The sequence below is a fragment of the Hyla sarda genome, chromosome 13 (genome assembly GCF_029499605.1).
Source record: "Hyla sarda isolate aHylSar1 chromosome 13, aHylSar1.hap1, whole genome shotgun sequence".
In the NCBI taxonomy this organism is placed as follows: domain Eukaryota; kingdom Metazoa; phylum Chordata; class Amphibia; order Anura; family Hylidae; genus Hyla; species Hyla sarda.
In genome coordinates, this window is record NC_079201.1 from 33,690,871 (window position 1) to 33,815,043 (window position 124,173).

At 44.0% G+C, this 124,173-nt stretch overlaps 1 protein-coding gene across 3 annotated transcripts; it reads left to right on the top strand.

Moving 5' to 3' along the window:
* Positions 1–4,502: 4,502 nt before the first annotated feature.
* FBF1 (Fas binding factor 1) lies at positions 4,503–104,614 on the top strand. Of its 3 annotated transcripts, XM_056550682.1 has the most exons (30): positions 4,503–4,700; positions 4,799–4,826; positions 8,284–8,325; positions 18,870–18,963; positions 19,843–19,894; positions 22,344–22,394; positions 38,271–38,397; positions 41,878–41,904; positions 54,369–54,452; positions 58,237–58,350; positions 59,261–59,399; positions 59,704–59,837; positions 59,917–60,019; positions 61,951–62,328; positions 63,041–63,130; positions 63,222–63,304; positions 63,425–63,468; positions 64,050–64,139; positions 64,226–64,326; positions 64,916–65,122; positions 65,479–65,586; positions 75,519–75,658; positions 77,919–78,037; positions 78,136–78,258; positions 86,435–86,620; positions 88,210–88,386; positions 90,551–90,688; positions 90,956–91,088; positions 100,334–100,452; positions 104,416–104,614. In XM_056550682.1, the coding sequence occupies exons 1-30, from the start codon at positions 4,698–4,700 to the stop codon at positions 104,488–104,490; spliced, it is 3,309 nt and encodes a 1,102-aa protein (XP_056406657.1). In that variant the 5' UTR covers positions 4,503–4,697; the 3' UTR covers positions 104,491–104,614. The 3 variants fall into 3 exon arrangements, with proteins under 3 accessions (XP_056406657.1, XP_056406659.1, XP_056406658.1); XM_056550684.1 differs by lacking the exon at positions 90,551–90,688; XM_056550683.1 differs by lacking the exon at positions 41,878–41,904 and having other exon boundaries at positions 4,504–4,700.
* The last annotated feature ends 19,559 nt before the right edge of the window (positions 104,615–124,173 follow it).

The following is a 124,173-nucleotide window of genomic DNA, read 5'->3' on the forward strand; positions in this document are numbered from 1 at the left end:
TACCTGCTGTCTACGGTGAGTCTTACGTATATGCATATCCTACCTATCTGATCACATCATAGACTGTATCCAACAAGTGAGTATATATACGTTTTTATGCAGACAGTCTTTCATTGGACTCAATTCTGATTTTGATCATCTTTTTACTCTCATCATTTATTCTAATTCGTATGTATGTATCTCGTCTGTGGCAAGGGCCCTGCTATAGACGTGACTTTCAATTAATAGTTTAATAAATATTTTAAGTAAAACTAGCCATATCAGTTATTTATTTATTTTAATTGTACATCTAGTAGTATATGCATACTTAGAGGGCTGTATCCAGTCGTGTAAATTCTCTGTTTGTTTTTTGGCAGGAAGGATATCGTGCAACACAGCGACCTCAGTATACATTGTATTTTATAGTGTGAGACACCCACAACCTTTTGTATTATTTACAGATTTTATGGAGAGAAGTCATGGCCAGGAGAACTTTTATGCTTGCCCTGGGCAGCAGAAGAAGAAAAGAAAAAGTGAACAACTCCAATCAGAAAAGACGCCCCATGTGATTCACTTTTTTTTAACTGTATGACTATTATTTTGAGAGATGAAGTATTATCACACATCATGCACAGAAAATTGTCTTACCTATGTTAACGTTATATATATTTATCTTTTCTATACCCTATTAATGCTATCCTGGGGCCACTTCCAGACAGTGAGTCTCCACAAAACTAGATATTTTAAGCTTTCACAAAGCATCCGGTATACAATGCCCCTATGATGTAAGGGGTTGTCCTCTTAGACGCTACAACTACCAGCATACCCTTAGAGCTTTATAAGTTTAGGTCATTCTAAGAGTTGTAGTACAACTAGGTGTCCCAGTTCGAAACAGTCTGTTAGACCCAGAATTTATATATTATTCCATAATTTACTGCAATTATTTAAATTATAATAAATTATATTTTCCAGTTCTATTTTCCAGATTTTTTAATTATAATAAATTATAGTTTGCAGGTTTTTAACCAATATTTGAATTATACACTATTTAAAGGAGTTGTCCAATGTAAAAAAGAAATGTTTTCAATATTTGTTAACTCACCTTTCTCCGCTCCCTCGTAGCTTCTGGTATCAGGGCATTCTGTCCTCAGCTGGTAACACTGTTTGGTGACACTGTCCCCAAGCTGCAGAGTGTTGTGTCTACAGTCGGGGGAAACTGACAGTGCTTCTCGCCAATCACTGGCTGAGGGCACTGTGACATCACGTCTACAGCTCTGGCTGGCTCCGTAAAACAGGCTGTCAATGGAGACTGGTCGGAGACATGATATCCTGATATCAGAGGCTACGAGGTAACTTAAAAGGTGATTTCAAGTTTTTTTTTTTTTTTTTTTTTATTACGCAGGCTGGGGACATTACTGTAAAAAAAGTTTTTCACCGGACAACCCCTTTAAGTGTATAGATATGCCTGAAAAGGTTGGGTTCACACTACGCTATTGCTGTATGTCCCAGGTATGCACTGGTAAAAAAAAAAAAAAAAAAGAGATGCTGTCCTATACTGCACCGCACAGCAGTGGGTCTATTCACTTTAAAGGGGTAATCCGGCCCTAAGACATATTATCCTCTATCCAAAGGATAGGGGATAAGATGTTTGATTGCGGGGGTCCCGCTGCTGGGGACTCCCACAATCTAGCATGCAGCACCCACCTGAGAGCACTGAAGGAAGTGCTGGAGGCTCCAAGTCTTATGCCTCCCGACCACGGGGACGGAGTATTGTGATGTCACGACTCTGCCCCCGTGTGCCGACACGCCGCCTCCCATAGACTTGCATTGAGGGGGTGGGGCGTGATATCACGATACTCCGTCCCCGTGGTCGGGAGGCATAAGACTTGGAGCCTCCAGCGCTTCCTGCAGTGCTCACAGGTGGGGGCTGCATCCTAGATTGCGGGGGTCCCCAGCGGCGGGAACCCCGCGACCAGACATTTTATCCCCAATCCTTTGGATAGGGGATAAGATATCTTAGCGAAGGAGTACCCCTTTAATGGTCTGAAGGGAGACAGCTGGTGACTACATTTGAGCCACGTCAAACAGGAGGACACTTCAATAGTGTGGCCTCCTTTGAAAAGTATACACGCTGGAACTGGCCTGAACAGTGCCGCTAGGTGATTACATTCAGGCCATCATAGTGACTGGACCCGCTGCAGTATATACAGTGGTCCCTCAAGTTACAATATTAAAGAGAACCAGTCATCAGATTTTACCTTATTTAACGCCTGGCAAAGCGTTATATAGGGTAAAATATTTATCCTCACCATCCCCAGGGGATGCTCCTGCCCTCAGGGATGGTGAGTATATGAACTTATAAGATGCTCCCGCCGGCCCCGTAAGTAGTCCCCTTGGTGGGGAGCTCCTTTCACCTAGTCCCGTGTCTTCAGCCGGCAGCGACGCCCCCTCGGCTTGATTGACAGCCTGCGTCATCGCTCTGCTCACTGAACAGGAGGAGCAGAGCATTGATGTGGCCCGTCAATCAAGCCAAAGGAGCGTTGCTGCCAGCTGAAGGCACGGGACTAGGTGACAGGTGCTCCCCATCCATGGGACAACTTATTGGGCCGGCGGTGAGCATCTTATAAGTTCATATCCTCACCATCCCTGGGGGCAGGAGCATCCCCCGGGGATGATGAGGATAAAGATTTTACCCTATATAACCCTTTGTCAAATGTTATACAGGGTAAAATCTGATGATTTGTTCCCTTTAATTGATTCCAGGATGACAATTATATGTTGAAGCCAGTGTATTTTGAGACCAGAACTCTATGGAAACCTGGTAATTGGTTCTGATGCCCCAAACTGTCATAAAAAAATAGGAAAAAGTGAGGCTTAAAGAAAAATAAGTAGATAACTTATATAGATAAAGCAAGTCCTTACATATAAAAGTAATAAAGATCTGCTGGAGCTGTAAATGCCCCCTCCCATAGACTTGCATAGCAGGGGGTGATGTCACACGGGGGCGGAGTCGTGACGTCACGATACTCCGACCCCCTGGTCGGCACCCGGCAGTTTGTGAGCTGGCAGAGCGGCGTGCAGCTCAAAGAGATGGGTGCCGAATGCAAGATTGCGGGGGTCCTCTGCGGCGGGACCCCTGTGGTCAGACATCCTATCCCCTATCCTTTGCATAGGGGATAAGATGTCTTAGGGACGGAGTACCCCTTTAAAGGGGTACTCCACTGCTCAGCGTTCGGAACAAAATGTTCTGAACGGTTAGAGCCGTCGCCGAGGTCTCGTGACGTCATGGCCCTGCCCCCATGACGTCACACCCAGGCTCCTAAATGCAAGTCTATGGGAGGGGGCGTGACGGTCGATGGCTCTAAGCCGGAACATTTTGTTCCCAACGCTGAGCAGCAGAGTACCCCTTTTAACAGTGTTTGCAATAGAAAGAATTACAGGGAACAGTCCTCTATTGGGACTAAAAAATTGTGAAAAAAATTATTTAAAAAAAGTGTTAATAAATGCGTATAAAACCCTTTCCTAATGAAGTTTCAAACACCCCCCCTTTTCCCATTTTTCAAATGTATACAAAAATAAACATAAACACATCTGGTAATGCTGTCTGCAGAAATTTCTGAACTATTAAAATATAACGTTAATGAAACTGCCCGGTGAATGGCGTAAATGTAAAATAAAATAATAATAATGATAAAAAAGGCCAGAATTGCTGATTTTTGGTCACATCATGTACCAGAAAAAAATTTATAAAAAGCAATCAAAATCTACAGATCATAGCACAAAAAATGAGCCCTCATACAGCCCTGTAAACAGAAAAATAAACAAAGTATAGGGGTTGGAAAAGGACATTTTTAAACATTTTCTCATTTTCTTTAAAAAAAAAAAAGTGTATAATTTTTTTTTAAGTAGGGAAATAAAACAAAACCTATAGAAATGTTGTATTGTCGTAATCGTATGGACCTACAAAATAAAGATCACATGTCGCTTTAACCTTAAAGGGCACTGTGTAGAAACATCCCCCCCCCCCCAAAAAAAAAATAGATTTTTTTTTATTTTATTTAATTTTGCCCCACAAATATTTTTTTTTTTAACATTTTGTGGTAAAATTAGTGATGGTCGTGCAAAACAAGCCCTCATATTGGTCTGTAGGTAGAAAATGAAAGAGTTATGGCTATTAAAAGGTATGGAGGAAAATAAGAAATCGCTGTGTCCTCAGGGGGTTAACCACTTTTAGGACACCTGCCCTGGAGACTTGATAACACTGGACAGATAGTAACATTAACCCTTCCACTACCTAATACACTGTCTCCCAACCAGGGTGCCTCCAGCTGTTGCAAAACTACAACTCCCAGCATGCCTGGACAGCCAAAGGCATGCTGGGGGTTGTAGTTTTGCAACAGCTGGAGGCATTCTGGTTGGGAAACACTGACTTAAGGCAACGTCCTGACAGTTCTGTCCTAGAATTTTAGTCAAATTATTAAACTACAATTCCCATAATGCTACACGCGCAGACCGGAAGCTTCTCTATCGCAGGAAATGGCGGTTAATGTGAGTGTCCCTGATACCGAGCAGACGTGCGGCCATAGTGGGAGGAGTCTGAGGAAATTTTGGCTGCCATGGTAACAAGGAGACGCCGCGTTAACGCTGTGTGTGTTTCGGCCCTATGATGGGCCTTACACCCAGGAGCGGAGGTGTGTGAGGCGGCTCAGGGCAGCATCATGGTAAGTGAGCCCCATCATCAGGGGCTATGTGTTACTAGTCATCCATCCTGGTCATGTGACCCCCCCTAGTAATCACTCATGTACTTTCTGTATTTCAGGCCTCTAAAACTAAGACTGGATCAAAAGGTGAGTGGTATGTGACCAGGTTCATCATACAGGACCCTGAGCTGCCTCTTCTTAAAGGGCCCATACACCTTTAAATGAGATTCACCCAGGATGTCATTTATGGCATTTATTTACAGCATCCAGGGTATAAATGTTTAGTTGCAGTTCCCAGCATGCATCATGTTCGGGCATGCTGGGAGTTGTAGTTTCACAATAACTGGAGCAGGGGTCTCCAAACTGTGGCCCTCCAGATATAGCAAAACTACATCTCCCAGCATGCCCAGACAGACCTCCAGATGTAGAAAGACTGCAGCATAGCCAGACAGTCCTAGATGTTGCAGATTTTCAGCTCTCAGCATGCACAGATTTTTCCTCCAGATGCAGCAAGACTACTACTCCCAGTATGCCCAGACAGACCTCCAGATGTGGCAAAACTACAGCATGACCGCATAGACATTGCAAAACTACAATTTCCAGCATGCCCGGACAGTCCTTCAGATTTAGCAATACTACAGCATGTCTGGACAGACCTCCAGGTGTGGGAAAACTACATCTCCCAGCATGCACAGACTTTTCCTCTATACGTAGCAAAGCTACAGCATGCCCTGACAGACCTCCAGACGATGCAAAAGTCCAACTCTCAGAATTCCCGGACAGGCCACCAAATGTAGCCAAACTACAACTCCCAGCATGACCGGACAGTCCTTTTAGATTTAGAAAAACTACAACATGCCCGGGCGTGGCAAAACTACAACTCCCAGCAGACTTTTCCTCCATACATAGCAAAGCTACAGCATTCCCGGACAGACCACCAGATGTAGCAAAACTACAATTCCCACGATGCCCGGACAGACCTTAAAGGAGTAGTCCAGTGCTGAAAAACGTATCCCCTATCCTAAGGATAGAGGATAAGTTACAGATCGCGGAGGGCGGGGGAGGGGGTCTGACCGCTGAGGCCCCCCGCGATCTGTACGGGGACCTGACTTGCTGGACAGATAGCGGGTGTCGACCACTGCACGAAGTGGCGGCAACGCGCCCTCTCAATACATCGCTATGGCACAGCCGGAGATTGCCGAAGGCAGCGCTCTGGCTCTGCCATAGAGTTGTATTGAGGGGGCGTGTCAGTCACCGCTTCATGCGGTGGTCAACATGGCCCCTTCTCACGTTAACGTGGCTTCATGGCTAACGGGGCCCTGTACAGGAGATCTGAAACTTATCCCCTATCCTTAGCATAGGGGATAAGTTTTTCAGCATTGGATATCTCCTTTAAGACGTTGTAAAGCTACACCTCCCAGCATGTCTGGACAGACCACCAGATGTAGCAAAACTACAGTGGGGATCAAAAGTTTGGGCACCCAGGTAAAAATGTTTATTAATGTGCATAAAGAAGCCAAGGAAAGATGGAAAAATCTCCAAAAGGCTTCAAATTACAGATTAGACATTCTTATAATATGTCAACAAAAGTTAGATTTTATTTCCATCATTTACACTTTCAAAATAACAGAAAACAAAAAAATGGCGTCTGCAAAAGTTTGGGCACCCTGCAGAGTTAATATCTTGTACTGCCCTCTTTGGCAAGTATCACAGCTTGTAAATGGTTTTTGTAGCCAGCCAAGAGTCTTTCAATTCTTGTTTGAGGTATCTTTGCCCATTCTTCCTTACAAAAGTCTTCCAGTTCTTTGAGATTTCTGGGCTGTCTGTCACGCACTGCTCTTTTAAGGTCTATCCATAGACTTTCAATTATGTTGAGGTCAGGAGATTGTGAAGGCCATGGCAAAACCTTCAGTTTACGCCTCTTGATGTAATCCCCCGTGAATTTCGAGGTGTGTTTAGGATCATTATCCATTTGTAGAAGCCATCCTCTCTTTAACTTCAGCTTTTTCACAGATGGCATCAAGTTAGCATCCAAAATCTGCTGAAGTGTTATTGAATCCATTTTTCCTTCTACTCATGAGATCTTCCCTGTGCCACTGGCTGCAATACAACCCCAAAGCATGATTGATCCACCACCATGTTTTAACAGTTGGACAGAGGTTCTTTTCATTAAATTCTATTCCCCTTCTTCTCCAAACGTACCTTTGCTCATTCCGGACAAAAAGTTCAATTTTAACCTCATCGGTAGAGATGAGCGAACTTACAGTAAATTTGATTCGTCACGAACTTCTCGGCTCGGCAGTTGATGACTTATCCTGCATAAATTAGTTCAGCTTTCCGGTGCTCCGGTCGGCTAGAAAAGGTGGATACAGTCCTAGGAGACTCTTTACATGGAATGTATCCACCTTTTCCAGCCCACCGGAGCACCTGAAGGCTGAACTAATTTACGCAGGAAAAGTCATCAACTGCCGAGCCGAGAAGTTCGTGACGAATCGAATTTACTGTAAGTTCGCTCATCTCTACTCATCGGTCCACAGAACTTGTTTCCAAAATGCATCAGGCTTGTCTATATGTTCATTTGCAAAGTTCAAACACTGATTTTTGTGGTGAGGACGTAGAAGAGGTTTTCTTCTGATGACTCTTCCATGAAGACCATATTTGTACAAGTATCTCTTTATAGTGGAATAGTGTACCACAACTCCAGTGTCTGCCAGATCTTTCTGGAGGGATTGTGCAGTCAAACGTGGGTTTTGATTTGTTTTTCTCACAATCCTGCAAGCTGTTCTGTCTGATATTTTTCTTGGTCTTCCAGATCTTGCTTTAACTTCCACTGTTCCTGATGACTGCCATTTCTTAATTACATTCCGAACAGAGGATATTGACATCTGAAAACGTTTTGCTATCTTCTTATAGCCTTCTCTAGCTTTGTGAGCGTCAACTATTTTCAGTTTCAGATTTCTAGACAACTGCTTAGAAGAACCCATGGTGCTGATTGTTGGGGCAAGGTCAGATGAGTCTGGGCATTTAAAACCTTTGAAATTGACATCACCTGGTCTTCCCAGATGATGATTGAGAACAATCCATGACACTGGCAGGTCTCAGCTTTGCAAAGGGGGCAGTGCAATCTATAAATTCTGCAGGGTGCCCAAACTTTTGCAGATGCCATTTTTTTTGTTTATTGTTATTTTGAAAGTGTAAATGATGGAAATAAAATCTAACTTTTGTTGACATATTATAAGAATGTCTAATCTGTAATTTGATGCCTTTTGGAGATTTTTCCATCTTTCCTTGGCTTCTTTATGCACATGAATACAAATTTTTACCTGGGGTGCCCAAACTTTTGATCCCCACTGTACAGCATGCCTGGACGGACCTCCAGACATTGCAATACCACATCTCCCAGCATGCCCAAACAGACCTTCAGATATAGCAAAACTACTGTATGCCTTGACAGACCTCCAAACATTGCAAAACTACAACTTTTTAAAATGGCTAAATATCATCTAGTGTGACCCAAGTTATGATTAATCTTAGTTTATTTTCTTGCACTTTTTGTTAATTTAATAATATATAAGTCTCAATGCTTCTCACTCTTAAACCTTAGATTCTATTGATGACGTTCTTGGAGATCTTCTTGCTGATGATGGTAAGTGAGGCTGCCTAGAGACACAAGGCTAAGCCTTCTTGGGGAAACATGGTTATCCAGGAGAACCACTCAATTTTATATATATATATATATATATATATATATATATATATATATATATAACCAAAGGATAAATTGGCCAGCACTATTGATCCAAACTATTGTAAAAATAGTTGCTATGTGGGAAGCCTATCGGCTGAATTTGTGTGAGGGGCGGGAGCTCCGCCCCACACGTGTTCAGGCGGGGTGTCAAGTAGTTGTGGCTAGGGGCGGGGGTATATAACACCCCTGCTCCTACAGGAGGGGCGTACGTCACATTTTGCGGACGTGCTTGTGTTTGGCAGTGGTTCAGTTGCGGGGTACCGCCGCTAGCTCGGGCGCCCCCACCCCACACCCCTTGGGTCGTCAGTCTTTGGAGTTCGTTGGCGTCGGTGGCAAGTTTCGGACCTTTGCAGGTGTACCTATCGGGTATGGGCCGGTACCCCGGCCATTTGAATTGCTGTTTTATTTTTATTCGCTCCTATATTAAGTAACTTACTTAGCCGTACTGCGGGTCACTGTAACAAGTAGCTGGCAGACATGTGGGGCTGCAGCGCTGCCGAACACTGCTGTATGGTTCCCGGGGGGCCACGGAGGTTAAGTGTTCATACGGCACGTAGTTGTTAGTTATCATAAACCCTCTCGGGGACTCGCCTCCGCAACGCCGACACGGGTCCGGTGTTCTAGGAGGCAAGTTCCGGCAGTTCAGTTCCAGCTCCGGCTCGCTGCAGTACACGAACGCCGCCGCCATGTGGCGCTGCGTGCGCACGTGTGCGGTCAGTTATTCTGGTTACAGATAAAGAGGTATATATAAAAAAAAAATATATATATATAAAAAAAAAAAAATTAAATAAATAAATAAAAATAAGTGTATGGGTTCATATGTGTATATGTATAGGGGTGCATGCATGTATGTGTACATATATATACATGCTTATTTGGAAGGGTGTTGTAAGCTTAGTTCATCATAACATGAAGGTCGTTTTTAAGTCCAAGCACATGGTTAGGTAATAGTTTTCTGTCATTGTAGTTATAAGATTATATACTATATTATTACTGCATTAGGTTGAAATGAACACAGCGCAATAGTCTGCCAAGATCCCCAATATAAATTATCAATGGTCAAATACCAACCTCGGTAAAATGGTATAAAAAAAAAAAAAAAAAAAAAATGTGTATATGTGTATATATACATATACGCGCATGACATTTATTCTGTTCATGCGTTCGTTGTCACGGCATTATACTGTCCATGCACTCTCAGCATTTACACTGTTCATATGCTCATGGTTTTCCTTTACTCATGGCCTTGTATACTGTTCAGGTGCTCATAGCATTTCACTCGGTTCACACGCTCATTGTTTCTCTCCGTCCTCCCGCTCATGGCACTATTACTGTATGCACGCTCTTGGCCTACTGTATTCACACTCATAACATTCACACCATTCATACGCTTTTAGCACTAAGCTGTCCGTACGCTCAAGGAATCTATCCCATACGCATTTGTTCACACGCCAATCGCGTTTGCACTGTGCATATGCCGTGGCATTGACACTAGGCGTTTGCTGCGGCTTTGCGCCGTTCATGCGCCTTGGCAGTTATTGTTTTGTTATGCTCATGGCGTTTATTCTGTTGATATGCTCAGGACGTCTATACTGTTAATATGGTCAGGACATCTATACTGTTGCATGCTGATCACGGGGCATTTACACTGTTCTTCCATTCATGACATTCCATGTACATGCTGGTGGGGCATACTCTGGGCGAGCGCACAGTGTTCATGCTGTTTAGAGCTCATGCCACTGGTATCGCTCACTTGTTCATGGCGTCATGCTGTGCGCACACTCGGGGCGTTTTGCGCATGGCATTGGCAGTCTACATGTTATGGCTATACGTTCTTAGGTGCTCATGGTATCCATTCGCTCATGGAACATACTGACGATATGTTTGTGGCATTCATGCTGGTCAAGCCATAGTAGTTGTTCTGTCGGTTCGCTCGGGCCAGTCATACACTGCAGACACCCGTGGCATGTATACCGCTCATGGTATTTACACTGACCGCTTGTTCACAATCTTATACTGTTCACACCCACGAGTTGCTGTTTTATGCACATGGTGTTTACCATTTACATGATCACAACATACATTCTGGTCATACTCTCACGGCACTGATACTGTTGCAGACACCCATGGCTGTTATACTGTTCATAAGCTCTTGGTTCTATAGTGGTCATATGCTCATGGTGTTTACATACGTCCATGGCATCATCACTGGGTTGTTAAAGCATACGGTTTCATACGTTATTGGCATTCTGGTCTTCCGCTTTTTGGCTTGCTCGTGGTTCATACACGCATAGTCATACTGTCCATATGCAATAGCTTTATTCGGATCACAAGCTAAGGATATTTATACCGATCATCCGCTCACAGCAGTTACACGGGCCAAATGGCCCGTGGCATTCACATTTCACCTATGACATTCATACGGTCCACGCGCTCATAGCATCCATACCATGCTGTTCATTCATCCTTGGCTCTTACTGTTTTCATGCACTCTCATTGTTCAGCCATCCATTGCTTTTGTGCCACACATGCACTCTTGACACGGGACTGGTTGTGCGTGGGTGGGGATTGGTTCTTTGGGTTCCATGCGACCGGCATTCGGGTTGTTTGGACGTTCATGGCATTGTTGCCATATGATGGGGTACGGCATCGGCGAGGTGGTGGTGTCGCTGTGCTGTATATGCTTATAGTATTCACGGTACGTAGTGAGTACTTCGATACAGTGCATGCAGTTCTAGGATGCACATACCATCGTACAGCTCATACGATATCAACTACACTGTGCTCACGCTTGGGGGCTTACGTTATAGTGTCCAGTTATTGCCAAAAGTTACTTCACACTGACAGGTTGTCAGTACCTGTCATGCCAGCCACTTCTGCAGGGGGGTGGCCCCACACAGGTCATTATTACTGACACGCCTTCAGAACAACAACATTATGATACGCAGGGGGTGGTTTACCTGTTGTGACTGCCACAACCACAGGGGGGAGGCACACACAGACTATTGTCCGACACTGCTTCAGAACAACGATAGTATTACACACAGGTGGTGGTTCACCCGTTATACCTGCCACATTGCAGGGGGAGGCATTATGCTGGTTCTTGTTACTGACATTCCTTCAGAGGAATAACGTCATGATACACATACGTGGTTGTTTACCTGTTATGCCTGCCACGTCTGCAGGGGGAGGCACCACGCAGGTTATTGTTACTGACACGTATTCAGAGCAATATCATCTCGATTCACAGGCTGTTGTACACCCGTCATACCTGCCACGTCTGCAGGGGATGCACCACGGAATTGTTGCACTGACACATCTTCAGCGCAATAACATCACGACACATAGGTGGTTGTTTACCTGTTATGCCTGCCACGTCTGCAGGGGGGAGGCACCATGCAGGTTATTGTTACTGACACGTATTTAGAGCAATAACATCTCGATTCACAGGCTGTTGTACACCCGTCATACCTGCCACGTCTGCAGGGGATGCACCACGGAATTGTTGCTACTGACACATCTTCAGCGCAATAACATCACGACACATAGGTGGTTGTTTACCTGTTATGCCTGCCACGTCTGCAGGGGGGAGGCACCACGCAGTTTATTGTTACTGACACGTATTCAGAGCAATAACATCTCGATTCACAGGCTGTTGTACACCCGTCATACCTGCCACGTCTGCAGGGGATGCACCACGGAATTGTTGCTACTGACACATCTTCAGCGCAATAACATCACGATACATAGGTGGTTGTTTACCTGTTATGCCTGCCACGTCTGCAGGGGGGAGGCACCACGCAGGTTATTGTTACTGACTCGCATTCAGAGCAATAACATCTCGATCCACAGGCTATTATATACCCGTTATACCTGCCACGTCTGCAGGTCTGCACCACGTAATTGTTGCTACTGACACATCTTCAGCGCAATAACATCACGTCACATAGGTGGTTGTTTACCTGTTATGCCTGCCACGTCTGCAGGGGGAGGCACCATGCAGGTTATTGTTACTGACACGTATTCAGAGCAATAACATCTCGATTCACAGGGTGTTGTATACCCATCATACCTGCCACATCTGCAGGGGATGAACCACGAAATTCTTGCTACTGACACATCTTCAGAGAAATAACATTATGGCACATAGGTGGTTAGTTTCCTGATAGGCCTGCCACGTCTGCAGGGGGAGGCACCATGCAGGTTATTGTTATCTGTCACGTGTTCAGAGCAATAACATCTCGATTCATAGGCTGTTGCACACCCATTATACCTGCACGTCTGCAAGGGGATGCACCATGTAATTATGGCTACGTACACATCTTCAGAGCAATAACATTACGACACATAGGTGGTGGTTTACCTGTTATGCCTGCCACTTTTGCAAAAATAAATAAATAAATAAAAGGGGAAAATACGCCACGCAGGTTATTGTACTGACACGGCTGTACAGCAATTATTATTATGACATATAGGTGGCTTGTTTACCAGTTACGCCTGCCATGTCTGCAGGGGGAGGCACCAAGCAGGTTATTGGTACTGACACTTCTTCAGAGCAATAACATCTCGATTCACAGGCCGTTGTATACCTGTGAAAACGGCTACGGGGATGCACCAAGCAATTGCTGCTAGGGACACAGCTTCAGAGCGATAACATCACACTTCACAGACTGTTGTATACCCATGCTACCTGCAACTTCTGCAGGGGAAGGCACTGCGTAATTGTTTTACTGGCACGTCTACTGAGCAATTACATCACGACAAGTAGGCGGTTGTAAACTTCTTACCTGCCACGTCTGCAGGAGCATTCACTGTGAATTTGTTGTCACAGACACATTTTCATGGAAATAATTTATGTCACTCAGGAAAGGTCTGTCAGCGTGCTGTGGGTCACTTGCTAACAGTTTATTTTTGCCAACTAATAGCGGGTACTTGATAGTTTCACAGGGTGCCTGACAGGTATCTATGGGTTTCCCTCTTACCACAATTTCACAGGCAAGCATGTTGAAGAGGCATTTATCTGCTTGTATGTCAGTTTGATCTGGTCGTTGATTACAGAATAGTAAGTCTCCATCAGCTCATTGGTTCCAGGCATCAATTACTAGGCTAAGTAATTTGCAGATTCTTTATTTTGATCTCAATCTAGAGGTTGAATTTGGAGTATGTGTTAAGGTTGTTGGGTTTGATCCATGTTTATTAACCCTTTTTCTATTCCTACCAGGTTCATTTTTGCCCACTATAGGCGTGCCCTCCGTCGCGGTCATTGGGCACAATTCTGACCGCTAGGTTTAGTATATTATTTTCCATACAGGTACGTATGTATTGCTGTAACCACGAGCATGAGCGTGAAGCCCCGAACACAAGTGGGAAGCCTATCGGCTGAATTTGTGTGAGGGGCGGGAGCTCCGCCCCACACGTGTTCAGGCGGGGTGTCAAGTAGTTGTGGCTAGGGGCGGGGGTATATAACACCCCTGCTCCTACGGGAGGGGCGTACGTCACATTTTGCGGAACCCTCCCAACCCTCCCCTTTTTTCAATTATCCATTACAGGGCATGCCCACTATAGGCGTGCCCTCCGTCGCGGTCATTGGGCACAATTCTGACCGTTAGGTTTAGTATATTATTTTCCATACAGGTACGTATGTATTGCTGTAACCACGAGCATGAGCGTGAAGCCCCGAACACAAATATAGATATGTGTAGAAAAGCACAGCACTCCTCCAGTGAAGTGAAAGAAGTAGATTTATTAGCTCACATCGCAGCAGCAATTTCACTACATTGGAGGAGGTCTGCGCTTTTCTTTGATCGGGTCTGGGGCGCTTGCACCGACTGTGAACGTGGATAAGTAGTGCTTCACATTTTTATATATATATATACCGTATTTATCGGGGTATACCACGCACCAGCCTATAACGCGCACCCTCATTTTACCAAGGATATTTGGGTAAAAAAAGTTTTTTACCAAAATATCCATGGTAAAATGAGGGTGCGTGTGTGCGCATGTATACCCCGATACACCCCCAGGAAAGGCAGGGGGAGAGAGGCCGTCGCTGCCCGCTTCTCTCCCCCTGCCTTTCCTGGGGTCTAGAGCCCTGCTGCCGGCCCTTCTCTCCCCCTGGCTATCGGCGCCGCTGCCCGTTCTGTCCCCCTGACTATCGGTGATAGCCAGGGGGAGAGAAGGGGCAGCGGCACCCATTGCCGGCGCCGCTGCCCCGTTGCCTCCCCCATCCCCGGTGGCATAATTACCTGGGTCGGGTCCGCGCTGCTGCAGGCCTCCGGCGCGCGTCCCCTGCGTCGTTGCTATGCACGGCGCGGCGCACTGATGTCATGCGCCGTGCAGCGCATAGCAACGACGCAGGGGACGCACGCCGGAGGCCTGCAGCAGCGCGGACCCGACCCAGGTAATTATGCCACCGGGGATGGGGGGAGGCAACGGGGCAGCGGCGCCGGCAATGGGTGCCGCTGCCCTTTCTCTCCCCCTGGCTGTTGGCGCCGCTTCTCCCCCCCTGGCTATCGGCGCCGGCAATGGGGTTCCGGCGCCGATAGCCAGGGGGACAGAACGGGCAGCGGCGCCAGTAGCCAGGGGGAGAGAAGGGCCGGCAGCAGCGCTCTAGACCCCAGGAAAGGCAGGGGGAGAGAAGCGGGCAGCGACGGCCTCTCTCCCCCTGCCTTTCCTGGGGGTGTATTGGCGTATAACACACACATAGACTTTAGGCTAAAAATTTTAGCCTAAAAAGTGCGTGTTATACGCCGATAAATACGGTATATATATATATATATATATATATATATATATATATATATATATATATATATATACATACAGTCATGGCCGTAAATGTTGGTACCCATGACATTTTTCAAGAAAATGAAGTATTTCTCACAGAAAAGGATTGCAGTAACACATGTTTTGCTATACACATGTTTATTCCATTTGTGTATTTTGGAACTAAACCAAAAAAGGGAGGAAAAAGAGCAAATTGGACATAATGTCACACCAAACTCCAAAAGTGGGCTGGACAAAATTATTGGCACCTTAATTTAATATTTAGTTGCACACCCTTTGGAACAAAATAACTGATCAGTCTCTTCCTTTAACCATCAATAAGCTCCTTACACCACTCTTCCTTTACAAACTGCTCCAGGTCTCTCTTATTGGAAGGCGCAATTTTAAGATCTGGACTCATTGCTGGCCACTTCAGAACTCTCCAGCGCTTTGCAGCCATCCATTTCTGGGTGCTTTTTGACATATGTTTGGGGTCATTGTCCTGCTGGAAGACCCAAGATCTCGGACGCAAACCCAGCTTTCTGACACTGGGCTGTACAGTGTGACCCAAAATCCATTGGTAATCCTCAGATTTCATGATGCCTTGCACACATTCAAGGCACCCAGTGCCAGAGGCAGCAAAACAACCCCAAAACATTGAACCTCCACCATATTTCACTGTAGGTACTGTGTTCTTTTCTTTGTAGCCTCATTCCGTTTTCGGTAAACAGTAGAATGATGTGCTTTACCAAAAATCTCTATCTTGGTCTCATCTATCCACAAGACATTTTCCCAGAAAGATTTTGGCTTACTCAAGTTCATTTTGGCAAAATGTATTGTTGCTTTTTTATGTCTCTGTGTCAGCAGTGAGGTCCTCCTGGGTCTCCCGCCATAGTGTTTAATTTCATTTAAATGTCAACGGATAATTTTTGCTGACACTGATGCTCCCTAAGCCTGCAGGACAGCTTGAATATCTTTGGAACTTGTTTGGGGCTGCTTATCCACCATCCGGACTATCCTGCGTGGACACCTTTCATCAATTTTTCTCTTCCATCCATGCCCAGGGAGATTAGCTACAGTGCCATGGGTTGCAAACTTCCTGATAATGTTGCGCACTGTGGACTAAGGCAAATCTAGATCTCTGGAGATGGACTTGTAACCTTGAGATTGTTGATATTTTTCCACAATTTTGGTTCTCAAGTCCTCAGACAGTTCTCTTCTCCTCTTTCTGTTGTCCATGCTTAGTGTGGCACATACAGACACACAATGCAAAGACTAAGTTAGCTTCTCTTCTTTTTATCTGCTTTCAGGTGTGATTTTTATATTGCCCACACCTGTTACTTGCCCCAGGTGAGTTTAAAGGAGCATCACATGCTTGAAACTATCTTATTTTTCCACAATTTTGCCAATAATTTGCCAATAATTTTGTCCAGACCATTATTGGAGTTTGATGTGACATTATGTCCAATTTGCTTTTTTCCCTCCCTTTTTTGGTTTAGTTCCAATACACACAAAGGGAATAAACATGTGTATAGCTAAACATGTGTTACTGCAATCCTTTTCTGTGAGAAATACTTCAGTTTCAGTTGGGGTGCCAACATTTACGGTCATGACTGTGTGTGTGTGTGTGTGTGTGTGTGTGTGTGTGTGTGTGTGTGTGTGTGTGTGTAATATATATATCGAGAGAAAATATTTCGTGAGTGTGCTCAATCTGCACAGTTGTCCGAGACCCTCAATGGCTGCACTTGGTAATGGCAAAAAGTAAAAAAATCAAAAAGGTATGCCGTTCCCAAGGACATTAGTAATGGTGATTGTGACTAAATAGAAATGCTGAGGTTTGTAGTGTAAGAAAGCAGTGTGCTTATAAGTTTGTAGCCAGAAAATGTGAGAGAATAGGTGAAGTACGTAAGATAGAATGGCCAAAATTATGGATGTAACAGAAAAATTGTGTCTCCGAGTGGTGTAATTCGCCAGAAGTATACAGACAGCGATAAATCAGGGTTAATAACACATTTATTTAGATACTAAAAAGCAGAGGTCCTAGAGTGGATGCCGGCAATCCACTCCAGGGTGTATGATAAACAGCATAAATATACAATGTTGCATGAGATTAAAAAGCACAAAAAGTGAAAAATTGTTGTATACTCTTTGCCTGGCCTTTAGCCCCCGCCCTGTATTGTTGGGATAGGGACAATACGAGAGACTTTCTCATATGCTTCCGTTCACTGGAACTTATTTGTCTTGCTCTTTTGTTACCCGTGTTATTTTTCACTACCTTTGTCTGATAATTCGGTCCACAAGACCGTATTGTGTTAAGTATTTTCCTGTATTGGTGTGTTCACCACATCTACCTTAATAAACTTTTTGTTGAATTACAAAAAAAAAGCACAAAAAGTGGCTACACTTTAGCAAAAAAATTTGTCCAGCAGATGGAAACAAAACCTTGAGGAACAATAAGTGCACAGTCATTGGAAATCTCCTTTTGATGGCGGCGGAGAAAGGAGATTTCCAAGGACTGTGCACTTATTGCAATTATGCAACATTGTATATTTATGCTGTTTATCATACACCCTGGAGTGGATTGCCGGCATCCACTCTAGGACCTCTGCTTTTTAGTATCTAAATAAATGTGTTATTAACCCTGATTTATCGCTGTCTGTATACTTTATGTCTAAGTATGTCACAGTACATCTTGGCATTCATAGTTCCCTTAATGACCTTTTGCTATCCGGTAGACAAGACACACTTGTATTGTACTCCTCACCTGGTTTCCACCACACACTCTTTACACCACTGCCATGCAGACCAATTTGATGCAGCGTGTGTAATGTCTGAGCACTGACAGGCTGAAACCCCTCCCCCCAAAACCCGTTCAACCTCTGCAGCAATGCTGGCAGCACTCATACTTCTGTTTCACAGTGACAGCCTCTGAATATGACATTGAGCACATACACTCAACTTCTTTCTTCAACCAGGGCGAGGCCTGTTCTGAGTAGAACCTGTTTCTTTGAAACCGCTGTATGGTCTTGCCCACCATGCTGCTGCTCAGTTTCAGAGTATTACCAATATTCTTATAGCCTAGGCCATCTTTATGTAGAGCAACAGTTCTTTTTTCAGGTCCTCAGAGAGTTATTTGCCATGAGCTGCTATGTTGAACTTCCAGTATTAGAGGGTGTGAGAGTGATAACACAAAATTTAAGATACTTGCTCCGCATCCACACCTGAGTCCTTATAACATTAACAAGTCACATGACACCGAAGGGGGGAGGGTGGCTTATTCGGCACAGTTTGGAAATTTCCGCTTAGTGGTGTACTCAGTTTTGCGTGAGGGCTTGTTATTTTTTGCACCATGATTTTCATTTTTTATCATGATTAGATTTTTATTAGGGGAGAAGCTTTTTAATATTTTTTATAAACATTTTTGATATTCTTCTAGACTGTTAGCAGCTGCACGTCCTGTAATGCAAGCTCAGCTTCTGAGCTGGCATCATAGTCCCTGACAGCGCACATTACCTACATGTATGTTGTGTCATGAAAGAGTTAAATTATAGGATGCCAGTTCACATCTAGCACATCAAACCTATAATTGTTTTTGTTCTTTATATTTTGTTTTCTAAATAATATATGCTGTATATTATTAGTACCTATGCTGAAGAAGTCATTTGTCATGTCTACAGATCCATCTCCACCAAGGCCACGCAAAGCATCATCTTTGATGATGGCATCGACCAACAGAAATCGGTCTACTGTTTTGTCCAGCACTGCCAAAAAGTGAGTGTACCTCCTCTTTAGCAGAAAAGGTGTTACATATGGATTGGTATTTCTTGAATACATTTAAAGGGAACCATTCATCAGATTTTACCCTATATAATGCTTGGTAAAGCATTATATAGGGTTAAATCTTTATCCTGGCGATACAGGGTTGAGGCTTGTGACGTCACGGTTGCACCCCGCTCGTAACTTTAAGGCCACGCCCCATCAATGCAAGTCTATGGGCCATGACGCCATAAGCCTCCGGCGCTGCCCCTGACGCACTAAACGAATGGTGGGTGCAGCAGGGAGAGAGATCATGGAGGTCCCCAGCGGCGGGGGGGCCCCGCGATCAGATATCTTATCCCTTATCATTTTATAGGGGATATGGTTTCTAGGGCAGAGTACCCCTTTAACTCCCATTCAAGTCAATGGGAATTATGCAAACTGCAGAACAAAGCTGATTTGTCAGTTTTCACCACACTGCCACCTCCTGTAGCCAAAAGCAGGACTGAGGGATTAAGGGTGGGGCCTCATTCTCCATATAGGCGAAGATCACAAAAGTGGGATCCTCATCTGTTGGACCGTTTATGGCACATTCTATAGGTATGTCATTAAGTTCATCCATACACATAAGCTATCTGTTGGCCTACAGCTATAACCCCTATAAACATGTATGATCCATTTAGATGGATGGCCACTCTTTTTTTTTTTTTTTTTTTTTTTTTTCAGTAGGAGGATGGAAATATAATAATAATATTTATTCTTGACAGAAAACATCTGGGGACTGTTGTTTTGTCTCCACACACAGATTAGATTGCACACTACATTGTAAAAATGTTGTCAAACAGAAAGTATCTATTGACATCTGAATACTTCTCATCCTATTCTGTGCACCAGGTCACTAATTGATGATGACTTCTTCAGTCAACTTGCCAAAGAAGCAGCAGAGGTAAGGATAAACCAGCACAGGAACATAAGAAATGAGACCACCCTAAAGCGGTACTGTCACCAAGAATATGCTTGAGAAGCTGCACACACAGTGCACTAGGGCTTCACAAGCTTATTCTTAGCATAGCTTTACCAATAAATTTGCTGATTTATATTCACTAAGACACCGTTTTATAATTGCTCCGGCAGTCAGGCAACAGTCTGAGCCTGGAATCCGCTATGCTTTGATCAGGTCCACATACTGGGGTTTTATGGATTCTTAAATAGGTACTTCACTGGAAAACAATTTTTCTTAATCAACTGATACCAGAAAGTTAAACATATTTGTAAATTACTTCTATTTAAAAATCTTAATCCTTCCAGTACTTATCAGCTGCTGTATGCTCCACAGGAAGTTCTTTTCTTTTTGAATGTCCTCTCTGTCTGACCACAGTGCTCTCTGCTGACACCTCTGTCAATTTTAGGAACTGTCCAGAGTAGAAGAAAATCCCCATAGCAAACCTTTCCTGCTCTGGTCAGTTCCTGATATTGGCAGAGGTGTCAGCAGAGAGCACTGTGGTCAGACAGAAAGGTGATTCAAAAAGAAAAGAACTTCCTGTGGATCATAACATCAGCTGATAAGTACTGGAAGAATTAAGATTTTTTTTACATAGAATCTGTTTAACTTTCTGGCACCAGTTGATTAAAAAAATGAATTAAGTTGATTCGGTTGATAAAAAAAAAAAAAAAAAATAATAAATGTTTTCCAGTGGAGTACCCCTTTAAGATCTTTAGAAGTAGCAGAAGGCAGTATATATACCATCAAACTTAATCTTGACTGGAACTGAAATGAGTAACTTTTGCACAGATCTTTAACTGGTTAACGACCATGGACGTGTATGCTCGTCCATGTGCCGTTAACCGGGTATGGCGCCGGCTCCCGACTTGAGCCTGCGTCATACCGGCTGGCCCCCAGCTGATTCTTGTAGCTGGGGGCCGACGTTAATAAAGGAAGCTGTGAACACTCTCTGGTGGTCCCAGTGGAGTGGATCGCCTCCCAGCAGCGTGATCGCGATTGTGGCGATCCACTGTGGAGGTAGCCTGAGGGCTTACCTCTGATGCTGCGCCTGTCCCGGCTTTCCCATTGATAAAGCCTGGCAGGACCAGGCTTTATCAATGGAGCGCAGATCACACAGGTCAATGTGGAACTAATGATTCCTCCTAAAAGTCCCCTAAGGGGACTAATAAAGTGTAAAAAAAAAAAAAAAAAAAAAAAAGTTTAAGTAAAAAAAGCACTTTAACCCCCTTTTCCCATTTTATAAAATAATGTAATAAAGAAAAAAAATAATCATATGCGGTACCGCCACTTGCGTAAATGTCTGAACTATCAAAGTATAAGGTTAGCTAAACCGTACGGTAGATGGCGTACACGTAGAAAAATACCAATCAAAACAAAAATGGTACCTATAAAAACGACAGATGATGGCGCAAAAAATGAGCCCTCATACCGCCCTGTACACTGAAAAATAAAAAAGTTATTGGGGTCGGAGGATGCCAATTTTAAACATACTAATTTTGGTGCATGTAGTTTATAATTTCTTTAAGTATTAAAATAAAATAAAACCTACCGTATATAAATTGGGTATCCTTGTAACTGTATGGACCTACAGAATAAAGATAAGGTGTCACTTGTACCGAAAAGTGCACTGTGAAGAAACGGGAGCCCCCAAAATTTACAAAATGGCGTTTCTTTTTTCATTTCTTCCCACAAATAATTTTTTTTTTGGTTTCGCCACAGGTTATATTATAAAATTAGTAAAGTCATTACAAAGTACAATTGGTGATGCAAAAAACAAGCCCTTATATGGGTCTGTATGTGCAAAATTTAAAGGAGAACTCCGGTATGGGTGGGAAAAAACAACTTATCCCCTATCCTAAGCATAGGGGATAAGTGTTAGATCGCGGGGGGGGGGGCTGACACGCCCCCTCCATTCACTTATCTGGCAGGGCCAGAGATTGTCGAAGGCAGCACTCCAGCCCTGCCATAGAAGTGAATGGAGGGGGCATGTCAGCCGCAGCTTCGGCTGTGGTCGAAAACGCTTGGCTTCTGCATTGAGCAGGAGTGAGCCGGGTCCCCGTACAGGAGATTGCAGGGGGCCCCAGCTGTCGGACCCCCCGCGATCTAACACTTATCTCCTATGCTTAGTATAGGGGATAAGTTGTTTTTTTCCCACCCATACCGGAGTTCTCCTTTAAAGCGTTATGATTTTTAGAAGGGAAGGAGGAAAAAAGGAAAATTTGCTGAGTCCTTAAGGTGAAAATAGGCTGTGTCCCTAAGGGGTTAAATGTCAAGGGATTTGTACCACCCTCATATTATGGGCTAAGTACCATCATGTTTTTGACTGTCACTCTATGTGCAAGGTGCACCTTTTACTTCTTCCTCTTAATTTTTTGATGTAATCTTTGTGCAGGAGTCTGATGTCTCAGAAGGTGACGCACAAGCTCTGCTTGAAAACTTGAAGGTAAATGTCTTCTCTTTTATGCTTTTTATAATAAAACCCGGTACTGTGCTCCCTCCTCAACATACAATGGCCCTCATTTACTAAGAGTGTCGGGTTTATCTCTGAGTGTTTCTTCATTTACTCCCTGTATTTTTCTCCCTGATTTACTAATGTGTCGCACGGATTGTGTCGCACGGGTTAGAAATTGTGTCGCACAGTAAATTTTATATATGCCCCCGGCACAGCGCAATCATATGATCCCAGAAGCGCATGTATATTTATATATGCCCCCTAAACAGCACAAAAAAATGCCCCCAGCAGCGCATGTATATACAGTATATATGCCCCCCACACAGCGCAAACATAAGCTCCCGGTGCATCTATATACATATGCCTCAAGCGCTATAAAGCATTTTATTAGCAGAGCATCTCTCCGGGAAGCCGCTGACCGATACTCTGATAATGCTCCGCTTGTCAATCATAGCGCTTCAGAGGCATGTGTATAGAAGCAAAGTGGGGAGCAGACATATAGCATTATCTGGTCCCCACTTCGCTTCTATACACAATCCTCAGCAAACACCACAGCTGCACTATTGCCTCCCCCCATCCCCGGTGTTATAATTACCTGTTCCCGGGGCCCGCGCTTCTTCTAGCTCCGGCGCTGTGGCTGTGCGCTGCGCAATGACGAGTGACGTCATCAACGCGACGTCACCGTCAGTGCGCACAGTGACAGCACCGGAGCCAGAAGAAGCGCGGGCCCCGGGAACAGGTAATTATAACACCGGGGATGGTGGGAGGCGATGGGGCAGCTGTGGTGTTTGCTGAGTATTGTGTATAGATGCGAAGTGGGGACCAGATAACACTATACGTCTGCTCCCCACTTCGCTTCTATACACATATGCCTCTGAAGCGCTATGATTGACAAGCGGAGCATTATCAGAGCATCGGTGAGCAGCTTCCTGGAGAGATGCTCTGCTAATAAAATGCTTGTCCTTGATAGCGCTTGAGGCATATGTATATAGATGCGCCGGGAGCTTATGTTTGTGCTGTGCGGGGGGCATATATACTGTATATACATGCTTCTGGGGGCATATGTTTGCGCTGTGCAGGGGGTATATATATATATATATATATATATATATATATATATATATATATATATATATATATATATATATATGCGCGCGGTGCTGGGGGCCTATGATTGCGCTGCCGGGGGCATATATACATGCGCTGCTGGGGGCATATGTTTGCGCTGTGCGGGGGGCATATATACTGTATATACATGCGCTGCTGGGGGCATATGTTTGCGCTGTGCGGGGGGCATATATACTGTATATACATGCGCTGCTGGGGGCATATGTTTGCGCTGTGCGGGGGGCATATATATATATATATATATATATATATATATATATATATATATATATATATATATATATAATATATATTATATATGAACATGTTTTTTACAACAGCTTGCAGCTGTCGGGGGAAAAAAAAGGACAATGTGGTCTGGAAAATTGGTAAATCTGTGTGAAAGTAAGGTTTTGGTTGGGAAGCGCCCCTTTTTCGGCTTTTCAGCAAGCCGAGTCGGGTGGTTCGGGAATTAGTGTCGTAACATGTTGCACATTGTCTGCGCCATGGCACAGACAATGTGCGACAACATAAACCCGACAAATGCTGTCGGTTTGGTGATAGTAAATGAGGGCCAATATTAATTGGTTCCAGGACGACCATTGTATGTTCAGTCCATAACTCTGGAAAATTGCTTCCAAAGGCCCCGAAATGTCCACTCAAAGTAAGAAAACATGAAAAATGAGCACAAATTGTGCAAACGAACCATGTTCTTTTATTGGTCAGAGAGCAAAGGGTTTGTGATTGGAACTTTCTTAACGCTGCTACGGTTGCCTTAGCAACTGTACTGTCCATCATGGTCAGCATCTCTCCTCGCCGAACTTTGCAGAACAGGCAGGAGAGCAACTCTGGACTTGCACTTTTAAGAAGAACTGCTTCATAGCTGCAAGGAGAACTACAAATCCTAGCAGGTCTGCAGAAGTCAGAGCATGCTGGGGCTTGTAGTTCTCCAACACAGGGGACTGGGAGAAGAGTACGGGGTGTATGGTGGGATGTGTTTGAACTTTACTATACTTACAGGGACAGCATCTTGGTCTGGGTTGGAGACTTTAAAACTTGCTGGGGCTGCACTTCTACACTCCAGCAACGCTTCTCCACTTGACAATAATGCCGGGTCTGTGATGTCACTATGGTGTGGAGAAGAGGCTCAGCAGGTGATTGGATCAGTGACCTTCAGCACTAACAAATCACGGTGCTATCCTTCCTGCATGAGGGGGTGGGTCCAAACGGGGGAAGCTGTGCAGACTGGACAGGGAGCAGAGCAGCACAGAGACATGTGGGTAACTATTTCTCATTGTGGCTCTACTACTCTCTGTGTCAGTGTTTCCCTACCAGGGGGCTTCCAGCTGTTGCAAAAAGGCTGTCCGGGCATGCTGGTAGTTGTAGATTTGCAACAGCTGGAGGCACCCCGGTTGGGAAACAGTGCTCTGTGTGGATCGGTGCAGCAGCAGCGATGTAACCGATACCTTACTGAGTGGTAAGGGTAGCTTCATATGGCTCTGACATAAGTGGATGCAGTGTTTAACTTACGATGGGCCCTGGAAGACCAGAAACAATTGCATATCGGGGGACCACTATATCTGAATAAGGGTATGTTCACACTACGTAATTCCCGCGGAATTCCGCGAATGGCATTATGTGAGCGGAATTCCGCAAACGGCATTACGTGAGCGGAATTCCACGAACGGAATTACGTGAGCGGAATTCCACGAACGGAATTACGTGAGCGGTATTCCACGAACAGAATTACGTGCTGTGAACATAAACATCAGTGTGAATGGGTTTCCGCGAGACCGTTCACACTGCGGAATTTCAGCGGCAGACAATTCCGCCGCTGAAATTGTTCCGCGCAAAGAAAGAACATGTTCATTCTTTGCGCGGAAGTCCGCGAACACTGCATAGCTGTCAATGGTGACGGCGCAGTGACGCGCGGTCCTACCGCTGAAGTATTGCGGCAGCGGCCGCCAGAATGGAATCTCCGCTCGCGGAATTCTGCGAAAGAAGAGTGCATTACAATAATACAAATGGTCTGTCAATCCAGCACTTTTTTCCAGCTTAGGGCAGTAATATAACCAAATATAATGGCATTTTAAAATGATATTTCTTCCTGACATTCGCTGTTCTTACACATGACTACACATCTATTTACATCCAGTATTTTAGTATATCTAGTAATTCAGGTCCTATATGATGCCATTGACAACTCCAGTTTAAAGTAAATTTGACTGCTAGTTCACTGGCCCTAACCCCAATGCACAGGGTTATAGTCTAGTTCTAAAATTATATTTTACTCACTCTAATCCATGGTCCTGTTGTAGACTTAGAGTCTCCGTTGCTTATATGCAAATATGCTCCTTTGTGCAATGAAGGTATTAGCCGACTCGCCGAGCTTCCCTGCTTCCATCCCCTCTGCTGCCTTATGCCTTCCCTGCTTCCTCACCTCTGACTGTTCATAAAATTTTCATGGGCTGGGGACAGAGGCAGAAAAGTTTGGAGAGCTGGTTCCTGTCTCCATTGTGCAAAGGAGCATATTTGCATATTAGCAATGGCATCTATGAAGTCTACAACGGGACCACGGATTAGAGTGAGTAATACATAATATCCGTACCATAACCCTGTGTATTGGGTTTAATGCAGGTAAATAAGTATAAGGTGGATAGTAGATGTGAGTTTAATCTTTCACTTCTCATAAATAGTATTTCTTGGTCGCCTCATTGGGGAACACAGAGACCATGGGTATTATGCTGCTGTCCACTAGGTGGCTGACACTAGGCAAAAAAAGTCTGCTCCTCCCAGCAGGATATACCCGCCCACAGGCACAGAGCTAATCAGTTTTAGCTTAGTATCAGTAGGAGGCAGACACAGGTCTGGAGTTCTCCAGACCTGGTCTTTTTTTATTATTTTCTAGTAAGGGCCTGTATTTAGTTTTTTTTTCTCCCTTTTTTTTTTTTTTTTTCTTGTTTTTAGGTGGGGCGACAGGAGCATAATGCTGCCTGATCGCCCTGCGACTAAGGCTCACGGTGCATAAGAGTACGGGCCGTCAACCCCTTCTCGCCAAAGGCCAGCGCCTGGCGGTCCGGGTCCCCCACTGGCTCCTACCCGCCTCGCTATGGCAGCTTGGCGTGATGCAGTGTGGCCATAAGCTGGCTGAAGAATTCAGGGTGAGTATAAGAAAATGAAGCCCGTGGTAAGTAAAAATTACATCACCTACTCCCTCGTCCCCCTTCCTTTCTAGGCCCAGCTCCTCAGCCTCCATTACTTGTGGCTGTGCAGGGCTGGACCTCATGGCCTCTGGGCTTCTACTATAGGATGCTCCGGCGATGCCATGCTGCAGGGGACAGTACTGTTCCCCCCCTTCCCTGGGTCACATTCTCCTCTCTAGCTCTGTTCTCCCTTGTGACTGCAGTGGGTGCTCACGGTGGTGAGGAGGGCTTGGTACATACATCCGGGTCCTGTCATGTTTTTATTTCGGGCTTTCTGTGCACCCGCTCCGCAATCCACCCTCGCGCGCAATCACGTTTAAACCCCCCCTGCTCGCTTCGCATGGCGCACATGTTTTGTCCCTGTTCTATTCCAGCACCAGCTGGAAACCCTCTGCTGACTGCAAGCGGCCGGGCACCATGAGGCCAGTCCCCGGCCTGATCTCTCCCCAGCCTCTGTCAGTGTGGCTGGCGGACAGTCTACTGCGCCCATGGAGAGTGTGATATCTCCCACATCTGAAGCTGCATTCCGGTACTCCACTGCGAGTGGAAGTTGACCGATGTGCAATGGACCCTCTGCGACTCCTGCGGGGGGGGCTAATGATGACTGCCGCATCCGCGGCTGCAGTTCCGGTGCCCCTCTATACCTGTGGACAGACCGATGTAGCATGGACCCTCTAGTGCGCCTATGGAGAGCATGATGTCTCCCTCATCCGCAGCTGCAATTCGGGCACTCCACCACAAGTGAATGTTGCCGAAGGGGTGACTCTGCGTGTTCAACAGACTCTCTACACCATCCAGGGGAGCGCACTGTCTACTGTCTGAGTTTCCGGTCCCCCAGCTACCAGTGAGAGTTGTCCACTGACTGTGTCCCAGCAGGTGCGATGTACCTTCTACAGCGGCAGCGCCCACTTCACTAATTTCATGGGTGGTGTAACCTTGGTTTACAGTAGTATCTGCTATTGTTCTGCTTGGAATCCCATGCCATATTTGCCTCTTCCGCGGTGGCGGTTATGGTGTCCTATTACTAAGTGGGGGGGGTCCAGTGGAGTTACCCTGCGTATGCAATGGACGCTTGTGATAGTGTCTGTTTTCCTCCCTCTCCAAATGTGGAGTATCTGTGGCTTTCCAAGGGCAGTAATTCGCAGGTTGTCTGCTGTAGCCCTCACAGCCAGCGCACTCCCACCCTTTTGGGGGGGGGGGCAGGTTTGCAGATTACCTGTACTGACCTACAGCCATTTCATTCTATCCTTCCACCGGGGGAGTTGTTTGCAAGGTGGTGCGTGTAGTTGACTTCTTCTCCCATCCATGCAGGGAGTATTCATGGTCTTGCTTCCTGCTACTGTTGCCTACTGTAAGTTGCCTCTGATTCTCATGTGGTCACTGCATTTCTCCTCGCTAGGCGAGGTGTTAACAGCCTTATGTGACCCCTTCTATGGCAGGTCCAGCCATCTCATTATCTCCTTCCGTTGCCTGACGCGGGGTAGCTCGGTGGGTTGTTGGCTAACGGGCTTTTAGCCATTCCGCTTCCCCTTCCTAGAGGAAGTTATGCAGGTTTTGTACGGTTCCTACCTTTGCTCTTGCAACAATCATTCTTCAGCCTCCTGTTGTCGAATGGTTTGTGGCTTTGGTTCCTATTCTTCCTATCCCTGCCATCATACTCCACCTTAGGCAGTGTTCTGCAGGTTTTGGCATAGTTACAGCTGTTGCTGTCCTAGCCTTCTTTTTGCCTTTCCCTAGCCTTCTCATTGCCTTTTGTTAGGGGCTTGTTGGCGTAGTTACAGCTGTTGCTGTCCTAGCTTTCTTGTTGGCCTTCTTTAGGGGCTTGTTGGTGCTGCTGGGGCGTTTCCTGGCTTGCCCTTACCCTCCCCTCCTCCCCCCCCCCCTTTATGGGTGGGGTACCGACAATCCTTGCACGGTTCCTAGTCTGGCCACCCCAGCTCTCGGGTTGCGCTTGCATAGGAGTTGTCCTGACAGTCCTCATGCAGTTTGTGTCTTGGCTTCTATCGGTCTCATCTCTTCCTTTCCATTTGCAGGGTTCTCTCGGTTTTATCTCTGCTCTTCTCTCCAGCAGGCTTTCTGCTTGGGTGTCTCCAGGGCTTCCTCCTGTGCCTCTTCTGTTTTGAGCTGCCTTTGGCTCCCAGAGGTTCCGTGACGTTCCAGTAACACAGTGTCTATCCTCCTTCTTAGTGACTGTCAGGTGTTGCGTACTTGGATGATGGTCTTGGTGGGAGACCTCCCGCACCCAGCATGTGCCTTCTGTTCCTGCACCTTTTTGCTTCGGCTAGACTAACACCTCAGCTGGGTCCCCTTTTGTCTCCCTCTCTATTACCTGTTTTCTTCAAGGTGTTCTCTCCTGGAGTCATCCGGTCAGTTATGAACATTGGGATCCAGTACCTGTTCGGCCTTGTCTGTCCTCTCGTCTATGGAGTTGGCGAGTGCTGGGCGGCGCGGTATTCCAGTGGTGGCAGGCTTGTTACTCTGCCCACTGTTCTCCCCTAGGGTATATGACCCTTCTCTTGTGGTGCCAGTCTCATTCGGGACCCTCTCCCTCTTGATTCTACCTTTTCAGGAGAAATCTGCTGGGGTGCCATCTTGCTTGGGCTACCTTCCGGGTGCCTATTACAGGTCTTGTTCTTTCACAAATGGTTTTCCTGCTACTTCACCTTCGTAGGGGTTGTTGACTCTGGCCTTGGCGGTGTTCCTGTCCCGATTCTCTCCACTTTTTCTATGGGGGGGTGACCTCTCCACCCCCTGTCTCGGCCTGGGAGCACGTCACCTGAGGTGTTTTGCTCTGGTTGGGTTGCTGACATCTGGATGGTGTGAGCCATATTTCCGTGTCTGGGAACCTTTGGTACTGATAGTGGCTGTTCCGGTCTTGTTCTTTCACAAATGGTTTTCCTGCTACTTCACCTTCGTAGGGGTTGTTGACTCTGGCCTTGGCGGTGTTCCTGTCCCGATTCTCTCCACTTTTTCTATGGGGGGGGGGGGGTGACCTCTCCACACCCTGTCTCGGCCTGGGAGCACGTCACCTGAGGTGTTTTGCTCTGGTTGGGTTGCTGACATCTGGATGGTGTGAGCCATATTTCCGTGTCTGGGAACCTTTGGTACTGATGGTGGCTGTTCCGGTGTTGCTGGACAGCTCTTGCCTCCTCATCAGCCGGTTTGGATCCCTTTGGACCTCACCTTGTGGCTGAGGACCTTCCAGTCATTCTGGTTACCTCCGTTTGGCCAGTATGTGTTTCCTTGCCAGGCATAGTCCTGCTCGTCATGCATTTTACCCTGCCTTCTGGCATACTCTTTTTGAGTTTTCTCTTTCACCCAGTTCTCGCGGGGTGGCTTTGTGTCTATTTGTTGTACCTGAGCCTCTCGGTCGGGTGGTCGTCAGTCTGGTCCAGGCCCTGACCTTCTTTCTGTCTGGTCTGCCCTTATGCGGGTCTCGTTTTGTATCTCTCTTCATCCTTTTACAGCGACCTCTAGGTGGCTACATAGCTCAGTGGTTACAGCACTGGTCTTGTAAACCAGGGGTCGTGCGTTCTATTCTTGGGCTCTCGCGCTCTCTCTCTCTCCCCCCTTGAATACTGCCATTGAGGCTACCCATCTGGCAGGGCTTACCCTTCGAGCCTCTCCAGTCCTTTTCTCTTCTGGTACTTGGCATGTTTCTTGCCATGTTCGCTTTGCTTGGACACATCTCTGCTGAGGTTCTTGTCTCCCTCTCTTCCACGTGTTGGCCAGGCCTCAGTGGGCCTGCGTCTTCTGTCTTGTCTTCGGAGGTCATTTTCACTCTCCTGCCAGACTGGGGAGCCTGTACAGGGAGCCTCTGGGGCGCCATGTCTTGTCCAATTTTGTTGGCGGTCAGACCCCTGTCTCTGCAAGGTTCATTCCTTTCTGGTCCTAGCCCCTCAGGTTTTGTGGGCTCTGCGGTGGTTGGTTTCCAGCTTCTGGTTCCCTCTGGGCCTCGTCCATGAACCTGGGCACATGGATATTCTTCGGTCTCTGGACTGACCTTCTTTTTTCTGGCGGATGTTTTTCCCACCCCAGGGACTGCTTTGGGATGTCCCATGGTCTCTGTGTTCTCCAATGAGGCGACTGAGAAAAGGAGATTTTTGTACTCTCCGTAAAATCTCTTTCTCCTAGCCTTCATTGGGGAACACGGCACCCACCCATTACGGTTCCTCGTCAGGTGGTTTGTTACATGTTGTTACTTTCTGGTGTCCTTCGGACATGTCTCCCTTGTTGTTTGGCTTCTTCTACTGCTTTGTGACACAACTAATTAGCTCTGTGCCTGTGGGTGGGTATATCCTGCTGGGAGGAGCTGACTTCTTTTTTTGCCTAGTGTCCGCCTCCTAGTGGACACAGCATAATACCCATGGTCTCTGTGTTCCCTAATGAAGGCTACAAGAAAGAGATTTTACGGTGAGTACAAAAAAATCTCCTTTTTAATAGATTAGATTAAACGTTTACTATAGACTCGCAGATCCCTGTGTCACTTTAGGGACGGTCATCAGCGCATTCGCAGGGTCAAATAAACTGCGGATGCGATACCTGACTCTACCCTAAAGGAATATTATGGTGTAAGCTTCATACATTTTGCTACAGTACATTAACCCTTTGCCGCAAATGGACGTTCATTGACGTCCATCTGCGGCTCCCGATGTATGACGCTATTGCATGGCAGTGATCAGTGTAGGAAATCAGTGTGTGCAATGTTATAGTCCCCTATGGTGGCTTTAACATTGCAAAAAAATAAAATGAAAATAAAGTGTTAATAAATGTGATATAACCCATTCCCTAATAAAAGTTTGAATCACCACCCCTTTTCCCATAAAAAAAATTTAAATAAAAATAAACATATGTGGTATCGCCACGTGTGTAAATGTCCTAACTATAAAAATATATCATTAATTAAACCGCACGGTCAATGGCGTACATGTAAAAAAAATTCCAAAAGTCCAAAATAGCGTATTTTTCATCACTTGTTATACCATAGAAAAATTTGTGAAAAGTGATCAAAAAGTCGGATCAAAACAAAAATAGTACTGATAAAATCTTCAGATCACGCTGCAAAAAATGAGCCCTCATACTGGCCCTTACACGGAAAAATAAAAAGTAATAGGGGTCAGAAGAGGACATTTTTTCAACATATTAATTTTGATGCATGTAGTTTAGATTTCACTTCACTACAAAAAAAATAAAAATAATTATAATCTATATAAATTGAGTATCCTTGCATATGGACCTACAGAATAAATAATAAGGTGCAATTTTTACCGAAAACTGCACTGCATAGAAATGGAAGCCACAAAAAATTACAAAATGGCTTTTTTTTTTTTTCTGGTTTCGCCATAGATTTTGTAGTGAAATTATTCATGGTATTACAAAGTAAAATTGTTGGCGCAAAGAACAAACCCTCATGGATTTTTAGGTGAAAAATAAACGTGTTGTGATTTTTAGAATGTGAGGAAGAAAAAAACTAAAGTGCAAAAATGAAAATTCGCCAAAGAGGGAAGGGGTTAAAGAAAATAAAAGATATCGGGAATAAGTTGCCTTACTTATCCTGTGAAGAGCCCCTATTTGTATACATGTGTGTCATTGATTTTACTCAGTAAGGCATGCTGGTGAAATGTTGGGTCAACAACACTTTTTATTAAGGACAAGAAAATTGATTTTACAGCTCTTTCCTAAAATATGTGCATTAAGAAGCCTGCTTTATATAAGAACAGACTTCCTAAGAGCTAGGAGGAGGGTTTTATACTGGTTGCCCAAGCACAAAAAGCACTTAGAACTGTTATCTGCTCATTCAGCTGACGACACGTATGTGTTCTGATTAGGAAGAGGGAAGTAAGCTGCTGTCAGACTCCTTTTGGCAGCTTTTCTAGCTTAAGAACAAATGTATCAAGCAATTTAAAATCGAACTGCTTGATCCTTTACTTTCCTTTAAAGGGGTACTCTGGTGGAAAATATATTTTATTTTTTATTTTTTTAAATCAACTGGTGCCATAAAGTTAAACAGATTTGCAAATTACTTCTATTAAAAAAATCTTATTCCTTCCAGTACTTATCAGCTGCTGTATTCTCCACAGGACTTTGAGAAGTTCTTTTCAGTCTGACCACAGTGTTCTCTGCTGACACCTTTGTCTGTGTCAGGAACTGTCCAGAGCAGGAGAGGTTTGCTATGGGGATTTGCTTCTACCCTGGACAGTTCCTGACACTGACAGAGGTGTCAGCAGAGAGGACTGTGTCAGACAGAAAAGAAATTCAAAAGGAAAAAGAACTTCCTCTGTAGTATACAGCAGCTGATAAGTACCGAAAGGATTCCGATTTTTAAATAGAAGTAATTTAAAAATGTGTTTTAATTTTCTGGCACCAGTTGATTTAAAAAAAATTGTTTTCCACCAGAGTACCCCTTTTAACCCCCTTAACGACCACGGACGTAAATGTACGTCGTGGTTTGGCGGTACTTCCAACACCAGGATGTACATTTACGTCTTGTGTATGACCGCGAGCATCGGAACGGTGCCCGCGTCATACACGGCAGGTTCCAGCTGCTAGCAGCAGCTGGGGACCCGCCAGTAATGGCCAACATCCGCGATCGCTCGGATGTCCACCATTAACCCCTCAGATACCGTGATCAATACAGATCACGGCATCTGAGTCAGTGCGGTACTTTGAATGGATGATCGGATCCCCCGCAGCGCTGCCGCAGCGATCCGATCATCCACCATGGTGGCCGGAGGTCCCCCTCACCTGGCTCCGGCCTTCTTCCGGTCTCTTCTGCTCTGGTCTGAGATCGAGCAGACCAGAGCAGAAGATAGCCGATAATACTGATCAGTGCTATGTCCTATACATAGCACTGAACAGTATTAGCAATCAAATGATTGCTATAGATAGTCCCCTATGGGGACATTAAAAAAAATTTAAAAAAATAAAAAAAAAAGGGTAAAAATGTAAAAAAAAAAAAAAAGTGAAAAATCCCCTCCCCCAATAAAAATGTAAATTGTCAGTTTTCCCATTTTACCCCCATAAAGCGTAACTTTTTTTTTATAAACATATTTGGTATCTCCACGTGCGTAAATGTCCGAACTATCAAAATATAATGTTAATGATCCCGTACGGTGAATGGCGTAAACGTAAAAAAAAAAAAAAAGTCCAAAAGTGCTGCTTTTTTTGTCACATTTTATTTAAAAAAAATAATAAAAAATTATCCAAAAGGTTTATATATGCAAATGTGGTATCTATAAAAAGTACAGATGACGGCGCAAAAAATGAGCCCTCATACTGCCCTATATATGGAAAAATGAAAAAGTTATAGGTGGTCAAAATAGGGCGATTTTAGATTACTGATTTTGTACAAAAAGTTTTAGATTTTTTTTAAGCGGTACAAAAATATAAAAATATCTATCCATGGGTATCATTTTAATCGTTATGACCCACAGAATAAAGAACACATGTCATTTTTACCGTAAAGTGTACAGTGTGAAAACAAAACCCTCCAAAATGTGCAAAATTGTAGTTTTCATTAAAATTTCCTCCTTAAAAAAAAATGTCTTTGGGTTCGCCGTACATTTTATGGTAAAATGAGAGGTTTCGTTACAAAGTACAATTTGTCCCGCAAAAAACAAGCCCTTATATGGGTCAGTAGATGGAAATATAAAAGAGTTATGGATTTTAGAAGGCGAGGAGGAAAAAACCAAAACACAAAAATAAAATTGGCCCGGTCCTTAAGGGGAAAATGGGCTTGGTCCTTTAAGGGGTTAAATCATCATCTATCAGGTGTAAGTTGGGAGGCATCCATACATATTAGATGGTCAGTGGGTTGGATGGTAGAGACACCATTAGCAAATACATTTATTAGACGTCTGTAAATAGTTAGAGTACCTGTCAGGATCTTGATATTTTTTTTTTAATCCTCCCAGATCACCTCCCCCCCATCATAATATACCACCCTCTGCCTACATTTTTTTTTTAATTTTTAGGTTTCTACCTTGATATTGTGCTGTATATTCTGCTCAGTCTCAGTCAGCTCCACAGACTGGGAAGGGGCCTTACCCAGCAGGCGTGACATCATCTGAAGCCCTGCTGAGGAGAACATCTCCCATACTCTGCTATGCAACTCTGAACACATAGCCTAGAGCAGTTCAGTGTAGGCTGTAATTGCCCCCCCCCCCCCCTCTGTTCACTGAACTCTACAGTGTGTCAGCTTTGCCCAGCAGCTGCAAAAGGAAGCAGAAATATCCAACACAATGTTTAGCACTAGAGATGAGCTAAGCTAAAGTGATTCTATTCGTCACAAACTTCTCGGCTCGGCAGTTGCTGACTTTAGCATGCATAAATTAGTTCAGCTTTCAGGTGCTTTGGTGGCCTAGAAAAGGTGGGTAGAGTCCTAGGAGACTCTCTCCTAGGACTGTATCCACCTTTTGCAGCCCACCTGAGCACGTGAAAGCTAAACTAATTTATGCAGGCTAAAGTCAGCAACTGCCGAGCCGAGAAGTTTGTGACGAATCGAATCACTGTAACTTTGCTCATCTCTATTTAGCACAATATTTAGCACTATGTACTGAAGGCATAGGAGATTTATCAAAACCTGTGCAGAGGAAAAGTTGCCCATAACAACCAATCAGATTTCTTATTTTATTTTTAAAAATACCTCTGTAAAAGAAAAGAAGCAATCTGATTGGTTGCTATGGGCAACTAGGCAACTTTTCCACTGCACAGGTTTTGATAAATCTCCCCCAATGACGCTACATCAGTGTTTCACAAATAGGGTACTTCTAGCTGTTTCAAAACTACACCTCCTAGCATTCCTGGCATACTATGAGTTGTAGGTTTGCAACAGCTGGAGATACCCTGTTTAGGAAACCCTGCTCTACAATCTAGTTCAGCTCAAAGGGAAAGGGATCTGAAATATTCAGCTCTATACACTCAATACACTGTGCTGAGCTGAGGTCCCATCTGCATTTCCTGACTTTTGTCTCTGTCAGGATGCTGCAGGAGACAATCTGCAAGCAGGACTGCAGGCAGGACCAGAAGGAGGACCCCTGGTGGCCAAACTTTTAGGGGTTACTTTAAAGGGGTTCTCCGGGGGAAAAAAAATCAACTGGTGCCAGAAAGTTAAACAGATTTGTAAATTACTTCTGTAAAAAAAAAATCTTTACCCTTCCAGTACTTCTTAGCAGCTGTATGCTACAGAGGAAATTATTTTCTTTTTGAATTTCTTTTTTGTCTTGTCCATGCGCATATCAGGAACTGTCCAGAGCAGGAGAAAATCCCCATAGCAAACCTATGCTGCTCCGGACAGTTCCGGACATGGACAGAGGTGTCAGCAGAGAGCACCGTGGACAAAACAAAAAAGAAATTCAAAAAGCAAAGCATTTCCTCTGTAGCATACAGCTGCTAATAAGTACTAAAAAGATTAAGATTTTTAAATCACCGCGGCGATCCCGAACAGCCCGACGGAGCAGCCGGGATAGTTTCACTTTCGCTTCAGACACGGCGGTCAGCTTTGATTGCCGCGTCTGAAGGGTTAATACAAGGCATCACCGCGATCGGTGATGTCCTGTATTAGCCGCGGGTCCCGGCCGTTGATGACCGCCACGATATGACCCCGCGGCATATCGCGGGAGCCAGCGCAGGACGTAAGGGGTTAAAGCGTACCCGTCAGATCCAACTAAATTTTTTTTTAAAATATATATCACTCAGTACCTAATCCTTATCATGTATATCTAATTTTTATGTGTCTAGCACCTTTTATAAAAATTTTTATTACACTTTCAATTTAGCTCACTAGTCTGAATTCCTCTGAAAGGGAGGGGCGTGGCCTCACTGTGCTGGTCTCCGCCCCCTCCCTCAGTATGCTGTCTGCTCACATCTCCTCTAGCATTAGCAAAACTACAACTCCCAGCTTGTCCTCACTGACAGTAGCGAGACACAAGCTGGCAGTGGGAGTATTTTTCCTCCAGCTCTGAGCCCTGCACTCACAGCTGTCAATCAAGGAAGTGTGTCCATGACATAGGTGATGATGCATGGACACAGCAGGACTAGTATGTGTCCAAGCAGGCAGGGGGAGCAGTCGTTTGACTGGCTTTTTCAATATGAAATACAGAAAATTTTCTAATGAAAGCAATTGCAAAACCTATTGGTTTTGTATGCTTTACAACATATCAAACGTTTTTGTATCTGACAGTGCCCATTTAAAGGGTTACTCCGGTGGAAATCTTTTAATGTTTATTTATTTATTTTATTTTTTTATAAAATTAACTGGTGCCAGAAAGTTAAACAGATTTGTAAATTACTTCTATTAAAAAATCTTTATCCTTCCAGTACTTGTTAGCAGCTGTATGCTACAGAGGAAATTCTTTGCTTTTCTCTTGTCTTGTCCACGGTGCTCTCTGCTAACACCTCTGTCCGTGTCAGGAACTGACCAGAGTAGCTATGAGGATTTTTTCCTGCTCTGGACAGTTCCTGATCAGGAAATTTAAAAAGAAAAGTATTTCCTCTGTAGCATACAGCTGCTATAAAGTACTGGAAGGATAAAGATTTTTTAATAGAAGTAAGTTACAAATCTAATACATTTTCTGTCCCCAGTTGATGTTAAAAAAATTTTTTTCCCACTGGAGTACCCCTTTAAGGCCAAAATGCATCTAGTTTTACACATTCTATATCCATAATGTGATTTATTAAATTATACTAATATACATTTGTTTTAACTGTTGGTAAAATTCTCCCTCTGTTGTTGGGGGTCGATCCGTCATGGTGTAATTTAGCGAATTGCTGGCTGCAGTGGTGTTCTACGCTTTTAGATGGGTGACTTGCTCACTTCTGGCACAGGGGTGTGTGCCCCGGAATGCCTGCTCAGTCATTTATACATATGGCACATTAAAGAAAAATTTTGCTACCCATTTTCCTGGTTCCAAAAGACAGTGACAAAGAAAAGTAATACGTACAGGGACTTTCATGAGATTTTACCATATATAACGTGTAGCAACATCAGCAGCAACCTGTCTATTCAGATTGCACAGGATGGTTAATTCCATGAAACTAAATGTCCAAGGTTTTATTCCCCCACATACAATGTGATCTGGAAATATCTGGTGATTGTAAGGCTGGGTTCACACCATGTTTTGTAACTACGGTTCCCGTATACGGCTGGGAGGAGGGGGGCGGGGCTTAATTGCGGCGCCCGCACTCAGCCGTATAGGGAACCGTATTTAATGCATGTCTATGAGCCGACCGGTCGGCTGCGTTTTCAGCCGTATGCGGTTTCCCGACCGTAGGCAAAAACGCGGTCGACCACGTTTTTGCCTACGGTCGGGAAACCGCATACGGCCGAAAAAGCAGCCGACCGGAGGCTGCGGTTCACTCCGGTTGGCTCACAGACATTCATTAAATACGGTTCCCCTATACGGCTGAGTGTGGGCGCCGCGATTAATCCCCGCCCCCCTCCTCCCAGCCGTATACGGGAACCGTAGTTACAAAACGTGGTGTGAACCCAGTCTTATTTTCATAATGTTATTTACTATATTTACTACAGTTATATGAAGTATGCTGTTTTGTTGTATAGGACTTGGATGATATGGATGCCGAGTTGTTTGAATCCCGAAAGCCAAGATCGGCCCCTGCAAAGAATTCTGGTAAAGCCACCGGCAGGGACCTAAAGAATCAAGACCAGACAATAGGCAATAAAAGAGGTAAGTTTTTTTTTTTTCCTTTGGTGCAGAAATCACTTTTAACAGGAGCCAATAAGATCCTACTCCAGCGTTTCCCAACTAGTGTGCCTCCAGCTGTTGCAAAACTACAACTTCCAGCATGCCCGGACCACCGTTGGCTGTCCGGACATGCTGGGAGTTGTAGTTTTGCATCAGCTGGAGGCACAGCGGTTGGGAAACACTGTCCTAGTCCCTTACCTCTTCAACAAAGATCCTGCCACAGTAGGAAAAATGCAGTTTTACATGGCATTTATTCATTGAAATAAATAGGAGAAATCTTTTATGTGAGCATAAAAATGACAGGTTGTCGGCAGTAGATTACTAAAGTCATGGCCATAAATGTTGGCACCACTGAAATTTTTCTACAAAATGAAGTATTTCTCACAGAAAAGGATTTCAGTAACACATGTTTTGCTATATACATGTTTATTCCCTTTGTGTGTATTGGAACTAAACCAAAAAAGGAGGGGAAAAAAGCAAATTGGACATAATGTCCAGCACCAAACTCCAAAAATGGGCAGAACAAAATTATTGGCACCCTTTCCAAATTGTGGAAAAATAAGATTGTTTCAAGCATGTGATGCTCCATTAAGCTTACCTGGGGCAAGTATCAGGTGTGGGTAATATAAAAATCACACCTGAGAGCAGATAAATAGGAGAGAAGTTCACTTAGTCTTTGCATTGTGTGTCTGTGTGTGCCACACTAAGCATGGACAACAGAAAGAGGAGAAGAGAACTGTCTAAGGACTTGAGAACAAAAATTGTGGAAAAATATCAACAATCTCAAGGTTACAAGTCCATCTCCAGAGATCTAGAATTTAACATATGGCACTGTAGCTAGTCTTCCTGGGTGTGGACGGAAGAGAAAAAATAATGAAAGGTGTCAATGCAGGATAGTCCGAATGGTGGATAAGCAGCCCCAAACAAGTTCCAGAGATAGTTCTCGCTTTCACTAATGCTCCCTGACCCTTCAGGACAGCTTAAATATCCGTCAACATTTAAATGAAATGAAACGTTATGGCAGGAGACTCAGGAGGACCCCACTGCTGACACAAAGACATATAAAAGCAAGACTACATTTTGCCAAAATGAACTTGAGTAAGCCAAAATCCTTCTGGGAAAACGTCTTGTGGACAGATGAGATCAAGATAGAGCTTTTTGGTAGAGCACATCATTCTACTATTTACCGAAAAGAACGTGTACAAAGAAAAGAACACAGTACCTACAGTGAAATATGGTTGAGGCTCAATGATGTTTTGGGGTTGTTTTACTGCCTCTGACACTAGTTGCCTTGAATGTGTGCAAGGCATCATGAAATCTGAGGATTAACAGATTTTGGGTCGCACTGTACAGCCCAGTGTCAGAAAGCTGGGTTTGCGTCCTAGATCTTGGGTCTTCCAGCAGGACAATGACCCCAAACATACGTCAGAAAGCACCCAGAAATGGATGGCTGCAAAGTGCTGGAGAGTTCAGAAGTGGCCAGCAATGGGTCCAGATCTAATTCCCATTAAACACCTGTGGAGAGATCTTAAAATTGCTGTTGGGAAAAGGCGCCTTCCAATAAGAGAGACCTGGAGCAGTTTGCAAAGGAAGAGTGGTCCAACATTCCAGCTGAGAGGTGTAAGGAGCTTATTGATGGTTATAGGAAGCAACAGATTTCAGGTATTTTTTCCAAAGGCCGTGCAACCAAATATTAAGTTAAGGGTCCCAATAATTTTGTCCTATTTTTGGAGTTTGATGGGAAATTATGTCCAATTTGCTTTTTTTCCTCCCTTTTTTTGGTTTAGTTCCAATACACACAAAGGGAATAAACATGTGTATAGCAAAACATGTATTACTGCAATCCTTTTCTGGGAGAAATACTTCATTTTGTAGAAAAATTTCAGGGGTCCCAACATTTACGGCCATGACTGTATAAGCGGATGTGTGCTAACAACAAAGTGCATTGTATGAATTGTTCATACAAACCCAACACGATTATCGGACTGTCAAAGTAAAAATAAGGCCCCTTTCATACTAAAGGTATCAACCTGCTTTTTTACTGCCATTATTTTACAATAACGGAAAAAAAAAAAACAGATGCAATAACTGTGAAATATAAAAGACAAAAAAAGTGTGCATCTGGTGAAGATCGTAGGTGAAATATGTGGTAAGGAAAAGGAATTGTCTCTTACCAAATGGTGTTATGCTCCAAGCACAACACCTAATATTGCGTGTAGGATCGTAGATCAGCTGAACCCAGGTCCCATCGATATAGGGATGGTAGTTGTAGTACCGGAATGGATAGGATAGGAAAATCGGACATATAGGGTCAGCAAAAATGGGACATCAAGGCGCTGGACCATCAAGGATACACGGTAGATAAAATTATATCTGTCTTTTTTATCAGGTTTTTAACCCTTTTTTTGTAAAGCTGTACTGAGCATGCTCAGTACAAAAAAAACGGATGTTAAAAAAAGGACAATAGCGGATGATAACGGATGTTTTTTATTTAAAGGGGTATTCCAGGCAAAAACTTTTTTATATAAATCAACTGGCTCCAGAAAGTTAAACAGATTTGTAAATTACTTCTATTAAAAAATCTTAATCCTTCCAATAGTTATTAGCTTCTGAAGTTTTCTGTCTAACTGCTCTATGATGATGTCACGTCCCGGGAGCTGTGCATGATGGGAACATTTCCCCATAGGAACTGCACAGCTCCCGGGACGTGAGTCATCATTGAGCAGTTAGACAGAAAACAACAACTCAACTTCAGAAGCTTATAACTATTGGAAGGATTAAGATTTTTTAATAGAAGTAATTTACAAATCTGTTTAACTTTCCGGAGCCAGTTCATATATAAAAAAAAGTTTTTGCCTGGAATACCCCTTTAACAGCCATTACCCATAGACTTCAGTGCTAAATTTTGAATGCCGTTTTTTCACCATTATTTTTGCTGGACCAAAAATTTGTGCATGCACCGTCTTTTGTGCCGGCAAAAATAACAGACCTTGTAAAAACGGACATGCCTGATGCAAAAGGATATTCAAAAAATCCCATGACATGAATGTGATTTTTTAATGGCTGTTTTCAGGACTTTTTGCCGTGAGTAATAATGGAGGTTTTTACAGGATGATACCTGTAGTGTGAAAGGGGCCTAAACTAGCTAAGTATACTCAAAATAAAGAGTACTGCTTTTATCCACAGATCAAATAAATGGGATGATATTTTATAACAGTAACAAAACCTTTTGCCCATATTGTATTAGATGCCCTTATATTAGTCATATAAAATGCAAAAATATTTAAAGTCGTATCATTGAGGGACATAGAAGTGTATAAGCTGCTGTCTCTAGGATTTTCTCTGTAGCATACAGCTGCTAAAAAGTACTGAAAGGGTAAAGATTTTTTTAATAGAAGTAATTTACAAATCTCTTTAACTTTCTGGCACCAGTTGATTTAAATTTTAAATGTTTTCCACCAGAGTACTCCTTTAAGTCTGCAGCTAAAGGTATGGCAACACATCTTTTCTCCACTGACTGCCATTAGTGCATGGTCGTGTTGGCGCTTCCCCATCCCAACCTGGCAGCCTGACCCTAATGTTCATTGAGCATGTACAGATCTCTGACCCTCTCTGACCACTGGACCTGTGGCTGAACCACTTACAGCTCCTTGGTGTTGTATGACAATTAGAGCTGTGTTGTGCACCCTATGGTGGATGGGGGGGAACATTGACAAATCCATGGTCTCTTGTGAGCTGTTCATCATTGTATACCATTGTATATTTTTTACATGGCAGACATGTTGTTTGTTTCCAGTCGTCTTTCTCCTCTGCTTCATTTAGGCAAGACGACTGGTCGTGCTGTTTTCTTGTTCACTCCCCTGCTTTTGGACATCCCACGGTCTTCTTTATCTCTCAGTTATATGAGTTAGTAAATTGGTTATTGTGCTATTCGCCTGTAAAATCCTTTTCTTGCTGGGTTCATTGAGATGACACAACTCCTACCCAATTCATTTCAGTATTTTTTTTCTGTGATGGCCTCTTCTGTTAGGCTGTGTTCACACGGTGTGGTTTCTCCGCATGTTTTTATTCATTTTTCCCCTGCTATTTTGCATGCATAAACTTCAAAGTAAACTGGTTAATAATCCAAATGTTCCATGTCCATTTATATGAATCCATTTATATGAATCCTCCCAACCATCCCAAAAAAATATATATACTATGCGCTTTGCAACCTTTTTTAAAAACAGGAATATACTATAATAAGTAGGCACAAAATAGTACATGCCATCACACTACTAGAAGTAGACACGAAAAACCGCCTGCTAACAATACATATTTTTTAATCCATATTGATATTTTCACTAAAAACTATTTTTAGCTATTCACACAATCATCCATACAATATATGTCTCATAACAAATCTAATACATATAGAGCTAAAAATCCTCCTATGTAGGGGAACGCTCTTTCCACAACCCAATATATTTGCGCATGATACCGATTATTATCCGTCACAATGATTACAAGCGCATTAATGATAATGTTAATACCTTGAGCGTAACCTTACCACGTTTTACTTTTATGGATCTGTCCAAGAATGTGCCCCTCTTATAATCAATCATTCATATATACGCATCAAACCGTTTAAAATCGGAATAACGGAACACTTCACAACCCCTTCTACATGTGCGCATAATATTGATCAGTACCGGCTGTTAAAACACTATTTAGAATCCACATATATTGCCGTTTAACAGCGCTTCAGTCCCCTTACTGAGGAAAGCATCCCCTTTTATAATGGTCTACTCAATACTAACAGAACGCTATACACTGAGCTGAATTACAGCGCTGTATCCCCCCAGTTTAGGGAAACAGCCTTGCACCAACAGTTTACATGAGCGAAAACAGGAATAAGACAAATAATGAAAAAAATATTTTCATATCTACTGCCATTCACTTACCACTAATGATCATATCCAAGGGAGCGCTCCCCTCACAACCTCTTTAATATATGCGCGCTATACCAATTATCGGCTGTTAACACTACCAGCGCAATAACACTTATGTCACAAATGTAATACTATCTACAATGTACTTACCGTATTATTTCACAGCGCTGCAGTCCCTCTGTTGAGGAAAAAATATCCCCTCAACAGCAGTCTACCAAATACTGCTAGAATACTAGACATCGTGCTGAGCTGCAGCGCTGCAGTCCCCCAGTTCATACGTGCGCAAATAGGAACATAATAAACTAAGCATCTTTAGGAACTCCTTCAAGACTGTTGGAAGACCATTTCAGGTGACTACCTCTTGAAGCTCATCAAGAGAATGAGTGTGCAAAGTAGTAATCAAACCAAAAGGTGGCTACTTTGAAGAACCTAGAATATGACATTTTTTGTTGTTTCACACTTTTTTGTTATGTCTATAATTCCACATGTGTTAATTCATAGTTTTGATGCCTTCAGTGTGAATCTACAATTTTCATAGTCATGAAAATAAAGAAAACTCTTTTTGAATGAGAAGGTGTGTCCAAACTTTTGGTCTGTACTGTATATAATGAAATAGATTATCTAAATGACGAGCTTATAGTATAAATATGTTCATATCATCAGCTGACATGTACCCAGTGTACGATCTGATACAGAAGGTGGGTGTTTTGAGGTGCCAAGTATCGCTGCGGCTGATGCACTACACGTGCTATTGGATGCAGTCCTATAGAGAAATACACTTATCTATTAGTTTCCAGTAGGTATTGGAACTATCAATAGAAACACTGAATACCCAATGCTTCTGCACAAGTGTAGTTTAGTTTATGCGGAGCTGTAACCCGGTTCCTTACTTAATCATAGCGATGTTGCAGCAGTCTTGCTGTAATGTGTCCTGAGAAAACTCTTTATACTATAAGCTCATCATTTAGATCATCTATTTCATGATATATATATTTCTATAGTGTGTGATCATCTTGCCCTCTAAAACACCACTGAGGATCACAATTTCCTTGCAGGTATGTTCTAACAAGTACATCAACACACCATTTACTAAACAGCCCTTATTCCTGCTGCTTGGGTATAAGCTGATTAGCTCGGTGTCTGTAGGAGGAGTTTAGCCTTTTGGCTTAGTGTCACCTCCTAGCGACAGCAGCCAAATCCACTGTCTTCTGTGTCCCCCAATGAATTAACCAAGAAAAGGATTTCACAGAGGATTATTTTCTGCAAGGAATATTAACTAACTCTGCAGGTTTTGCCTAAAATATCCCTAAACCCTTAAAGCTTTTTTTTTTACATGTGGTGTTTAATTTGACCTTCATTTTACTGCTATTTCTCAGTCGCTCTTCATTGGGGGACACAGATACTGATGGGTATATGCTCTTGCCAAAAGTTGGCTCCTCCCTGGCAGGATATACCCGCCCACTGGAAGTGAGGTAATCAGTTTTAGCTAGTGTCAGTAGCTCCCCAACAGCCAGCGTCTGGAGGTTGTACCCTGAGTCCGGGTCCCCCACTTGCCCCTACTCGCCCCGCTATCTTAGCTTGGCATGACGCAGCGTGGCCATAAGCTGGCTGAAGCCGTCTAGATAAGTATATGCAGATGGAGGGTGAGTATGTGCTCCCCCCCCCTTCTGGCAGGGCCTGTGGCAGGACTTGAGGGGTCAATATTCTCCCTGGGTATCTAGTGCTTGGGATTTGAGGCTAGCTGGTCCGTAAGAGGACACTTAAGGGGCCATGGCCATGGTCCCAACCTTACAACCTTTGCGGCGTCTCCCTATACTTTCTGCGGTCACAGACTTTTCCCCCCTTGGTCACAGCTCTTAGCCAGCACTGTGCTGGCCGGCGGGAGCCATAATGGCGGCAAGTAGCTCCACCCCTCTTCTTCCCGAGCTCAGCGTGGGAATCTAGGGGGATCAACTCAGGTAGGACTCTCTCCCTGCTCTGTCGGCGCTGCCTTCAGAGTGCCCGACTGGGAAGGCTCGGTGCCTTTCTGCTCCTCTCCGCCTCGCCCCTCCCACAGCGAGTCCTCCAGGCTTGGCGCGCTGCAGGGGTCATAGTGCTACCAGGGATGTCAGAGGCTGTATTCCTCCTCTGACTCCCTGGTTCAAAGCTGCAGTTTCCTCCAGCCCGGCGGGAACCATCCCAGCCGGGTACCATGGTCACCCCCCTGACTCGGAGCGGCAGGTGTAAGGAAGCTTAGCACATGCCGTGCCTTCCATTTCCCCAGCTGGGATTGGCTGCTCTCTTCCACCGCTGGCTGAGGACTCTGAGCTTAGCTCCGCCCCATTCTCCTTTAGAGCGGGACCGGGGGCTGTTTTCTCCCCCGCCAGCGGCCATTGTGGATGGGGGGGGGGGGAGATGGCTCTGCCCTCAGGTGCTGGCGGCAACGCTTGTTGGACGGGGACTCGGTCCATATCCCCTGCCCCCTCTCCTGCAGGGCAGGATAGTGGGGTTTTCCTTCTCCTCCACTTCCAGTCACCATAATGGAGATGGGGGAGTCAGCATAGCCCTGCCCCCTTACCCTCTCCTGCAGGCAGGAGAGAGAGAGAAGTGAAATAAATAAAAAATAAGTAAATATATATTGTTCAAATATATATATATTATTCTCACCAATGAGCTCCCTCTGGTGCCAACTTTGGGTATTGCATCCCTACAGTTAACTCCATGTTGGCCCTTTTTACTAGGGATCGGCCGATTATCGGTTTGGCCGATATTCACGATTTTGGACGTTATCGGCAATTACCTTGCCGATAATGCCCGTCCACCGAACCCCCCACCCCTGCACTGCGCCGCACCGCCCCGGCCAGAGACCGCCACTGCCCCATTGCCTCCCCCATCCCCGGTTTTATAATTACTTGTTCCCGGGGCCCGGGCTACTTCTGGCTCCTGCGGCGTCCTGTTTTATGCTGTGTGCTGCGCAATGACAAGTGACGTCCTCAACGTGACGTCACCATCAGTGCGCACAGTGACAGCTCAGGAGGATGCCGCTGGAGCCAAAAGTAGCATGGACCCCAGGCCCCAGGAACAGGTAATAATGGGGCGGCGGTCGCAGTGATAGGACTCAGGAGGACCCTAGGAAAGACAGGGGGAGAGAAGCAGGTGGTGCCCACTTTAAATCAGTGATCTGCAGTGGTGTCGCGGGGGGTTGGGGGCGTTATAAATAGCCGATAACTTAGCCGATAACTTATACAGATATTCCGGTATATCGGCCCTAACCTCCACAGAGTATCGGTATCGGCCCTAATCGATATCGACCGATCCCTACTTTTTAGCTTTCTAATTGAGCCTTTGTCCACAGGTAGACGGTAGACCTTTTGCGACCCGCTGTGGCGGGTCTTTTCCATGGCAGTATGCTCCCTTGGTAAACCCTGGGGATACATGTTATGTCTGTTTTCAGCTATTGCCTGTTACCATGCCCCTGTGCCTCGGGGAGCCCGCCATGTGTTTTTTCTTCTAGAATGGTACTGGGCATCCGGAGCAGTGGTTCCTCCTCTGCCTGTCGTCCATCGGGGAAGTTTTTCTTTGGTGTGTGCATACACTATGATTCCCTACTCCACAGGTCACCAATCTCATAGTGGCCGCATCCGCGGCTGGTATTCCGGTACCCCACTGCTAGTGCGAGGTGTCCGGAGGAATGACCCGTTATATACTATGGACCCATACCAGTAAGCCAGACAGTGTTCTGCATGGTTTCCTCCGCCACCTGTCATTTCTCTCATGACTGATGTATCTGCGGCTGGCATTTCGGCACCCCACTGCTGGTGTGAGGTGTTCAAAGGAGTAACTAGTTATATACTATGGACCCATACCAGTAAGCCAGACATTGGTCTGTGTGGTTTCCTCCACCGCCTGTCATTTATCTAATGGCTGAGGTATCTGCGGCTGGAGTTCCGGTACCCCACTGCTAGTGTGCGGTGCCCGAAGACGTGGCCTGGCAGGTCCTATGGACCCTATGCGGGGTGACAGGGATACAATCCACGGCTCCTCAGTCTCCCAGTGGGGCGGGGATTCTGTACCTGGCACACTTAGGCATTCTCCTTTCCACAGGGGGTTTGGGGATTAGGGAATTCGACACTGTCAGTGCCTGAGTTTCATCCCCACACCCCTTGTTTTTACCTCCACCAGGGGAACTGGTTTGCTGAGCGCTTTCTTCTGCAGGGATGACGCCATATCTCGCTTTCCCATACATGGATGGGGTACCTTGCTGGGCCCCTGTTTTTTTGCTGTGAACAATCAGAAGAGCTTTCCGCCGGCTATGTTTGTGGGCTTATTGCCCACAATTACATCCTGGCTCCCCTCCTGTTTTGTTTGATGTCTCTGCTGCTCATGCAGCCAAGGCACTCTCCTCTGTGGGAGGGTTTTATTCATTTATGTTTGGACCAGCGACAGCCGGTCTAGCCACTGTCTGTTGTTTGGGTCCTGCTATTGCTCTCCTCCTACCTTGGCATGCTTTCCCTGGAAGGGTGTGTTCCTCCTTCCCTTTGACAGTGTCAGTTGTGTTACACTGGCTCAACGGTCCTTTCTAGTAACCCCCCTGTGCCCGGAACCTGGGAGCACCGGCTGGTTTTCTTTTTGCTTTCCTCTCTTTTCCTGTCCTGACAGGATGTTACTTCGGAGCACTCTGGGGTCCGAGACCGGTTAGTTTCTTTGTACTGGGCACTTTCCTAGACTGCTGTGGCATGCCTTCTTTTCTATGTCGTCCCTCACGCTTTTTCAACAATTTCTGGTCTTCACCTTGACTGTGCTCGCCTTCGACTCAGGCGTCCGCTGCTCTCCTTGGCGTTTTCTCACCTTGGTCTCTGGTTTCGATTGGTGCTCTGTATGGGGTTCTCTTGTCGTTACCTTTTTTCTTTTTTGTTTGCCAGCCAGGCTTGTTACGCCGAGCGCTCTGGGTCCCCGTTCCTCCCCGGAGCGCTCACAGCATTCTCCCATTCGCAGCGCCCCGGTCAGACCTGCTGACCGGGTGCGCTGCGATAATGTTCCGAGCCGGGATGCGATTCGCGATGCGGGACGCGCCCGCTCGCGATGCGCATCCCGACCCGCTTACCAGACTCGTTCCCCGTCTGTGCTGTCCTGGCGCGCGCGGCCCCGCTCCCTAGGGCACGCGCGCTGGGTCTTTGCGATTTAAAGGGCCGGTGCGCCACTGATTGGCGCATGGGTTTTAATCAGTACCTTCACCTGTGCACTTCCCTATTTATACCTCACTTCCCCTGCACTCCCTTGCCGGATCTTGTTGCCATTGTGCCAGTGAAAGCGTTTCTTTGTGTGTTCCTAGCCTGTGTTCCAGACCTCCTGCCGTTGCGCCTGACTACGATCCTTGCTGCCTGCCCTGACCTTCTGCTACTTCCGACCTTGCTTTTGTCTACTCCCTTGTACCGCGCTTATCTCAGCAGTCAGAGAGGTTGAGCCGTTGCCGGTGGATACGACCTGGTTGCTACCGCCGCTGCAAGACCATCCCGCTTTGCGGCAGGCTCTGGTGAAAACCAGTAGCAACTTAGAACCGGTCCATCGACACGATCCACGCCAATCCCTCTCTGGCACAGAGGATCTACCTCCAGCCAGCCGAATCGTGACAGTAGATCCGGCCATGGATCCCGCTGAGGTCCCGCTGTCAGTTGTCGCTGACCTCACCATGGTGGTAGCCCAGCAGTCGCAACAGATAGCGCAACAAGGCCACCAGCTGTCTCAACTGACTGTGATGCTACAGCAGCTTCTACCACAGCTTCAGCAATCATCTCCTCCGCCAGCTCCTGCACCTCCTCCGCAGCGAGTGGCCGCATCCAGCCTCCGTTTATCATTGCCGGACAAATTTGATGGGGACTCTAAATTTTGCCGTGGTTTTCTTTCACAATGTTCCCTGCATTTGGAGATTATGTCGGACCAATTTCCAACTGAAAGGTCAAAGGTGGCTTTCGTAGTCAGCCTTCTGTCTGGGAAAGCACTGTCATGGGCCACACCGCTCTGGGACCGCAATGATCCTGTCACTGCCTCTGTACACTCTTTCTTCACAGAGATTCGAAGTGTCTTCGAGGAACCTGCCCAAGCCTCTTCTGCCGAGACTGCCCTGCTGAACCTGGTCCAGGGTAATTCTTCTGTTGGCGAGTACGCCATCCAATTCCGTACTCTCGCCTCCGAATTGTCCTGGAATAACGAGGCCCTCTGCGCGACCTTTAAAAAAGGCCTATCCAGTAACATCAAAGATGTGCTGGCCGCACGAGAAATCCCTGCTAACCTGCATGAACTTATTCATCTTGCCACCCGCATTGACATGCGTTTTTCCGAAAGGCGTCAGGAGCTCTGCCAGGATATGGACTTTGTTCGCACGAGGCGGTTTCTCTCCCCGGCTCCTCTCTCCTCTGGTCCACTGCAATCCGTTCCTGTGCCTTCCGCCGTGGAGGCTATGCAAGTTGACCGGTCTCGCTTGACACCTCAAGAGAGGACACGACGCCGCATGGAGAACCTTTGCCTGTACCGAACATTTCTTGAAGGATTGTCCTATCCGACCTCCACATCAGGAAAGACGCACTCCGACTCCGCACAAAGGTGAGACAGCTCTTGATGTGAACTCTGCTTCTCCACGTCTTACTGTGCCTATGCGGATTTCTTCTTCTACCTTCTCCTTCTCAGCTGTGGCCTTCTTGGATTCCGGATCTGCAGGAAATTTTATTTTGACCTCTTTCATCAACAGGTTCAACATCCCGGTGACCAATCTCGCCAGACCCCTCTACATCACCTCTGTTAATAATGAAAGATTGGACTGTACTGTGCGTTACCGCATGGAACCCCTCTTAATGTGCATTGGACCCCATCACGAAAAGATTGAATTTCTGGTCCTCTCTAACTGCACGGAAATTCTTCTTGGATTACCGTGGCTTCAACGCCATTCCCCAACCCTTGATTGGACCCCCGGGGAGATCAAGAACTGGGGTACTACTTGCCACAAGAACTGTCTTAAGCCTGCTCCCTGTACTGTCAGTCAAGACCCTGTGGCTCCTCCGATACCTGGTCTCCCCAAGGCCTATCTGGACTATGCTGATGTTTTTTGCAAAAAACAAGCCGAGACTTTGCCTCCTCACAGGCCTTATGACTGTCCTATTGACCTCCTCCCTGGTACTACTCCACCACGGGGCAGAATCTATCCTCTGTCTGCTCCGGAAACACAAGCCATGTCGGAGTACATCCAAGAGAATTTTAAAAAGGGGTTTATCCGCAAGTCTTCCTCCCCTGCCGGAGCTGGATTTTTCTCGTTTCCAAAAAAGACGGCTCCTTACGTCCTTGCATTGATTACCGCGGACTTAATAAAATCACTGTAAAAAAACGATATCCCCTACCTCTTATCTCGGAACTCTTTGACCGCCTACGAGGCGCCCACATCTTTACCAAGCTGGACTTAAGAGGTGCATATAATCTCATCCGCATCAGGGAGGGGGACGAGTGGAAGACCGCGTTTAACACCAGAGATGGACACTTTGAATATCTGGTTATGCCCTTTGGGCTTTGCAACGCCCCTGTCGTCTTCCAAGACTTTGTAAATAAAAATTTTCGTGATCTTCTATATACCTGTGTTGTGGTCTACCTAGACAATATTTAGATTTTTTCTGCTAACCTAGAAGAACACCGCCGGCATGTCCGCATGGTTCTTCAGAGACTTCGGGACAATCAATTATATGCCAAAATGGAAAAATGTCTCTTTGAATGTCAATCTCTTCCCTTCCTAGGATACTTAGTCTCTGGCCAGGGACTCCAAATGGACCCAGACAAACTATCAGCCGTATTGGATTGGCCACGCCCCTCCGGACTCCGTGCTATCCAACGTTTTTTTGGGGTTTGCCAATTATTACAGACAATTTATTCCACATTTTTCCACTATTGTGGCCCCTATCGTGGCCCTAACCAAGAAAAACGCCAACCCTAAGTCCTGGCCTCCTCAAGCGGAAGATGCATTTAATCATCTCAAAACTGCCTTTTCTTCTGCTCCCGTACTCTCCAGACCTGATCCATCTAGCCCCTTCTCGCTGGAGGTAGACGCCTCCTCGGTGGGAGCTGGAGCAATACTCCTACAGAAAAATTCTTCCGGACATGCTGTTACTTGTGGTTTCTTTTCTAGGACCTTCTCTCCAGCGGTGAAAAACTACTCCACTGGTGATCGAGAACTACTGGCCATAAAATTGGCGCTTGAAGAATGGAGGCACCTGCTGGAGGGATCCAAATATCCAGTTATTATATACACTGATCACAAGAATCTCTCTTATCTTCAGTCTGCCCAACGGCTGAACTCTCGCCAGGCTAGGTGGTCGTTGTTCTTTGCCCGTTTTAACTTTGAAATTCATTTTCGCCCTGCTGACAAGAACATTAGGGCTGACGCCCTCTCTCGTTCATCGGATGCCTCTGAAGTGGAAGCTTCCCCGCAACACATTATTCCTCCGGACTGTCTGATCTCCACTTCTCCAGCCTCCATCAGACAAACTCCTCCTGGGAAGACCTTCGTCTCTCCACGCCAGCGCCTCAGGATTCTCAAGTGGGGACACTCCTCACACCTCGCAGGCCATGTTGGCATCAAAAAATCCATCCAGCTCATCTCTCGATTTTATTGGTGGCCTACCCTGGAAGCTGATGTTGTTGATTTCGTGCGGGCTTGTACAGTCTGTGCCCGGGACAAGACCCCTCACCAGAAGCCTGCTGGTCTCCTCCATCCTCTGCCTGTTCCTGAGCGACCATGGTCTCAGATTGGTATGGACTTTATTACTGACTTACCTTTATCCCATAGCAACACAGTTATTTGGGTGGTCGTTGATCGATTCTCCAAGATGGCACATTTTATCCCTCTTCCAGGTCTTCCTTCTGCGCCTCAGTTGGCGAAACAATTTTTTATACACATTTTTCGCCTTCACGGGCTTCCTACGCATATTGTCTCGGATAGAGGCGTTCAATTTGTGTCAAAATTCTGGAGGGCCCTCTGTAATCAACTTAAAATCAAATTAAACTTCTCGTCTTCTTATCATCCCCAATCCAATGGGCAAGTGGAAAGAATTAATCAGGTTCTGGGTGACTATTTGCGACATTTTGTTTCTCCCCGCCAGGATGACTGGGCCGATCTTCTTCAATGGGCCGAATTCTCGTACAATTTCAGAGTCTCTGAGTCTTCCGCTAAATCCCCATTTTTTGTGGTGTACGGCCGTCATCCTCTTTCCCCCCCCCCCCCCCCCCCCTTTCCACTCCCATGCCTTCTGGTTTGCCCGCTGTTGATGAGGCGACTCGGGACTTCTCCACCATCTGGAAAGAGACTCAAACTGGGACCACGTTATCTTGGTCCTTTCAAAATCAAGTGCCAAATCAACCCTGTCTCTTACAAACTCAAAGGCGGTCAGAGGTAAAAAAAAAATTCTTGTTGATTGGGAGAATTGCGGCCCAGAGGAGAGGTCATGGGAACCCGAGGACAACATCCTTGACAAGAACCTTATCCTCAAATTCTCAGGTACCAAAAAGAGGGGGAGACCCAAGGGGGGGTACTGTTACGCCGAGCGCTCCAGGTCCCCGCTCCTCCCCGGAGCGCTCACAGCGTTCTCCCATTCGCAGCGCCCCGGTCAGACTTGCTGACCGGGTGCGCTGCGATAATGTTCCCAGACGGGATGCGATTCGCGATGCGGGACGCACCCGCTCGCGATGCGCATCCCGACGCGCTTACCAGACTCGTTCCCCGTCTGTGCTGTCCCGGCGCGCGCCGGGTTTTTGCGATTTAAAGGGCCGGTGCGCCACTGATTGGCGCATGGGTTTTAATCAGTACCTTCACCTGTGCACTTCCCTATTTATACCTCACTTCCCCTGCACTCACTTGCCGGATCTTGTTGCCATTGTGCCAGTGAAAGCGTTTCTTTGTGTGTTCCTAGCCTGTGTTCCAGACCTCCTGCCGTTGCCCCTCACTACGAACCTTGCTGCCTGCCCTGACCTTCTGCTACGTCCGACCTTGCTTTTGTCTACTCCCTTGTACCGCGCTTATCTCAGCAGTCAGAGAGGTTGAGCTGTTGCCGGTGGATACGACCTGGTTGCTACCGCCGCTGCAAGACCATCACGCTTTGCGGCGGGCTCTGGTGAAAACCAGTAGCAACTTAGAACCGGTCCACCGACACGGTCCACGCCAATCCCTCTCTGGCACAGAGGATCCACCTCCAGCCAGCCGAATCGTGACAAGGCTCTTCTTCTCTCTGGTTCTGTGCTTCTTGGAGTTGGTTTGCTACCTCTTTTCACGTTGGTTATGGCCCATCAGGTCTCCGTAATGTCCTTTATTGTCTCTCTGTGTGGCCTATTAGATTAAAATCTCTCCTAGGACGGTCCCTTCCTGTCGTCCTAGTCCATCTCCATGGACGGAAGGTACTGCTGGACAGTATCAGGCCTCGGTTGCCTTTTGGCCCAGGATCTTGCCTGTTAGCCTTACAGCAGCCTGGAGTTCAGTCTCCGGACTGATCCCCTTCCTCTGCTGGTAGTTCTTTCCCACCCCAGGGACTGCTATGCTACGTCCCATCAGTATCTGTGTCCCCCAATGAAGAGTGACCGAGAAAAGGAGATTGCACTCACCGTAAAATCTCTTTCTTGTAGCCCTCATTAGGGGGACAGCACCCATCCATTTGTTAATTTCTTGTTCGGATATTCTTTTCCCGGCCCTGGTGTTTTTATACGGGATTCCTTTCCAGGGTCCTATCTCTTTGTTGGCTTCTCTTACTGCTTTTTGACAAAACTGATTACCTCACTTCCAGTGGGCGGGTATATCCTGCCAGGGAGGAGCCGACTTTTTTTCCTAGTGTCAGCCCCTACTAGTGGCAAGAGCCTATATCCATCAGTATCTGTGTCCCCCAATGAACGAGACGATATTTTACGGTGAGTGCTAAAAATCTCCTTTTTCTAAAATAGTAGATTTTTACAAAAAAGAAATAAAAAAAAAGAGGGAGGTAAAATTGCAGCAGTAAATGTGGCTTATTCTCTGTGCAACAGGGACATCAGCACCTGAAAGTGAGAAGAAACCTCTGTCTGCACCTGTTGGCCCAGCCCGACCTTACAAGAAATTCTCTTTTGATGGTAAGTGACAAGACATAAATAGAGAGCAAGATCAATAAATAAATAAGCTAGAAGTTGGTCTGCCCAGACCTGATTGCTAGCAATAAGTTCTTCCTAAAGTATTTAAGAATAAATAAAATGCCCGTTTTTAAGGATACCTAAACTAAATGCATCAAAAATAGGTTCATTCTTTAATACCCAATGAAACACAACAAAGTACACATAAATTATAAACCATACAAAACAGATGTGTGTGTATATGTATGCATATTGCTTGTCAAAAATAAAAATAAAATTTTAAATTTAAAAAAAAGTTCATAACATAATTTGCGTAATTCGAAGTCTCAAGCGGGAAAATGGGTACCATAAATTTGTATATTGCACACACTGTAATATAGTGAACATGTACATGGTGTAATATGTATATGATAAAGGTGCATTAGGGTACATTCAAACGGGCAGATCCACAACGTATTTTACGCTGCGGATCTGCCGACAATGGGGCCCCTAGTTGGGGCCTCAGATATGCCTGCTCAGAGCAGCAATACACCGCTACTAGCAGACACACTGCTGCGATGTGCGAGTCGCCAGGCATGCGTGGTGTACTTGCACACATTGCGGCCGTTCCCCCTGCTCCCTGAGTTAGGCCGAGAGCAGCCGCGATGTGCCAATATACTGCACGTGGGCGCGGTGAATCGCACATCGCAGTGTGTCTGCTCGTAGTGGTGTATTGCTGCTCTGAGCAGGCACATCTGAGACCCCAACTAGCGGTCTATCGTCGGCGGATCCGCTGTGTAAAATATGTTGGGGATCTGCCCATCTAAACATACCCTGACAATACATTCAGATGACTATACTACTCATTCTGTTACTTATTTGTCAGAGTGCGTTCTGTCCATTTTTATAGGGATCCTCTGGCTAGCCATTCACCATACAGACATACAGGTCTCTGTAAGTGGTTGCTTGATAGGATGATACTGGCCCTAATTTACTAAGATTGGAGTGTAGATTTTTGGGGGTTTGAATTACCTACAAATTTTTTCCACAGTATTTACTAATGTTTCCCTACATTTAGTTATTTTTACAACTGCTCTGATCTGTAGGTTTTTTCTCAGCTAAAATCCAGTAATTTTTATGTGGATACCTTAGTAAATATGTTGCGATTTTGTAAAGGTTTTCTGAGTAAAATGGAGAGTTGGTCGGGTTTTCTACATTTTTTTCTTTTACAATTTGAGGCTCAATGCGCCAAATTCTGGCGCACAACCCAACAAAACAGGTCGGGTTTACAATAGTAAATCAGGACCACTGTTCTTATATTATGCGCTTGTTGTTAATAGTTCATGTCGATCTTCTGTCCTGATTAGTATTAAATTATAATATTATATCAGATATTTCATGTGTTGTGGTTCAGTTCTCTCTCGGCTGCACCCAGCATCCTGCAGGACTCCTGCTTTTCTCGCACTCCCTCGCACTGAGTATGTGCTCAGAGCATCTGCATACTGGGCATAGTTGTTTCTCACCGGCACGCAATTCCATCATTGGTCAAAGAGCTTATTAAAACAACCAATAATTCTCATGAGGAAAGTGTCATTGCTTAGTGTGCTCCTGCTGATAAAGTGATTCCTATAGTCAGCGCCAGATTCCCAGCCCCAGCGTTGTCCATAGCGGCAAACTAGACGAAGAGGCAAAATGCCACAAGGCATGTATATGTATAAAGCCCGCAGGGATCTATTTGTGCGAGGGGCGGAAGTAATTATCGCTCCCTGCACGTCCAGGTGCGGCTTATTGGGAACAGGTGAGGGCGTGTGTATATAACTTCCCCCTATCCTACAGGGTCGGAGCACGTGTCATTTGTGGAACCCTCCCTTATTTTATTCCTTCACTATAGGGCATACCCTCTATAGGTGTGCCCTCATTGCGCAGTTATGGCACAACTCAAACCGATATGCTAGGGTAAGATCTTGTATAGGTATGTAGGCAATCTTTCCTGTCACTAGTGCACGTATGGAGCCCCGAACACAAATATATATTTTTTAGGCTGAGCCCCCTGCTTCTTTCTGCAGGTGGCGGACATGAGTCCGCCAGTTGAGGACCCCTTGACTGGAGCTGCATCCCACCCAGAGTGAACAGAAGGACAGGACATCACATATTGTATATAAAATAAAAAAAAGAGGGCACATCAGGAATACAGTACCTGTAGTTAACATAGCTTGGCAATTAAAGTAAATTTCTTTCATTATATAGGAAGTTGCCAACCTCTTTAACCCCTTTATGACCAGTCGCATACATCTAAATAATTGTGCAATTAAGGGTGTATGGAGCGGGCTGCTGAGAGCTACATTTTAACAGCAGTGGTGTGCAACCTTGGTGGTGCATCAGGTAGATGAGCTTCCCGTGACAAAATCATATGGGAGCCAATTCGTGGTCATGGCAGCTCAAGGCATGTACTAGGCCTCTGGTACTGTGTGACCTATCTATTGCTACAGCCTGCTTGTCTTAGGCTGTAGCAATAGAGTCTTGATCTAATGAACCAGTGTTATACTGTAGTATTACATTGATCTGTAGGAGCCCCATAGGCAGAAAAAAATAAATTATAGGCGTCAGAATACGGTAGTTTTTGAAGTATTTATTTTTTGTAAAATTAAACCAAAGCTTTACAAATTGGGTACGACTGTAATCGTAGTGACCTACAGAATTATAACATGTCAGCTTTATCATAAAGTGCACTGTGTAAAAATGAAAACCAAAAAAGCACCTCCCAAAAAAATACATATATTTTTTCACTGTGCATTGTATAGCAAAACAAATTGTCAGTACAAAGTTCCTGCACAAAACAAGCCCTGATATAAGGAGCCCTGCACATGAGTAGGAAAAAACAAAAAATAAAATTGGTCCACCATTAAAGGGGTACTACGCCCCTAGACATCTTACTTCGCTCCATGCCAGATGACCAGCGATGCGGGGCGGAGGCTCATGCCATCACGGCCACGCCCCGCTCATGCCGTCACGGCCACGCCCCCTCAATGCAAGTCTATGGGAGTGGGCGTGACTTGCATTGAGGGGGCGTGACGTCACAAGCGGGGCCGAGATGCCACGAGCCCTCGGCGCTGCACCTGACACTCTAAATGAATGCCGGGTGCAGCAGGGAGATTGCGGTGGTCCCCAGCGGCGGGCCCCCCGCGACCAGACATGTTATCCCCTATCGTTTGGATAAGGGATAAAATGTCTAAGGGGGGGGTAGTACCCCTTTAAAGGCGATATTCCATATAGGAAAACAAAAAATTTAGAAAAATTTATTTTTGAAGTATGTATCTTCATGAATTGTGAATTTCTGTCATTTCTTTAGTAAAGAGAGAACAGTCTGTAGCTATTTTGGTGTCAGATATATACACACCTGACATCTTATGACTTAATTTCTGAATGGTGGCAGTCATTTGTTTCGGTATACACTGGAGCATAGGGCCAACAGGATGGTGGTCACAGGGGGAAAGATCTTCCTGATATTCTTTGCCTTCATGACTTTCTGACCAAGACAGGAAAAAATGGGAAACAAAAACAGAATAAAGTAAAGTTGTATATGATCATCACTAATAACCCAGAATGATGTACATGTAGGTCATAATTCAAAGAATGCTGAACATGTATGTCCTTGCTGATGGCATGGCAGGAGCAATAGATATGGTGAAGTCTGGAGTAGCACAGGCTAGCTGCACAAACCGCAGCACAAATAATACTCTGCACATGATCCTAAGACTCTGTTTAAGCAATGCCTCTGATTTTGTTTCGGTTTGATTCTTGGGAATAGATATAAATGATTCACTTGAAGGACTCCTGTCTGATGAAGATAAAGGAATAGCTAAGAAGCCAAACCCAAAGGACTCTACACCTGCTCCACAACAGCCCCATGTGAAGAGAAGTGGTAAGCTGAACACGTATAAGGAGCTGCACACGTTTCTTTATAGATATGATATGTTGTTGATGCATTGAAGTGTACCCCTTAGTAAAAATGTGTTTTTGAACCTGATGAAATCATTGAGCTGTCCATCTATATTAGGAAAAAATTATTTTTTTAAATGAAAAAGCTGTTATTTTTGGTGACTCCTCTCTGGTGTCCCTTTACATGTACCCACTCTTCACACCTCGTCCTGAAAACCCCACTGGTCATCTCAAAAGCAAGTTGGGGTAGTTGACTGCAATGGGATTGGGATTCCGCAGGACCCAATATGAAACTTGCAGGAGCAGGCGTTTTTAAGTCTGGAGCAGGCGGTCACAGAACATACAGCGGGTCCACAAAATCCAACACAGTACCGCAGACTTTTGAAATTGCACAGGGGGCTGATGAAATGGCACAAGGAGCTGATGAAATGGAACAAGGGGCTGATGAAATGGCACAAGGGGCTGATGAAATGGCACAAGGGGCTGATGAAATGGCACAAGGGGCTGATGAAATGGCACAAGGGGCTGATGAAATGGCACAAGGGGATGATGGAATCGCACAGAGGGGTAATAAAAATCGCACAGGGGTACTACCTCTAAAAGCAGTGACAGAATGTTTGCGGGAGCAGGTGAGATTGGACACATGTTGCGGAAGTGAAACGCACACCGTTCAGGAGGCGATAATGGTCAGAAATCCAATGGAAACGGGATAAAGAAAACATTCTGGTGCAGGGCTTCTGTTTGGGAAGTTGACTTAGCTGGTCACTAACTGGTTTCATTGGTATGGGTTCTTTTTATGTTACATGTTATTATTTGTACACCTTTATTGGGCAGAATTTTGTGCAGCGTGCACAGGTTAAACATGTTAATTTCTACACATTTATGACATATAGAGACAGCAGTCACCAGCCCAACAAGACCTTCCCCAGCATCTCATAGGAAAAGCGATTTAGATTTTGAGGAGGATGCTGATGACATCATGGTCGCTCTGGGATTTGGAGACCATACCGATAGTCCTCAAAAAGAGAGGAGGTAAGAGGAAATACAATGAAACCCTTGTATAGTATATTCTGATGTATGCAGCAAAGTCATAACTGAGTTCACTGTTTTTTTTTCATCGCTCCTATTAGCCAAATGCCCCCATTTTTTTTTAAACACTATTTAAGTGGAAGAGATCTTTCTGTAATGTTCGCCAAGTACATAGCGCAGCATGTTTAGGTATACAATCTGCTTTAAAGGGAAACTGTTGCTTATGTAAACATTTTGTTATTATTTAAAAGTTGTGTTTGTTTTAATGTTTTGGTCAGGAAGACATTGGGTATTTTTATTTTTCCAGCTCTGCTCCACGTCCTGCACGTTCTAAGTTTGATGAGCTCTTAGGGAGGGGGACATCAGCCAAACTATTGGAAAGGCCGCTAACTGGGGAAAAGAAAGAATTCAAACTGGATCCCAAGTACCAGAAAATACCAGGTAAGAAAAATGAATCCACGTTGAGAATTTGTGATATGTGCTCATCAAAACTTACACAATAATGAGGAACTTTTGACAGAAAAGGAGGATACATTAGAAGATGAAAACTTTGGTTTTGGCTCCTACCAACCCACTATGGCATTCAGCCCAGAAGGTCGACAATCTCGGCGATCATCAGTCAGGTATTTTGTCTAAACTTATATTTTTATCTAAAACATTAAACATTTTTTTTGCCCAAAAAGTTCACATAATAAAGGAGAATAGCAATGAGTGGGGACTAGGGCTGCACCATATGGGGGAAATGTGAGATTGCGATTTTGGGCCTAAATATTCCAGATTTCAATATGCAATGCAATATAATAATTAAATTATGAAATCCCGCCATTTCATGTCCAATCTCCTCCATTTTACAACTATCCACCTATTTTATGCCCACCTCCCATTTCACATCTCCCCATTTAATTTCTATCTCCCCCTGTCACATTCTCCCCTCATGGTCACATCTTCTCCCATCACATTTTCCCCTATGTCAAATTCCCCCCACCCCCTGTCACTTTCCCCCCAAATCACATTCTCCCCCCATATCACATCTCACCCCCCCGTCACATTCCCCACATTCTCCCCCCATACCACATTCCCCCCTCCCCTTGTCACATTCTCCCCCCTTGTCACATTCTCTCCCCCCATCACATTCCCCCTTGTTACATTCCCCCTCCCATCACAATCTTCCTTACATGTCACATTCCCCCTCCCATCACAATCTTCCTTACATGTCACATTCTCCCGTTACATATCCCCCTGTCACAGTCTTCCCTCCCTTGTCACATTCTCCCCCCATACCACATCCCCCCCCTTGTCACATTCCCCCCCCTTGTCACATTCTCCCCCCTTGTCACATTCTCCCCCCTTGTCACATTCTCCCCCCTTGTCACATTCCTCCCCCCCTTGTCACATTCTCTCCCCCCATCACATTCCCCCTTGTCACATTCTCCCCCATGTCACATTCCCCCTCCCATCACATTCCCCCTTGTCACATTCTCCCCCATGTCACATTCCCCCTCCCATCACAATCTTCCTTACATGTCACATTCTCCTGTTACATATCCCCCTGTCACAGTCTTCCCTCCCTTGTCACATTCTCCCCCCCATACCACATTCCCCCCCCATACCACATTCCTCCCCCCCTTGTCACATTCTCTCCCCCCATCACATTCCCTTTTGTCACAATCTTCCTTACATGTCACATTCCCCCGTTACATATCCCCCTGTCACAGTCCCCCCTCCCCTTGTCACATTCTCCTCCCCTTGTCACATTCTCCTCCCCTTGTCACATTCTCCTCCCCTTGTCACATTCTCCTCCCCTTGTCACATTCCTCCCCCCTTGTCACATTCCTCCCCCCTTGTCACATCCCCCCCCCCCAATGTCACTCCGCCCCCTTGTGATGTCACACCCCCTCCCATAGACTTGCATTGAGGGGGGCAGGGCCGTGATGGCACGAGGGGGCAGAGCCGTGATGTCACGATACTCCGTCCCCTGCATCGCCCGTCATTAGAGATGAGCGAACTTACAGTAAATTCGATTCGTCACAAACTTCTCTGCTCGGCAGTTGATCTCTTATCCTGCGTAAATTAGTTCAGCCTTCAGGTGCTCTGGTGGGCTGGAAAAGGTGAATACGTTCCTAGGAAAGAGTCTCCTAGGACTGTATCCACCTTTTCCAGCCCATCGGAGCACCTGAAAGCTGAACTAATTTATGCAGGAAAAGTCATCAACTGCCGAGCCGAGAAGTTCGTGACGAATCGAATTTACTGTAAGTTCGCTCATCTCTACCCGTCATCAGCCACAGAGCGATCCTCGCTTGAGAAACGGGGGTGCTGCAGGAGAGATCGTGGGGGTCCCCTCTTTTCCCCCTATTCTTTTGGATAGGGCATAAGATGTCTAGGGGTGGTGTACCCCTTTAAATGGAAGCTGTGGGAACCCGGTAGCTCCCTCTATCTCTAGTTCCATGAATAACCTTTGGCTGGGGCCACCACCGCACTGCTTTTCTCAATCTGAAGTTATTGTTTTTCTTTGTATTTTTTTTTTTTACCATATTTTTTTTCTACCAACACCCAGATTTTCTGCAGAAAGTAATGGAACCATGAAACCTGATGCAAGATCTCGCTCCTCAACCCCTGTTGGTCACAGTCCAGCAAGGGGAGAGAAGAGTGGAGCTGATTGGTTAGGCCTCAGAGATGAAGATGTCCCTGATCAGACTCCTTCAAAAGAGCCTCCACGAGTCTCCACTGTCACACCTAGCGCTGCAGGACGACCCCCATCTGGAACTAAAGGAGACGCAAGAATGGCCTCCCAACCAAAAACCTCACAGATTGACACCCCAGCTGTGCAGCAGGAAGATGAGTGGTTGACTTCTGCATTGTCTCGGAAGAAAGCTCAAAAACAAGAACAAAAAGTTCAGAATCAGTATGGTGTAAAAGAGACTTCTGTAGGCAGGTGAATAAGACTCATACATTAGCTTTTTTTTTTTTTTTTTTTACTTATTTTATAAATGATTTACTGATTCTGAATTGTAAATTACTAGGATACAGAGAGTGATCAGGGCAGATTTCTGACATCTTTACACGTTCAGTCTTAATTTATATCTATGGTTCACTTGTGCAGACAGCCAAAGAGCATGCCCGCAGATACACCATTGACTGGGGTTAATATCAGACTTCAAGATAATACATCTACTGTATTCTTCCTTATTGGCTATTAAATTGCTCAATATTTTATTTTGGCGCTATTTGATGTAATGTCTCGGCTGACCAGTCTGATCTTACCTATTCTTTAAAGTGAAACTTGAACTTGGAGCCACATTATATTTAGGAAATCGGTTCCCTGGATATATTGAATAGAGAGTATATTTCAGTGAGCTGGGATCGGCACGGCTGCTTTGCTGCCTCCATTCAGATGCTGCTATTCCTCTGATCCATTGATGCTCTCTAGCGTTGTCTTGGATTGAAATTCTCATAATGCCCATAGTAAGAAGTAGATGTTATTTCAATTTGTGGCCATGTTTTCTACACACTGCAGCAAGTATTGCTAATACAGCTCACCATCGTGATTAGGTATTTATACTGCAACATGTTTGGAACGGGAGTGTGACTGACATTCAAATATTAACTCTTTGTAACCTAAAATGATTTTTTACTTCTTTACACAGTGGTCCAGTGGGGTCTGTGACCACTATCCAACAGTCAGACCAAGGCAAAACTATTCTAGAGGCCACACCAGTCTTACCAGAGGTATCTAGGTAGGTGCCATAATAGTCAGACTATTATATCTGTATGCAATACATTTTCATGTCAGTCGTGTTCACAAAATCCCTGATTCTTCTGTAACAGAACTCCTTTACCCTGGGAGATTCCTGTTAAAGCACTATCCTCCATCACTTCTACTTCCAGAGAAAAGGAAAACCCTGTTCCAGGTACCGTTCCTAGCATTATCTAACCTGTAACTTTGGTGTTTAGTCTTTTCACTCTCTCTAATCCTTCTACATTAGAATTTTTGCTCTTCTGGCTCATATTTGAGTTCTTTTGTTTTACAGCGCCTTCAACAGTGGCTTCAGAAATTACCCGAGACAGAGTTCAGGTTGGTCAACAATAACTGAGTAACAATAGGTTTTTAAAGAGAACCTACCAGGTCCTCTACCCCCTATAAGCCCTCCCTGGTACCGTGTGGATGTAGGGCACATCATTTGGACAAAGCTTCCTCTGATGCCCCACTGTGGTAAAAAAGCAGCTTTAATCACTGCTCCCGGACGCCCGGGTAAATAGGCATGGGTGCGTAGCTGCTGTGCATGTAGTCCTGTTGCCCCTTCCTACTTCCAGCCACTCTTGACTGACGCCCATGCAAAGGTTGGCACTCAGTGCTAGAAGAAGGGTGGGGGCATCGTGACACTTGCTCTGCAACTCTGCCCCTATGACTACTTATCCCTTGGTGTTTTTTTTTGTGTTTTTTTTACTATAGTGTGGCATCAGGGTAACCTTATGGGCACAGCGTTCAAATGTTGTGCCCTAAATCTGCAAGTTACTGCGCATGGCTTATAGGGGTTAAATGGACCTGACTCATTCCCCTTGAAGTATTTTCAGTAATATTTTCATAGGTCTGATCACCGTCGGATAAGCCAGCCTTAGAGCCCATACTCATTGCTCTGATCTTTTTGCCTGCAGCCAGCTACAGTTCCATCCAAGGTCCAAGAAGACAGGAAGGAATTTCATGGTGATGTCTTACCCAGCAAGTTAGTGGACCTTGAGGCTCAGGTATGATATGGCTATTTATACTGGGAAGGATGTTCTTTCAGATTGTAAAATAAAGTCTGAAACGTTTATGACTGTTTGCATTACAGGTACGAAAACTGCAGCTGGAGCGTGAACAGCAAAGCCTGTTACTGGAGACATTGCAACAAAGGCATAAAGAAGATCTTGATCTAATAGAGAATGCACACAGGTACCTGGAATATGTGAGTGTGCAGTAATGTCCATGAGTGATAAGGTTAGCTGTATCTGGGGGTACTTTGAAATCACTGGTGATCATTACCTCACTACTTTTTTCCTCTTAAAGGGGTACTCCGGCCCGAAGACATCTTATCCCCTATCCAAAGGACCCTCACAATTTCTCATGCAGCACCCACCTGTTTCAGCTGCACACAGCGCTGGACGCTCCGTGTCTGAAGCTTCATACTCCTACGGGGCCGGAGTATCGTGATGTCACGACTCCGCCCCCTTGTAATGCCACACCCCTTCCCATAGACTTGCATTGAGGGGGAGGGGCGTTATGTCACATGGGGCGGAGTCGTGACATCACAATACTCCGGCCCCGTAGTCGTGACCCTTCAGACACGGAGCGATCATCCCTCTGTGCAGCTGACACAGGTGGGTGCTGCATGAGAGATTGCGGGGGTTCTTTGGATAGGGGATAAGATGACTTGGGGCCGGAGTACCCCTTTAAGGATAAATACTTTTTCCCTTCAGACATCTAAGCAATTTTTTGTATATATATATATTTTTTTTTTATATGTTTTTATTTGTTTTCATAGAAACCGTTTGAAGTTACTAGAGGAATCTTTCCGTCAGAGAGAGGAACGTATACGCCAGGAAAACCAGGAGCTGTCTACCCAATACATGTCCCGCTGTAAGAGTGCAGAGCAAGAAAAAGCAGAATTGCTGGCTCAGTATCAGAAAAAACTCACAGAATTCCAACAAGAAAAATATATGGAAATAGAAAGGATAAGAGAACTTCAAAGGTGAGGAGGAAGACTGGGTAAGAGTACGTTCACACGGGCGGATTTTTTAGCGGGTTTTCCGCTGCGTATTTGAGAGTGGGCGAGCTCTTCTCGTCTGCCTGCAGCAGATTTTCCACAGCGGAATTTGTGCTGCGGAAAACCCGCCACAGTCCCTACTGACTTCAAGGGGGCTTGTGGCGGATTTTCCGCAGCGGAAAATCTGCTGCGGACAGCTGAGAAGAGCCCGCCCACTTTCAAATACGCAGCGGGAAACCCGCAAAAAAATCCGCCTGTGTGAACGTACCCTTATACTAATACTGTAACGTAATGGCAGAGAAAAGTGCTTCATACATTATCATCCTTACTTCATTTTCCAGGGTATCTGTCCAGGAAATGTGCAAAGACCATGAAGAACAGCTGCAGCGACTCAAACGCCTGAAAGATCAGGAAATAGATGCAGTGACCAGCGCGTCTTCACACACAAGGTTTGACTCTTCTTCTACATGACCCACAGTCTAAACCAGTTTTTCCCAACCAGGGTGCCTCCAGCTGCTGCAAAACTACAACTTACAGCATGCCCAGACAGCCGAAGGCTGTCTGGGCATGCTGGGAGTTGTAGTTTTGCAACAGCTGGAGGCACCCTGGTTGGGAAACACTGGTCTAAATATAGATGTCCGGACCAACATATTTAGTCAGTAGAGAGAGGGAGATGAGCAATGCAGAGGAAAGATCATGTAGAAATCCACCATGCCTCTTATTTTTATTCCAAAATATCTGCTGTTGACAGTTCAGAAGCCCTATACATATTACATTGTTCTCCTGTAATCCATTACCTGGTTTAGGTATATCTTCTATTGTTTTAACCACTTTACACAGTTTAGTATCATCTGCAAAGATTGACACTTTAGTACACAATCCTCAAAATAAGGCTCGCCCTTCTTCCCAATGGAAGTCCTTTTTCCTTTCGGTCATTTCGAACCTCTGGTTCCAGCTAAGGATCTGGGCAGGCGCCCTCGCGGGCAAGAAGGCTCCCTCGTGCCGGGCACGCCCGGCTTGCAAGTCGGACTCCAATCGGTCCGGCCGTTTTGCGCAGAAATTGGGCAACCGCAAGCCCACTTCTGCTGAAGTGAGGCCCCCACCCGTGTTTTCTTTCAGGTGGGAGGTCTTCTCTTGTTTTCCAGGACATCTGGACTTCACACATTCAGGACTCTGGGGTCAGGGTTGTGGTGTCCAACGGTTACTGGATCGAATTTGCCTTCCTTACGAGGGATCGTGTTTTTCGATCCCGGGTCCCCCGAGCGGCTCTCCAGTCTCTGTTTCTTCAGGGGGTTATCGTCCCCGTTCCTCCAGGGGCACGTTTTTCGGGGTTCTATTCAGATTTTTTTTGTGGTCCCCAAGATGGACGGTTCTGTGCGACCAATCCAACCGTCACATTCTCATCCACCACTTCAGAATGGAATCTCTCCGTTCGGTGGTGGCGTCCCTGGAACAAGGGGAGTTACCTTCAACGGTGGACAACAAGGATGCCTACCTCCACGTGCCAATATTTCCGAGCCATCATCGGTACCGTCCGCTTGCGGTCCCGGAGGGGCACTTTCAATTCGTGGCCCTCCCCTTTGGTTTGGCCATGGCTCCTCGGGTCCTTACAAAGATCCTTGCGCCAGTGTTGGGCCTGTTTGGTCGAGGGGAATCTCAGTGATATCCTATCTGGACGACCATCTCATTAAGGCTCCGACCAGAGCCCAGACTCTGGAGAATCTGGACGTCACTCTCCACTCTCTGACTCTCTTCGGGTGGATGGTCAACTGGGACAAGTCAGTCTTCTGTCCTACCCAGTCTCTAACCTTCATGGGACTTCGATTCAACGGCCTCTGCCCGCATTTGTCTTCCGCCGGACAAACGTCTGGCGCTCTGGTCAGGGGTCCGCCCCCTTCGAACCCAGGTGTCAGTCTCCATCTGCACAGTATGGACGTCCTGGGTCGGGTGGTGGCAACTATGGAGGCCGTACCCTTTGCCCAGTTTCATTACCGCCCCCTTCAACTGGCGATTCTCTCTCGATGGAACAGGTTTCCTCTGTCCCTCGATCTTCAGATTGTTCTCCCTCGCAGGGTCCTTCAGTCTCTGCCCTGGTGGCTCCGCTCCCCCCTTCTTCTCAAAGGGTGGTCCTTTCTTCCCCTTCTCTGGCGGGTTGTTACACCAGTTGCCAGCCTGTCGGCCTGGGGCGGCGTGTTCAGGGATTGGATGGTCCAGGGACTCTGGTCTCCCCCGGAGACCCCCTTTTTCCAAGAAACGTATTGGCATAACGGGCGATTCTTCTTTGTCTTCTTCATTGGGAGTCCCATCTTCAGTCTCGTCCTGTCCGCATTCAGTCGGACTATGCCATGGCCATGGCGTACATTATCGACACACATTCCAGGAGTGTTCATCTGGGAAGCGGAGTTCCTCAGTCGGTCTTCACCCGATCCCGGCAAGTGGTCTCTTCATCCGGAGGTCTTCGCGCAGCTCTGCTACCTCTGGGGCCTTCCGGACGTGGACCTCTTCATGTTCCGGCACAATCAGAAGATCCTTCCGTTTGTGTCCAAGTTCTGGGACCCTCAGGCTCTGGACGTGGACGCCCTAGTGATTCCTTGTGCAGGGTTCGCCCTACCTTATCTGTTCCCTCCTCTTGCGCTCCTTCCTAGGGTGCTGAGGAAGCTCAAAGCAGAGGACGTCCTCGCCTTTCTGGTAGCTCCAGGTTGGCCCGAAGGTGGTGGTACGCCAACATAGTCAGGCTCCTGGACGGCGCTCCTCTGCGCCTTCTGCTCCGCCCGGTCCTACTCTCTCGCTGTCCTCTTGCCACCCCAATTTACAGTCGCTGCATTGGTTGGCGTGGCGGTTGAGACCGCGGTTTTGAGGGCCTGCGGGTTCTCTTCCCAAGTCATTCACACCATGCTCTAGACTCGTAAGCCCTCCTCCGCACAAATTTACCACCGTACTTGGCGTTTTTTATTTTCGTTGGTGTGAAGCTCAGGACTTCTCCCCGGTGACCTTCTCGGTTCCCCGTCTTCTCTCCTCTTTTTGCATTTGGGTTTGGAACTGGGGTTGTCTCTCAGTTCCCTTAAAGGTCAGGTTTCGGCCCCTGGTTTCTATTCTCATGTCAGGACCTTCATGCAAGGAGTGGTGCACGCTGCTCCTCCTTATCGGTCTCCTTCTCCCCCTTGGGACTTTCTTGGAAAGTGGCGTTTCTTGTTGTGATCACCTCCATCCGGAGGGTGTCTGAACTGGCAGTTCTTTCCTGCCGTTCTCCATTTCTGGCGATCCACCAGGACAGGTCGTTTTCCGGCCAGTTCCTTCCTTTTTGCCTAAGGTGGTCTCGGTCTTTCATCTCAATGAGGACTTTGTCCTCCCGTCCTTTTGTCCGGCTCCTTCTCATCCTAAGGAGCGTTTACCACACAAGCTGGTTGTAGTTTTGGGCTGTTCGGTTTTATCTCTCCATCACTTCTTCGTTTCGTCAGTGTGATTCCCTTGTCGTCCTTAATGGAAGGTCGTCGCAAGGGACAACCTGCTTCCAAGGCCACCATTTCTCGGTGGATTCGGTCCGCCATTGCGGAAGCCTATTGCTGTAAGGGGAAGATTCCTCCTTTCCGGGTTGTGGCTCATTCCACACGTTCTTTTGGGGCATCCTGGGCTCTCCAGAATAGAGCCTCGGTCTTGCAGATTTGCAAGGTGGCTACCTGGTCGTCTTTGCACACTTTCTCGAGGTTTTACCGGGTTCATACTTTCGCATCGGCTGATGCTATGTGGGGCGTAAGGTGTTGCAGGCGGCAGTGGATCAGCCTGATTACTTATCTGGCCACCCAAGGGATGGCTTTGGTACGTCCCACTGTCTGTGTCCCCCAATGGAGCCGATAGAGAAAAGGATGCTGGGAGTTGTAGTTTTGCAACATCTGGAGGGTCACAGTTTGGAGACCACTGTGTAGTGGTCTCTAAACTGTGGTCCTCCAGATGTTGCAAAACTACAACTTTCAGCATGCACTGACTGTCTGGGCATGCTGGGAGTTGTAGTTTTGCAACATCTGAAGTGGCACAGTTTGGAGACCACTATACGGTGGTTTCTAAACTGCAGCCCTCCAGATGTTGCAAAACTACAATTCCCGGCATGGCCAGGCAGTCAGGGATGCTGGGCATGTAGTTCTGCAATATCTGGCCCTTCGTATGTTGCAGAACTACAACTCCCAGCATGCCTGGACAGTGTGCATGCTTGGAGTTGAAGTTTTGCAACATCTGGAGGGCTACAGTTTGGAGACCACTACATAGCGGACTCCAAACTGTTCTTCCCCAGTTGTTGCATAACTACAACTCCTAGCATGCCCAGACTGTCCAGGCATTCTGGGAGTTGTAGTTCTGCAACATCTGAAGGGCCAGATATTGCAGAATTACATGCCCAGCATCCCTGACTGTCCGGCCATGCTGGGATTTGTAGTTCTGCAACAGCTGTAGGCACACTGGTTGGGAAACACTGAGCTAGTGTCTGTTTCTTAACTCAGTGATTCCAACCCGTGTGCCTCCAGCTGTTGCAAAACTACAACTCCCAGAATGCACTGACAGACCGTACATGCTGGGAGTTGTAGTTTTGCAACAGCTGGAAGCACACGGGTTGGAATCACTGAGCTAGAGCCTGTTTTCTAACTCAGTGGTTCCCCACCAGTGTGCCTACAGCTGTTGTAAAACTACAACTCCCAGCATGTACGGTCTGTCAGTGCATTCTGGGAGTTGTCATTTTGCCACAGCTGAAGGTTTGGGGAGCCCCCCCATGTGAATGTACAGGGTACATTCACATGAGCGGGTTTACAGTGGGTTTCCTTCTACAAGTTTGAGCTGCGGCAAATTTTCCGCCGCAGCTCAAGCTCCCAGCGGAAAACTTACTGTGAACCCCCGCCTGTGTGAATGTACCCTAAAAACACTACACTAACAAATAATAAAAAGTAAAACACTACATATACACGTCCCCCCTTCCCCCCCCAAATAAAAGTGAAAAACGTCTCATACGGCAGTGTTTCCTAAAGGGAGCCTCCAGCTGTTGCAAAACCACAACTCACAGTATTGCCGGACAGCCATAGACATAAAGCCATAAAGTAAAAACATGTCAACTTTATGATGTAAACATAAAGTAGACATATATTGTATTTGTGAATCAATATATGATTTATTTGGAATGTCCGTTTTCCTTACAAGCAGAGAGCTTCAAAGTTAGAAAAATGCTAAATTTTCTATTTTGTCATCAAATTTTGTAATTTTTCACCAAGAAATGATGCAAGTATCGACAAAAATTTACCACTAACATGAAGTAGAATATGTCACGAAAAAACTGTCTCGGAATCAGAATGAAAAGTAAAAGCATCCCAGAGTTATTAATGCTTATTAATTTTATTTTAGCATTTTCGTTTTTTCCTCCTCGCCTAAAAATCAGAACTCTTTTATATTTCCATCCACACACCCATATGAGGGCTTGTTTTTTGCATCACCAATTGTACTTTGTAATTACATCACTTATTTTACCATAAAAGGTACGGCGCAACCAAACAAATATTATTTATGTAGGAAAATTGAAAAGAAAACCGCAATTTAGCAAATTTTGGAAGGTTTTGTTTTCACGCTGTACACTTTACGGTAAAAATTACGTGTTCTTTATTCGGTGGGTCAATACGATTAAAATGATACCCATGTTATATGCTTTTCTATAATTGTACCGCTTAAAAAAATCTCAAACCATTTTAACAAAATAAGTATGTTTGAAATTGTCCTATTTTGACAACCTATAACTTTCTAATTTTTCCGTATATGGGGCGATATGAGGGATCATTTTTTGCGCCATGATCTGTAGTTTTTATCAGTACCACTTTTGCTTAGGTTTTACTTTTTATTCATTTTTTATTATTTTTTTGGGAATAAAATGTGACAAAAAAGCAGCAATTTTGGACTCTTTTATTTTTTTATTTTTTTACATTTACGCCATTCACCGTACGGGATAATTAACAATATATGTTAATAGTTTAGACTTTTACACACGCGGAAATACCAAATATGTGTATTAATAATTTTTTTTTTTTTTACACCTTTTTTGGGGGTAAAATGGGAAAAACTGACGTTTTTCTTTTTTATTGGTGGAGGGGATTTTTCAAATTTGTACTTTTTTATTTTAAATTTTTTTACTTTTTTTTTAACACTTTTTATGTCCCCATAGGGGACTATTCATAGCAATCAGTTGATTGCTAATACTGTTCAGTGCTATGTATAGGACATAGCACTGATCAGTATTATCGGTGATCTTCTGCTCTGGTCTGCTCGATCTCAGACCAGAGCAGAAGACCCCAGGAGACGGCTGGAGCCAGGTGAGGGGGCCTCCGGCCGCCATGCTGGTTGATCAGATCCCCGCGGCAGCGCTGCGGGCGATCCGATCATCCATTCAAAGTACCGCTCTGCTGCAGATGCCGTGATCTGTATTGATCATGGCATCTGAGGGGTTAATGACGGACATCCGCGCGATCGCGTATGTCTGTCATTACCGGCGGGTCCCTGGCTGCTGATAGCATGTACGTCATGGTGCGCTAAGAACCACGTCACCATGATGTACATTTACGTCCATTGTCGTTAAGGGGTTAAAAATTTACATTTTCATGTATGTAGTTATGATTTTATTCCTGGAGTATGACAAAATTAATCCTACAGTGGGGCAAAAAAGTATTTAGTCAGCCACTAATTGTGCAAATTCTCTCACTTAAAAAGATGAGAGCGGCCTGTAATTTTCATCATAGGTATACCTCAACTATGAGAGACTCAATAAGAACAAAATATCCATAAAATAAAAATTTTTAAGAATTCATTTGCAAATTATGGTGAAAAATAAGTATTTGGTCAATAACAATCTCAATACTTTGTTATATACCCTTTGTTGGCAATGACAGGTCCAACGTTTTCTGTAAGTCTATACAAGGTTTTCACACACTGTTGCTGGTATTTTGGCCCACTCCTCCATGCAGATCTCCTCTAGAGCAGTGATGTTTGGGGGCTGTCACTGGGCAACACGGACTTTCAACTCCCTCCAAAGGTTTTCTATGGGGTTGAGATCTGGAGACTGGCTAGGCCACTCCATAACCTTAAAATTCTTCTTACTAAGCCACTCCTTTGTTGCCCGGGCGGTGTGTTTGGGATCATTGTCATGCTGAAAGACCCAGCCACGTTTCATCTTAAATGCCCTTACTGATGGAAGGAGGTTTTCACTCAAAATCTCACGATACATGGCCCCATTCATTCTTTCCTTTACACAGATCAGTCGTCCTGGTCCCTTAGCAGAAAAACAGCCCCAAAACATGATGTTTCCACCCCCATGCTTCACAGTAGGTATGGTGTTCTTTGGATGCAACTCAGCATTCTTTCTCCTCCAAACACGATGAGTTGAGATTTTACCAAAAAGTTCTACTTTGGTTTCATCTGACCATATGAGATTCTCCCAATAAACTTCTGGATCATACAAATGCTCTCTAGCAAACTTCAGATGGGCCCGGACATGTACTGGCTTAAGCAGGGGGACACGTCTGGCATTGCATGATTTGAGTCCCTGGGGGGGTAGTGTGTTACTGATGGTAGCCTTTGTTACTTTGGTCCCAGCTCTCTGCAGGTCATTCACCAGGTCCCCCCGTGTGGTTCTGGGATTTTGCTCACCATTCTTGTGATCATTTTGACACCAAAGGTGAGATCTTGCATGGAGCCCCAGATTGAGGGATATTATCAGTAATCTTGTATGTCTTCCATTTTCTAATAATTGCTCCCACAGTTGATTTCTTCCCCCCAAGCTGCTTGTCTATTGCAGATTCAGTCTTCCCAGCCTGGTGCAGGTCTACAATTTTGTTTCTGTTGTCCTTCGACAGCTCTTTGGTGTTGGCCATAGTGGAGTTTAGAGTGTGACTGTTTAAGGTTGTGGACAGGTGTCTTTTATACTGATAACAAGTTCAAACAGGTGCCATTAATACAGGTAACGAGTGGAGGACAGAGGAGACTCTTAAAGAAGTTACAGGTTTATGAGAGCCAGAAATCTTGCTTGTTTGTAGGTGACCAAATACTTATTTTCCACCATAATTTGCAAATAAATTCTTTAAAAATCAGACAATGTGATTTTATAGATTTTTTTTTTTCTCATTATTTCTCTCATAGTTGAGGTATACCTATGATGAAAATTACAGGCCTCTCTCATCTTTTTAGGTTGGAGAACTTGCACAATTGCTGGCTGACTAAATTATTTTTTGACCCACTTTATATAAGTAGGGTATCATTTTAATCATATGGACCTACAGAATAAAGATAAGGTGTCATTTTTACCGAAAAATGTACTGCATAGAAACGGAAGCCGCAGATGTTTTTGTAAAATGACTGATGTCATTACAAAGTAGAATTGGTTGCGCAAATTGGTGGGCAAAGCCATCATATGGATTTTTAGGTGCAAAATTTAAAGGGTTATGATTTTTTAAAGGTGAAGAGGAAAAAACGAAAGTACTTAAGGGGTTAATTAGGAAATATATTATATGTATACATTAAATATCAGCATGGATTTATGAGGGATCGGTCCTGATCAGCTTTTATGAGGAGGTGAGCTCCAGACTGGACCAGGGGCAATCGCTGGATGCTGCAGATCTTGATTTTTCCAAAGCATTTAATATCGTGCCGCATAAAAGGTTGGAACATAAAATCAGAATGGGAAAACATAGGAGCACTTGAATCATGTAGTCCAGAAGCACGGAGTAGGGAACCATTATTCCCAGGTGAAGATAAATGAAAAAGAAAGTGTCCAGCTCCCAGGAGGTCCAATTAAAACTTAACGTTTATTTCATACAAAGTTAAAAAGTTAAAAACTTGGACTGCGGACCCACTCTTACTCCTGAGACCCACTGTGGCTGCAAGTTACTATCCTGTAAAGTGTGATGCAGCACACTTTATTTCCCGGGCCAGTTACACAGTCTGACTTTTTCACTCTATAGACCGCTGTTTCCCAACCAGTGTGCATCTAGCTGTTGCAAAACTACAACTCCCAGTCTTCAGCTCTGCGGGCATGACAGGAGTTGTAGTTTTGCAACAGCTGGAGGCACCCTGGTTGGGAAACACTGCCATAGACTTATGCACTGAAAGAGTCGGGTTTGAATGACAGCCAGAGAGTTGCACACTTGACACATCTGTTATCTCTCAGGAGAGATACCCTAAGGGTATGTTCACACTGCGGGCGGAATTCAGCAAGTGGAATTCCGTACAGTGAATGTTAACATCTTCCGCAAGGCCCGATCACACTGCGGAATTTCAGCGGTGCTGAAATTGTTCCACGCAAAGAAAGAACATGTTAATTCTTTGCGCGGAAGTCCGCGAGTACTGCATAGCTTTCTGTGGTGACGGCGCCATGATGCGTAGTCCTATCGCCGCCGCCAGCTGTCAGGAGATTCAGCGGAGATTCAGCGACATATCCGTAGTGTGAACATAAACTTAATGATCTAAACTTTTGACATTTCTGGACAACATGTCAAAAGTATATTCAAATGACAGTGAAGCTTTAAAGGGGTAGTCCAGTGGTGAAAAACTTATCCCCTATCCTAAGGATAGGGGATAAGTTTGAGATCACGGGGGTCCGACCGCTGGGGCCCCCTGCGATCTCTCTGTACGGGGCCCCGGCTCTCCGCCGAGATAGCGGGTGTCGACCCCCGCACGAGGCGGCGGCCGACACGCCCCCTCAATACATCTCTATGGCAGAGACGGAGATTGCCGAAGGCAGCGCTTCGGCTCTGCCATAGAGTTGTATTGAGGGGGCGTGTCGGCCGCCGCCTCGTGCGGAGGTCGACACGCCCCCTTCCAGCGGGCTGTCGGGGCTCCGTACAGGAGATCGCAGGGGGCCCCAGCGGTCGGACCCCCCGCGATCTGCAACTTATCCCCTATCCTTAGGATAGGGGATAAGTTGCTCACCACTGAATCACCACTGGACTACTCCTTTAATGCTAAGGGCCCTATTATACAGGCTGACGGTCTCCTGATAACCAGCACCGATCATTGGTTTGGCTATTTAAATTCATCATTATGGGCCAAACACCTCTCTTGTTTACATAGGGAAATGTGTGTCCGATAATGATGATTTTATTGACCACACAAAAGAAGTGAACAGCTGACAACCAAGTGTTTCCCCGTTCATTGTCTAATCCCTGGCCCTTTTACATGGGCCTATTATCAAGAACCAGCTTTCCTTTGAAGGCTTATTCGGTCAGTCGATGGGTATAAATTGATATAATACTGTGCATAGATACAAAATGTCTTATTAAATGTTTTCTTTCTATGTTATCTTGGTTTACATAGTCCTATTTCTTTTACAGTTATAGGACTTATTATTTTAGTTCATTATCTTTCTCAGATCATTAAATGGAATCATTGAGCAAATGGAATCTTTCTCTCATAAGCTCGGTGATCTGTCTGTGAGAGTGCAGAGCACCCAAGAAAACACATCCCAGGAGCTAGAACTGGGGGCACGTCAGAGAGAAGGGCAGCTAAGAGGTATGGCAGAAAACTATAGCCAAGTCTGGGTATAAACTAGATCTGATCATGTGGCCATGTAAACAAATTCTTTATGCCATTGGAGACAATTTTTGCTCCTTTAAATTTACAATGTTTGCCAGTAAGCCTATTAAAGGGGTACTCCGGTGGAAAACTTTTATTTTTTTTGTAAATTACTTCCATTAAAAAATCCTAATCATTCCAGTACTTATTAGCGGCTGTATACTACAGAGGAATTTTTTTTTTTTTTTTTGGATTTCTCTTCTGTCACGACCACAGTGCTCTGTGCTGACCTCTGCTGTCAATTTTAGGAACTGTCCAGAGCAGCTTATGTTTGCTATGGGGATTTTCTCCTGCTCTGGACAGTTCCTAAAATGGTCAGCAGAGAGCACTGTGGTCGTGACAGAAGAGAAATCCAAAAAGTAAAGAATTTCCTCTTTAGTATACAGCCCCTAAAAAGTACTGGAAAGATTAAGATTTTTTAATAGAAATAATTTACAAATCTGTTTAACCTTCTGACACCAGTTGATTTAAAAAAAAAAAAAAAAAAAAGTTTTCCACCGGAGTACCCCTTTAAGTTTACCCTATTATTTGACAACCCTACAAGATATGACCTGTTTACCTCACAAGAAGGTTTCCAACTCCAGTATAGTAATAAATCCATGGATAACAACCTATCTCCAGCAGTCTAATACAGATGCAATACAAAACCAAATGATCCGTAGGAGTCCAGGGTATAAATCATAAATTCCAAAACCCTAGAGGATTAAAGGTCCCCAAGGGATCGATTCCCTTTATAATGTAGGGAACCCTCAATAAAATATATACTTTTATTTAAAGCATTAAAATATGTAATCATAATCCCCAAGTGCTCAACAAAAAGTTGTATTAAATCTACAATGATTATGAACAAAGGGGAGATTTTTGTTAAACTATAATCCACAGGTTCTTATATGGACTTTCACAAGAGGCATATATTGTTAATTATTAGTGTGCTACAGCACTTGTTATAATTTGGGTATTCCAATTATATGTCCTCCTTAGTCACTCACATTGCTATTTCTAATGCAGAATCGGCTTTGTCAAGGGCAGAGATACAATGCTGTAGCCGACGCTATATCTGGAGCTTATGATAGGGATGACCCTTATGTTTCTAATGACTGATCAATATACTAATATTCCATTGCTGATGGAAATATATATTTGTTCCCTACCCCTTAACCCATACACATCAGCTTGCAATATGCTCGTGACTACGATGGAGGCCTTGCCATGACGCCGATACAACTGAGATAAGGAGTAAAAGACAAAATATCTGACGAACAGCGAACTCTGGAATTTCCCAATTCCCAATTTCTGCCAGGAAATTAATGGACACTAGATATGCTAAAATATACGGACACAATAATCAAACAACCAATCAAAATGTAACATGCTGATTCTGACATCATAGCTAAACCTCCTTCTTTGTCCAATGTAAAAACTAAATTTACTTCCTGGATTAAACAGAACTATTTTGGGGAACAGCTGAGTTTCCTGCTAAGAGAGAGTTATACCAACATCCTGTGTGGTGTATATTTTCTTATGTCGACACTTAGCAGTATATAACAGCACAGTCAATCACATTTGAAAGCCTCCCCTTGGGCCATTCCTGACACTTATATAATGTTGTTTGTAACCATCCCTATACCTATCCCTCTCTGCCACATCACTATTCTTGAATGCTGTAGTAACATATACAAACACTGAGGGGAATTTATGATACCGTTTTACCGCTAAAATTGTTGCAGAAAAAGTCGCAGGCCGTTTTTGTGTGATCATTTTACAACTTCAACCATGTTAAGATTTATTTATTTTTTGCAGTAGTTATTCATTTATGAAATGTGACTTTTCAGAGAAAAGTCACAAATTAGGCACAAATGCCCTCTTGTAGTCGCTAAATTAGACCAAGTCTCACCAGCCTTATAAATAGCATCTAAACAACCATGCTATTGGAAATTGATAAATTCCCCTTACTATATCTATATCTTTTTAAATAGGCAGAGAGTTCCATAGCCTTACTGCTCTTAATGTAATGTAATCCCCCTTTATAATAATATTTTCTTTAGATTAAGCAGATGCCTTCCTGACATGATTAAAATAGATGACACCCAGTTATGTTCAGAATAGTTATTGTTGCTTGTTAAAACATATCTAACCACAAGCTCATAGGGTATTTTATCTTTTTGCTCTTTCTTTTTTTTTTTTTTTTTTTTTCAAGCACTACAGGAACGTTTGACACGGCAGCAGAAAGACATGGAGGACGAGAGGAATAATTTGCGGGTGATAATAACTAATATGGAGACTCGGCTAAGTGAGCAGAGTCGTCTTCTGGAACAGGTAACATGTCAATTAGATTTCTGGAAACTTCCTGTCTGGTTAAGTGACTGTGTTGTACTGTATAGATTATATTTGTTGTTAACTGCACTTCATGGTAGGAACGTTGGCGAGTGTCTGCAGAACAGGCAAAAGTGCAGTCACTACAGCGCTCCCTAGAGGAGGAAAAGAGAATTATGACCCAGCAAATCGCTATAGAAAGAGAGGAATTGGAACGTGCAAAGGTAAGAACATTTGAGTGCACCCCAGTGATCCACTTATAAACATCTGAGTGTAAATTCAGATTTATGGTCTAGAATTAAAAATATAAGCCGTGTGCTTCACTATTATTGAGCACGAGAGATGCATGCATACATTGCTGTACTAACTTGATAATATTATCTGAAAAGGGAATTACATGTCTATATCTATACAGGGTTGGCCATTTATATGGATACACCTTAATAAAATGGGAATGGTTGGTTATATTAACTTCCTGTTTGTGGCACATTAGTATGTGTAAGGGGGGAAACTTTTCAAGATGGATGGTGGCCATTTTGAAGTCAGCCATTTTGAATCCAACTTTAGTTTTTTCAATAGGAAGAGGATCATGTGACACATCAAACTTATTAGGAATTGGGTTTTAACGTAACTTTATTCATTCATGAGTTATTTGCAAATTTCTGACCACTTATGAAATGTGTTCAATGTGCTGCCCATTGTGTTGGATTGTCAATGCAACCCTCTTCTCCCACTCTTCACACACTGATAGCAACACCGCAGGAGAAATGCTAGCACAGGCTTCCAGTATCCGTAGTTTCAGGTGCTGCACATCTCGTATCTTAAGAGCATAGACAATTGCCTTCAGATGACCCCAAAGATAAAAGTCTAAGAGGGTCAGATCGGGACACCTTGGGGGCCATTCAACTGGCCCACGACGACCAATCCACTTTCCAGGAAACTGTTCATCTAGGAATGCTCGGACCTGACACCCATAATGTGGTGGTGCACAATCTTGCTGGAAATCTCAGGGAACGTTCCAGCTTCATCAAACACATCATCATGTAGCAATATCGCATATTCAGTGGCCTACATGATGATGTGTTTCCCTCTTTATGCACTGAAGCTTGCACGTTCCCTGAGTTTTTCCAGCAAGATGGTGCACCACCACATTATGGGTGTCAGGTCCGAGCATTCCTAGATGAACATTTTACTGAAAAGTGGATTGGTCGTTGTGGGCCAGTTGAATGGCCAACAAGGTCTCCCGATCTGACCCCCTTAGACTTTTATCTTTGGGGTCATCTGAAGGCAATTCTCTATGCTGTTAAGATACGAGATGTGCAGCACCTGAAACCACGGATACTGGAAGCCTGTACTAGCATTTCTCCTGCGGTGTTGCTATTAGTGTGTGAAGAGTGGGAGAAGAGGGTTGCATTGACAATCCAACACAATGGGCAGCACATTGAACACATTTTATAAGTGGTCAGAAACTTGTAAATAACTCAGGAAAAAATAAAGTTACATTAAAACCAAGCACATCATTGTTTTTCTTGTAAAATTCCCAATAAGATTGATGTCACATGACCCTCTTCCTATTGAAAAAACAAAAGTTTGATTCAAAATGTCCGACTTCAAAATGGCGGCCATGGTTGCCACCCATCTTGAAAAGTTTCCCCCCCTCACATATACGAATGTGCCACAAAGAGGAAGTTAATATCACCAACCATTCCCATTTTATTAAGGTGTATCCATATAAATGGCCCACCCTATAGAAGAAACAAGCTAGTCTCTAAAGTCCACAGCAGCATTTCATTGATCTAAGCAAAAAGGATCTACAGTGTGAGAGAAGATGGGGAAAGAGTGGTAAAAGTAATGTGAGATAGTAAGCTTGCAGAGGTACTGACTGTGACTAGACTGCCTCTCCCTTGCATCTGTAACAGGCAGATAATGACCACTATGTCCTGTTAGTGAATTAACGAAAATAAAAGGCTGTTTTGCCTGTTTTCACCTGCTATACACTTAATGGAGTACTGAAGCTATAGACACTTATCCCCTTTCCGCAGGATAGGGAATAAGTGTCTGATCGCAGGGGGTCACCCCGCTGGGACCCCCCTGTGCGATCTCTTGTACTGGGGCCTGGCATTACCTCGACTCTACGTGGCTAATTCGTGTGTCGTCGACCTCACTAAGTTCGACGACATGCCCCCTCCATACAGCTCTATGAGAGAGGCGGGGAGCACGGATGCTGCATTTCCGCCTCTCCCTTAGAGATACATAGAGAGAGTGTGTCGGCCATGGTGTCATGCTGCGTCTGACACACCTCCTGCACTGGAGAGCCGCAGCAGAGCCAGGGCCCTGTGCAGGAGATCGCGGGGGGTCCAAACGCTGAGACACTTATCCCCTATACTGCAAATAAGGGGATAAGTGTCTATGGCTGCAGATCTCCTTAATGGCTCGTCCAATATGTATACAAGGAAAAGACGACATTCTAACTCAGGAATATATTGCTTCCTTATTCAGCCTTCCTATATTTAGTTAATAGAATGACAATCAAGCATGTGTGCTGTTGTTCCATTTACTTGTAGGACAAGTGATTGTGGGGGTCCCAGCAGATGGACCCTCACCTTCCTGACACCTATCATCTTTGCTGTAGATAGATCATAAGGTATGATCTTGGGATAACCCAACTAACATTTCTCAGCACCAGCTATGCTTTGAAGGGAAACTGACATACACCAAGCTGAATATACAGGCTTATAGTGTTGGTGACCCTCTTTCCAACAATGTAACATTCGCCAAAAGCTGTGCAGCAGTTGTAGAGACATTTAGCAAAATAAATATATATATATATATATATATATATATATATATATATATATATATATATTATTTAAGAGAAAATAGCAATAAGGGGTGTTGCCATTGCTATTTTAGCTATGCTCAAGGCAGCATCTCTGGCTGTCCTGCCCCTTCATTCCTATTCATTGCTCCTTCATGTGGCAGGCTCACAGCAGCCGAAGCAGGAGCGGTGTCATTGCTCGTGTTCCTGACAGCACGACACACAAGAAGGAGCAGTGAATATTAATAAAGGGAGGAATGGCCATTAGAGCATTGCTAAAAGAGCAATGGGTATACACACTGTTGGAAAGAGGGTCACCCACACTATAAGCCTGTATATTCAGCTTAGTGCAGTTGACCTTCCTTTCAGTTTCCCTTTAATAGCCACAAATACATATAGTGTTGAAATACTTTGGGATAGATACGTGGCTGCCAGGTATCGCTTATTTATAAATCCAACCTGTTCATTTCAATGGGACATGTGCCTGCTGAGCCCTATATACATTAGGTCATCAGTGAATTCCCATTAAAGTTTATGGGCTCTGCTAACTAAAACATAATGTCTGCTTTTAAACCTGGAAATAATCACATCCATCGGAACATCAGTAACTTAAGAATATTATCTTCAAATAATGACTCTGTAGAGCCATAAATGACCTGATGTGCTCCATGGTATTTTCTGTTAACATAAAGGCACATTAACCTTATTTTATGGCAGTGCATTCCACTGGTTGTAATAAAGGTGATTTATGTTCTTTATATTATGCCCATCTTCTGTGTACATTCCAGCCTGGCACATCTGTATATCTAATGGCATATATATATATATATATATATATATATATATATATATATATATATATATATATTTATGAGTGCAGTATTCACATATGTTACAAGGAGACCTTTAGTGTTTTATATGGGACGAGACAAGATCCTTGGGCAGTAGCAAACTACCCTTATACCCTTAGGGTAGTGTGTTATACCAGACAGACTCACTTTATAGTATATTATACCAGAGATACCAATGTTTTCATGGTGACCGACTACAAACCAGCCTAATATATTCAAATCCTGCAGTCATACACCCTTTCCGTTGTCTCCTAATTTGTAGTAAGTAGGAGACAGATGTCCGTATCACTGCAGAATCCAAATATTCAGTTTGTAGCCTATTACTATGAAAACACACAGGTCTGCATTGGAGCTGTAGACATAAAATGATGGACTCTAATAAAAGATTTAAAGTTACCACATATCCACTAGATAAATAATAACTGCAAGATAATGCACCTGGGACATAAAAACCCTCAGGCAGAGTATAGACTCTGTGATACATGTGTAATACATTGTGCTGTGATACAATTCTAATCTCAGTATCTGAGGAGAGGGATTTAGGAGTCATTATTTCAGACTTAAAGGTAGGAAGACAATGTCATAGAGCAGCAGGAAATGCTAGCAGAATGCTTGGATGTATAGGGAGAGGTATAAGCAGTAGAAAGAGAGAAGTGATGTACAGAACACTGGTGAGACCTCACTTGGAGTATTGTGCGCAGTACTGGAGGCCGTATCTCCAGAAGGATATACCGTATTTATCGGCCTATAACACGCACTTTTTAGGCTAAAATTTTTAGCCTAAAGTCTGTGTGCGTGTTATACGCCGATACCCCCCCAGGAAAGGCAGGGGGAGAGAGGCCGTCGCTGCCCGCTTCTCTCCCCCTGCCTTTCCTGGGGTCTAGAGCGCTGCTGTCGGCCCTTTTCACCCCCTGGTTATCGGCGCCGCTGCCCGTTCTGTCCCCCTGACTATCGGTGCCGGCGCCGATAGCCAGGGGGAGAGAAGCGGCGCCGACAGCCAGGGGGAGAGAAGGGGCAGCGGCACCCATTGCAGGCGCCGCTGCCCCGTTGCCTCCCCCCATCCCCAGTGGCATAATTACCTGAGTCGGGTCCGCGCTGCTCCGCTGCTCCAGGCCTCCGTCGTTGCTATGCGCTGAACGGCGCGGCGCATGACGTCAGAGCGCCGCGCCGTGCATAGAAACGACGCTGGTCAGCGGCGCTCTGATGTCATGCGCCGCGCCGTTCAGCGCATAGCAACGACGGAGGCCTGGAGCAGCGCGGACCCGACTCAGGTAATTATGCCACCCGGGATGGGGGGAGGCAACGGGGCAGCGGCGCCGGCAATGGGTGCCGCTGCCCCTTCTCTCCCCCTGGCTGTCGGCGCCGCTTCTCTCCCCCTGGCTATCGGCGCCGCCACCGATAGTCAGGGGGACAGAACGGGCAGCGGCGCCGATAACCAGGGGGTGAAAAGGGCCGACAGCAGCGCTCTAGACCCCAGGAAAGGCAGGGGGAGAGAAGCAGGCAGCGACGGCCTCTCTCCCCCTGCCTTTCCTGGGGGTATATCGGGGTATACACGCGCACACACGCACCCTCATTTTATCATGGATATTTGGGTAAAAAACTTTTTTTACCCAAATATCCTTGGTAAAATGAGGGTGCGTGTTATAGGCCGGTGCGTGGTATACCCCGATAAATACGGTAGATACTCTAGATAGAGTTTAGAGAAGATACTAAACTAGTACATGGATTGCAGGATAAAACTTCCCAGGAAAGGTTAAAGGACCTGAACATGTATAGCTTGGAAGAAAGAAGAGACAGAGGGGATATGATAGAGACTTTTAAATACATAAAGGGAATCAACATGTTAGAGGAGAGGAGATTTAAAAGAAGAAAAACTACCACAAGAGGACAAAGTTTTATATTAGAGGGGTAAAGGTTTCTGCAGTAATATCAGGAAGTATTACTTTACCGAGAGAGTAGTGGATGCATGGAATAGCCTTCCTGCAGAAGTGGTAGCTAAAAATACAGTGAAGGAGTTTAAGCATGCATGAGATAAGCATAAGGCTATCCTTTATATAAGATACGGATAGGTATAAGGCTATCCTTCATATAAGATAGGGATAGGTATAAGGCTATCCTTTATATAAGATAGGGATAGGTATAAGGCTATCCTTCATATAAGATAGGGATAGGTATAAGGCTATCCTTTATATAAGATAGAGATAGGTATAAGACTATCCTTCATATAAGATTGGGATAGGTATATGGCTATCCTTTATATAAGATAGAGATAGGTATAAGACTATCCTTCATATAAGATTGGGATAGGTATAAGGCTATCCTTCATATAAGATAGAGATAGGTATTAGACTATCCTTCATATAAGATAGGGATAGGTATAAGGCTATCCTTCATATAAGATAGAGATAGGTATAAGACTATCCTTCATATAAGATTGGGATAGGTATAAGGCTATCCTTCATATAAGATCGAGATAGGTATAAGACTATCCTTCATATAAGATTGGAATAGGTATAAGGCTATCCTTTATATAAGATAGAGATAGGTATAAGACTATCCTTCATATAAGATTGGGATAGGTATAAGGCTATCCTTCATATAAGATAGAGATAGGTATAAGACTATCCTTCATATAAGATAGGGATAGGTATAAGGCTATCCTTCATATAAGATAGAGATAGGTATAAGACTATCCTTCATATAAGATTGGGATAGGTATAAGGCTATCCTTCATATAAGATAGAGATAGGTATAAGACTATCCTTCATATAAGATTGGGATAGGTATAAGGCTATCCTTCATATAAGATAGAGATAGGTATAAGACTATCCTTCATATAAGATTGGGATAGGTATAAGGCTATCCTTCATATAAGATAGAGATAGGTATAAGACTATCCTTCATATAAGATAGAAATAGGTATAATGCTATCCTTCATATAAGATAGAAATAGGTATAAGGCTATTCTTCATATAAGGTAGGGACAAGGACGGTTCATAAGTATTCTGCATAATGGGCTGACTATATGAGCCAAATGGCTCTTATCTGCCGACCCATTCTATGTTTCTATGTATAACTGAGTGGTGGGGCTCCTACTGCTCAGGTTTGTTCAGAAGTCCCATTTTAGATTAATGGAACCAAATACAATTGGCTTAAGACATGTACATGTACCCCTTTAAAGGGGTATTCTAATTCCACAAAGTTATCCCCTATCTACAAAATAGGGGATAACTAGTGGATGCTAAGAATGCAGGAACACGATGGCCTAGGAAATAACTGGCACACTGGGCTGTGGGGCTTATGGACATTCACAAGCGCTGGATAGTGTCATCCGCCAGTCATCCGGCACAGAGCGAACTTTGCTCTGTGCACCAGATGTCTGGGGTGCCGAGATCGCGGGGGTCCCCACAATCAAACATCTTATCCCCTATCCTTTGGATAGGGGATAAGCTGTCTAGGGGCGGAGTACCCCTTTAAGAATTGGGCATTTTTAACTTCCTATCAAATGTGAAGAAGAAAAAAAGAGGAATAATATTGCTGCATAAAGAAAAAAGCAAGTTATAACTCAGCTGAGCTCAGTGATAAGGGAATCATAAAAGTGGAGCCATCAGTTGACATATATTGTGTCCATTTGGCCTTGGTTTTTGACCCCCTTAAGGAAGCAGCCCATTTTGACCTTGAAGATGGAGCCAATTTTCATTGTTGCATTTTCGTTTTTTCCTCCTCACCTCTTAAGAGCTATCCACAGACCCATATGAGGGTTAGTTTTCTTGCGTGACCAATTGTACCTTGTAATAAAATCTTTTACTTCACCATAAAATGTAATTGCGTAACCCCCAAAAATATTATTTGTGACAGGAAATTGAAAAGTTTCCGACATGTTCTTTTATTCTGTGTGTGTAACTATGATTAAAACAATACAAAGCCCAGCTAATGCTTTACATACCACAATCGGTGCTAATCACAACAATTAAAGGGGTACTCCAGTGGCAAACAATTCATTTAATATCAACTGGTGCCAGAAAGTTTAACAGATTTGTAAATTACTTCTATTAAAAAAAATCTTAATCCTTCCAGTACTTATCAGCTGCTGTATACTACAGAGAAAGTTGTTTTCTTTTTTAATTTATTTTCTGTCTGTCCACAGTGTTCTCTGCTGACACCTCTTTCCATGTCAGGAACTGTCCAGAGTAGGAGCAAATCCCCATAGCAATCCTCTCCTCCTCTGAACAATTCCTGACATGGACAGAGGTGTCAGCAGAGAGCAGTGTGGGAAGACAGAAAAGAAATTCAAAAAGAAAATAACTTTCTCTGTAGTATACAGCAGCTGATAAGTACTGGAAGGATTAAGATTTTTTAATAGAAGTAATTTACAAATCTGTTTAACCTTCTGGCACCAATTGATTTAATATAAATTATTTTCCACCGGAGTACCCCTTTAAAGCACTAGCTGGGCTTTGTAGTGGGTTGATGCTGGGCATCGGCGTGATCACTGATGTTGGCCATTTGCAATGGCTGATATTAGCCAGGATCCACTGTCTGTGAAGCTCGCATCATAGATTGTAGATGTACGCCCTGGTGCGCTGAGTACCAGGCTGCAAGGACGTACATTTACACCCTGTGTCCTATCTGAATTGCACATCAATACATAGTTGCATTCTGCAGAAAAGAAGCCATTAGCCCCAGACTCACTTTTTTTCTCCCCTAATTTTTTTATTTACTCCCATACAGAGTGCTCTGTTGGTGGAACATCAGTCAGTCATGACTCGCTGTGAAGAAGAGCGGAAGAAACTTGCTGCAGAGTGGTCTGAATTTCACAGTCAGCAGAAACTGAGCAAGGAACGAGCAGAGAAAGATGTCAGCAGAGCGATCATGGTGGAGTCCCAGAGAGAAAACGCCATTATCAGTTTGGCTAAGGTCCACCTCCTATAATAACTTGCATAGCATTCAGTTTACTGCATTTGAACTCTCTCCACTAAGTGTAGTCCCTGAAAACAGGTTTACTATATATTATAAGAGGATCAATTATATGGGGCCCAAATGATAGCGCATAAAGATTCATGGTACCTTACATATATATATATATATATATATATATATATATATATATATATATCTGTGCTTCCATAACATAGAAAAAAAAAATTATTCTCTGGGGCCAAACGTCAATGAACTAGATAAGGACTTCAAAAGAAGACAGAATTACCTGGTGCTGTCCAGAACAAGAATACAGTGATCCCTCAACTTACAATGGTCTCAACATACATTAGTTTCAACATACAGTGGTCTTTTCTGGACCATTGTAATTAGAAACCAGACTCGCCATACAATGCTACAGACAGTCCAGATCTGCGAAACATGTCAATGGCTGGAAGAACTGACCAATCAGAATAGGCATTCACTGGTAAAACTCCTGTATTACTGAAGTGTATGCACTGACTGGTGTCTGTCAGGGAGGTAGTACATGTTCTGTACTACTCTTTATCTGTGCCAGAGTTAGCTGCTCCTTTGGACACTAGGTGAGGGCGGCTCCATGTTACTTTTTTAGGACATTGCTTGTTCTGTACAGGACCCTGAAGAAGCTCCTGTGCTCTACATAGACAGTGATTTACAGCTCCCAGCAGATCTTTATTACTTTTATATGTAAGGGCTTTCTTTATCTGTATTAGTTATCTACTTATTTTTCTTTAATCCTCACTTTTTCCTATTTTTGGATGACATTTTGGGGCTTCAGCACCAATTACCAGGTTTCCATAGAGTTATGCTCTCAACATACAATGGTTTCAACATACAATGGTCGACCTGGAACCAATTAATATTGTAACTTGAGGGACCACTGTAGATCCGTGGATACTTCAGCTAAGTAGCTTTATCGTAACAATCATGCAACGCGTTTCGCTGCGCATGCGCAGCGAAACGCGTTGCATGATTGTTACAATAAAGCTGCTTACCTGAAGTATCTACGGATCTACGTATTCTTGCTCTGGACAGCGCCAGGTAATCCTGTCTTCTTCTGATGTCCTTATCTAGTTGATGCTACCTTGTGACAGGACGGCTGCAGTCGGAATTTACCACATATGTGCTTCACATTGTTGTTATGTTACACAACCAACTTTTGGTAAGAGGCCATATTCCTCCTCCCTGTGGGATTACTTGGAGTCCTGCGCCTTCTCCCCTTTCTATTTTCAAACATCAATGAGGCATTCCTAAAGTGCTTAGGGCTGAAACACTTCCTTGCCCTATTCCTATACCTGTCCTTGCTTGATTGACAGTCAGCTGGAGTCCTGTTCCACATCTCGTCCATCCGCACGATTTATATGAACAATACATGAACTAGATTTCGAAACTGGTCTGGAAGCTGAGCCTTGACTGTCAATCAAGTAGGGACAGGAATGGTGTTGGAAGTCAGTGTATCTGTTCAAGTACTGAGTAGATTTCACTAGATTATGTGACTTCAGTGCCATCTGCTGTTTGTACTTATTTCCTACTTTGTTTCTCCTCTTTAGGAACAGGCAGAGCTGAAAGTGCAGTTTAGTGAGCTGCGGAACAGAGAGCAGCAGCTGGCACTAGACAGGGAGGCTCTAGAGAAAGAGAGACAGGAGCTGAGGCTTGAGAAAGAACGGGTAAATGCCTCTGCTCTCCGTGTTCGACAACGGGCTGAGGAAGTAGAGAGTATGAGCAAGGTAATGTTCCTCCGCAACATGCACTGGCAAAGTGTTTATGTTTTAAATAGTCATAACTAAATGTGAAACATAATTTCTTTAAGGGGTACACTGGTGCAAAAAAAAAATTATTTTTTTTTTTTTTAAATGAACTGGTGCCAGAAAGTTAAACAGATTTGTAAATTACTTTACTATTTAAAAATCTCAATCCTTTCAGTACTTATTAGCAGCTGTATGCTACAGAGGAAATTATTTTCTTTTTTCATTTCTTTTTTTGTCTTATCCACAGTGCTCTCTGCTGACACCTCTGTCTGTGTCAGGAACTGTCCAGAGCAGCATAGGTTTGCTATGGGGATTTTCTCCTGCTCTGGACAGTTCATGATACAGGCATCAGGTGTCAGCAGAGAGCGCTGTGGACAAGACAAAAAAATTCATTAAAAAAGAAATGAATTTCCTCTGTAGCATACAGCTGCTAATAAGTACTGGAAGGGTAAAGATTTTTTAATAGAAGTCATTTACAAATCTGTTTAACTTTCTGGTACCAGTTGATTTTAAAAAAATGTTTTCCACCGGTGTACCCCTTTAAAGAGTACCTGTCATCAATATTTTCTAAACTAACTCAGATTATATTCCCAATCTACTCCTAACATCCCTCCTGCCCTTAACATTTTTTCCAAGCTTTAAAACGCTCTGTATCATACATTCCCCCTTGCTCACATTGTGTGAACTCCCGTCAGGAGAAAGTGGGCGTTGCCCAGCAGGTGCAACGTCACTGAAGGCTTCGAGAGCCGTGCCTCGCCATGCCCCTCACTTCCTGAGTTTGGTCTCCTGCCAGGCCGGGAGGAGACCAAACTAACTGTTTGACTTGTGCAGGTTAGAGAACAGAGCCACCTAGTGGCCGTTTTTTCAATCACATTAAAAACATTTAAGGGTTTAGAATTTTAACAGCAAGTAAATAGCAGAGTGTCTTATGATTACATAAGGAACAATATATTAAAAGTTTGCTTTGGTGACAGGTACTCTTTAATTCTTGTTCTTTATCTGCTAATCTGTAAAATGGTATTTTTACCTCCAATGATGCAACAAAGGAAAATGTGAAAAAGTATAAAGCTGCATTATTTATGAGTTTTTATTGAACGTTTTAGATGCAGAATTAGATTTGCTCGCTGCTGCATTAGTCAAGTCACATTCTCCTTAATAAAGGCGTACCTTTAGCAAAACCAGCTCTCTGCTCAGCTGTTTGTGGTGAGCAAACAGGTGGTTGTTGACATTTCTGCCTCGTCATAGATATAGTGGAATTGCAGCACGGTCTCCAGTCACTGTCTCTTTAAAGGGGTACTCCACTGGCCAGCGTTTGGAAGTAAACGTTCCGAACGTTGTTTTTGCGCTGCGGGGGTCGCCCATGCCCCTTGTGATACCATGACCATGCCCCCTCAATGCAAATCTATGGGAGGGGGCGTGACTGCCACCACGCCCCCTCACATAGACTTGCATTTAGGGAGCGTGGCCATAATGTCATGATGGGCATTGTCGACCCCCGCAGTGTGAAAACAGCATTTGGAACATTTACTTGCAAACGCTGGCCAGTGGAGTACCCCTTTTAAAGGAGTATTCCAGCATTTAAAAATGTATTCCCTATTCACAGGTATCTGATCGAAGGGGGTCCAACCTCTAGCTCACAGGATAAGGGATACATTTCTAAATGCACGAGTACCCCATTAAAGGGGTACTCCTGCAAAAAAAAAATTTTCAATAAATTACTTCACACCACTCCCCCGGTGCCTCTAGTATAGCTGTGCCTTTCTCCGGTGCCGTCTTCTTCCTACATGGGGTCCAACAAGTAACAATGCAGCTAAGCTAATTGCTGGTCGCAGTTGTGTCCCAACTCATCCAGTGATTGGCTGGGCAGCAGTGTGACCTAATCAGCCCCAGCATCAGTCTTCTTCCTTGTGCCCAGCCCAATATGTCCTATTGCCTCTCAGCCAATCATTGGCCAAGGCAGGACACTGCTGTTGCCAGTGATTAGCTGAGCTGCAATTTTGCGTGTCGTTCCCCAAAAGCAGGAAGAGGACTGCATCAGATGATGGGATTGCAATACTGGAGACATCTGGTCGGTGTGAGAGTAATGTACTACACACAAAGAACATGCACAATAGTGACTCTCTTTATTCTTCTTCAATCCTAGCTGGCATCTCAGCGTTATGAAGATGGGGAAAAGGCCTTAAGTGAGGCCAAAAAAATTGAGTCTAGACATCAGGAAAGGCTGAGATCTATTCAAGGCCAACTGGAATATTTGGGACAACGGGAGGAACATCTTCACCAAGTAAGGAAATTACATACCTTATCTACAGTGAAATCAATAAGACATGAAGACTGCTGTGTAATCTCATATAGAGCATTATTGGGTCCCTGGGACCCCAGATAAGTATGTAAATTGGCATCAAGTAATATAAGATTTATGTACAATGAATGAGTTATAAAATTACGGTAGAATAAAATAAAAAAAATTACACTTGACTGTATTTATAAATCTGCAGTTAGTGGGTGTATTTTGTCTCTTCTATAATCTACCTGTCCCTCCTATTCACAGGAGAATATAAATCTGGCACGTCAGAGGACAAAATTAGAACAGTTTAGACAGGGGCTGCCAATTACACCTTTGCTGTTCCCTAACACAGATCTGGAACCTCAACATCCGCTGTCTACATCACTTCCTCTGAATGGTGAGGCTGATATTGTGTCTCAATTTTTTTTAGTAATGCATAGCATGTAAAACATTCAGTGCATCCATATGTTTTCTCTTACTACATATTTATTACACTGAGTTGCATTGTATTTCACAGAGGGGTACACAGTTAAAAAATTAACCTTTATTCAGACGCTTAAAAAGCTGGAAAAAAAAAAACACAACAAACAGTAGGTTGTACACACAAAATCCCTGGTTGTCCCTGACGGGGAGATGTAGTGATGTCTATCCCTTTGACTTCGCCCTAGAAGTCCCTGGTAATCAAACTCACGACCTTGCACTGGTAAAACTCGACGCGTTTCTTCCACATTGGTGGGTTCCTCAGGGTTTAACCAGGCAAACAACAACAAAACCATATACAAGGTTAAAAAATCACCAAGGCAAAATCACCACTCTAGTTATAAATACAGAGTTGAAGGTGCATAAACTGTAACCAGGTAAAAGGTACAGATGCATATATATTACTTGTGAGTACAAGGTTAAATGTAGCACAATTTTACACAAGCAATATGAAAAACACACTCAAAGTTGGTGGTTAGAGTGAGACCAGTAAGTGCTGATAAAAAATTGCTACTCCCTGACAGCGGCTGTCCGCAAGCCAGGTACAGATACTCACAGTCTTCCTAGGCCGCAGTGGTGGTATCCCAGGGTGCGTTCCCATAGTGGTGGGAAGCGTGGAAGGCCGATGAATGTCCTGGCTGACATGTGCTGCGGACCCCAGAGCTTTAAATTTGGCATCTAAACTCGCAGAACTCACGCGTTCCGAAGCATCTTGCACCACTTCCGGATATTGATGTCTTGCCCTGCGGTCGGTTCTAGGTAGCGCCAGAATGCGGCTCACGGCGTTGTCAGCAACTGTCACAAAAGGGCCGTACTTAGCGGATTGCAAGTAAAGAGGCTCAGTGATAAATATCGGAGGTTTATAACACTATGCAGTTAAAGACTTATCCCGTTGTGCAAATAGGGTAAGTATCAAACTTATACAAATTATTTGTGCAAGTGCACTGAATGAACAGGGTCTGAATACACTATATACAGGTCCCATTACAGATACCCAAGGTACTGGGAAGGGTACAAATATAATAAAAGGTGATTGAACTGCGGGAGCAGATAAATCAGCCATGCATGTATAAATACCGGGACATGGGGAGAACAGCACCAAGACAGCATTACACATAATGAAACAAAGGGAGATCAACAGCAGAAAGAGGGTATATCAATTAAGTTGCATAATTCTACAGTCAGGGGAAGGGTGGAGAAGGCCGGTTGGCCAGACAAAGTATGTTAGAGGTAGCAAGCAAAGCTTAATGCTTCATTAAGGCAATGAGGGGTCTGTGTTTGTTGATGGAAAATCCACCAAGTCTCTTTTTTGGAATATCAATTCATCCCAATCCCCATTCTCACAGGGGGTCTGACCAATTCCATCCCTACAAACTTTGGCATCACCACCATGAGTGACATTAATGTGTTGTGCCACTGGTTTGTCTGCTTGGCTAGTAATGTCTCTCAAATGCTCTCCCATTCTTCTCCCTGATCGTTTTTCCAATATATTCCAATCCACAGCTACAGGTGGCCTACTTCTGCAGTTGATAAAATCCCATACTGAGAATAGTTGTCCGCTGCTGAATGTCTTGGTCACCTCCACGTGCCCACATGCAATGCATCCGCTGCAGGTAACTGGTCTGTCCTGCCAGGCACCTCTTGCAGCAGGGGCCACAAAATGGCTTTTAACAAGCCTATCTCTGAGGCTTCTGCCTTTTCTAAAAGAAATCTGAGGGCGAGGTCCCAGGACCCCCTTCAGATCAGGGTCCATCTTTAGGACCTCCCAATGTCTATTCAAGATGCGTTTAACATCATGCGCTCCCCCATCAAAAGTGGCTACCAACCTCACTATGCTGTCCGACTTATCATTGGGGGGTTGTGGTACTAGAAAGCCCACTCTGTCCACATCTTTGGTCTCTTGGTAGGCCTTACGTAGTACCCGTTCTTTTGGGATGCCTAGTTTTAATGGCAAAGGGTGATGACTATGCCATTCAAGCAGGGAATTGGTGGCCGTAGCTTTTCGGAACACCGTAGAATCTAAAGTCCTTGTAGGGTCTTTTTTTGATCAAGACATCCAGAAAGGGCAGTTCATCCTGTGCAATCTCGGAGGTAAATCTAAGGCCTACCACATTCAAGTTCAGGGCTTGTACGAAGGCCAGAAAATTTCCCTTGGTGCCATTCCATATGATGAAGACACCACCAGCCTAGATAGAGATTCGCATATGTGAGGGCACACGAGCTCCCCAATGCGGTCCCTCCAAGCTGGTGCGTCTATAAAAAAAAAAAAAAAAGACTTTTTTGGTGAGAGTAAAACAGAGCAGTTCGATGACAAATTGGCTGTGGGCACGATACTGACACCCACTACTACGCAGGAACTATTCTACCCCGAGGTCGTGGGGAATACAGGAGTATAAAGACTCAAAGTAGCCACGACTCCCCCTCAAGGGTCAGCCCTTCTATCTTTTTTAATAGATCTGTATTGTCTCTAGTGCATGAGGGCAATGCTATCACGAAGGGTTTGAGAATGGTATCCGCATATACACCCACATTCTGTGATAGCTTGCCCACACCAGAGACAATGGGTCTGCCCTTGAGGGGGCAGGTGCCTTTATGTATTTTTGGTAAGGCGTAGAAAGTTGCCACTTTAGGATAACTTGGTACCAAAAATTCAGCCTCCTCCTCGCTCATAAAATCAGAGTCAAGTGTCTTCGGAACAATTTCAACCAGTTCATTCCGGTATTGCAGTTAATTTATCTTAAAGTTAGACAGTCGGGTGTATATTTCAAATTCACTCATTAGTATAGGTAGTGTAACTAATGGCTTTGTAACTATGAATATCCGGTCATCCACATATGCGGCCCTTTTATGTATTGTCCCCTGTGTCATTGTTCCCCCCAGATCCTCGTTCGCTCTAATCCTACAAAGAAAGGACTACAATACAAAAATGAAGATCAGGGGGGAAAGCAGGCTCCCTTGTCTGGTGCCATTTTTTTATCTCCAATTCCTCTGATAACATGCAATTTACACGAATTCTCGCCGAGGGTTGTCTATATAATTCCATAGTCCAATTGAGAAAGTGTTTCTGTTAGCCCAGATGTTTTAAAGTCTCTTCCATATAGATCCAGTTCACCCGGTCAAACGCCTTCTCAGCATCGGTAAACAGCATTGATGAGATCTTTCTTGACTGGGCGAACTGGATCAAATCTATGGACCGTATAGTGTTATCCTTTGCCTCTCTACCCGTCATGAATCCCACTTGATCTATATGAACAACCTTTCCTAGCACAGCAGCTAACCTACAGGCCAGTATCTTTGAGAATAGCTTCAAGTCGACGTTTAATAACGATATTGGCCTGTAGCTTGCAGAATTGTTACATCCTTGCCTTCTTTAGGGATCAAGGTTATGTGCACTCTAGTTGTATCCCTTGGTAGTAGCGACCCTTAAATGCTTTCAAAAAGTAAGGGGCTAATATCCCTTTTAACCCTTTATAGTACCACAGCGAGAACCCATTGGGACCTGGTGCTTTTTTTATCTGAAGTGACCCTTATTGTGTGGTCTAACTCCTCTGATGTTGTTTCTTTTTCCAATGCCTCCACTTCTTTGTGGCAAACCTGATCCTGTTATGTATGTTTTAACTTTTTCTCTAAACTCTACACTGAGCATGGCTGGGTTGTGTCTATCTAAATTATATAGATCTTCGTAAAATGTTTTAAATGTCTCTGCAATCTCTGAGGGGTAGTATGTTAACTTCTGTGTTTTTTGTTGTATCTTTGGTTTGTAGGATTACATTTTTTGTTCTTTAGCTGCCACTGCTAAGGCCCTGCCAATTTTATTACTAAACTCATATGTCTGTCTCCTACAATTGTTTCTTTGCTTCATTGAAAAGTAAATACCTTAATTCCTCCCTTTTCTGACACATAAATTTTAAGAGTCTTCTATCCTCTTATGTATTGTTTCTAGCTCCCATAAAGGGCTACTCCACTGGAAAACATTTTTTTCAGCTGGTGCCAAAAAGTTAAACAGATTTGTAAATTACTTTTATTTAAAGATCTTAATGTTTCCAGTACTTATAGCTCCACAGGAAGTTCTTTTCTTTTTGAATTTCCTTTCTATCTGACCACAGTGCTCTCTGCTGACACCTCTGTCCATTTTAGGAACTGTCCAAAGTAGAAGCAAATCCCCATAGCAAACCTTTCCTGCTCTGGACAGTTCCTGATATGGGCAGAGGTGTTAGCAGAGAACACTGTGGTCAGACAGGAAGGAAATTCAAAAAGAAACCATATAGCAGCTGATAAGTACTGGAAGGATTAAGATTTTTTAACAGAAGAAATTTACAAATCTGTTTAACTTTCTGGCACCAGTTGACTTAAAACATTTTTTTACCAGAGGAGTGTCCCTTAAATTCCTCGAGCAGCATATTGATTTTCTGTGCAAAACAAAAGGAAGGGTTGGAACTCGTGTCCCGTAGTGGTGCACGCGGAAGGCATTACACAGGTAGAAAAGAAATCCCGACACTCACTGTAATCTTCTGCCAAGTGTTACATGTTTATTTACACAGTGCTAATAAATATACTGGTCTTATCAATCTTGCATGTTTCTGTAGAAATTCCTCCCTTCAATGAATTATCTACAAACAATAGAAAAATTACAAAAATTCAAAACATTTACAAACATTTTTACAAAAAGGAAGAGAGCTCATAGTCCCTATTAAGGCCTCTAGGCTCCAAGGTAGACAGTCTGTGGATCCAATAAGCCTCTTTTTACGTGACAGGGTTTTAATATCATCACCCATCTTAGGGCACTGTACATTACCTGGTACCATAATTGTGAAATATTATGGCCCATAAGAGGTTCTTATACCTAATGGATGACTTATGTCTATTTGCCTATTAATGCGGTCTCCCACACGCTGGGTGGTCTTCCAAACGTATAATAGACCTCACAGGCATTTAATGGTGTAGATAACGATTTTTGAGTCACAAGTGCTGAAAGGTTTAAGTTTAATAACCTCTCCAGTGTGGATGCAGTATACTGTCACCCTTGATCACATTGCTGTATTGTGCGCAATGTAAACGAGCATAGGTGCCCTTACGTTGGCTCCTCAGGACTGTTTGTTTTAATTCCGTTTTTTTGTGATCCCACATCTGCCCGGACGGGTTTGTCCCTCAAATTGGGGTCTCTCTTATTACAAATTAATGGGGGACTCACAAATTCCTGAATTTTTGGGTAAGAACCTTTCAACACCTGCCAGTGGTTTTTAACAATGGTGTCTATCTTGTAGACCGATGGATGGAACTGTCTCACAAAAGGAATTCTAGATTGTTTGTTTAATGTCCTATCTCTGTTTGATGGGGCCCTAGCTTCCACCAATACCCGTTCCGGGTAACACCGTTGGGGGATCTGAAACGATCTACTGAACCCGCTCTCTTTGTGCTCTAGGGATAGATTACTTAACTTGCAAAGGATGAGAGCTAGTATAGTGCAACAGGCTGTTACGATCTGTTTCTTTCAGGAATAGTTCTGTTTTAAGGCCCCCTTTACCATCCTTCTGCACCATCGTGTCCCCAAAGCTGACCTGGACCTGATCACTTACCAATGTGAATTTTAATTCTGTTCTTTCATTATTCAGATGTTACATAAATTGTAAGAGGAGGGAATTTAGCCCCTCCCATATGCAAAAGATATCAGGTTCTAATATGTTGTTGGAAGAGATGATGAGGGTATACATATACCTCCTCAAAATAGGCCATCTAGGCATTTGCGTATTGGGGGGGGGGGGGCATTCGCCCCCATAGCCGATCATTGCCACTTTAAGAAAAAGGCATCCTCGTATAAAAAATACGCAATAAACTCAAGAAGAATTCCTTTTGTGCATCAGTGTATTCCCTAGTGTTTAATGTCTCTGCATCAAAAGTGTTAAAAGTCCCCACTGGGCTAAACGACAAACCCTTTCCTAATAAACCCATTTCTATGGCTGACAGACATTTTGATAAGATATTGACAACTAAAGATGGTCCCCTACCTGGGAGCTTGTCATCATATTGCGGTCGGGATCTCCTATAATGATTGCTACAGGAGAGAAGAGCATTTTCCTTTTCAACAGCAAAGGAGAGAACGCAGAGGAAGACTAGACAATCGGGTCTTTGCACTGCTGCTCTAGCCTGCCAGGGCCGGCTGGGGACATCAGAGCCCCAATCGGACAGGGAGTAGGCAGGTAAGGGCCCTCCTGCTGTCCACTCAGCTCGTTGGGACCCTCGATTTCGCTGTGGATGTCCCGATCAGCTCCGCTGAGCTACCAGCAATGTTAGGTCCCGCATTTAGTCGTTGCAATCAACTTTGATCGCGGCATCTAAAGGGTTAATGTCTGGCATCGGCCAGATCAGCGATGTCTGGCATTAACAGTGGGTAATGGCTGTTGATACAAACCGGAACCCACCGGGTATGAAGTGTGCTTAGCTTGTGAGCATGCTTCAAACTGCGGGAGCGGGACCAGGGCATACAGGTACGCCCTTGGTCCTTAAAGCAACTTTTTTTTTAAAATAAACTGCTGGCAAAAAGTTAACCAGATTTGTAAATTACTTCTCTTAAAAAAAATCTTAATCCTCCCAGTACTTATTAGCTGATGTATACTACAGAGGAAATAATTTTTGGATTTCTTTTCTGTATGTCCACAGTGCTCTCTGCTGACACCTCTGTCCATGTCAGTGAGAACTGTCCAGAGTAGCATATATGGGGATTTTCTCCTGGACGGAGGTGTCAGCAGAGAGCACTGTGGACAGACAGAAAAGGAATCCAAAAATAATTTCCTCAGTAGTGTACAGCAGCTAATAAGTACTGGAAGGATTAAGATTTTTTTAATAGAAGTAATTTACAAATCTGTTCAACTTTCTGGCACCAGTTGATTTCGGGGGGGAAAGTTTTTAGAGTACCAGAATGCAAGGGCGTACCTGTTTGCCCTTCATCCTTAAGAGGATAAAGCAGTTGGCAGAGGAATAAGCTTCTATTTTTTTTTTATCCCCTTTTAGGGGGAATTAGGAACGATGGCAGATTTGTAATGTCCTCTCCATATACCATGCTGAGGGCATCTTTTGGCCTGTAGGCAAAGAAAACACTCATAAATTCTCCTTGGGAATTTCTCTTTCAAATTTGACAAAGTCGAAATAGATTTGGTTTGTGGAGCTTAGATTTAGTGCCCCATCTATGCCATTGGTAAAATGTAGGATTGGCTAGCTAAGTGAGGGTTGTCAATGAGCATTAGGTAAGGCAAGTGAATATAGAAGACTCCAGGCACACATGGGCATTGCACTGCACATCAAGCTGAATGCCATAAAAAAAAAAAAAAAAAAAAAATTTTTCACTAGAACTGTTCATCTCTGGTCCTTCCAGAGAATCTTTGTTGGGTCCAGTACAGGACTTTGCCTAGGCCAGTCAAAAACATATTGTTCATAATCAGCCATATAGACATTTCTTTTATTGTTTAAACCTCTAAACACAAAATGACATTTCCTATGTAATCACTGCAGGAACCAGGCAGGACTGATTATTGGGCGGGTATATCCTTTCCTAGTGTCAGCGCCTCCCTCATAGTGGCAAGAGCATATACCCATCGGTATAGGTGTCCCCAATGAAGAACAACCGAGAAATGACATTTCCTATGTAATCACTGCAGGAACCAGGCAGGACTGATTCAGATCTTGGTCATTTAACCTCCTAGATGCCTTAGGCAGTAGCGACTGTAGCACCTAGGTGGTAAGGCCCCTTTCACACTATTCATTCATCCGTTTTAAAGATCTGTTATAATGTTCCGTTATGAAACCCTGAAAATCGGCTGTTACAAAATGCCATACGGCCCTTACAAAATCCCATTATAGTCTATGTGATTTTTCCATTATCCATTTTAACCCGTCATAGCCCGTTATTAATAATGGACATTATTTTGTGACAGTAGAAAGAATGGAAGAAATAGTGCATGAACTATTTCTCCCGTTACTTTCTCTTGTCACAAAATAACGACCGTTATTAATAACGGGCTATGACGGGTTAAAACGGATAATGGAAAAATCCCATAGACTATAATGGGATTTTGTAACGGCCATTTAACAGCTGATTTTCAGGGTTTTCTTAACAGAACATATAACGGATCTTTAAAAACGGATGAATGTATAGTGTGAAAAGGGCCTTAGACAGAGGGATGGGGCTCCCTCTGTTATTTAATGGCACATTGTAGTTGTGGGGCATCACTGGGTTGCCATGGCAGCCGGGGGCCTAACAAAGGCCTCCCATGCCATGTACCGTATTTGATAGTGCCAAACATATTATTGAAAATAGTGTAAATTACATGTACTTAAAAATGGTACCACTAAATATAACTATGCCTGCAAAAAAACAAGCCCTTATACAGATTACATTGATGTAATAATAAAAAGTTACGATTCTGAATGGTGTGACACAAGAAGAAAATAAAAATTCCTGTGCTTCTTAAGGTTGCCGTACGCATTTAGCTGTTGGCAGAATATCTAAGGCTAGGATTACATATGGCTGATGTCCAGCATCTTTTCCCTCCAGCACTGTAGAAAATGCGCTGGGAGGAAACTGATGCTAGAACGAATCCCATTCATATGAATGGGACAGTTCACATTCATTCGGCGTCTCCGTTTAGACCCTGTATGGTTGGACTCACCAGATCAGCAACAGACGGGAATGCAACATGCTGTGTTCCCTTGTCCTGCATTCAGAAACAATGGGCATCGGATGCTACACAACTGATGACAAGTGATGCACGAGTTACATCAAGATTTAGGCTGTGTTCATGTAAGCCCAGCCTTAATTATTTGCTCACAGACACGATTTTTCAGCTTGACTCTTAGGTTCTTACTGTTGTTTTGTCTTTAAAAATTTTTTTTTTTTTTTAAAGTTTAAGAAAGATTTATCTGACCAAAAACATGTTGATTGAGATTAGAAAAGGGGATCTCCTTATTCCCCTGAAAAAGCACCTCTTTTGTCCTTGTGCAGTGTCTGTTATTATAGTGGACAATATGCAATATCAGACGCATCACACGGACAGGACTGCCACTGTTTCTGGCCAAAAGGTCTTTGCTTGTCCTGGACTTGCCCTTTTTAAAATAGCAAATTAAGTTGAATGTGTTTGCTTACTAAATGGATACCATTTTACTTTTTAGGTTTGCCCCTTGCTGTATCTAGTACTACAGTTACCAGCTCAGGAACACATCAAGAAAGAGCTACTCAAAAGTCAGACTTCCATGCCATGCTGGCTGTATATAAAATCCAAGCACAACAGGTATGAGAGAACAGGACCTGTGCACTACTAAGTTGTGGCTCTACATGTATTGTATTTTGTGCTGCCATAGAATCCTAAACCGGTCAGTAAGTCCAAGGATTAGGTGGCAATATATAGTGGGAAGGTTTTGTATATGGAGTAGTCCTGGGGCCATGTAGAAAATAAATAAATAGAAAGTCTGTATTCTGTCTTTAACCCCTTAAGTACTCAGCGTTTTTCCGTTTTTGCATTTTCGTTTTTTCCTTCTCACCTTTTAGAAATCATAACCCTTTCAATTTTACAACTACAGACTTTTTGCACCACCAATTCTACTTTGTAATGACATCAGTCATTTTACCCAAAAATCTACGGCAAAACAAAAAAAAAAAACATTGTGCGACAAACTTGAAAGAAAAAATATGCAATTTTGTAATTTTTGGGGGCTTCCGTTTCTACACAGTAAATTTTTCGATAAAAGTGACACCTTATCTTTATTCTGTAGGTCCATATGATTAAAATGATACCCTACTGATATAGATATAGATAGGATAGATCAGTGTTATCGCTCCTCGACTGCTCCTGCCTGGATCTCTGGCACGGAGCAGTCATTCGGCGATCGGACGCCGAGGAGGCAGGTAGGGACCCTCCTCTCGTCCTGCAAGCTGAATGGGACACCGCTGTTTGTGGTCCCGATCAGCCCGTCTGAGCTGCCGGGAAGAGGTTTTTAACATTTTAGACACGGCGATCTAAAGGGTTAATACCGGACATCACCGCGATCGGTGATGTCCGGTATTAGTGATGGGTCCTTACTTTCATTAGCCGCCGGGACGACCTGCTATGACGCAGGGTCACGTCGTGACCCCACTTTATAGAATGGGGCGGGCGCAGGGGGGTGCAGGTATTGCCCTCTGTCCATAACAGATTATAGGAAAAGTGTTTTACTGTGAGGTAGTCCCTCTTCAGGCTACACCGCAGAATTAGAACCTATTTAAAGGTCTCACCTTCTGCAAACAGTAAACGGACAAATTTTTTTCTATAATGTTAGTGTAGGGGCTCACAAGAAACTGAGAACCGTTGATGTGGGTTGCGAGCTTGTGTATTTTGGCCATGATATCAACTAATACCTCATGTTTATTATATGAGTATATATATTTTTTTTGTGTTAGCCTAAAACTAACCCCTCTGGTGCCCCACTAGTAACAGTCACCCAATGAGAGTAAGTATAATTTATAACCGAGAAACAAAAGGAGTTGATCAGCTCACCAAAGTCCATATGTGTCAAGCATCAGGCAATAGTCCCGGAGCACGGAGACAGGGAGCCGCCACTCCCCGTGGAACTGAGAAAAAGAAGTGGAGGGGGTCCAGCTCCTGGGTTGAGGTATCCAATAAAACTTAACCTTTAATGGCAACTAATTAAAACATGGAAAATCGCCACAAGGGGGCAAGTGACATGTCACTAAAAACAAAAGGGGGGTGAAACGCCGACGGCCATGACTAAGAGCAACTGCTCGAAACGCGTCGGCGTTTCACCCCCCTTTTGTTTTTAGTGACATGTCACTTGCCACCTTGTGGCGATTTTCCATGTTTTAATTAGTTGCCATTAAAGGTTAAGTTTTATTGGATACCTCAACCCAGGAGCTGGACCCCCTCCACTTCTTTTTCATAATTTATAACCACCCTCTGTTTCCTGTCACTGAGCCAGTTACTTACCCACTTACACTCATTCTCCACAATGGAGGTGTCTGTTACATGATTGATCTTGTGACTGTTGCTACATGTTATAGCTTCTATATGCCAGTACCTGCAGTGTATAGGTAGAGCAGTGACATGACTGTGGTCACCATCACTCCGCTGCAGCATTCTGACTCTTTTTATTTATTTATTTTTTTAACGCTGAACAGTTTTTATTTGCTAGAACTTCAGACTAATATGTCAAAGATTGGTGATAGTATGAAGAGTTATTTTGATGCTTTCAATAATCTAGCAAATAGGAGAGAGCACCAGGACAAAATGGTCAACATGGCTATAAAGCTGTCATATAATGTATGTATTTGGCAATGTGGTCTTGCACAGCTCCATACAGGGTACACTTTGTGTGACTCTTTACAGGAGGACTCCGTGACTAATGTTACGTAATGCTTTAACCCCTTAACGACCGGGCGTTTTTCCGTTTTTGCTCTTTCGTTTTTTCCTCCTTACCTTTAAAAAATCATAACTCTTTAAATTTTGCACCAAAAAATCTGTATTATGGCTTATTTTTTGCACCACCAATTCTACTTTGTAATGATGTCAGTCATTTTAACCAAAAATCTACGGCGAAACAACAGGAAAAAAAATCATTGTGCGACAAAATTGAAGAAATACAGCCATTTTGTAACTTTTGGGGGCTTCCGTTTCTACGTAGTACATTTTTCGGTAAAAATTACACCTTACCTTTATTCTCTAGGTCTATACGGATAAAATGATACCCTACTTGTATAGGTTTGATTTTGTGTCAAAAAATCATAACTACATGCAGGAAAATGTATACGTTTAAAATTGTCATCTTCTGACCCCTATAACTTTTTTATTTTTCCGTGTTAAGGGGGCTATGAGGGTTCATTTTTTGCGCCGTGATCTGAAGCTTTTGTCGGTACCATTTTTGCATTGATCTGACTTTTTGATTGCTTTTTATTCATCTTTTCATGATATAAAAAGTGACCAAAAATACGCTATTTTGGACTTTTGAATTTTTTTGCGCGTACGCCAATGACCGTGCGGTTTAATTAGCGGTATATTTTTTTTAATTCGGACATTTCCGCACGCGTCGATACCACATATGTTTATTTTTGTTTTTATTTACACAGTTTTTTTTTATTATTATTGGAAATGCCGGGTGATTCAAACTTTTATTAGGGGAAGGGATAATTCAAAGGGTTAATGATTTTTTTACACTTTTCTTTCTATAACATTGCATTTACTGATCTTTAACACTGTTCAATGCATCTCCATAGAGATGCAATGATTAGTGTTTTCGGCGATTGATTGCTCAAGCCTGGATCTCAGGCTTGAAGCATTCAATGGGCGATCGGACTGCAGGAAGGAAGGTAAGAGACCTTCCTCCTGTAGTACAGCTGTTCGGGATGCCGCGATTATACCGCGGCGATCCCGAACAGCGCCCTGAGCTAGCCAGGCACTTTCACTTTTAGCCACGTGGCTCAGCTTTGAGCGCGCGGCACCGCGATCAGTGCCGCGGGCTATTAGAGGCGGGTCCCGGCTTCACTATGACGCCAGGCCCGCCGTGATATGATGGGACCCCGCGTTATATCACGGGAGTGGGACCAAGGACGTACTCATACGACCTTGGTCCTTAAGGGGTTAAAGTAAAAAGTTCTATACTGGGGACAGTATTTTCTTGTTATACAGAAACCTTCCATTGTGCTTTACTGATGTCCGTACCCCATGATATGTTTATACTCAGGACTGTATAACAAGGGGGCATCCTCTACGTCTAGAGGAAAGAAGGTTTCTACACCAGCACAGACGGGGGTTCTTTACTGTAAGAGCAGTGAGACTGTGGAACTCTTTCCCAGAGTTCAAAAGGGGCCTGGAAGCATTTCAGGAGAGTAATAACATTACAGGTTATGGATTCTGGATTTATGGTGATAGAACATTGACCTAGAATTTATTCTGATCCCATATTTGGAGTCAAGGAATTGTTTCTCTGATATGGAGCAATTGGCAGCAGCCTCATAAGGGCTTTTTTGCCTTCATCTGGATCAACTCAGTAGGGACATAATAAGGATATTGGTTGAACTTGATGAATTCTTGTCTCTTTTCAACCTTATGAACTATGTTACCTGGGTCATGTAAAAGTCTATTTTACATTTTAACAACAATTTATTAAGGGTATCCTGTTCATCAGATTAATATAATTCATATAACTCCCTGCTATTTTTTGTGTTTATAGTGTATTCTAACTACAATTATTTATGTCTGGAACAGGACTGGGACTACATAGAAAATGAAAAACTTTATTTGGAAGCTTTGAAGAAGTCTCCTTACTCCTTGACTGTATGAATGCAATGAAAATGTTTACCTTAGACCCCACAGGGTCCAACACATGTTCCTAGTGGACTGCTCTCCATTAATTAAGATTTTTTTATGACTTTTATATTGTTAATAAATATGAATATTGTTATAAGTTAAAATTGTTATGCTTTTTATTTGTTTCTTTTTTATATTTCCAACTGGAAAATTATGTTTTTTAAGATCTTACAGAGTAATTGTAGGACACAGCCCATTTTGCCCTTGAGGACACAGGAAATGTACATTTTTGCATTTTTTGCATGACCAATTATTCTTTGTAATGACATCTTATTCTACCATAAAATCTACAATATAGGGGATAAGATGTCTAGTGGCAGAGTACCCCTTTAACAGTAAATTTAAGGGTAGTGTCAGGCATTTATTGCCAAGGCAAATAAAATCATGGGGTGCATCAAACAGGGCATAGATGCACATGACAAGGAAATAATTCTTCCACTGTGGAATACTGTGTACAGTAATAGGGGCAAGTGTACAAGAAAGATATAGTGGAGCTGGAGAGGGTTCAAAGATGGTAAACCATAGTAATAAGGGGAATGGGAGGACTACAGTACCCAGAAAGTCTATAAGAATTAGGTTTATTTAGTTTAGAAAAAAGATTGCTTGGGGCGACCTACTAACTATGTATAAATATATCAGGGGGGCAGTACAGAGATCTCTCCCATGACCTATTTATACTTAATCGAGTAGTGCAGGCTTCAAAACAGTTAGCAGCAGGATTCATATGGTGCTGACTGAACCAGATCAAACACGGCAGGAACCATAAAAATTATTTTTTCACTAAGATGCAAAGCGTTTTGCTGCACATGCGCAGCTTCCTCAGGCATGACACAGTCAAATAGAGTGGATACTTATTTAGCAAGAGAATTAACCATTTCCTCCTTAGTACAAATTCACGTAAAAAATCTTATAAAAAGTACTACATAATAATTATACATAAAATATATAAATGTACACTATACAGTGATCCACAAACAATACCTAAAAACATACCAAAATTCTATATAAAATTCTATATATACAGTACAGACCAAAAGTTTGGGCACACCTTCTCATTCAAAGAGTTTTCTTTATTTTCATGACTATGAATATTGTAGATTCACATTGAAGGCATCAAAACTATGAATTAACACTTGTGGAATTATAGACATAACAAAAACGTGTGAAACAACTGAAAATGTCATATTCTAGGTGGAAAGTGTCCCCAAGTGCAGTCACAAAAACCATCAAGAGCTACAAAGAAACTGGCTCACATGCGGACCGTCCCAGGAAAGGAAGACCAAGAGTCACCTCTGCTACGGAGGATAAGTTTATCCGAGTCACCAGCCTCAGAAATTGCAGGTTAACAGCTGCTCAGATTAGAGACCAGGTCAATGCCACACAGAATTCTAGCAGCTGACACATCTCTAGAACAACTGTTAAGAGGAGACTGTGTGAATTAGGCCTTCATGGTAGAATATCTGCTAGGAAACCACTGCTAAGGACAGGCAGCAAGCAGAAAAGACTTGTTTGGGCTAAAGAACACAAGGAATGGACATTAGACCAGTGCAAATCTGTGCTTTGGTCTGATGAGTCCCAATTTGAGATCTTTGGTTCCAACCACAGTGTCCTTGTGCGACGCAGAAAAGGTGAACTGATGGACTCTACATGCCTGGTTCCCACCGTGAAGCATGGAGGAGGAGGTGTGATGGTGTGGGGGTGCTTTGCTGGTGACACTGTTGGGGATTTATTCAAAATTGAAGGCATACTGAACCAGCATGGCTACCACAGCATCTTGCGGCGGCATGCTATGCCATCCGGTTTGCGTTTAGTTGGACCATCATTTATTTTTCAACAGGACAATGACCCCAAACACTCCTCCAGGCTGTGTAAGGGCTATTTGACCAAGAAGGAGAGTGATGGGGTGCTGCTCCAGATGACCTGGCCTCCACAGTCACCAGACCTGAACCCAATGAAGGCAAAAGGGCCAACAAGTGCTAAGCATCTCTGGAAACTCCTTCAAGACTGTTGGAAGACCACTTCAGGTGACTACCTCTTGAAGCTCATCAAGAGGATGCCAAGAGTGTGGAAAGCAGTAATCAAAGCAAAAGGTGGCTACTTTGAAGAACCTAGAATATGACATATTTTCAGCTGTTTCACATTTTTTATGTCTATAATTCCTCATGTGTTAATTCATAGTTTTGATGCCTTCAGTGTGAATCTACAATTTTCATAGTCATGAAAATAAAGAAAACTCTTTGAATGAGAAGGTGTGTCCAAACTTTTGGTCTGTACGGTGTGTTTTAATATATATACACACACACACACACACACAGGACTGTATCTATAACAAGGTGGCAACCTCTTTGTCTAGAGAAAATAAAGTTTCTAAACCAGCAGAGAGGGGAATCTTACTGTAAGCACAATAAGACTATGGAACTCGCGAGCCGTCATGGTAAACTCAATTAACCAGTTGCCGTTGAAGGACAAGCTGGCTCGTCCTAAGACTGCAAGCGGTGTATGACGCGGGCTCCTGACTCGAGCCTGCACCATACTGGCCAGCCCCCAGCTGATTCCTGTTGCTGGGGGCCGCTGTTAATAGCCGACATGCCGCTGCCAGCTAATAACCCTTTAGATCGCCGCTGTCAAAGCTGACAGCAGTGTCTAAAGGGACCGTTAACCAGTCCCTGGTGGTCCAGTGGGGTGGATCCCCCTTCCCCCGCAGCGCGATCGTTCCACTGTGGAGGTAGCCAGAGGGCTTACCTCTGCTTCTTTGCTGCCTGCGGCTCTGAGATTGATAGAGCCTGACTGGACCAGGCTTTAATCAATCGAGTGCAGAGCACACAGATCAATGTAGTTCTATGGAACTACATTGATCTGTATGAGGAATTTAATGATTCCTCCTAAAAGTCCCCTAAGGGGAATAATAAAGTGTAAATAAAAAGTTAATGTTTAAAAAAAACACCCATTAACCCCTTTTATATTAAAAGTTTGAATCACCCCCTTTACCCAAATTCCATATAAAAAATATGTAAACTTAATAAACAAGTTAATGAGGCAAACATAGTCAGTTTGGGTTACTTTGCAGTTTGGTAATCATGCAGTAAGTCGTGTAGGTGTGATATATAGACCTTTATTGAACCTACAAAACTTGCCCAACTGTAAGTAAAGAAATACACAAAAATACATGCCAATCAGGATAATATGCTTTATTAGAAATACATGATAACTGACAAAACTGATAAATCCCACCCTCCCTACTTAAAAAACATGTACACAATGGACAAGTTAAAATCAATAGATGGGGGAACATCCTGAATGACACCAAGGATGGAGACTAAGTATATACCATATGTGTGTATATTGTAAGCCAGCTGAATTAATTATAAAAAAAAATAAGTATAAGGTGCCCAGTGCCATATACATATATATACAATTAAATATTCTATCATAAATAAATAATAAACTATAAAGTGACTAGGGCAATATACCTGATGTATGGTCCCACCAAGATCAACTACAGAATGCATAAAATGTAGTATGTTAAACAAGATATGTGCAACTACTGCATATATAAGTAACAAGGGCACTACTGTAGTAGACACACTGATACAGACCAGCAATGATATGAAGCTGCCTCCAGGATGTTCCCCTACCTCACTTCCAATGCGTTTCGCTATTCTTTCTCTAGGAGTGATATATAGACCACCTGCGCAGGTTAAAGAATTAGATGATCTACTAACTAGTTGAGGAAATAGTTAAAATGATAATGAACGGAGAAGTTATCATTATGGGAGACTTCAATCTTCCGAATATAGACTGGAAAACCAAAATAGGTAGTTCTGCCTGGAGTACAGATATTCTAAATTCCCTACTGGGATTATCTCTACAACAAGTGGTCGAGGAGCCAACCCAGAGGGAGGCCATTTTGGATTTGGTATTAACAAATGGGGATTTGGTATAGGATGTTACTGTAGGCGAAAGCTTGGGATCGAGTGATCACTGCCTTAATGAATACTTCTGTTCAGTTTTTACAGAAGGAAAAGGACCTCAATTAGGGAGGAAGATGAATGAATTGTCTGATGCACGTGTCTTTGCAAAGGAAGAGGTTCTATGTTTGCTATCTAAAGTTGAGACAAATAAGTCACAGGGGCCTGATGGGTTACACCCAAAATTATTAACCCCTTAAGGACTCAGCGTTTTTCCATTTTCAGTTTTTTCCTCATCACCTTCTAAAAATCATAACGCTTTCAATTTTGCACATAAAATTCCATATGATGGCTTATTTTTTGCGCCACCAATTCTAATTTGCAGTGACATTAGTCATTTTACAAAAAAAAAAACAGCAAAACGGGAAAAAAATTAATTGTCCAACAAAATTTAAGAAAAAATGTCATTTTGTAACTTTTTGGGGCTTCCGTTTCTACGCAGTACATTTTTCGGTAAAAATGACACCTCTTTATTATGTAGATCCATACGGTTAAAATGATACCCTACTTATATAGGTTTGATTTTGTCGCACTTCTGAAAAAATCATAACTACATGCAGGAAAATTTATACATTTTAACCTGTCATCTTCTGACCCCTATAACATTTTTATTTTTCTGTATACGGGCCGGTATGAGGGCTAATTTTTTGCGCCATGCTCTGAAGTTTTTATCGGTACCATTTTTGCATTGATCGGACTTTTTGATCGCTTTTTATAATTTTTTTTATTAAATAAAAAGTGACCAAAAATACGCTATTTTGGACTTTGGAATTTTTTTGCGCGTACGCCATTGACCGTGCGGTTTAATTAACAATATATTTTTATAGTTCGGACATTTACGCACATGTCGATACCACATTTATTTTCATTTTTATTTACACAGTTTTTTTTTTTTTATGGAAAAAGGGGGGTGATTCAAACTTTTATTAGGGAAGGGGTTAAATTACCTTAACTTTTTTTTCAGTATTTTTTTGCAGTGTTGTAACTTCCATAGGGACCTATAACACTGCACACACTGATCTTTTACACTGATCACTGCAAAGCCATAGCTTTGGATGGATCAGCGTAATAGGGGCTCGATTGCTCAAACCTGTAGCTCAGGCTTGGAGCAATCAAACGCCGATCGGACGCGACGAAGCAAGGTAAGGGGGCCTCCGCTCGCGTCCTAGCTGATCGGGACATCGCAATTTTATCGCGATAGTCCTGATCAGCCCGACTGAGCTGCCGGGAAGCTTTTACTTTCGCTTTTGACACGGCGATCAACTTTGATCGCCGTGTCTGAAGGGTTAATAGCACGCGGCACAACGATGCCACACACTATTAACCCAGGGTCCCGGCTATCAATAGCCGACCTGGGGACTGACCTGGCATGACCCCGTTTTAAACACCGGGCACAGGGCGTACAGGTACACCCTGCGTCCTTAAGAGGTTAAAAGAGCTTAGCGGTGAACTAGCAAAACGGTTAACAGATTTGTTTAGCCAATCACTGGTAACAGGAATCATCCCGGATGATTGGAAATTAGCAAATGTTGTGCCCATTCACAAGAAAGGTAGTAGGGGGGAATCACGCAATTATAGGCCAGTAAGTCTGATATCAATAGTGGGGAAATTAATAGAAACCCTACTAAAGGATAGGATTGTGGAACATCTAAAATCCCATGGATTGCAAGATAAAAAACAACATGGGTTTACTTCAGGGAGATCATGTCAAACAAATCTTATTGATTTTTTTGATTGGGTGACTAAAATAATAGATGGCGGAGGGGCAGTAGACATCGCATATCTAGATTTTAGTAAGGCTTTTGACACTGTCCCACAAAGAAAACTTATCAATAAACTACAGTCACTGAGCTTGGACTCCCATATTGTTGAGTGGATAAGGCAGTGGCTGAGTGACAGACAACAGAGAGTTGTAGTCAATGGAGAATATTCAGAGCAAGGTCTTGTTACCAGTGAGGACCTCAGGGCAGTGGCGTTGCGACCCGGGTGCGAGGGGTGCGGCCCGCACCGGGTGACACCAACCTAATGGGGTGACACCAAGACGTTCCGCAGCCCCATCCCCCCTCCCCCCCAGCTACACAGACACCCCCCCATCTGTGCCCGACCGGCCTCCCATCCATCATCACCCCCCTGCGCTGTGTGTGCGGTGCGCCTGTCCGTCAGCAACCCCCCTCTTTCACCTGCACTGTGCGCCCGTCCGTCATCACACCCCCCCTCACCTTCACCAGCATTGTGCCCGACCTCCGCTCCCACGTTTGCGCCGGCCTGACGTCACACCGCATGGCCGCGCAGGAGGATGTCAGTTACGTCACTCTCACGGCGCCCGGTGAGAAGGAGCGTGTGTGTGTCTGTCTCTATCTATGCTTGTGTGTGTGAGACTGTGTGTGTGTGTGTGTGTGTGTGTGTGTGTGTGTGTGACTGTGTGTATGTGACTCTGTGTCTGTGACTGTGTGTGTTTGTGTGACTCTCTGAGTGTGTGTGTGACTGTGTGTGTGTGTTTGTGCGACTCTGTGGGGGACATTTACTAATCTAGTCTATTCTGGGTATGCTTATAGACCAGCGTATGTGGTAGTCTCCTGTCTATTGTGCTCCTAATTTATCAAACGTCTCACAGCCCTTGATAAATTCTGTGCTCAGACTTCAGGGTCTTCAGCTTAAACTGCATTTAGACCTGCTCCAACATGGTCTGACATTTCAGTGTATTTTGGGCAGATGCGACTTGTCGCACAAAAGTCGCACTTGATAAATTCAGCACCAATGCATTTTCCAAAGCATTTCCGTCTAAAATAGACTTGCATGCATCATGTTCTAAAAATCCTCTACAGCAAAAGTCGCAGAAAAGTCGCACATATTTAGACTGAGACTTTCTGTGAGTCAAATTTAGACAGGAAAAACCAGTCTAAATCCTTTGATAAATCTCCCCCTGTGTGTTTGTGTGACTCTGTGTGTGTGTGTGTGTGTGTGTGTGTGTGTGTGTGTGTGTGTGTGTGACTGTGTGTGTCTCTCTGACTGTGTGTGTGTTTGTGTGTGTGTGTGTCTCTCTGTGTTGTATGTGTTTTTTTTTTTTTGTGTGTGTGTGGTGTGTGTGTGGGGGGGGGGGTTGAACCAGCGATCTATTGTGGAGAAACTTTGACCCATTGTGGGGAGTCTATACTACCAAATGTGGGGAGTCTATACTACCAAATGTGGGGAGTCTATGCTACCTAATGTGGGGAATCTGTGCTACCAAATGTGGGGAATCTGTGCTACCGAATGTGGGGAATCTGTGCTACCGAATGTGGGGAATCTGTGCTACCTAATGTGGGGAATCTGTGCTACCTAATGTGGGGAAATTGCTACCTAATGTGGGGTAATTGGTACCTACCTAATGTGGGGGAACTGGTACCAAATGTGGGGAATCTATGCTGCCTAATGTGGGGAAACTGCGACCTACCTAATGTGGGGGAACTGCTGCCTACCTAATGCTCCCCCCTGGCAGTAGCACCCCCCCCCCCCCACCAGCAGCACCTCCATCAGCAGATCCTGATGGTGGATGATGGCGGTGCTCCTGCCAGGAGGATGATCCTGCCGATGGATGATGGGGGTGATACTGCCAGGGGGGATGGCCAGTTGCACCCTCATCATCCTCCAGCAACACCCCCCCAGTAGTAGCACCCCCATCATCCACTAGCAACACCACCAATACCCCCCTCCCGTGGTAATAGCATCAGCTAACGGAGGTTGAGGGGTGTTACTGCGGTTGTGGTATTATATTCAGAGGGTGCACTGTATGGCAACGTTATATTCAGAGGGCACAATTTGTGGTAGTATTATATTCAGAGGGCGCAGTTTGTGGTAGTATTATATTCAGAGGGCGCAGTTTGTGGTAGTATTATATTCAGAGGGCGCAGTTTGTGGTAGTAGTATTAGAGATGAGCAAACTTACAGTAAATTCGATTCGTCACGAACTTCTCGGCTCGGCAGTTGATGACTTATCCTGCGTAAATTAGTTCAGCCTTCAGGTGCTCCGGTGAGCTGGAAAAGGTGGATACATTCCTAGGAAAGAGTCTCCAAGGACTGTATCCACCTTTTCCAGCCCACAGGAGCACCTGAAAGCTGAACTAATTTATGCAGGAAAAGTTATCAACTGCCGAGCAGAAAAGTTTGTGACGAGTTGAATTTACTGTAGTTTGCTCATCTCGAAGTATTATATTCAGAGGGCGCAGTGGGTGGTAGTATTATATTCAGAGGGTACAGTATGTGGCAGTATTATATATTCTGGGGTACAGTATGTGGCAGATTTATATTCAGGGATACAGTATGTGGCAGATTTATATTCAGGGGTACAGTATGTGGCAGATTTATATTCAGAGGGTACAGTATGTGGCAGATTTATATTCAGAGGCCGCAGTTTGTGGTAGTATTATATTCAGAGGGCGCAGTTTGTGGTAGTATTATATTCAGAGTGTACAGTGTGTGGCGGTATTATATTCAGGGGTACAGTATGTGGCAGATTTATATTCAGAGGGTACAGTATGTGTTGGTATTATATTGTACAGTGTGTGGTAGTATTATATTCAGTGGGTATGGTGTATGGAAGGTTTATAATCAGAGTATAGTGTATAGTAGTATTATATTTAGAGGATACAGTGTCTGTCAGGTTTATAATAATACTTGTTTTCATATAGAGAATGAGAATGCGCTGACATAGTGAGGAGACGTCTGGGCGTCACATTCTACTGACAGAAGTTTTAGCTGGACCAGGCGGTATGTACCATCTGAATTAGATAAGGGAAGACTATAGAGAAGACGTCACCTGTAGTCACTGATATCATTGTGTATTCTCCTCACTATAGAGAAGACGTCACCTGTAATCACTGATATCATTGTGTATTCTCCTCACTATGGAGAAGACGTCACCTGTAGTCACTGATGTCATTGTGTATTCTCCTCACTATAGAGAAGACGTCACCTGTAGTCACTGATATCATTGTGTATTCTCCTCACTATAGAGAAGACGTCACCTGTAGTCACTGATATCATTGTGTATTCTCCTCACTATAGAGAAGACGTCACCTGTAGTCACTGATATCATTGTACATTTTACTCTCTATAGAGAAGACATCACCTGTAGTCACTGATATCATTGTGTATTCTCCTCACTATAGAGAAGACGTCCCCTCTAATCACTGATGTCATTGTACATTCTCCTCTCTGTGTCCTATCAGAGCTGTAGTCACTTGTCAGTTCTACAGTTAGGTCAGTGAAACTACAACTCCCAGCATAACCTCACCACTGCTCAAAGGGGTACTCTACTGGAAAACATTTTTTTTAATCAGCTGGTGCTACAAAGTTAAACAGATTTGTAAATTACTTCTATTTAAAAATCTTAATCCTTCCAGTACTTATTAGCTGCTGTATAAGCGAATTACAGGAAGTTATTTTCTTTTTTAATTTCTTTTCTGTCTGACCACAGTGCTCTGTGCTGACACCTCTGTCCATGTCAAGAACTGTCCATAGTAGGAGCAAATCCCCATAGCAAATCTATCCTACTCTGGACAGTTCCTGACATGGACAGAGGTGTCAGCAAATAGCACTGTGGTCAGACTGGAAAGAACTACACAACTTCCTGTGGAGCATACACCAGCTTATAAGTACTGTAAGTATTAAGATTTTAAATAGAAGTAATTTAAAAATCTGTTTAACTTTTTGGCACCAGTTGATATAAAAGTAAATGTTTTCCAGTGGAGTACCCCTTTAAGTAATTCTGGGAGCTGTATATTTCAATGGTGAAAACTTCTTTAACACTTTCCTATTCTGTGGCAACTGGTATATCTGATTATTATACTGGAATTTCTCACAATGCGCTACAACAGTGGTGTCTGTGTCTGTCACAACAGGCTAAAAACTTACTGGGGGGAGGGGGTAGGTATGGGGGTGACACCATTTTCTACCGCACCGGGTGACACCAACCCTAGCAACGCCACTGCCTCAGGGATCTGTACTTGGACCCATTTTGTTTAATATCTTCATTAGTGATATGACAGAAGGTCTCAACGGTAAGGTATGTCTTTTTGCTGACGACACAAAGATATGTAACAGGGTTGAAGTTCCTGGAGGGAAATGGAAAAGGTTTTAGGCAAAATAGAAGAATGGTCAGATCGCTGGCAACTGAAATTTAATGGGGATAAGTGCAAGATAATGCACCTGGGGCGTAAAAACCCTCGGGTAGAATATTTGACACAGTCCTGACCTCAGTATCTGAAGAAAGGGATTTAGGGGTAATTATTTTAGAAAACTTAAAAGGTAGGCAGATGATGTAATAGAGGAGCAGGATATGCTAGCAGAATGCTTGGATGTATAGGGAGAGGTATAAGCAGTAGAAAGAGAGAAGTGCTCATGCCGCTGTACAGAACACTGATGAGACCTCACTTGGAGTATTGTACGCAGTACTGGAGACCGTATCTCCAGAAGGATATAGATACTCTAGAGAGAGTTCAAAGAGCTACTAAACTAGTACATGGATTGCAGGATAATACTTACCAGGAAAGGTTAAATGACCTCAACATGTATAGCTTGGAAGAAAGAAGAAACAGAGAGGATATGATAGAGACTTTTATATGCATAAAGAGAATCAAGATGGTAAAGGAGGAGAGCATATTTAAAAGAAGAAAAACTACTACAAGAGGACATAGTTTTAAATTATAGGAAGTATTATTCTACTGAGAGAGTAGTGTATGCATGGAATAGCCTTCCTGCAGAAGTGGTCACTGCAAATACAGTGAAGGAGTTTAAAGGAGTAGTCCAGTGCTGAAAATCTTATCCCCTATCCTAAGGACAGGGGATAAGTTTCAGATTGCGGGGGGTCCGACCGCTGGGGGCCCTGGCAGCCTGCGGGAAGGGGGCGTGTTGACCACCGCACAAAGCGGCGGCTGACACACCCCCTCAATACAACTCTATGGCAGAGACAGAGCGACTACCACAAGAGGACATAGTTTTATATTAGAGGGGCAAAGGTTTCTGCAGTAATATCAGGAAGTATTACTTTACTGAGAGAGTAGTGGATGCATGGAATAGCCTTCCTGGAGAAGTGGTCGCTGCAAATACAGTGAAGGAGTTTAAACATGCATGGGATAAGCATAAGGCTATCCTTCATATAAGATAGGGCCAGGGAGTATTGATAGGATTCAGATTATTGGGTTTCGTCGAATATTTTGTGGTGAAATGATTGATGTAAAATTGAAGTAAAATTGTTGGCGCAAAAAACAAGCCCTCATATGGGTCTGTAGGTGGAAAATTGAAAGTGTTATGATTTTTAGGAGGAAAAAACAAAAGTGCAAAAATGCAAAATGGCCCAGTCCTTAAGGGGTTCAAGAAGAGCTCAAAAGGGGCCTGGACACGTTTCTAGACAGTAATAACATTAATGGTTATGGATACTAAATTTAGAGGAAAGAATGTTGATCCAAGGAATTATTCTGATTTCCATATTTGGAGTCATGAGGGATTTATTTCTCTGTTATGGGGCAATTGGCTTCATCCTCAAGAGTTTTTTTGCCTTCCTCTGGATAAACACAGTAGAGACACGTTAGAGATATAGGTTGAACTTGATGGACTCTGGTCTTTTTTCAACATTATGAACGATGTAAACCCATCCTCGTGGGCCTCTGGCATCTTCCCTGTAGTCAGTGCAGTGGACCTCTGTCGCCCCCTACCTGCGCTTAAAGCTGAAAGTCAAAAAAACGACATACGACTTTTCACCTCAGCCTAACACCCTGCAGTGTTCATCCAGAGGAACGCATAAAAGGTACACGCCAATTTTCCTCATTTTCAGGAACAAAAATTCCTTCCTGATTCCAAATCTGACAATCTAAATTAATTCCTGGATCAACAACCCTATATCCAGTATATATTATATATAAAGTCTAAACTAACTAATGTTCAAAAAATGTATATAGGACCCAGATTACCTGTCTGTTCCCCTAATAATTGAGCCCCCCACTTCCAGCAGCTGCCTCGCCCTCACTTGGACTCAGCCCAGCGGGCCTGTGGTGCCCTCCACTGTAGTCACCCCAGTGGGCCAATGGCGCCCTAAACCGAAATCAGGCCAGAAAGAGAGCATAGCCCACTCCAGCCACTTACCACCCAAAGACCTTCCCAGCTGGCCCAGAATTGGTAATGGTGTACCACCAGGGAGGAAAAACACCCTGCAGAGGACCAATACCATCTGAGAAATGTCTGCTGGTCTCACGCTGGTGGGACTTCCCGGCAAGGGGGGCAACGACAATGGAACCAGAAAGTTTGTGCAAAGCAGGGAAGATTGCCAGGGATTTTCCCTGACCCTGGAAGTCTGACCGGGACCTGTCTAGTGGCTGTCCCCAGGGATGGTAGACCCTTCAAGTTCTCTGTCCTAAGATTTTCCTCGCCAATGGAAGTCTGAGAGGGGACTCTTCCAGATGCTCTACCCCGGGATAGTGCACTCTGGCTGGGTACAGGGAACGACAACCTCCCCCAGGCTGAGAACTGGGGCTATAAACATAGAATGTGTCGGCAGATAAGAACCATTTGGCCCATCTAGTCTGCCCAATAATCTGAATCCTATCAATTGTCCCTGGCCCTATCTTATATGAAGGATAGCCTTATGCCTATCCCATGCATGCTTAAAGGAGTTGTCCAGTGCTGAAAAATGTATCCCCTATCCTAAGGGTAGGGGATAAGTTTCAGATTGCAGGGGTCTGACCGCTGGGGCCCCCCGCGATCTCCTGTATGGGGCACCGGCTCGCTGGCCGGATAGTGGGTGTCGACCACTGCACAAAGCGGCAGCCGACATGCCCCCTCAATACAATGCTATGGCAGAGCCGGAGATTGCGGAAGGCATCGCTCCGTCTCTGCCATAGAGTTGTATTGAGGGTGTGTGTAAGCCGCCGCTTTGTGCGATGGTCAACACGCCCCCTTCCTGCAGGCTGCCAGGGCCCCGTACAGGAGATCGTGGGGGCCCCCAGCGGTCAGACCCTCAGCGATCTGAAACTTATCCCCTCCCCTGCAGGAAGGCTATTCCATGCATCCACTACTCTCTCAGTAGAATAATACTTCCTATAATTTAAAACTATGTCCTCTTGTAGTAGTTTTTCTTCTTTTAAATCTCCTCTCCTCCTTAACCGTGTTGATTCCCTTTTATGTATTTAAAAGTCTCTATCGTATCCCCTCTGTCTCGTCTTTCTTCCAAGCTATACATGTTAAGGTCCTTTAACCTTTCCTGGTAAGATTTATCCTGCAATCCATGGACTAGTTTAGTATCTTCTCTGAACTCTCTCTAAAGTATCTATATCCTTCTGGAGATACGGTCCCCAGTATTGCGCACAATATTCCAAGTGAGGTCTTGCCAGTGTTCTGTACAGCGGCATGAGCACTTCTCTCTTTCTACTGCTTATACCTCTCCCTATACAGTACAGACCAAAAGTTTGGAAACACCTTCTTCTTCAGAGTTTTCTTTATTTTCATGACTATCAAAATTGTAGAGTTACACTGAAGGCATCAAAACTATGAATTAACACATGTGGAATTATATACATAACAAAAAATTGTGAAACAACAAAAAATATGTCATATTCTAGGTTCTAGTAGCCACCTTTTGCTTTGATTACTGCTTTGCACACTCATTCTCTTGATGAGCTTCAAGAGGTAGTTACCTGAAATGGTCTTCCAACAGTCTTGAAGGAGTTCCCAGAGATGCTTAGCACTTGTTGGCCCTTTTTGCCTTCACTCTGCGGTCCAGCTCACCCCAAACCATCTCGATTAGGTTCAGGTCCGGTGACTGTGGAGGCCAGGTCATCTGGCACAGCACCCAATCACTCTCCTTCTTGGTCAAATAGCCCTTACACAGCCTGGAGGTGTGTTTGGGGTCATTGTCCTGTTGAAAAATCAATAATGCTTCAACTAAACGCAAACCGGATGGAATAGCATGCCGCTTCAAGATGCTGTGGTAGCCATGCTGGTTCAGTATGCCTTCAATTTTGAATAAATCCCCAACAGTGTCACCAGCAAAGCACCCCCACACCATCACACCTCCTCCTCCACACCAGCACACCTGTGAAGTGAAAACCATTTCAGGTGACTACCTCTTGAAGCTCAACAAAAGAATGCCAAGAGTGTGCAAAGCAGTAATCAAAGCAAAAGGTGGCTACTTTGAAGAACCTAGAATATAGTTACATACTTAGTACGGTTGAAAAAAGACATTCGTCCATCAAGTTCAACCAGGGAATTGAAGGGTAAGGGTGTGGCGCGATATTGGGGAAGGGATGGGATTTTATATTTCTTTATAAGCATTAATGTTATTTTGTTCCAGAAATGTATCTAACCCTGTTTTAAAGCTGTTAATTTTTCCTGCTGTAACCAGTTCCTGAGGTAGACTGTTCCATAAGTTCACAGTTCTTATGGTAAAGAAGGCGTGTCTTCCCTTGAGACTAAACCTTTTCTTCTCCAGATGGAGGAAGTGCCCCCTCGTCCTTTGGGGGTGTTTAACGTGGAACGGTTTTTCTCCATATTTTTTGTATGGGCCATTAATATACTTATATACATTTATCATATCCCCCCTTAAACGTCTCTTCTCAAGACTAAACAATTATAACTCCTTTAATCGCTCCTCATAGCTAAGATGTTCCATGCCCCATATTAGTTTAGTCACGTGTCTCTGCACCCTTTCCAGCTCCACCGTGTCCCTTTTATGGACTGGTGCCCAAAACTGAACAGCATATTCCAGGTGAGGCCATACCAATGCTTTATAAAGGGGGAGTATTATGTCCCTGTCCCTCGAGTCCATGCCTCTTTTTATACATGACAATATCCTGCCGGCCTTGGAAGCAGCAGCCTGACATTGCATGCTATTCTGTAGTCTGTGATCTACAAGTACACCCAGATCCTTCTCTACCAGTGACTCTGCCAGTTTAATCCCCCCTAAGACATACGACGCATGCATGTTATTAGTACCCAGATGCATAACTTTACATTAAACAACAGCGGGCCCAGTACTGAACCTTGGGGTACACCACTAATAACCGGGGACCAATCAGAGTACGAATCATTGACCACCACTCTCTGGGTACGATCCATGAGCCAGTGTTCAATCCAGTTACATATTAAAGTTTCCAAACCCAAAGACCTTAACTTACCTGTCAGACGTCTATGAGGGACAGTATCAAATGCTTTAGCAAAATCCAGAAACACTATATCCACAGCCATTCCTCTGTCAAGGCTTCTACTCACCTCTTCATAAAAGCAAATTAGATTGGTTTGACAACTTCTATCCTTAGTAAACCCATGCTGGCTATCACTTATAATACAATTATCCCCTATGTATTCCTGTATGTAATCCCTTATAAGTCCTTTAAACAATTTACCCACAATGCACGTTAAACTTACCGGTCTATAGTTTACTGGGGAAGACCTAGAGCCCTTTTTGAAGATTGGCACCACATTCGCCTTGCGCCAGTCCCTTGGCACAATACCAGACACCAGTGAATCTCTAAATATCATGAACAGGGGTACAGATATTACTGAACTTACCTCTCTAAGAACTCTTGGGTGCAATCCATCTGGCCCTGGAGATTTGCCTACATTTATATTACTTAACTTACTTTGTACCATTTCTACATTAAGCCAGTTCAGTACATTACATGATGTGTTGCCAGCACTGACCTGGCCAATGTCAGCTCCTTCTTCCTTAGTATATACAGAACTAAAGAACCCATTCAGTAGCTCTGCTTTCTCTTTATTGCCTGTGACAACCTCCCCATTATCATTATTAAGGGGTCCTACATGCTCTGTCCTCGTTTTTTTTGCATTTATATATCTAAGAAAATATTTAGGAATAAATATTACATATTTTCAGTTGTTTCACACTTTTTTGTTATGTCTATAATTCCACATGTGTTAATTCATAGTTTTGATGCCTTCAGTGTGAATCTACAATTTTCATAGTTATGAAAATAAAGAAAACTTTAAATGAGAATGTGTGTCCAAACTTTTGGTCTGTACTGTACATCCAAGCATTCTGCTAGCATTTCCTGCTGATCTATTACATTGTCTGCCTACAGGTACGCTCTGACACCCTGGTACTTAAGGACCCAGGGCATACCTGTACATCCGTTGGAATTTCCGGGGACCAGACCGGGGTGACTTCTGATATCGATCAGAAGGCTCCCCCCCCCCCCCCCCCCCGCAAATGCCCAGGGGGGTCATCAGAACCCCATACCCCCGCCCCCCCAATGTCAGCAATTGCAGCAAATCGCAGGTGAATTCACACCACTGATTTGCGGTAATTCCGGGTCATATGGGTCTATATTGGGGGGGCTTTTATTCCTTTTACCCCTTATGAAAAGGAAAAGTTGGGGCTACACCAGCCTGTTAGTGTAAAAAAAATACAAAAATTTACACTAAAATGCTGGTGTTGCCCCATACTTTTTATTTTCACAAGCGGTATAAGGACCCCCAAAGCAGTAAAAAGACCCCCAAAATTTGTAACACAATTTCTCCTGAGTACAGAAATACCCCATATGTGGGCGTAAAATGCTCTGCGGGTGCACAACAAGGCTCGGGAGTGAGAGCGCACTATGTACATTTGAGGCCTAAATTGGTGATTTGCACAGGGGTGGCTGATTTTACAGCATTTCTGACATAAACGCAAAAAAATAAATACCCACATGTGACCCCATTTTGGAAACTGCACCACTCACGGAATGTAACAAGGGGTATAGTGAGCCTTACCACCCCACAGGTGTTTGAAGAATTTTCATTAAAGTTGGATGGGAAAATGAAAAAAAAAATGTTTCACTAAAATGCTGGTGTTACCCTAAATTTTTCATTTTCACAAGGGAAAATAGGAAAAAAAGCCCCCCCGAAAAAAAAATTGTATCCCCATGTCTTCTGAGTAAGAACATACCCCATATGAGGATGTAAAGTGCTCTGCTGGCGCACTACAATGCTCAGAAGAGAAGGAGCGCCATTGGGCGCTTGAAGAGAAAATTTGTAATTGTAATTTTTCATTTGCACAGCCCACTGTTCCAAAAATCTGTCAAACGCCAGTGGGTTGTAAATACTCACTGCACCCCTTATTACATTCTGTGAGGGATGCAGTTTCCAAAATGGGGTCACATGTGGGGGGGGTCCACTGTCCTGGCACCACGGAGTGCTTTGTAAATGCACATGGCCCCTGACTTCCATTCCAAATTCTCTCTCCAAAAGCTCAATGGCGCTCCTCCTCTTCTGAGCATTGTAGTGCACCCGCTGTGCACTTGACATCCACACATGGGGTATCTCCATATTCAGAAGAAATGCGGTTACAAATTTTGGGGTTATTTTCTCCTACCGCTTGTTGCATTCCTTGATGGGTGTAGTTTCCAAAATAGTATGCCATGTGTTTTTTTTTTTTTTTGCTGTTCTGGCACCATAGGGGCTTCTTAAATGAGACATGCCCCCCAAAAACCATTTCAGAAACACTCACTCTCCAAAATCCCACTGTCGCTCCTTCCCTTCTGAGCCCTCTAGTGCACCCACAGAACACTTTACATTCACATATGAGGTATTTCCTTACTCGAGAGAAATTGGGTTACACATTTTAGGAAGATTTCTCTCCTTTTACCCCTTGTAAAAATTCAAAATTTGGGTCTACAAGAACATGCCAGTGTAAAAAATGAAGATTTAGAATTTTCTCCTTCAATTTACTGCTATTCCCGTGAAACACCTAAAGGGTTAACAAACCTTTTGAATGTCATTTTGAATACTTTGAGGGGGGCAGTTTTTATAATGGAGTCATTTATTGGGTATTTCTAATATGAAGGCCCTTCAAATCCACTTCAAAACTGAACTGGTCTCTGAAAAATTTCGATTTAGAAAATTCTGTGAAAAATTGGAAAATTGCTGCTGAACTTTGAAGCCCTCTGACGTCTTCCAAAAGTAAAAACATGTCAACTTTATGATGGAAACATAAAATAGACATATTGTTTATGTGAATCAATATATAATTTATTTGGAATATCCATTTTCCTTATAAGCAGAAAGCTTCAAAGTAAAAAAAAAAGATGCAAGTACAGTAACCCCCCGACCTACGATGGCCCCGACATATGATAAAATCGACATACGATGCTTTTATATGTCGGGGCCATCGCATTAACTGCTATCCGACAGCGCAAAATGCTTAAGCTGCTGTCGGATAGCAGTTTAAGCATCCCTGGCAGGTTCGCTTACCTATTCCCGCTGCTCCGGATCCACTTCACGATCCTCCGGTGTCTTGCGCATCTTCTCCAGGGTCCGGGCCTTGCTTTCCGGCGTCGTTATTACGTCACTACGCATGCCGCGCCGGCGCAGCAGCGTAATAACGTCACCAGAAAGCGAGGCCCGGACCCTGCAGAAGATGCGCAAGACACCGGAGGATCGCGAAGAAGACACCGGAGCAGCGGGACAGCATCGGGAGCCCCTGGAACAGCAGCGGGAGCGGTGAGGACCTGGTGCGGAGCGGTGGGGACAGGTAAGTACAGCTTCCTATACTTTACATTGCACGGATCCCTCAACATACGATGGATTCGACAAACGATGGGTCGTTTGGAACGAATTACCACCGTATGTTGAGGGACCACTGTATCAACAAAATTTTACCACTAAAATAAAATAGAATATGTCACAAAAAAACTTTCTAGGAATCAGAATGAAAGGTAAAAGCATCCCAGAGTTATTAATGCTTAAAGTGACAATGGTCAGATGAGCAAAAAATGGCGGGGTCCTAAAGGAGTACTCCGGAGAAAAACAATTTATATATATATAATTTTTTTTATTTATTTTTTTTAATCAACTGGTGCCAGAAAGTTAAACAGATTTGTAAATTACTTCTATTTTAAAATCTTAACCCTTCCAGTACTTATCAGCTGCTGTATGCACCACAGGAAGTTCTTTTTTTTTTTTTTTTATGTATTTCCTGTCTAACCACAGTGCTCTCTGCTGACACCCCTGACTGTCTCAGGAACTTTCAAGAGCAGGATAGGTTTGCTATGGGGATTTGCTCCTGCTATTGACAGTTCCTGAGACAGACAGGGGTGTCAGCACAGAGCACTGTGGTCCTGAGGAGCATACAGCAGCTGATAGGTACTGGAAAGATTAAGATTTTTAAATAGAAGTAATTTATAAATCTGTTTAATGTTCTGGCACCAGTTTAAAAAAAAAAAAAAAAAAAAGTTTTTCACTGGAGTACACCTGTAAGTCTTCTGAAATAATTACTCCCTAAATCCCTTTCCTCAGATACTGAGGTCAGGACTGTGTCAAATATTCTATATTCTGCCTGAGGGTTTTTACGCCCCAGGTGCATTATCTTGCACTTATCCACATTGGGGGACATTTACTAATCTAGTCTATTCTGGGTATGCTTATAGACCAGCGTATGTTGTAGTCTCCTGTCTATTGTGCTCCTAATTTATCAAAGGTCTCACAGCCCTTGATAAATTCTGTGCTCAGACTTCAGGGTCTACAGCTTTAACTGCATTTAGACCTGCTCCAACATGGTCTGACATTTCAGCGTATTTTGGGCAGATGCGACTTGTCGCACAAAAGTCGCACTTGATAAATTCAGCACCAATGCATTTTCCAATGCATTTCTGTCTAAAATAGACTTGCATGCATCATGTTCTAAAAATCTTCCACAGCAAAAGTCGCACATATTTAGACTGCG

Excerpts from the sequence above, each read along its gene's own strand:
- FBF1 (XM_056550682.1), top strand. Across the intron at positions 59,400-59,703 it reads AGTCCTCAAAAAGAGAGGAG|CTCTGCTCCACGTCCTGCAC; the intron begins GTAAGAGGAAAT and ends TTATTTTTCCAG. Across the intron at positions 60,020-61,950 it reads TCTCGGCGATCATCAGTCAG|ATTTTCTGCAGAAAGTAATG; the intron begins GTATTTTGTCTA and ends ACCAACACCCAG.